Source organism: Atractosteus spatula, chromosome 15, assembly GCF_055471065.1.
Source record: "Atractosteus spatula isolate fAtrSpa1 chromosome 15, fAtrSpa1.hap1, whole genome shotgun sequence".
NCBI classification, from domain to species: Eukaryota; Metazoa; Chordata; class Actinopteri; order Semionotiformes; family Lepisosteidae; genus Atractosteus; species Atractosteus spatula.
Window position 1 is genome coordinate 2,896,544 of NC_142720.1, and position 111,358 is coordinate 3,007,901.

Sequence of the window (111,358 nt, forward strand, 5' to 3'; positions counted from 1 at the left end):
CAACGTGTTCTGTGCAGCTGGGTCTGTGCCTTTTGGTATGGTTCACAAAAATATTTCAAAGCTTTTTTGTGCCTGTATTGCGTAAAGTCAGTACCATTTAGAAATAACTTATAAGTTAGTTAATGAGAAAACTTGGCCACCCGGCTCCTTGATAACCAGCGTCTTCTCCTTTTTATTCCAGATGTGCTCCAGGTATGAGACCTGCACTAGGAAATCTGGGAAACTCAAGTTTTTTTTAAGGGAAACAGAAGGATGTCTAACCTGGCTAGAAACACTTCAGATTAGTTCATTTTAACACAGTGATTTTAGAGCCTCACAAGAGGATTTACAGTCATCTCTCATAAAATCAAATATGAATTAGAGAACACGTACTTAAAAAGGTGACGCCCAGTTTTTACATTGGGAAACAAGTAATCCTCTACATTGAGTAACTGAGTAAAGTATTCCAGTACCTTTTTAAAATAATCTGGGGGCAATTTCTTTTTAGAGGTTACTTCACACAATAATTATACATATACTACATACAGAAGATCACTGTAACAGATAATGTTTAAAGATTATTTACCCACTAATGTCTTATTAATTTTTAAAAAAAGGTAATTATTACACAAGTAATAGGAGTAAGGATTCTTTTTAAAAAGTAACTTTCCCCCAACATTGGTAACACCACTGTCTCACGTTGTAAGGTTTTTAAAATTTATAGATTTCTTAATAGGAATGTTAAAGGTTGGAAAAAATAACAAACATCTGTTAACAGTCAAAACAAATGTAGGAGTTAAGATTTCAGCCCCACTTGGCCGGAGTGTTCTTATAAAGGAAGAAGTTTATATGGGTACATTATGTCGATGGGCCGCATGGTGATTTGCATGTGGCAATGTATATACTGTATATACTCTAGTGGCTGCAGGAGACCTAGAAGACTGAGCCTCTTTCGTGACCAAGCTGTTGGGCCCGTTCAGACATCCTTTATATTAACTTCTTTAATTCAACCCAAGACAAAAATATCCAGTTTACAGGAAATAAATAGAGAAGATCTCCATAGCAATATTTATTTGGATTGTATATGTTCTATGGTGCTCTCAAAGCCCTCTAGTGTTTTGATCCCTTATTGTTTATGCATCACACCTCAGCAGTCTGCAGACCTCTGTACACAAAGTCTTTACAGATAAACACTGGAATTACTGCTAACAATCATTGGTACTGCAAACTGAATTTGTGCTATATATTTCCCAGTCCTTCTCCATTCTGAAAACCCAGGGCAGTGCAATAGATGACATATTTAGTAGCTGCAAAGGAACAAGTAATAGGTTTATTCCATGCTGAAAAAAAGAAGAAAGAGAACACAACGTTTCGGCCGTGGAGCCTTCTTCAGGTGTGAGCTCACACCTGACACCTCACACCTGAAGAAGGCTCCACGGCCGAAACGTTGTGTTCTCTTTCTTCTTTTTTTCAGCATGGAATAAACCTATTACTTGTTCCTTTGCAGCCTACGCATGCTGACGCAGCTACCCACCTGAAATATTTAGTAGCTGTTCAAAATTTAGAATAGAGGTTTTCTTGAAAAATTATTTTGTCATCTTCTATTCCTGTAAAGTGATTGCTATTTCACCGATCAACACCAAAAGCAAAATAAAATGCATTCTTGCTTTCAAGGTACTTCAATACAGTCCGATGGCTATACATTGCCTCTTCAAAGGATATAGTCAAAGTGTTATAGTGACAGGTGTGTTTCTGAATATTGTCAACACTCTTGGAATCATAAGTACTCTGTTTATTATTGGCTTACTGTTAAATCAAGCTGTTTAGCTGTGGTCTAAACATCTTATTTACAGCAGTAGCTATTCCAATCATATACTATAGTCTAATGATTCATATTTTGCATCCAAAATACAAAAAACACTCTTCACCTAGTGAATACCTCTCCCCTGCTTATGAGCACAGCATTTTTCAAGAGTTAAAAACCCAGCTAACCCTGCTCACAAAACTCCCTTTCTCCTACAGGATCACTCAGCTCTGATGCCAACTTTAAACATTCAGTTTGTAGATGGTGAATAACAGAAATAGATAACTCAAAGTATTACAAACAATAACCAAAATCTCAATTTGCCTGTCCAATACTTACAGAGTACTTGTGCCTGTGGAAAAAATCTTTTCACTTTCTCCTCTCATGAATATCATTAAAATGATTCCTCCTTATTTAATGCCATCAGAGACCCTGCAGTGCGCAAGCAAACTGCCAAATGACTGTTTGAGGCATATGTCTTCTAAATGACACTCAGCATGCTACTCTTTGCAATAGTTTCTTTGAGCATAATGCAGATTATTAGAATACATCTTTTGATTTTTTATCAAATTTTTCATAGTATCTAAGAATCTAATCTTACAAATAATTCTTGAGAAACTTCAGTTAAATAATATTAGAAAATATATTTTGTGTTTATGCCCATTATTAGTATTTGTACATTTTAATTTTGAAAACACCACAGAATGTTCTGGTGTCTAAACAACCCAACAATTTCTTAGGGAAAGCATTATCAAAATGTAAACATTGTTTTACTCCTACCTCTAAATTAGTACATAGCATGGCATCATCATTGCCAAATACAGTACTATTACACATTGAAAAGAATATGTATTCATCAATCTAAAAAATAATATATAAAATCTATTTATATGTTCATGGTATTGGGGCCAAACAAAAGGAAAGAGTGCAGTCACTGGACAGCAGGATAACTATTGTTTTAACAAAGTATGAAAAAAATACACTGAAAAACCTCTTCTCTTATACATTAGAAAGAACAGGAATATGATATTCAAGTGCAGTAGTATATTTCCATTAGTTAAGGTTTAAAGGTTAGCACTTCAAACTGAAAACAAAGAAAACATCTTTCATAAAGATCATAATACACTGAAGCAAGAACACTGCTGACCTCATGCGTGAGCTAGATTTTTCCAAAGGAAAGACGAGACGTACAGCCCAGCTGTGGAATCCTGGAGGGACAGGATCTCACTGCTGTTTCCTGACAGTGTGGGTGTGCTGAAGATGCTCCCCTGCTGCCGTGCTCCCTGAGCAGTTTCAGCATTTCAATCAAACTCACCCACTACTCAGCCCCCCAGACAGCACAGATTTGAAAGTAACTGAAAAGAGAGGGATGATTTATAATCATGAGGTCAGATTCTCTCTCCCACTCAGCTATCAGCTGAAGATGTCAGCAAGTTCTCCAAATTCCACGCTCTCCACACTGAGCTGTCAGACTCAACTGGTACTGGAGATGGATGAGACTGCCTTACTAACCCTCCTCTTTTCTCATGTCATGAAGGAAATACTCTAAGTCAGCTTTCCCCTGCTTCAGAAGTGAACCTTTAAACAGGCGTACTACAAAGACAGGCAGAGGCAGCCTGAGCCAGGCCTCTCTTATGTCTGCGACACAAAGAGTATTTTACACTTAGTCAGGGAGACTGACACTGGTTAATTGTGTCCAGTACTGGCGTCTGTGAAGCTGCAGCAAAGGACAGACATTGTGAATCAAACAGGAGAACAATGGAGAGGAAACTAGCATGCAAGCATCCATGAAGGCATATTTATAGTAACAGACAAACAGAAAAGCTCAACCATGCCGACTCCTCAGACCCCGATCTGCAGGATGAAGCTGGCAGTTAGTGAACTGAAACGAGATGGAAACGTATATGGCATATCTCCACACAGAAGTGAAATTAGTCTCAAAACTAAAGGTAAAAAAATCTCTCATCAGCATGATGAAGCCACTACTTGAAAATGTTGTCAAATAAAAGTGCTAAAAAAGAATACATGTTAATACTGAAAGATACCACAGAATTGAAAACTGCCAGCTTCATTTGTCAGAAGTGATGATGTTTGTGTAAGGTGAATAGAATCTTAATATTCTTTGAAGAGAAACTTCTATTTTTGACGAATATATTGGCCTTTGGCTCAAGCATGCACTGACACCTCCAGTGTGTGACACCTGCTACTCCCCACCTCTCAGCATCTATCACGATCAGTGCTTATAAGCTTTGCCTGTTATATATATAGAGGACAGTCCCTGTTGTGCTATAGAATTACCCATGATTTCAGAATACAAGGATCTGAAACACTAAAGTGCAAAAGGTGGCCCTGGGTCCATAGCACACTAAGTACCTCACACACATTTCTGGTCAGTGTACAGACAGTAGTATTTTCACTTCTCCTTTTTGTCTGTTTTCGATAATGGAACAAGACCATTACTGGGGAGGTTTTCTTCACACAAATACAGAGAAGCGAAGCGAAGCGGTAGTGTTCCCAAGAAAACCCGCAAAAAACACAATGACAGAAATCAATGTTGCCGCCTCTACAGTATATTCTGAACGTGCAGGGCGTCACACTGTGCCCGGTCTTGGCTGGCTGCCCAGGCCACAAGAGGCGCTAAACTGGAAAACAGTTCTTCCTTGAGCATGTTTCTATTATGGAGACGATGAAGAAGTTGCTACATCGCATTAAAAATAAATAAAGTGTGGACGAATACAATATTCACAATCTCAGAGCTTATTAGTGTTAACTCATAAATACAAAGGGCAAAACCCTCATTTATCACCCAGGATAATTGAAATTTAGCCTATCGGTGAAATCTAAAACAGTCCATCACCGCAGTTTGATTCTCCGGATAAAAATGTCCTGATTTGCTTTTTGTTTTGTGAAGGTTGACAGTGTTAGAAAAAAGAATCTTTACATGTTCAATGCCACCCTGCTGCGCCGATCCTCTGGACGGACAAACGCCAGAGAGAGGAGGCCTCTCCCCAGCCACGCGGGGCTGCGCAGGGCCTTCCAGCCTGCCTCACGCCCTGCGGCTCCGCCGGGAGTCAGAGGAGCGGGGCAGACCTGTGCCGCAGGTCTCCGTCTCCGGGTGAACTGTGGGTTTAGTGTTGTGTTGATGTTCATCAGTACTGTGCTTGGTCCTTCTTTCCCCTCGGCCTCTCGCTCTGGCACCAGCTGCTACTGGTGAACCTCGTTGGCTATGAGGCTGTCTTCCCCTGACTGGAAGTCCCCCTCGTTGATGCTGCTCCCTGCGTTAATCATCTCCTCATCCTGAGAGGAGCCCTGGCCATCATCCTCCCCGCTGCCTGCCCCCGTCTCGTCTGAGTTCGGGTCCTGCAGGACCTGAGCGATGTACAACGTCTGCTGGGAGGGAGGGAAGAAAAGGGAACAGGGGAGACCTTTAACCTCGAGAACCTCACACATTAGTGAAATCATTGCGCAGCATATCCACATCCAAGGAGAGAGAAAGGACAACAACAGAAGCCTGTTAAAAGCCAAGTCTCTACCAAAAATAAACACACACCCTTTTTGGTGAATTATGAATGCAGCGAATAAATGACAAAGTTGTGCTGTGGAGGTGAAGATGCTGTGACAGTGACCAGCTTTGAAACCCTCACTGACATACTCGTGAAAGTTCACTCTGATACCAACACCAGAGGACATGGGGGTCACGCATTGAAACACCCAGTTCTAGTTGGTCCACCTGACAATAATATTGCGTGACCCCCATATCCTCTGGTGTTGGTATCAGAGTGAACTTGCATGAGTGTGTCAGTGAGTGTAAGATTCAACCAATGTTTGAAAAGTTTAAGAAAAGGTTCACTTTTGTAGCACAACTAAAAAAACAGCTGTAAGTGGAAAAAAGTTATCAGTTTTATGTCTGCAGATCTATAATGTTTGTTTTATGTAATTTTGTATAGATATGCTGAGCTTCTGTAAAACTTAACTACTCCTGCTCCAAACCCAGTTGAGAAAAATCTAATATATTCAACATATATGTTGGTTAAAAATAGATAAAAATACCCTCTGGTGAAACTGAAACCAAACCCTTCTGACATTTGTTTGTAAAAAAGAAAGCTTAAACATGCAAAATAATATGATTTAAGAGACACAGAATGGTTAATGAAACTATGGTTTGAAGGGTTTATAAGTAAACAGAAATTTGTCCATCTCCTAGCACTGTTGTGGTTTTGAGAACGAAGAGACAAGAAAACCTCCTGCAGGAGGGTTCCAGCCCCAAAGGAAGCTAAACTTACTGCAGATTTGTTGGAGGGGGAAAATCGAGGAGGACGACCATTTTCAACACCATCAACTTCCGTCTCCTGGGTGTCAATCTGGAAGATGCAAACATAGTTTTACAAAGTTACCAAGGAGGTGAAGACATCTGACACATCTTGCTGGCAGCATATTGATCCACGTGACAAAAAACAATTTTCGCCAGCGATTCCTGTGGGCAAAACTGGAATTAATGCTTTTCAAGAAAATAATTATATAATTAATTGACAACAACCTCTTTCAGAGTATAAGCCAAAAAGAAAAAAAAACTTTTAAATTTGTTTTAGCAGATTATGCCACTGTTTCCCATAGATTTGGTTTTGATTCTCTAGGATTTTTCCAGTCTTCCGCAGCTACAAAAATGAAACTCATCCAGAATTACCTGACCATCTGCTTCTTTTTTTCTGAGTGAAGAAATGATATGAACATAAACTTTCCTTACAAAGAAATGTGTGTATTATTCAGTTATTTAGTGAGTCTAAAACTGGGTTATTGTCATTTTTTACATGGGACACCAGCATTTGCACCTGGAACTGTCAAGATTCACATATCAGTGTTAGGTGCCAAATAATGAAGGATTCAAGTTTTTTTTTTGGTGTCATACTTTTGTGTTTATTGTTATATAGTTGATGCATGATGCCGACTAGAGCTCTAAATAGATGTAAAAAAAAATAGAAGTGAGAGCTGGTTGTCTCTCCAAAGCCCTTACCTTGTAGTTGTGGGCGCTAAGGTATTTGAAATGGCCGAAACAGACGTGAGAAAGGCAGATCACAATGGTGATGATCAGGACCACAAAGGTGAACATGGAGGTGGAGGCCAGGAACCCTGCAAGGAGAAAGACATGAGCACTGCGGTCCTTGACTGCCTTCTGCCAGAAGCTCCACCCCAGGTCAGCCTTGATCCAGGTGCAGTCCTGAAGGACACTGAGTGCCCTGATGACATTAGGTCAGGCTGGAATTAAGTGGATTCATCTGAATCTGATACTGTTTGGTGTCTGTGTGACAGGGGAGGGCAAGGTCTGAACTCAGCTTCCCTGTTCCCAGATCATCTCCTGACCCTCCAGTCTGAGGAAGTCCAGTCATTCCAACCCCCTTTCCAAGGGAGGCTGGCCTCACCTGTGCGGACAGTGGAGAAGAAGAGGAGCCAGGAGAGACACAGGATGGGCGCAGCCACCACCTGGTTCACAGCCCCAGAGTGGATCTTCTTGTCCAGTTTGGCTGGCAGGTAGGCGTAGTACAGGTTGTACCTGTCCACCAGGTGCTTCAGAAGCATGTACATCAGACCTGTGGGCACATCGCGGCAGTCAGCAAGTGGGGCACTGGTAGCCAGATGAGCATCAATGCAGAAACAGTGGGCTATCTTTTCACACCAGTGCCCACTCTCAGCAGTTAGGAACACAAAACTGGGAATAAAGAACAGGGCAAGACAGCCTGGACATTAAAAAGGACTAAGCAGTCCAAACCAGTTGACGAACCCAGCAAGCTTGAAACGGTTAAGAGAAACCGCTATAAGAAATTCATTCTGCTTACAAACAGTAGAGGGTGGCATTCTTTCAAAGACTGATGGAGTTGGGTCATTAGAACTTCAACTTCCATTTTGCTCTGTTCAAAAACCTTTAGAGGATTTACATACACATCACTGTAGGGAAGGAAGACAAGCAACAAGAAATACAAAAATATTTCTTGTTTGCGTTTCAATATAAGAGTCACCCTGCTTTGGAGGTTGACAAACCTCACTTTCATTTAGGAATAGTCTATAATTGCTTATATTGTATTGCATAGTTCGCTCCAACACTCTTATTCATCCGCTCATCCGGGTTGAAGTTCAGCCCCCACCTGAGTCATGCATAGCAGGCCAATACACAAGAGATCAGTTGAACAACAGCACTTCATGATTGCTAGATTATGCAATCCCAGAGTGGAATTCAGCCAAAACACCACTGTTAACACCCCTGCTCTTACGAACAGTGACCTGGGACCTGGACAAGCATCACAAAAGGATTTGCTTTCCATTGGTGTTTGTTAATAAGCAATCACACAAGGAGCCTTGATGATTTTGTTGGCAAAAATCTTGTCCTGCACAGGGAGGGCCTTGTCATTACAGAGTTGTGAAAACAAGATAAGATAAATCACTTAATTAGCCATATACAATTTCTTGCATTAGGAATTTATCTTATTGCATACCCAAGCTTGTTCTCCATGAGACAAACAGGCACACAGACAGGGAGAGAAGCTTGAGGTCAGATTTGAACTGGCAACCTTCCAGCCACAGGCGCAGATCCTTAGCCACACCACTCCGCCAAGTGTGGTTGCCACTCCCCCAAAATAAGTTGCAAGTTCTACTGCTCTTGACCATTTGGTGGTTACTCTTGACTAGGGGGAGCGGATGACGGTTTCAATCCTGAATCTGCTCAAACTGAAGACGAAATCCACACTTTCTAACAGCCTAGAGGACGGTGTGTTCGCCCTGTGAGAAACAGGACCTGCAGGACTCACCAAAGGGCACGATAATAGGACAGGTGATGCTGTAGGTCATCACCACCGTGAAGACGCACATCATCCAGGCGTAGGCGGCCCCAAACTGGAACTCGTACGCCTGGTGCTGTGAAACAAGACAGGCTTTCAGGCATCTTTGACAACAGTAGGGCTGGCTTGTAAAAAATGATATGAGAGACACACATTTCCACCAAATTATTCAGAGGAATTCCAAGACTGTTATAAAATGACTGGGAAACGCAAATAAACAACAGTACGAAAGAAGGAAACAGATAACTGTGGTCCGTGTGGAGCGCTCACCCGCTTCACGTTGCGCCGCTCAGCCACGGACCTGGCCAGGCACAGGCGGATCATGTACATCAGCAGCCCAGGGATGCGCAGCAAGTCCATGGCGTTTCCGATGAAGGCCGAGGCAATGACGTAGTTCACGAAGAAGGCCCCGTTGTCTGGGAGGAAGACACACCTGGGGGAGAGGAAGAGACAAGAGCAGGACTGAAGGGGGCAGGGCTGTATCTGCGGAGAAGAACGGAACAGTGTCGTACTAGGATTAAAATTAGTAGTAAAAACGATTTAACTTACTCAAAGCGAACGGCAGCATCCGCCAAGAATTTCTTGTCAAAGAGCCATCGGAAGAAAAGATCCAAGCTGAATATTTAAGAAAGTGGTAAGAAGAAAAACACGAAATATCAATCTCTGCGTAATATTACTGAACAAAACTAAATGAACACTTCCTGATCAGAAGTTTTAAAACAGTCAGTGAATTCTATACCGTGCAGAAGACCCAGTTCTCCATGGTCTATGGAGTGGTGCTGTCCAGCAAGAACAGAGGAGAGCTGAGCTGAGCTGGTCAGACACAGCCAAGCCTCATACAGGGTCAGACAGGCCAAAGCACCCTCCATGGTCCAGCATGACAAATAGGCCCCTGTGGTTGGCCAGATGTCCAGGAGTTTACAGAGTTATTAGCAAAGCTGCAACACCTTCCCCATGCTAACCCTGTAGGCGCTGTGGGGCTCATAGCGTGAAAAACATTAAGCGTCTCAGACATTTAGCATCTCTGCAGAAGGCCTTGCTAAGCTCTCAGTCCACCCCATGCTGGTCAGGCTGGTTCCATTAACCAATAGTTGTGTAGATTTCTAGTTTTTAAAATAAGCTTTTGAACATGTATTCTCTTTTGGAGGGAGAGGTCATTTCCACTGTGCTTGCCTACCTGCTGAGCCCAAGTGAGGGTAAGAGGAGAACCATGAAGATGAGGAAAGTGTAGCACTTGTGCATCGTTGTCCTGTTCTCTCCAGACCTACAGGTGAGACACAAAGGGAACAGCACTGAGTCCAGCCATAAGGACTCCAGGTAAATAATCAGGTTTTGGACTGTAGAGGCCAGTTGTCTTGCAAACCTCTTCGCCTGCAGATGCCTGCATTCAGAAATGGGACTTGATTTCTAAAACAAAAACTTTAGAAGCTCAAAAAATTCAATCACATTAACCCTCTCTCCTCCTTTTCTTCCCACAAGCTAACCTCTTGCTAACCTCCTTTCCTTTCCTCCCTTGTTACTTTCTCTTCTGTTTCTTTCTAAGGAGGGTATTTGACATGTCTAGTTGGAAAAAAAAAACTTGTGTCATTTAAGTCACTAGAGACAAACGATTACTTTTAACAACCAACAACTGTGGCTCTCACTCAGGTGTCTTGTTTGCTTAAACAAAATCAATTTAAAGACTAAAAAAGCTTCCTAGCTTCCAGGAGACAGCTGTGTGTGTCTATGCACTCCAGTACTCATGGCAATCTCACGTGATTGGGCATGACCAGGCCGCTCTGAAGGCAAAGGTTCATGGGAGCCCACCGCCTCCTAGAACATCAGGTAACCAGCACACCCAAACACTCAGATCAACAAGGAAGTGAAAGAAAATGGAGAAGCTGCAAACCCGCTTGCATTCCAAGCAACATTAACTATTGGAAATAACCTGATAACATGAAGCTTCCTAATCCTGGCTGTACATGTCTACTCTCGGAAATGTACTTAAAATACGGAAACAAGTAGGAGATATCCAGCACAGCTTGTGCACAACACACCTGGAACGGATCAAACTGCTGTGGAATCAGAAAATTTCCATCCCTAAAAGCAGCAGCTAAATGATTACATAATGAAGCCTCTTTAAAAAAAAACACCTGAAGAAGGCTCCATAACCTAAACATTATGTCTCTTTTCTTTTCAGTATGGAATAATCCTTTACTTGTTCCTTTGCAAAATATTATTATATTTTCTTAAGAATTAAAAAAGGGCTCCTCACTCAACAACATGTTCAATACCTTGTCCAGTGGGCCTCGAAGAAGGCGGAGTAGTAGACGATGGTGGGCAGCAGAGCAGAGAAGGCCCACAGCAGAAGAGTGGGGAAGAACTGGGTGATGATGGGGTTCTGGGGAGACACAGGAAGAGCACAGCATAAGCCAGTGAGCATTCATCTACTCTGCAAAGCAACAGGAACTCTTCCAAGTTGGACCTCCACTGTAGGAACATCCATTGGCCTTGTCGGCATCCTCCCTTGCTCCTCACACCACAACTGGGATATACTGCACTGTTTTCAGAAAGGGTGTGACCAGGAAAGTCTGAGAATGGGCTATCTGTAAAGATGGTACCAACGGAGTCTGAATGAGCTCAGAGCCAAGCCCAGAATACCCGGGAACTCCTGTGGGACCCGTAGTTCTCGATTTGCATGGCAGAAGCTTTCCTGAAAGATTCTGGGGCTTACTCAAAAACAGGTTAATTAAAAACTCCTTTCCCACAAGAATGCTTGTAACTAGGGGAGATGTGTTCTGGGGCCACTCTCAAGCAGAGGCCTGAACTGCTATCATGTTCAGTCATGGAAGATTTTACATAGTTGTACTACCTACAAGCCAATGAAAACTAGATGTGGGTATTAGCTCAGCAGCCTGATGTAAATCATGAGGGGAAGAGTGCCGCTGGAGGTGGGAGTGTGCCCACAGACTCTCTTCACTCCTCTGTGAGCCTTTAAAACGCCATTTATTTCAAAGTCTTATAAGTAACATTCTTTTATAGTTTTAACCAATTATTAATTGTAGACTGTTCTGATTAATACATGTATTTAATGTTAAGGCTGAAAATTATTTTTTAAATGACAATTTTATTTGATTAATTTTAGTATTTATTATCATTCAATTTTATTATTTTATTTATAAATACTTTGCATCAATTGTTTCACACAGTAGCTTTCATTTATGGCCTTATTGATTTTATTTGAGATTTCTACAATATAAACATAAGCTACAGAGACACCTATAGATTGTGATTTAGTAAAGGTGAGTTGATGGGAGATGACTGGTGGCTGGAAGACGGCTGTCATATGTCAGCCAAGTGACTCGCTAGTCATCCTTGCACACAAATGGTACACACAGTGTACATCATCCCAGGCACTCCGGCTTTTGCTGGCTGCTTTAGGGACAAATTTGTCCTAAATTAAGTAGTAGCATATATATTTGAGGCCTGTTAAACCAAAAACAAATTAAGAACATGTACATCCAGATGTGTAGGATTATTCAGGGGACGGAAATAGGAGGCACTTCTTCACACAGTTTTACAAGTGGCTGTAAGAATCAGCTGAACCACAGAGTTGAGTAGCTTCCTGGGGTTTAGGAAGAAAGTCTTCATTATTATATACCCAGAGAAACAAAATCTCCTGCAAATCATAAACCTTAATTTTAAGATCCTTTAGATTTAGATTTAAGATCCTTAAATTCTTGAGAGATGACTGTTTAGGAGGCTGCAACGACTGAACAAAAGAGGCAGCTGTGGGGCCCTGAGCAGGACCAGGAAGACCAGTGGTGTCCAGCAGCCACAGGTAGTGCTTACATTCAGGTACTCCACAGGCTTGGTGACGTTGAACTTGTCCATGGTGGTGATGATGATGGCAGGGGTGGTGAGGAAGAAGAGCAGGAGGAAGAGGATGCAGTTGATGACCAAACAGCGGAGCCACCAAGACAGGCCACCCAGAGACAAGTGCTCCCTGCAAAACACACAGCACGACCTGTCAGCTGACATGGAGATCCAGTTTTCTTATAACCCAGGAGAGCCAACACCACTGAATTGCAGTTGAGAACTCTGGCATATGTCTGCAGTAGAATGAAAACTAGATTATCACAAACTACACACCCAGTGTTTAGTATCTGGTTTTCATTACACAGAGGAAAGAAGCATCTGATTCAATAAGTCACTATCAGGTATGGGATTTAGGATTTGTGTTGGGTGTGTGTCAGATTTAATGCAATTCACTCTCTCATTCTGCTGGATATTCATACATAACCCTGAAATTACTGCAGTATTAAAGTATTGCTTTAAATCTGTAAAAAGTTCTTTCTGGATATCTACTCTAACCAAGGTGAAGCTACTAATCTGCACCCCAGAGGGACGTCCCTGATCTGTTCCCAATTTTTGCAAGGTTTCCAGACAAGACACTTTTTCTATTGACTGTATCAATGACAGAGGACATTTCATGTGGGTTTTGAGATTCACTATTACAGCTCTCACCTTAATGCTAAAACATCCATCCATGAATGCTTGTAAATGAACAACACTGGCACAGTACAGTTTCAGGTGATGACTGAAGGTGCCTCCTGCTTCAGTCCAGCACCAATTGACAGTGCAGAGTAAACTCTCAAACAGAAAGAGGATCCTAACAGTACTAGAAACCTGCAACAAAAAATGGTTTTCAAAGGCACTGAAAAATTTAAACTGAGGTACATTTGCAGTTAAGCTGAACTGAGTTCTGCAGTGTCTTTGTGATGGTCAATTTGTTCTTTAGAGCAGATAGTACATAGAAATATATACATACCAATTTAAAAAGAATAGTGTACAAGGAAAATAGGTTAATCATTTTTACCAGATCAGACCTCAAATATGCTACAAACACTAATGGTATTTTAGCACAAAGCACAATACAAAGTACATACATAAATTCCATAAAGTCACACTTGTAGGTTTTCCAAATTCTGAAATGAACGTCAAAGCCAAGCCCTTAATTCCAAATTCAAGACACAGAGCAGGATTAGGGACCATGAATGGAAACTAAGCACAGCTAAATCTGAGAAGTACGAACAGGAGGCCTTTATTCACACGGTGGGGTCGCGGGCATGATGAACAAACAGCCAAGTCATGTCATGTATGCTGATTCATGCATTTAACAAGAGAGCTTAATCATCAGGCTACTGAGAACCAGAAGAGTGGGCTGCACTGAAAGAGCCTCCTCTCATTCACACCTTCTCTTGTTTTTACCTCTGCATTTGGCACTGCTGTAAGGGAAGGCACAGATCCAGAAGTGTCAGTCAGGATGCCGAGTCAGCATTCAGCCAAACACTCGGGGAATGAGCAAGACTTAGATGACTAAAGGCTACTGGTTTAGAGTCTTGTAACCAGATTTCACTATTGCTCACTTTTTGGTAATTAACTCTTCCAAAGTTCGTTTATTAATAAGCACATCATTAATATGGCACAGATGGTGAACAGCTCTAACAAACTCTTCTGCAACACAGATTTCAAAGTCCCAACCACGATTTGTGTCAGACTTCAGTCTAATCACCAATAATACGCAATCACCACTTATTGCACTGTTACTTTGTATCTTCAGACTTAAGGAATGCACACTGCAGAGTACTTAGGGAAACAGCCAAGAGCAATCTTGTACATTACGCTTAGTTTGCAGAAAATATCCCATCTCTGATGGAGCATTTGTCATAAAAATCTGAGATGTTTTAAAGTTCCAGTGTTTTGTGAGAACAGTTGTAATTGTTCTTTGGTTAAACAACAAATTTAGTGCAATACTACACACAGCACCCAAAAAAGTTCTATAACCTGTGTCTAAGACCTATATTAAACCTCACTACGCTGTTGAAGAAGACTCACTGGCTTTCTTTAAGAAAAGGTTGAGATTTTCTGGATCCATTAGCTACTGGACAATAAACTGAGTAGAGTGGACAGAATAGCATGGAGACCTTTGTAACCTTCTTATTCTAAAATATGCAAAGACGAGCAAGAAATTGAAGGTCACTTAACTTTTCTATTTTGCTTTCGACTTTTGATGTTCTGTTAATTTTGTACAAAAACACACAGGATTTTTTTCCCATTCCTACAAATACCAAATCCAATTTACTGATATGCTGCAGCTAAACTGTCAACTTGGCTCCGCCCTCCTGCAGCGAGTGCTCATATGAAGATGAGGAGGAGTAAGGGATCAGAGTACGGGCTGTGGCAGGTCTGCTGCCAGTGTCACTGTTTCAGATGAGGTCACACCACAGGGGGAGTCAATGTGTCAGGGCTCACAATGAAAAGGACAGATTTCACAGCTTCAGACATCTAAACACACTTACCATTTCACACCAAAAGAACAAAGGAGGGTCATTCAGTTGATATTCTGTCTCATTTTTTACTACAAACTACTAATCAATCTGAGGACTTTATCGAGCTCTTTATCAAGCTGATGGATCCCAATGACCAGGCAGTTTTGTCCAGACCCCAGAGATTACTTTTCCTTACAATACAATAGAATAAAATTCCTTGTTAACATGTTAACATGAAACAAGACTTGGACTAAATTCAAGACTAAGGTTAATGTAATGCCTGGGAGATGTAATTTTTGGACATGTCAACTCAATGGACATCTTCAGAATCAACTGAAACTTGAACTTGAAAACGTGAATCATGAACTTGAAGAAATAACTGGAAATCACATGGCAGTGCACTGAAATTGAGAGCAGGAAGCACTTCTTTATGCAACTGGTTGTGGGAATATGGAAGAACCTGCCCATCCATGTTGCCAAAGCCAATACCCTGTCTCCTTGCAAGAAAAAGCTGAATGAGAACAAGAGAGCTAAATCATCAGGCTACTGAGAACCAGAAGAGTGGGCTGCACTGAAAGAGCCTCCTCTCATTCACACCTTCTCTTGTTTTTACCTCTGCATTTGGCACTGCTGTAAGGGAAGGCACAGATCCAGAAGTGTCAGTCAGGATGCCGAGTTCCTTGGATTCCTTGGATTACTTATTGACCAAATGAGCTACAGATGCAGCCATTCAAAATGCGCAGTACAAACCGTACCTCATGCAACTACCCACAAGCCACTGTGTTATACCGCGGTACGTGATTGGCTGGCCAAAATGACTGACGGGCACTCATGGTGCATTGGTCGTTAGTGAAAAGATTTAATCATTTAATCTCTTTACTGTGCATGTTTTAATCTGCTTAGTATTGAATATTTATATGGAATTTTACAACTAAAAGGAAAGCATGAAAAGAAGAGGAGCATAACGCATCTGATGATCAAAAAACGATATTAATTTAGGAACATAAACATATTATGTAAACTATATATGGCTGGTTTTGGTATTTTAAAGAAAAAATACACACCAGTATTTCACTTTCTTCCTAAACATTTTAAGCATCAAAGTCTTGCATGTGGTTATTTTGGAAACATTTTTACGTGCTCCTTCTGACCACATTAAGTTTATATACTTTGTGAAAAGTGATAATGTTTTAACCTTTTCTGCAAATGCGCTCGTTATTGAAATAAACAAAAGCATACTTTTAGAATTTGATTAATAGGGAATATAAATGGAATCGCGCATCTAAAGAAATTCATAACGATATAATTATATTTACGTACTGTAGCTCAAATAGTAGTATAAGACACTTTCAACTGATATGTGTGCTTGTGTTTCACTGCTTCCCACGAGACTGCGTCTGTGGCCTGAAGGCTTAAGTGTGTGCCTTATAAGCCTGAGGTCCGACGTTCGGACCCAGCTGTCGCCATGAGTTTTCTTTTAACAAATAAACATTTCTTTGAAAAACTAAAAGAGCAAATATTATGGACACTATATTGACATTTTTAATATTTCTAAATATCACAACATGTTCGAAGCTAAGTCATTTATTAATAACAACAGATAATTTCAAACTTCTACTGATATTACTGACAATAAATATAATCAACACTATATTTTCATTACAAACATGTATGTAATGTCGGCCATACGCATTACTGAAGCTAAAAGTTTAGCCTTTGTCACTAATGTAACCACTGAATTAAGACATAAATACAGAAATCCCTACATTACAAACTGTATATGGCTGGTATTGGTATTTTAAAGAAAAAATACACACCAGTATTCCACTTTCTTCCAAAACATTTTAAGTATTAAAGTCTTGCATGTGGTTATTTTGGAAACATTTTACGTGCTCCTTCTGACCATATTAAGTTTCTATTAAGTTTAAGAGCCCACAGGCACTTTTCCTGTCCGTGGGGGGAAGGGGGACTGTCTTTCATTGGGAGGTTCGCCTAGTCTACTCTGAGAATGTGTGAGAATGTGAGAAAAGTGCCAAAGGTCATTTTTTTCACTGACAAAGCTGTGTTCTGTTAACAAAAACTACAGTATGCTTAACAGCTGACCTCCTAGAGTTACGAGGCTAACTGTCAGTGTTTTATATTGTGTTCTATTCGAGGAAAGAAGCCTTTCCCAGATATTAGCTCATCAGTACGTTTACCTGTACCATTTGTCGGGACAGACAACTTACTGCACTATAGCTTTGGTAAGGAGATGACTATGGCCAAAATCAAGACGACTCTCTCACACCGATTCGGGCACAGAAGGGTTAAAAAGAGGTCAGACAGGCAGAGGGAAAGGTGGTGACATCACCAGGCTGGCAAGCCAGCTCTTTAGATACTTCAGATACTTTTCTTTAGATACGCGATTCCATATTATATTCCCTATTAATCAAATTCTAAAAGTATGCTTTTGTTTACTCCGATAACGACCGTATTCGCAGAAATAATTTTTATAATCTGCTAAATAGGGAATATAATATGGAATTGATTATCTAAAGAAATGAATAATGATATTAATTTAAGGATCTAAATATATGTATTTATATAGCTGGTAGTATTGCTGTAATCCTCTTTCTTTGAAAACATGTTTTATTTTTCATTTTAATCAATAATTAGTATTAAAATTTGCATTGTGATAAATTGTTGCACTTCCACATCTTGTAAAAACATTAATTTGCAAGACTGTGTTCAAATATACGTTACATTTGACTATCAGAAAACCAGGGTTCACTTTTTTCTGTCTCTAGTTTCTCTCACCCTCTGCGATTCGGACACAGAATGGTTAAAAATGGGAATAGGTCAGGCAGGCAGAGGGAACTGGGGAGTGGAACTGGATAAAGTGGATAAACTGGATAAAGTGGTTATAAAATAGGTGGATTTACACTTGTAAAAAACGTTCCAATTTTAATGCGATACGAAATATATTATTGATAATAAATGACATTGGACGGTCTGTAAACTGAAGATTTATAGAGGAGACACATTATGTCTTTTCTTTCAGGCTTGGAATTAAGGAATTAACTTTTACGTACTAGTATACTCCATTGCAGCCACTTTATGCAAAGAAGCTCCGTACTTCTCACAAAGACTAGGAGTGTTAACAGCCCGCTGTGTAATGTTATGTAGAATAGACAGTTCTGGGGAATGGGAAGGAATTTTCAGTAGCATGCTCTGTTGTCATTGTCACTGTTTTCACAACCTTCAATTTATTAAACATCTATTTTTGAGGCAGGGTGTTCCAGACCTCTGTTTAATTTCTGAAACTCCCTCTGTATTTCCTGTTTAACATAAGGCAACCAGTAATCAAATGTCTTGTATTTTTCTTAACACTCGTTTTCCCATACTGTAGTTTTAAAACTAGAACAAAGATGTACCACATGCAAACAGCGAGATGTTGTATAGTTTTAAAGCCACTACAGTATAGCTTGTGGGAAATACATTTATTTATACTGCATCAAAGCTTAACACATTCAGAGCGCCCGACATTATAAACTCAGAGTTAAAAGGAACTAATTTCCAATGAGTAACCCTGTTACAAATGGGAACAGCACATCAGTCCTTGACTATGGTTAAACAGTACATACGATGTCTGGTGGAGTTTCAGCATTCGCTTTTCTGTAATCTGTACAGAACCGTGTCGTCTCATCAATGTTTGGTACCAATAAACAGTGGGGCTTCACAGATTTCCTTCTTTGAACTCAACTGTGCTTCAGTAAATAATGTACAGTTTATCACTTTCGGCAATGCTTCTAGTTTAGCAGGATTTGTGCAATAAGCACATTGTTTAATGGGGATGACATTACGTCTACTGTATATCACTGTACGACAAAGGTTTGAGTCAGAGTTTCAGCTAAATGAGGGAAATTAAATCAGTCAGAATCTCGGAGTGCCAATTGTAAAAATAACCCTTCTTGCCTCCTTTGTTTAACTTAAAGAATTTAGCGAAGAAATCCTTAATCACAATACCATCACTTAATTTATCCAGATACACAAATTCACACCAGAGCCAACAACAAGCTATAATAGTGGACTATTTTTTATGCATTCAGCATATGAGAACCAAACCGAAAGTAATGCTCCGATCGTGCTTTGAACTGTCTGGGTGCAGCTCGCTACATTACAGTGCTCATTACCACTACGAGGACAACAGAAGTTTTAAAAAAAAATGTCAAAATGTTTCCAAAACGTCCACTTGTGATACTTTAGCTGCTTAGTTACACCTTTCCATATCAATATAGCTATCAAGTGATGTTAAATCACTACAACATTTATCTTTTTATAATAACACCAAGTTGTGTTCTTACTACGTATTCTTGGAAAAAGGATAAAACGTTATAACTATTTATGAAGTACAGAATATAAGCTTAATAATGTTAGAACAAGCACGTTAAAGTCAGAACCCATGTAAATTACCAAGTTAAAGACTTTGATACATAAAATATTTATGCTTAATGAAAATATTTATGATGAAGGTGGAAGTTTGTGTACTTTTGTCCAACTGAGCAATCTTGCTTTTATAAAATATACCAACTTTTTAATATTTAATGATTAACATGCTGTAATACACAGTTTAAAATTAAAAGTCTAAAGACTATACAACTTAAATTCTTAATTGAATAAAGATTGTCCCTCAGCAGTGATCGGGATTCGAAACCAGGTGTTTTCTGGTGACAGCTCAAATGCTGTACATGAGAGGTTAAGCTTTATTAGCTCCACCTGGCGGTGATTCCGGATACTATTATCATAACTGCGGTATTGTACGAAATAATGCGATATGACGCGTTTGTGATGTGACACGCCCACCGCCTTTTACCGCAGTGTACCGCGCTCTTTTGGAATGGCTGCATCTGTAGGTGGGCCAAATAACGTCACATTTCTAAGCTACCTTAGATTCTTAAAATGAACGTATCGGGAACAACATTAGTCCCTTTCGCCAATGAGCTTAAATCAACAGCATCAACGTGCTCTTTAAACCTTACAGTGCTATAAGCCATTTGCAGTGGGGCGCTCCAGGCAGTTTTCCATTAGCTGTTTAGTCAAGCCAAGTCAGAACCAACCTGAGAAGATCCAGCCACACAAGCCCTCTAGTACTGACTTGGGTGTAGATGTGCCAACATACAGGTTTAACACACATTTTCTTGCATGGACATAAGACCGTAACAGCAACTAGCAGTGTTGCAGGAGAAAAAGTAAAGTTGAAGCCTAGTCTCATTAGGTTTAGAAAGCCTCATCAGTCTGGTCAGTATTGGTCAGTCTCCAGTATTCTCGACATCCGCAAATGAAGATATTATGATCAAATTCAAAAATCCTGATGCAGTACTGCCAAAAACATTTAACGAGCAGTACAAAATATTTTCATGTAGGTGTATCTCTCCGAGCTCCTCTTCTTCAACTCTTCTGTCTACTGTACATGACCTCACACACCACAGCTCTAATCAGAAAAATTAATCAGAAAAGACCTGTGCAACCACCATGCGGAATTATTTTCCACTGAATTCGTTTACATTAATGCTCTGCTTTAAAATGTAAAACCAGATCACTGCCCTTCAACAAGACGTGTTTTCTTGTTACCTTGTTCATGCAAGATATCAAGTATATTTCTTGAACAATGAAAAGAGCTCAAAGAACTCAAATGCCCAGACAGCCACAGTACACCACACAGCTTTGGCAAAAGGACTTTGCTCCCTTTTTAAGTCACGTATTTAGAGAACTAAAAGGCAACAGTAATATTTCACTGGAGTCCACAAGGAGGAAGGAATCCCTGCTATTGTAGCCGGTGCTGGACTTCAGAGACTCACCAGTAGACATTCTGGGGGTCGGGGGCGTAGGTGACATTCCAGTTGTGGACATGGAGGCTCTCGCTGTGTGGAGAGGACCTGGGCTCCCTCCTGCACTTGCAGCCCTGGCATTGGCAGGCATTGAAGTCCTTCAGGATGCTGTGCAGAACAGTGGGACACAGTGAGCACAGTGAAGAGGCAGATGGGGCGCAGGGCTGCACAGTCTTCAGAATGTTAGGGGTCAGGCCATTACTTTGTGAATATATACCATGAACCGCTTGGACACTTGAAAGATTTAATTTTTTTGCTTAAGTAAGTAACAATCCATGAATACTACTTTAACAAGATGATCGTGTTTTTTAACTACTAAAGAAAAGCACTGAATTTTGGATTGGGAGTGAGTGTCCTTAGTGTAAAAAGGCCAGAACAAATACAGAATTGTATCAGTGCTGATCGGCCACTGCCTTTCCATCTAGTGTGCAGTGTTTGCCCGCAGGTGCTGAGCAGCTCACGAGTGGGACATTAACTGGTTCTTGACAGAGAAAGGTCTTCTCTTTACTCAAGTTACACAATTATGCTTATAGACATATTTTAAAACACAGTGATTCTGTAACTGTGGAGGGGGTTACAGCAGAATGACGGCACACGAATGACCACTGCTCAGTGGGGGCAGACTCTGCTCCCTCACATATCCCACTGAGCACCGGGCATAGAAGTCAGCACAGCCCATTACCAAGTACAGATTCAGAGCACTAGGCCTTTCAAAACAAAAAAACTATCAACTGTCATTTTTTTAACATGATGATAATTTAGAGGGAACGAGAGGTTCAGGAAGAAAGCACTGTCCTTACATCGCAGTCATGGCTTCGTTCTGGAACGTGACGAAGGCCATCCCCAGGGGCTTGGTGTTCACCTTCTCCTTCTCCGCGCGGTACTCCTCCTTCAGCTTGGCTGCCAGCTTGGTGTAGTAACTGACAGCCTCCTCCTGGGTGAGGCAGGAAGGAGACCGCAGGAGGGTTAGCGATAAAGAGTCTGTTTCCAGGCCTAGAGTTTTTATCATCATGCGAAGCTCATATCATCTACACATTCCTGGTTTTTCACTTCTTACTCATCTTGATTTAAACACTTGTTTTGTGTTTCAACAAACATTTCTGGAGTTCTGGGAATCTGCATGTGCTTCTAACAGAGGAAAGTGTTCTTTGTAATTTCCAGTCTTCTTGATATGTGAAGTATTGGTGGAAAAATGTTTTTAATAGACAAAACAAATTAAAAACTAAGCAATTGCCCATAACATTCAAGCTTGTTATTACTGCTTTAATTCCAGGAAGTCTTCTTGCTGAAGTTTTACCTGCAATGGACCAATATCCCATCTAGGATGTTTTGTACCCCCAGATCAGTCTAAGCTTTAACTTTTAGATGCACTTAGTCTTGTGAAGGGCCTTAACTCTCCAAACCCCCAGGACCCTCTCCTTCACCTGTCCATAGAAGTGCACATCTTAAGAACCAAGCTCACCACAAGACTCCCTTCTGTGCCCAAACAATCCAGCAGCACTGCAATAAGTACAATAGGTTCCTGGAACCACAAAAGTTGTAGAGAGTGTACAGAGCTCTCCTATCCATTAATCAGAGAGCAAATTCAGTGCTTCACAAGAGTCCTTTTTATGGCCTAGAAGTGGTTTTGGCCAGGGTGAGATCTGGGATCCTGCTGCTGCCTGGAGCACTCTTAGCCTTTACCTCCTCACAGCCCTTGATAACACAACAGCAGAGGTGACCGCAGGGCTTGGGGTTGATCATGGTGCACTTGTGCTCTTTTTCCATTAGGTCTGTGAAGAACTTCTTGCTGCGCTCTGCCTTTTTCCTGAAAATAACAGAGGTGCAAATACATAAATGTGTCTGAATCTGCATTTACATCCATGTACACTCATACAGTACATATAAATACACACATGCGTAAGATGCACATATAAAAAGAAACAAGAAACAACTTGGAGGTTTCTAGGCATTCCTCCTTGGAAGAGAAGCACAAGGATCATGGATATTGAAACAGGGCAATGCACGGAAAAAGTAAATTTTATGTTTCTTTTCTTCTCTTTTCAGCATGGATTAAACCTTAACTTGTTCCTTTGCAGCCTACACATGCTGATGCAGCTACCTACTTGAACTAATGCATGGAAAAAGTTTATAGAGGTGCCAAGAAATTGCTCACACAAGAGGGTGAGAAGCCTGTGGAGGTTCTTACAAAGATCTATGGCCACGTCATAGAGAATGGGAGACTCAAGATGTTTAAAGAGACAGATCGGTCTGGGTGGTGCTCTGAGGTCTGGAAGACCATGTCCCACAGTGCACAGTGCGGACCACTGACAATGTCAAACATTCTAAATGGATGGCAGCTGACTGGTAAGTCATGTATGGATAACTCATCTGTCACCTGTTGCAATGATCAACATCTTGAGTTTCCTATAAAACACCAAATACTTGATAATTTACCACCTCAACTGATTTGTAATTTAATACTTTGGGGGAGGATTTACCTTTATTAGTGACACATTTTACAGCCCGAGTTAGCGTGATCTAGTCCTTTGTGCTCAAATACAGACTGATGTCAGATTGTTGTTGTGCACACTAGCAATTTAAAATGTAATTCCTTTTAAATAAAGTTTCAATAAAATTCTGATACAGCAGCTTTCCGTCATACTAATTCGATAAAGCTAATAAACAGGCTGAATAGGGTTAAACAACTTTTTAACTCTTGGATCTGGTGAGTCTAACCCAGGAAGCCACATATCCCCAAGAATGTGCCTTTGATTTATGCCCCTTCGTTTAACACTCGAAAATATAATCATAAAATGATCCAGTCTTTTCCCGTCGGATAAGAGGCTCTGCACCAATTTCTGTTTCCTTCACAAGACCCCTTCCCAGGATATGGAATGAATAGTGTTAAATAGTAATTTCAGCAGACAAAATCACATAGAGTATTTCTTTTCATTTTCATGTTTTCAGAACAACATACAGATGCAGCCATTCAAACTGCACGGTACAAACCCATACCGCATGCAACTACCCACAAGCCACTCCGGAGTACCGCGGTACGTGATTGGCTGGCCAAAATGACCGACAGGGGCACTCGTGGTGCATTGGTCATTAATGAAAAGATTTAATCATTTAATCTCTTTACTGTGCACGTTTTAAAGGCAGTTTAAAGAAAAACTACACACCAGTATTCCACTTTCTCCCTAAACATTTTAAGCATCAAAGTCTTACATGTTTTTATTTCGGAAACGTTTTTACGTGCTCCTTCTGAACATATTAAGTTTATATACTTTGTGAAAAGTGATAATGTTTTAACCTTTTCTGCGAATAAGCTTGTTATCAGAGTTAACAAAAGCATACTTTTAGAATCTGATTAATACGGAATATAATATGGAATCGCGCATCTAAACAAATTAATAATGGTATAATTATAATCATATACTGTAGCTCAAACAGTAGTATAAGACTTTCTATGGATATGTGTACGTCTGTTTCCACATGACTGCGTCTGTGGCGTGATGGCTTAAGCATGTGCATTATAAGCCTGAGGTCTGTGAGGTCAAGCGCTGCTGTCGCCATGAGTTTTCTTTTAACAAACATTTCTTTGAAAAACTAAAATAGCAAATATTATGGACAATATATTGACATTTTTTATACTTCTAAATATCACAACATGTTCGAAGCTAAGTCATTTATTAAAAACAACGAATAATTTCAAACTGCTACTGATATTATTACTGACAATAAATATTATCGACACTATATTGAATTTGTTGGTATTTCTTAATATCACAAAACGCATTTTAAAGACCTCGACTTGTGAAAATTTTCACAGCCTCTACATAAAACTATCAGTGAGATAATTCTCTTTTTGTAAACCTCAGGTTTTTCATCGATGGGTAATTACGCACTAACTGGAGCACTGGGGGACCGCTGTGTACACACGTTCACAACACGAGAAATACTGCTCAATACTGCTTCATACGATAAGAACCATAAGAAGCAGTACAGCGTAGTCTCCAATTACCCAGACTGTAAGCACAGGAATAAAGCTCCGTTTGATTTCTGAAACCCTTTCTTTATTTCCTGTTTTCATTCAGCAGGACAATTCATATTCTTTACTCAACAGCTTTTTAAAAACAGCACCCAATGATGTTCAGATCATGATGTCCATGATTTTTTTACACAGAAGACTGACACAGCTATATAAAACATACTTGCTTTATACTGTTTATACTGTCCAACTGAGCAATCTTGCGTTTATAAAATATCCAGTTTTTTTCATGTTTAATGTGCAAGATGCTTTAATACAGTTTAAAATGATTAAAAGTCTAAACAGTATCAACTTGTATTCTTATCTCTATTAATATAACTATCAAGTGATATTAAATAAATACAACTTTTTAGTATAGATTACACTTTTCTAAAATTATTTAAAAAATCAAAACAATTACAATCAAATCTTTCCATGTGTGATCCCATGAGGAAGTAAAATACGCTCCTGCTTTAACGATGGTATGAAAAATAAAGGGTGAGAAACCTATGCTTAAAGTTAATTAAGGGAGTTAGAAGACAAAGATAATGATTTACGTTGCATTGTCAGATTGTGAATCAATAAAGGCATTTAATTAAACACGCGTTTGTGATTTAAATTTAAATGGGAGTAATGGGGACTCTATTATTTCTCTTTTATTATCAAAACTCATTCAATTGTTGTTCTTTTGGAAACATTTTGATATGTTCCTTGTAACTACACTGCTTTCGATATTGTAGCAATAGACAAAATGAAAAGCTTGGAGATTGTAATGTAGGGATTTCTATATTTATGTCTTTAGCTAGTGGTTTCATTAGTGACAAAGGCTAAACCGGCTTGCCTGCTGTCCTGAGGCTAGCTGGTGTCTCTGTGGCCACACACACCTCAGGACGGTGACGTCACTGCCTTTCATATGAAAACCGTTCATATGGAAACATTTTGACACTGCGCTCAACAATCTTAGGAAGAACACAAAACATTCTGTTAACAGCCTGTTTTTTGCCTAAAAAATCACGCCCAAGAAAGTAAGTAACATTAGCTAGCAAAGAGAGGACATTAGCTAGCCTATACGATAAAGGAAAAAATGACTTGTTTTTTTGTTTAGTTCTTTAGCACATTTATTTGAACATTTCCATTGACCATCCAAGCATTGAAAAACTGTCCAACCCCTAGTTCGTCAGGCATTTTCTTTTTCGCTGCGGGAACGCTCCCACTGGTGCTGGTCTCGGTGCCTGACAGGATATCACTCCAGCGCTTTGTCCTTAAAATTGGGTTTCCAAAAACGCCGCAGCAAACTCTCGTTTTTATGTCCACTGTAACAGATAATCTCCCTTGCTTTTAACCGAGCGTTTCATAATTTCTAAGAATGAAAATGATTTAAACTATGCGACACTTATCATTCAACGAGAGCACAAAATATCACAATATCACATGTTTATACTGTTAACTGTTCAGGAAAGGGTGAATGAAAGAAGTCATGTCAAGTATAATAATTTGTTGATCAATAATAACAGTTGTAGGACAAGAAACAAAAGATAGTGAAAACTTAAGCTTTTAAAGGTAAAATTAGACTAAAATTCAAGACTACAAATTAAGACAAAAGAAAATTAAGGATGTTAAAGTGCTAGAGGTGTAAAAAATACAAAAATGCACATGAGCAAAAAGTTTTAGAAATGGAGCAGGTGTTACTTTGAAATAAGCAAACAGAAAAAAGCCATGACTAGATATAGTGCAGTAGAGGGATGCAGGAACACTTGCTTAGATATACAAAAAAATCACAGAAAGGTGTGTGTTACAAAAGAACATGCAAACATGAAATAGATTTGGCAGAGAGTGAGGAATCAGAAAATGAGCACGCATAAAAAACAGCAATTCTGTTAGCCAACATGGTTTCACGGAGGGCTTCTCAGATAGTTGGGCATTCAGGTAGATTGCCAGGCAAAAGGATTTGTAAATATATTTTGTTAAAGTCAGTCAGTTTTTTGCAACACATAAAAGACATTTTTCCAAGAAAGATCTGATGACGAGGAAGAAAAATCACCAATTTTTCCCGCATAAAAAGTGGCTATTAACTATCGAAACCTGTTTTTATAACTTTAAAAGTCATGCAATGTCTAAGTTAAGCAGGAACACATCATTATATCTCATTTTTTATTTCTTTTTTAAAAATAAAAAAATCGTTTGCCCAGCCTAAGGGGGGGGGGGGGGGGGTGTCTGCTCTCATTGACAGCTGACACTCATCCATACACTTAAGTGAAAAATTATTGATGCCAATGTAAATGTCATATTTACAATTTGTTGATAATAAAAATGTTAAGTTCTCTAAAGCTTTCTGTCAAGTATGATAATTCACTCAGGGAGCTGTGTAAGCATGCGTAGGCAGCAAAAGATCAGCTAAACAGGGAAGAAAACACTTTCAGAGAAAACAATGTTTCAGGTGTGAAGAATACAGATCCCCAATTCAATTGCAGCCTAAACCTTTCCCCACACACCCTGCCCCCACTCTGATTAGAATATACACAAAGCACAGAAAGCTTTACAGTAGATTATCAGGTGTTTCGCAGACGTAGGCATAGTACGTAATTCAAGCTTTATGAACTCACACCTGGGATTCAATTAATTTAAAAAATATTTTTTTTTTGTATAAACTGCACCAGGTGCTAGATGTTGTCACCCTGTGGTCTGTTTGGGTCCTAATGCCCCAGTATAGTGACGGGGACACAATACCGTAAATAGGCACTGTCCTTCGGATAAGACGTAAAACCGAGGTCCTGACTCTCTGTAGTCATTAAAAATCCCAGGATGCTTCTCGAAAAGAGTAGGGCTGTAACCCCGGTGTCCTGGCCAAATTTCCCATTGGCCTTTATCAATCATAGCCTCCTAATAATCCCCATCTATGAACTGGCTACATTACTCTGCTCTCCTCCTCACTGATAGCTGATGTGTGGTGAGCGTTCTGGCTTTGATGCTTAAAATGTTTAGGGAGAAAGTGGAATACTGGTGTGTATTTATTCTTTAAACTACCAATATCAGCCATATGCAGTTTGTAATGTAGGGATTTCTATATTTATGTCTTTATTTAGTGGTTACATTAGTGACAAACTTTTATCTTCAGTAACACATACGGTGTATGGTCGACATTACATACATGTTTGTAATGAGAATATAGTGTTGATAAGATTTATTGTCAGTAATATCAGTAATATCAGTAGCAGTTTGAAATCATTCATTGTTATTATTAAATGACTTAGCTTCAAACATGTTGTGACATTTAGAAATATAAAAAATGTCAATATAGTGTCCATAATATTTGCTATTTTAGTTTTTCAAAGAAATGTTTATTTGTTAAAAGAAAACTCATGGCGACAGCAGGGCTTGACCCATGGACCTCAGGCTTATAATGCACATGCTTAAGCCATCACGCCACAGACGCAGTCACGTGGAAACAGACGTACACATATCCACAGAAAGTCTTATACTACTGTTTGAGCTGCAGCTACAGTACATGAATATAATTATATCGTTCTTAATTTCTTTAGATACGCGATTCCATATTATATTCCCTATTAATCAAATTCTAAAAGTATGCTTTTGTTTACTCCGATAACAAGCTTATTCGCAGAAAAGGTTAAAACATTATCACTTTTCACAAAGAATATAAACTTAATATGGTCAGAAGGAGCACGTAAAAACGTTTCCAAAATAACCACAAGCAAGACTTTGATGCTTAAAATGTTTATGGAGAAAGTGGCACACTGGTATTTTTTCTTTAAACTGCCAATACCAGCCATATACAGTTTACATAATATGTTTATGTTCCTAATTTGACATCGTTTATGAGCATGTGAAAGGCATGGTGAATCGGAGATTCTCAAAACTTACTTTGTATGATTGGAAACGAATAAGTGATCAGATCAACGAAATGCTGTGGTGTTACTTTTTGTCAATGAAAAAATAATGTATTTTCGTTTACAAAGACAGTTACAAAGAAAGGAGACCACGGTAATACTTTGAGCTTACAGCCTGTCCAAGGTCATTCATTATTAATACTATTATTAATATCTTCGGTAAAGACTTTGATGCATAAAATTTCTGCATAATTAAAATATTTATGATAAAGGTGGTAGTTTGTGTAGTGTTTTCCAACTGAGCAATCTTGCTTTTATAAAATATACCAACTTTTTAATATTTAATGATTAACATGCTGTAATACACAGTTTAAAATTAAAAGTCTAAAGAGTATACAACTTAAATTCTTAATTGGATAAAGATTGTCCCTCAACAGCGATCAGGATTCGAAACCGGGTGTTTTCTGGCGACAGCTCAAATGCTCTACATGAAAGGTTAAGCTTTATTAGCTCCACCTGGCGGTGATTCCGGATACTGTGATCATAACTGCAGTATTATACGGTATGACGCGATATGACGTGTTATGACGATTGTGATGCGACACGCCCACCGCGTTGTACCGCAGCGTACCTCGCTCATTTAAAATGGCTGCATCTGTATTGCCAATTCTGCATATACACCAGGAGCAATTATAATCACTGTCCTGTTTCAGAAAATCAGTCTGGCAGCGCTCATTCAGACTTTTCGTTTATCCTCCCTCACTTGATGGCTGAAAACCACTGAGTGGCATGCGGTGGAACCAGCGACAATGAAACTGGACAGGAGATCCTGTATAATGCCCCATAATGGAGGCCCAGCTGCAGTTCACGCAGTTAAGGATCGCTGGTGCAACCTGCCCTTAGGAAACAGCTGGAACATAATGCGATGAGGCCAGATTGAGAGCTGTGGATAAAAGCACATTCGTCTGAAAGATGCAGAACGTTTCGGACACATTTTACCTCTCAGCGTCAAGGGACATCAGCTTGGCCACGTTGTAGCACAGCCGCGCTTCCAGGACTTTGCAGTTATCATAGGCATGTCTGTTCAAGACAATCATACAGAGGCGGATCACAATGCTGAACCACTTTAAAGAGGATCCATTACTTATTTTGAAAACATTAATTGCAGCTCATTATAATTTAGCGTTAATTTCTAGGGATATTTATATATTTAAATATCGATCTTCAATTGACATATGAGGCAATTGACAATTGACATTCAGAGATCTGTCCCATGCTAACAGTCTTTCTTACCCGTTTCTAACATTAAGGAAAACGACTTACTCAAAATGCATCTTAATTTGATTTTCTTCAGCATATTTTGAAATCCCAGTAATAAATAAAGTGCGCTTCACCTACAGGACAAAAAACAAAAAGAAAATTAGTAGATGAAAAGAATCTTACACATTTTACAAAGCAGTGAATCCAACTTCAGGTGCTGCTAGCCTTGGATTCTTATAACGTATCCTCTTATATGAAAAGTCTTTAAAAGGCAAACAGAAAATAAAAAAATGAAATGTTGCATTATAATTGAACTAGTTCTCTTGTAATTCCCAAAACAGAAACATTTGACCTGAGTTTTCCCAGCACAGAGCAAAAAAAAAAACTTGAATTTTTATGCAAAGAAACCAATCAACTGCTAAACAAGCTCTGTTTCCAATATCTTAAGAGTGAAATGCAAGATCAACCACTGTATGGCTCATACGGAGACAACAGAAGTAACACTTAAAGAAAAAACTGCGGGACGGACTGCTGTGCTCAGCAGATAAATCACGAGCACAGACAGCCAGCTGGGAGACAACCAGGAACCAGCGCTTTGGCACTGGTGCGGCTCACCAGGTCGTCTTCTTTGTAGTGCATTTTGGAGGTGTGGCGCCTCATGCTGTACACTGTCAGTAGCAGGTAAAGGAAAGCAAATGAAGTGTGCAACCAGAGTAAGTTATTCCTGTTCAAGGAAAAAAGGACAATGCAATTTTAGTTCCTAAGATTTTAAAGTTATAGGCAATAACCCATTGACAGACCAAGATAGAGGATATGAAACCGACATCACAGCATCACATGAGACAAGTTATGGTAACTTCACTCTCAAGTGTCTTCCAACTTTTTGACCACGGTGCTGTTCTACATACACAGCTGGAGCTGTGGTATCACAGGGAATTGAGTAGTAAATCCTATCAAGTGGAGCTTGAGCAACAATGTTTGTCACAAATTTCTCATCAACACATCTTACATTTTCAATTAAGCAAAAAAAATAAATTACAGATGCATGTTGTATTCAGATTTCCCATCAAGTGGTGTCAAAGAATTTGGACATTTTACTGTACATCACTTATTACTACCAAAGGTTAAAAAGGAAAATGTGAAAATCAATTATATTAGGCCATATTTGGAATTCAGTGTGATATACTTACCCGGAATTTAAGTTAGCGATAGTGGTTCGTCCAAAGCTGTAGGCATTATTTTCTGTTCAAAAAAGAAAGTTTAAAGATTCAATCAATTGATCACCTATTATGTTTGGTGTAGTGCAAATTAATTTGAACATCCGTAATCTCTGCAGTGCACTGGGCCTTTCAGAAGAAGTGTTTTATTGTGGAGGTTTTTTAAAGTGCTTGTTTCAAAGTGTTTTAAAGTGCTTCACGGACTTGAGAAAATAAGGCTCAATATGGTCTCAGTATGGTCTGCATTACAGGCACCTTGTCCTGCAGTGCATGCTCTGTCATTCAAGACAATAGCTGAATCAGGGTCTTTCAGGACTCACTGAAATTACTGGTATTATCATTGCACTGTCATAAGGTACCCATAGTCTCCCCTTAATTAAGAAAACTTTCAATTATTTCAGTGACACTGCATTAAGGAATTTAGTGCTGAGCTGATGGATCAGAAAACACTGTGGCTGACTAGTCTAACTGATGAAGTTTCAAGGGTCCCAAGACTGACTAAGCACTGAAATCACCTTCAATCACATTAGCTGGTCCACCACTCAGTGAAGCTCACATTATACATTAAAAAAGTATAAAAAAATATTAAATTTTTAGATTAAAATTAGTATTAATGGCTGACATGTTTTATACAACATGACTTACATTTTCACCTATTTCCAGAGCTGGGTGGTTTACAGGAATTGTTCTGGTGAAGCGTCTCGCTCAAGGGTACAACAGAAGTGTCTTGTGTGGGATCTGAACCCACAACCTTCCAAGACTTTTCTTGGAAGTCTTAGCTGCAAGTCCAGAACCCTTAACATTGGTCCACATTTCTATCATATAACTGTAAGATACCCCACATTTCAAGAAACCAGACACAAGGTGAAGAAGACCCACCCAGCAGATCTCCTGAGAAATTCACAGGCAGGACGATCCCCACAGAGAGGACCCCGACAACCACCAGCAGGCCGATGATGTGCCGCTGGAAGGAAAGGTAGTGCACAGCATCCCCTCCGCACTTCTCCCGGATCTCCTCATCCCTGAAGGAGAGTAGTGAGTCAGCACTTTGCACTCCGCCTGGCACTGCCTCAGACAAGCAGTGACTCAGCTCTTTCCCCTTTACTTGGCCCCATCCCTGGCAATAAGCACTGCCTGGCCCCTGGGCTAGTGAAGCTGCACTTCAGCTCTACATGTAGAGGCAGAATTAGCTTAACCACTGTAGGCTTATGAGTCTGTCCAGAAGTCCAGGACACAAAAAAGCTAAAATATACTGGACCTAAACCAAATACAGATAAATTTCCACAGAAATATTCCTAACTGACAAATTCCAAATTAAGCTTGCAAAATTAAATTAAGCTAATTCTTCCAGACATGATCATTCTGCACCAAGGAAAGGACTGTCTTGCTCCACCCAATAAAGGATGCTGGCATGATGGTACGTTTTACTGATGAGCCTATGGGATTTATTTTTATTCCAGGTTTTCCCATTTCAATATAAAGAAACCATGTTTGTACTGCATTAAGAAGTTAATATCAGGGAGCAAATGACTTTTGAAATTCTCTTTACGGCCACTAAGCAGTCTCAACATATGCGTGTTGTGCAGCAGTTCAACAATATATAAATTTATCTTTTCTATATTTGTTGAGATTACACTGAAAGACGGGGCTCAATATATTTTTTCCACTGTAACTTACCTTAGAGACAGGTAAACTTACTTTATTCTGAAGATTGCGGTCAACCAAGAACAGAAACCCTAAAGCAAAGAGAAATGTTTTTAGTCATCTTCTGGGATTGAACAACCTGGGCAGAGTTTTAAATAAATTACATACAACAATCCCAGAAGCCTACAACCACTTATATGGGTGTAATGTGATAGAAACATGGTTATAATACACTTGGCCTAAGGACTGCAGATCTTTACTCAGATTTAACAAACTCAAAAACTGTTTATATTCCTGGACAGAGCTTTGTTGACATTTATCCGGTGTAAAACACTACTGATACTGAGAGAAGGCTTCAGGAGTCGCAACAGCTCCATATGACTGGAAGATCATCACTGTCTTGCTTTCTGTGCTGCCTGAACACTTGTGTGCCGTCAATGAAGGACACAGACTAAAGCCCATGGTTTCCTCCTCAGAGCCTGCAAGACAGCAGATGCGGGCAAACGTCTGCTTTCCTCTCTCCCTCAGACCGTGGCAGTTCCTGCCCTCTGGAGAGGACTAGCATGCAGCTGGAGGAAGAGGAAGACAGCTCTTCCTCTGCAGTGCCTTCTGGGGTAACATCTAGACCACAGAATGCTTAAAAAAACTTTTAGGAATTTTTCCAGTTTAGCATAACTCAAATTCAATTTTAACCCTACACTGGTGCTGTACACTGTAAACTTATAATATTCCTATTATAAGTTTTTATTTCCATAAAATGTATATAATTATATTGTACCAGTTTCATTACATGGCTCTCAGAGCGCCTTTTATTAAAAACGTCGAGCTGCTGTTCGGACAAAAAGAAAATCTTGTAGCTACATCTCACAGCTCTAAATGGCATAATTTCTGAAGCTGCTGAAAGTGCTGAGTGTGACAATGAACCTGCTGTTGACTCCCACAGCATGACAAACAGTCAGGAGGAGTGCGCGTCTGCACCGCAGAGCAGTGTACTGCAGCTCGCAGAGGCAGAGCCCTTAGGAAGCAGGACCTCTGTGTCAAACTGCTGAGCCAGCAGAACAAGACAATGTGACTGAATACCGCACTTCCCTCCCAGTCTGGTGAAGCTGTACAAGTTACATATTACTAGTCTTCCACTAACAATCAATCCTGAAGTGTTCCCTCAATCCTCCTCCAGGGCGGTGAACTGTGAGGGAGGCGGGTTCTCCCAGCGATGAGGTCTGCATGAACGGACCGGTGTGGAGGACAGATCTCGCAGATCCCAGGCAGGACAGCAAGGGAAGAGAAGCAGTCTGTGAAGCAGCTGCCAGAAGTCATGGGTACGAGAACCCAGCAGACTTACATTGTCTCTCTGATCAAAGTCCACTGAACTGGAGACAGATGTCAGTCGTTCATATCGATCCTGGGTTTCTGAGTGGAGAGCTGAGGCAACACTGCATTCAGAAAAATGTGAAAATACACATAAGTCAGCTTCTATGCAAACTGACCCATGGGGTCTCAATGTAGGTCTTTTACTGAGAATGTCTTCACAAGGCACTGAAACAGTCAGGAAGGCCTGGGTTAGAACTGTGGCCCAGAACACTTTGATCAGGTTCCAGATTTCAGAATCTGTAGGCTCCTAAATGATCCAAATCATTTTGCGTAAATTTACACAGATGTTTTAATTTGAAGAAAGAAGTAAAAATAATATAAAGCGCTTTGCTGTTCTGCAATTTCCTGAAACTGGGTTAACTGCTCTGCACTGGAAGCAGATATGTGTTCAAACGTATCTGCAAACACTATTCACATATCTGAAGATTAGGTCATCCAATTCACCAGGGTGTCACCTGCTAAACACACCCAACAGCTATCATCCATTCAAATCAGTCAAACTCATCTGTTCCAGATCTCCTCAGGCTCCTCAAGAATGTCGCCAGCAAAGGCTGAGAGACTCCCAAACAAGTTGAACTGAACTAAATCGATAGTAGCTGGTGTGGATTCAAACTACATGTTTCTCACCTTGACAACTGTTTAAAAAGTCTTCAAACCTCAAGTATCTAAATAATACTGAGTGTCAGACTAATACTGCACAGGCATTTGAACCCGTGTCTGGATTGGTCCTGATGTGTTTCGTCTGATTGAAGTACAAATGGGTGCCGCTTCAGGACACCCTTAGTGTTGTTCGTGGCCACAATGCTAATGCTTCACTTTAAAGGACGATGTGCAGTTGAAAGTCTGTTAAGATCCTTAATAAACTGCATTTCCCATGGCTTCTCGGACACATTTCACGCAATGTTTAACAATTTCAGTTTTAACAATAGAAAAGCCGCAGCAAAGATTCTAGTCGTAGGTGTGAGGTGTTAAAGTTATTTGAATCTGAGAGGAGAAAGCTATTCAGCTTTTTCCACAACCTCCTGTCAAGTACATTCGGCAGAAACCAGTTCTTTGCTCCATACTGTTTGAGAAAAGGCAGAGACATATGTAGAAGACAGTATTAGTCTTTCGACATGCTTTCAAGGTACAATCTGCACCCTAGAGGTGATCACAGATCACACCAAACACTACAGCAGGACTGTTTAATAAACACAGTGCAAGTTGAGCTAAAAGGCAGCTTACACAACATTTCAAATTTTCGTGAACATGTTTTGCATTAAATCATGAAATTTATCATTATTATCAGTTCTGTGCACTCTACAATTAAAGTGCAAAGGATTCCAATTCTTTTTTCGTAGTGATTCTAACTAAGACGCAGTTTAAATATTTTGAAGCCACTACAGGGAATCTGAAAGCTCAATTTAACTGCAGCGCACAGCCCTTGCTTGGTTTCCTGCTCAGGCACCAGTTTTTTTAACCACGTCCTACTGTACAGAAAGTAAAAGCACTAGACAAAGACTGAAATCAGCTATTAATCCTTAGGTGGGAAAGAGAAGGTTTCAGAGACTGAAGGTTAGCCGGAGGTATGATCCAGTATTCTGCTTTAGAAATGATACAACAACAGAAACAGGTCTGGAATGAGCTCATAACAGCAATAGGAATATTGCCTCCAAACATTTAAGGGCACATGCTACTTGCTCATGAGGTATGCATTACAAAGGGTGTGCACTTCTCTGGGTGCAGGTATTAGATCAGTAGTAGGATTATTAGTGGTGGTGGACAACTGGCTCTTGGGTATTCAGTTTGGCAGGAACTGCAGAGTCTGCACTGTTAGCAGTGAAAGCTACATCAGTCCTCCTCCAGGTGCTCTCTCTATTGCGGGAGCTGTGCTGGGGCGCGTCACTGTGTGAAAAGAGGTAGATGGTTCCAAAATGTATATTTCTGAGGATGCAGGCCAGAAAAACAATTGGCTATGCCAAAATTAAAAAACAGAGATGTACATTTGTGAACAAAGCTTTGGATCCTCAGCCAATAAGAATAAGACAATCAGAACTGTGCAGTAGAAACCAGTCGTCAGCAGTACACACTTTTAAAACTGCTGGGCTGGTTTCACTGAACCTGTGGAGTGCTGGACAGCCCAGAGTTCCCCATCATGTTGAAAAGGCACCCAGTGTAATCAAACAATGCTGGAAAACTAACTTGAACGATGAAAACAACCTGCCATCCATTCAGAAATGTTTCAGGCAATATTTCAGCAACGGCACAAACAAGCTCCTGAGATCTGAAGTAAAGAGACTGAGGTGAAGCAGAAATAAAAGACAAACATGACTCCCTCCTGACCCACACCCGTCAAGTTTAAAAGATGGAAACCTATTTCACAAGAAAGCTGGGGAAAAAAAGAGAAAGAAATAGAATCAGTCCAGGAGAGAAGTGAAAGGTGTAAATGTTAAAACATGAAAAGAAAACATACTATTCCTGTTCCTCCAGGCCGCTGAACCTTTTCCTCTGTCTTCAGGGCAAAACAAAACAGGGAAAAAAAAGTTTTTAAAAAGTATAACAATCAGCAACATGACAATAAACACTGACAATACATAAGCTCAACCTATTCCCAGGCAAAGTGAGGTGACCAGCAAGAACCATTACACAGCACAGACGCATTTTATAGGACCAAGACCGAAGCAGCAAATGGAAATTAAAGATCGATATTTTATTTCTCCACAGTACCTCAGCACTGATGCAAAAGGATTAAATCTGCTTCCGTCCACCGTTCACCTTGCACTATGTTTCCCGGACAGAGGGAAGGGCAGGGACATCTGTCTGTGACTGACTTGGCAAGACTACTCCGTGTGTCATCATGGACTGTTCTTCTAGTCCATATATATAAACCACTGAAGACAGCCCTGTACGTTTTCATAAAACTCTTCTTCTGGCAGGTGTCCAAGGGTACAACAGAGTAACACTCCCCCTAACTGAAAACACAGCACACTACCTTTTAACCTTTAAAGTGCCAGGTGTGCTCTTCAACATCGGGAAAAATATAGGTAGGAAGAACATTTTCTCCTTGGAGCTTGTCTTCTAAGGGTTTCCAGTTTCCAGTTTTGCACCTTGGAAACTTGATTGAAAATAATACTTTTGATCAATATGTTAACTGAGCGGTGATACTGACAATGATTTTCATTATATTTTAAATTATTTATACTAAGAATAATGTAGTATAAAGATTATATAATACAGTACTAGTAATATAGTATGTATAGGTAGAAGACATAAGTAATCCTCCCTTATATGACATTTAAAGCACTAATGCATTGGCTATAAGTTAATTAAAATTATAATGATCAACTAAAATGAAAACAGTAATCACAAACTCATAGCAATAAGATAAATATACATCATGAATCACTCCTCTGCGTCCAGTGTGCACCTGCAGTTTCTCTCTGCTGGACAGCTAATAACCCAGCTCCGTGAGGAACACACCCCACTGCCATGAAAAGGGCGATAGACCTGTCAGTAAGCCTGTACCGTCATCTCCAGCCCATCTTTCCCCACACTGCCAACACAGAAGGAGCACTATTTGTTACACACTTCTGCACCAGCACAACCTTTTAGTTTTCTGGACAGAAAAGATGCTGTTATAGGCAAAGTTGTTTTGAAGCAGATTTTACAGGCTACAAGAACTGGACTGCTTTAATCTTAACACACAAACACTTTGAGGGAACCTGATTCAAGTATTCATAATCCATAAGGGCACTGACAAACTCAACCTGCTGGACTTCTTCAAAACCAACAGTGAAACACAAACCAGAGGACACAAATGGACACTACAGGGAAGTAAAAGTGAATTTAAAGAACAATAGGCACTTCTTTACACAACGGGATGTGGGAGTGTGGAACAATATCCCCAGCCATGCTGTTAAAGCCAAAACCTGGCTTCTTTCAGGAAATGGTTGCATAAGGTCCTCTGATCAGTTAGCTAGTAGTAAAAACAAAAAGAGCTAGATGGCTCAATTTGTCTCCTCTTACTTGCAACCTTTCTTATGCTCCTATAAATGAGCAGGGCGTGGTTTAGGTTGAAAAGAGGCAGGTTACAGGAAGTTTACAGCAGACTGGATAGTAGGAGACTTTAAAAGTAATAATGAAATTAAATGTGTGTACTGTGTAGCCCTGACCGTGTGCATGAACTCTGCCTCCTTCAGTGCTCTTACAATGGATGTGTCAGTGAGGCCTGTCACATTATCAACAGCAATTTCTAATTTAGCAGAGGGAGGCGGTTATCATAAAATAAACTGGCATTGTTTTACAGGTATATAACTACATCGCACAGTGATGGACAATTGTAGAATACTATTCAAATCACAAAATTAAAAGACATTCAGTTAAAAAATACTTTAAAATAAACAATAAAAATAATCAGAACTCTTCACTGGCATCTTTTGTCTTTCGGATATGCAGAAATTGGCCCTATTCTTCACAGGAAAAAGTTTGCAGTTAATGGCTGTTAATTCCTTGGGGCGCAAAGCATCTCTCCAATCTGACAGGCGAGGTGAGGACAGGATGCTTCAGGAGCAGAGCTCCCCGGGGGCAGGATGCACAGTTTCAGGATATCTCATTATGCAGCAGCCCAGCCCTTGCAGTGTCAGACGTGACTGGACACTTGTCCCAAGACTTCTGTCTGCTCCCTTCCCCCCGCCATCTGTTATCCATGGGGATATCCATGGGGATAAGAAAGCGTGCACTCCTTCTACAGGCCACTGTGGACAGTAGCTGCAGTTCTCATCAGCAAAATGATTAACAATTGCTCTGTTTGCAGACAGCACTGGGCATTAGGACAGTGATTCAACGCACACAAGATCAAGACACATCTTGTTTACTGGGACAGCAGCAGGGCTAAGAAATGATCTTTCTCAAATGCCAATTCTCTAGTCTTTCTGAAGCAATTGCTCACACTATACTGCACACGTGGTACCTTCTAGGCTGCAGAAATATGAACTGCACTGGATCTGAGCCCCAGACCTGAACTATCAGCTTCTGTCTGGCAATGCTCTGAGAGAGATCTCTTTAGGAATCAAGGCCGCAAATCAGAAAACCAGACAAAGTATGTTTTTCATATCCCACTGCATAAACTGACGTGATGGGAGTGTGCAAACAGTGTGCATCACATGCATCACAGCTTGGCCGTGACTGGGTACGTTTGCTAACCAGAAGGCCTCCAGGTGCAACTGTGCTTCTGCAGGCATGACGTAACACAGCTGCACCAAACTGCCACTGCGCTCCAAACCTCCTCGGGACGACTTCATTTCTGCACTGCTTACAGATTTGGTTGGTGTGATCGGGAGGCCGTGTGGCTCACATTGCTAATTTGGTTGCTAGTAACTAATCAATAGATCTCACACAGCTTGAAAGAAGCCAGAGTGTTAGCTCTGAAACCAGGACTGGGTAATGTGTTTCAGCCTCCTACAACCCTTTGTGTAAAAAAGGGTCAATCAGACATAAGACATTTATTTATTTACAGTCTGTTTAAGAAGTTTCAAACCAGTGGTATTAAAAGTTGCATTAGCTGACAGTGTGCATGTATGTGTTAAGGGACAGCTTTGTCTCTTAGAGAGACACCGGCATCAGGGTTACACACCCTCAGTACAATGTAAACTGTATCACTTCTAACTTCTAACAGCAGTTCTGAAAAACTGATATTCTTTAACAGTATAGTATTTTTATTGTTTGTCACATAACGGCAATTCTTTGATCTTACTGAAATCGCAGTAGAAGGCATGTGTACCCTTCACCTTCAATATCTTTAAATATTTTAAGGAAAAAAAGAAGTTAGATTATGAACCTGTATGTAATATGTATTTTTACCCAGTGTGAACATTTAAAAAGTCAGAAGCAATCTGCCATGGCCAGGCTTGTGTCTTGGGGAAAAAATATACGATGTGAATCATACAAATGAATATTGCTCCTGGGTGCCATTTGCAGATGAAACTTCAGCTTCATGACTCCCAAATATTAAGACCAAGAAAAGATAATAACATCTGTTTCTGTTTCAGCCACTTCTGAATATCACATACAAGATGACCTAAAAGAACAACTGAATGAACATCTCTTCTTGGTTTTTAAACCTTTGGACTGCTTATAATATGCATGCTAACCAGTTAAGAAGGAGGGCTCACATGAGCTCAGCAGTTGACTATTTGGTATCACCAATAGCTTACCCACCCCAAAATCGAATTAAAACAACACACCCAGGTGTTGCGAGAGTTACCTGTCTGCATCCGTCACTAAGGCTAAGCGCCCATAATCCCAGGCCACCTTTCTTAAAATGGAGAACACAAACAGCAGAACCTGTAAGTAAAAACAGAAAATGGAGCTGTCAGTTCCAAGCTCGAGAAAACAGCCTATTTCTTTCCACAGTTCATTAGCTGCTCTGGGCTCTACTTATGCAGAGGGAAGATCTCTGCAACCGATTTTCTGAAAGCCTCTTTAGGGTTTTGTACTAGGCTAATTTCCAGCTCCTTGTCATCGAGGCACGTTGGCTAGTTCTCGTCTGTACTTGACAAATCACGTTTACACGAAGTGCTCCGGACAATCAAAGAGGGAGTCATTTTCTAGCAATCTGACTGCGCAACTAATCTCCAGACCTGTTCCGGCTTGCTTGGGCGCCTCGCGACTCACCAGGAAACACATGAAATCGAGGGCGAGCACAGTGGGGACCCCGCCGAAGGGCAGGCCCTGCAGCACTGTGCTGCGGATGCGGGCGGAGTAGCAGTAGTCCCTGGACGTGTTGGAGGCTTCTGCCAGCCCACCCATCGTCGCGATCAGCACAGGGAGCATCCTCACTTCCTCATCCTTCGCACCTGGGGCACAACCAGACAGTGTGAGAGGAACAGCATGAGAAGAGCAGAGGACCTGCAGGAGCTCACCTGCCCCACAATCCCAGCCATAGCATCGGAGTCTTCAACACGACCCCGTCCCAGCCTCTTCCTTTCACCCTCAAACCCAAAGCAGTGCCTCTGTCCAGGCTGGGGAAAGAGACAGTCCCCCAGTCAAATAAGCTGTCCGAAGTGTAGCGTGAATAGTGACCAGTACTAAGACTACCTGAGGAGAGTCTGAGCAAACCAGAGAAATCCACTAGTAACAGCACAGCCAAAATTTAAAATATTTTAACTATAATGATGAAGAACCAATATTCTGTTTATTCCATGTGAATTTCTTTCACTGTGGGTGGAGCTTTAAAAATGTGTTATGTCTCAGAGTCCTGGAATAAGACAGCATAACAGGGTCAGGGCTTTCCTTTGTATTTTGAATGGAGGTTCAAACCACAGCAGATGTTAAAGCGTTAAACAAAGGGAACTTAATAAAACGGGAAGAGTTTTTTTATGTCTATCGTCCTTGATCACATAAGTTATAGCCAAACGTCCATGGCCTTCCCCCTTCCTCTGAAGAGCTAGTCCTGCCCCAGAGAGATGAACAGAAATAAGAGATGTTTAAAAGCCTAGTTAATAACCTCCCACAGATTAAGAAACTGAACCGGAGACAAACAACCAAAAGTAGACCTGGCCAAGCGACACACACGTCTCTCTTGTATCTGCACCTGGCTGGATCTTACTGTGCAGCAATCCTAAACTTTACTGCGCAGCCGTGCAGGCTCCCACCTGCGACGCCCTGCAGCCAAACCTGCAGGCTCCCACCTGCGCAGCCCTGTAGGGTGGTAGTTTTATAGCCGATTTGACAGTATGATCAACACCTGACCATATATAATCGTATATACACAGCTGTGATCCAAAAATACTCAAATGCTTTTTTTACTTCAAGATATGTATAGGTCACCAGCCATTTGGATAATCAACTGCATTTTTATACACTCTGGCATTTTACTACAGAAATGCAGAAGTGTTTCCAATTTTTTAAGATTTAAAGCAAGAAAAGGAATTACAATCAGAAAAAAGGGTGCGTGCATGTTTTATGAAGAAATAGACAGGGCGTGACTTCATCCGAAAACAAGTGAAATAAAACTGTCACCCCAGTTACTTGAACATTATATAAAACAGATGGGCTTTAAACTGCCCTCCTCTTACCTGAGCTTTCTGCCACAGCATGGTTACTCTTCCAAAGACTCAGGGAATGTGTCCTAAAGAGTGCTGCAGGCCCTGCAGGCCAGCTCTGCTAGGAAATCTGCTTCTGTGTCTTTCTGCTCACATCACAGCTTTGTCTTCCCAGTTTCTCTGCTCTTGGTCACCTGCTTCTCAGCTGCCTGCTCTCTTCTCCTGAATCTCAACTCTCTCAGGACACATCCTCTGCCTTGAAGGCTCACTGTACTGTCTTTAAATACAGGATGAACACCTTATCTCCCTGTAGCCTAGATAAAGAATCGACACACTCCAGGTCACATCTCCAAACAAACACCATGAAGGAAGATCAACAGACCACATGATATTCAAGCCATCTGTAACCCATAAACCACAACACAGGGACTCACAAACAGAGACTAATCATGAATGAAGGTGCTTCCTGTCCACTGGATAATCATTGGGCACAAGAAAGCAGTCCTCCTGCTCTGACAGAAGAGTCTCCTTGGACCCATCACACCTATCACAGCCCTTTGCACAGCATTGACAGAGCTGAGCCTCTGCTGTCCACTCTGCTCCTGGTCCAATCAGGCTCTGCACTCAGACAGCGGCCAGGGCGTCGTCAATCTGCAGTATTTAAGGTGACTTACATCGCCACCTTGGGCTTGTTTGACAGTTCTTTCTGGTATTGCAGACTATACAAATATACAGTCAACTGTGAGATTAAAATTATTGAGATTAAAACAATGTTGCACTGAAAAAAAGAGTATAATAAGTACAAAAAAATAACAACGGAACAACAGTCAAAGTCCTCTCATTGTAAAATTTAGTGTTAACAATAAGAATTTAAACTTCATAACGCCACACTTTAGGGAGCCTCCTGGGTGACTCAACCAGGCACAGGCTGTGCTGTACAACCACAGGTCAGTGCCTGGGTCCCAGCATGAGCAGGGTGATACGTCAACAGCCATATCACCCTGCAACTCACAGCTGGCAGCTCCACTGAAGCTCAGCAGGTGTGAGCCTGGTCAGTACCTGGATGGGAGACCTCCTGGGAAAAACTAAGGTTGCTGCTGGAAGAGGTGTTAGTGGGGCCAGCAGGGGGCGCTCACCCTGCGGTCCATGTGGGTCCTAATGCCCCAGTATAGTGACGGGGACACTATACTGTAAATAGGCGCCGTTCTTCATATGAGACGTAAAACCGAGGTCCTGACTCTCTGTGGTCATTAAAAATCCCAGGGTGTTTCTCGAAAAGAGTAGGGGTGTAACCCCGGCGTCCTGGCCAAATTTCCCATTGGCCTTTACCAATCTTGGCCTCCTAATAATCCCCATCTATGAATTGGCTACATTACTCTGCTCTCCTCCCCACTGATAGCTGGTGTGTGGGGAGAGTTCTGGCGCACTATGGCTGCCGTCGCATCATCCAGGTGGGGCTGCACATTGGTGGTGGTGGAGGGGGGTCCCCATTACCTGTAAGGCGCTTTGAGTGGAGTGTTCAGAAGAACGCTATATAAGTGTAAGCAATTATGAGCTGTTAATAATTGCTTACACATAATAAGCAATTATTATGAGCTGAGACATGAAAAAGCACAACTGGCTATTCCAACAAAAATAACTGGCATTTCTAAAATTAAAAATAAAACAGATGCTGTCGCTGTATTCCTCAATTTGTTTTTAAATCTGTGTGCTTGGTGGGGGGGTTCTGCCAGCTATGTTGAGCACAACTTGTCTTTCGCTGTGCCCTCTGCCTCTATTTCTCATCTTGGCTCTTTCATTGCACTCTGCCTCAACGACCTGATCGGTCCCTCCTCTAATACCCATCTGCTCTCAAGCTGCTGCAGCAAAACAAGAACACAGAAAGTCAGAAGAGGAAGGGAGGCTTTTCAGAGGAACCAGAACCGCAGGTCAGGTGCATATGCTCTTTCGGAGTGCAGGAAGACCTACTTTTAGGAAAAAGGTCATTTTTAAATTTCTAGAAACCATTCTTGGCATTGGCAAAAGCATTGCTGACTTCACAAGATAACCTTTAATAAGATTCTTCTTCTTCCTATTATTATTCCACAATTACCTTGGAGAAAGTTCCTGGCATAGTGAACAGCCTGGAATGTGACAACAATAATTAGATATAATTAGAGACTTTACATTCATCAGAATAAACACGACTGTAATATTTTTGCAGAATCCAAATGAGGTGCCTCTTGGCACAAGACGAGAACGAAAGCTCATTATAAGTGCCAATCAGCAAAAAACTGCATTTCACCTCTTCAGAAATCTTTCACTGCGCATTTCTTCAATTTCCTGTCTCTCACTGAGGGCTCATGTGTGCTTTTTATTTGTTTTCACAGCAGCAAGCAATCATGAGGCAGATATAGCTGCAGGCTATCTGTGAGCAACTACAGTTGACTCGGTAACTCTGATGACCTCACTCACACAGCCCGACTGCAACACAGGCAGGAAATACCTGCTCCGTATCCACATGGAAACAATGCAAACAGAAAAGAAAACAGTAACAACAAACAAGAGCACAGCCATACTGTTGTAGGAGAGCACCGAGAACAACCGTTCACTACGTCTACTGCTAATCATCTGACAGCTCGCTGCTGTTCCAAATTGTGCTATATCCTCCCACAGCATATGGCTGAGTGTTCAAATGCACAAAGATCACAAAATCTGATTTTACAGTGGTGTACAAGCAATTGTGATTATAGGCCATGCCACAGGTTTTCCCATCTGTGAGCTGAATGTTATGACTGAGTGAAAATTAAATCACAAATTAATTTTATCTCATGCTGTACATAAAAAGCCACATTCCACAGCAGATGAGATTATATGATAAGATCATTATTGCTAATTCTGAGATGGAAAAAGACTTTGAAAAAGCGAATTAGGGATGCCAACAATAAGAGAGCACTCAGTCCCTTCAGCGAGTTTGGTTGCCAGTAGCTAATTAATCTGAGGATCAATTGAAAGAAGCCAGGGTAACAAGTTGTTGACTTGCACAACCCTACTTAACACCCTGCTGAAATCCCATCTACTCTAATTGGCACACCTGCACAACCCGAACCTGACAGTCCTACATTTCTCTGCCCTGTGTATCAGTAAGATGAAGCCAACACCATCCTCCAAAGTCTGACCTGCATGTGGCGATCAGTCCACACAGAGGTGTGGGTGTCAGTTCTGTTTATTGGAATTAATCAATACTGGAGAGAGGTGCTGCTGTGAACACTGCACACTGCATTAAGGTGCTGTAATTCCTGGTTTCTGTATGACCCCCACGCAGTTCTTAAAGTTAGACTGTGGAGCGAATTATCAGACTTAATATACCTTGTGGTAAACCCAGAGCAGAGAACTGCTCCAGGCAGGTTTATTCTGAACAAACCCAGTGCTAATGCTCTTGAACTCCCTGGCCTACAGCTCTGAGGAGCTCTGGCTCTTTCCTCAGCGCTGAAATGTCAGCCCCTCCCTGAAACCTGACAAGAGGCTCCTCCTCATATCTACGTATAAAACTATCATGTTGTGAGGTACTAAGACAAAGGAAACTTCAGTTTATGTGATTAAAACTTAACTTTGTATTGTTAAAAATACATTTAGCATATTTCTGTATTGTTAGAAAAAACTGCTAAGAGATCCATCTCATTTGTATCTATTTTATACATAAAGTTCCACAGACACTCAAGAAAAGGAAAGCAAAGGAATTGCTTTAAAGTAGTGTGTGGGTACGAAGATATAAATAATTTGTTTGTTTTCCATCACGTAAACTTAAACAGCAATGACAATATGAATACTGAGACATGTCTTCAGCTTGCTTTCAGTGACTAAGGCACTTGCCTGAGGAACAGCAGGTGAGCCTGACAGGCAGAGCTACATCACTGGTGATCCTGCTCTGACCCAGTAGTCTGCTACAGCCCTGACCTGCCTGAAACACAACCAGCCAGCTTCACACGAGCAGCTTCTGTCTGCATGTCTCACCTCACAAAGCTCTAAAATAGTGAGAAGGCATATGGGTAGAAAACTGAGAAAGAAAAAACAGATGCTGCATATTTTAAAACAAATGATCATAATATTTCACATATAATTAATCATATTTTGTAAGTAAATGGAAACAAAGAGCTTCCAAAGCTGCAGACTCCCAGCTGGCCTCTCAACAGCTCAATCATCAAGCGTAAAAAGAACTACTACATGAATAATTTATTATTCCAGTATCATATTCCAGGGCTGGTCATTCCTCAGTACCCAGCATTGTGGTGTAACAGGGATTCCCACTGTTCACCTGATCTCGTCCATCATGGCCTGTCTGGAGAAGCTGCCGTGCTGTAAAGAGACGAGCTCTCACCCTACAGAGCCCTCTGTCCACGGACTCTGTGTGTGCAGATTTCCATCCTCTTTCTAAATATCTGTCACACTCTGTTCTGCCAAAACCTCCCAATAAACAGATCTTGCAGTAACTTAAAAACAAGTGCAGTACATTTCCACAGCTGACTCCTGCAACGCATTACTGCTGAGCACAAAGAAAATAAGCTTCTGGCAGCCTTCTCACTTCAGAACCCAATTACTTAACCTGCTCTGAACTGATGACGATGAAAAAATGTAGCTAAAGAAATCGCAGCCTGTATCACCACTGTTACAGTGCCCTCCTCAGCAACTCCTGCAACCACGCCAGCACACAGCTTTCAAGCACGTTTATAGCATATTCTGCATAGAGATAGGAGTAGCTAATGTAGTCCCCTGGCTTCAAAACATACAGTAGTAATAGCACACATGATTATTATCTATCTCTACACATAATTTACATAATTTATCAATATGCAGTGCTGTGTGTGAATGCCTGCACATTTTTGGGTTTTGTGAATCCCTTTCGTTAATATAGCTGAAATTCTCATTCAAATAAAAGTATCTTTTAAGAAAACACGCGTGAGTGTTTTTACCTCGGCAGCAGGAACAGCCCACAGGACATCGCAGGCCATAGTTGCGCAGGAAGACAGGGCAGAAACAGATTTTGGTTCCGTCTCCAGGCGACTCAAGACTGGAGTATCTTCAACCACGTCCCGCCTCAGCCCCCACGCCTTTTAATTAAAAGACCCCGATGAAAGCCGTGCAGCCTGTCTTGTGAGCACAAATGCAATTACTAAAACCATCCTTCGTTCTCGTGAATCCTATTTGCAAAGCGCGCAGCTCACAAAAGAAAGACGCATTGATATTCGCCCCGACACGGGGTGACATCATCTCAAGGAGGGGTGCAGCCCCGGCCCAACGATTGCCCGGCTGTGAGTGCGCGCCGGCAACAGGGCGACCCCAAGGAGCATCCGTGTCGAACATTTCTCCGAGTTCAGAAACGAAAATCAAGCTATAAAACTATAAAATTTTATTAACGCTTTTCACATCGAACGTATTGGGTAATTTATATAAAATAAATGTACATAAATAACACGCATGTGCTCCATAATGTGAACGTGTATGGAGCAGGAGAAATTAAGAATTCTCTCCGTGTCCTAAATTGTCTTGCGGAACGTGGATATTCCGTATATATCAGTTTTATTCCATTTTACGGATTAAGAAAATGTACTGAAGTGAAGCCATCACTTTCAAACTTCAAAAACAAAAACCACAGCATTTAGCGCCTTATCCAGTTCAAGAGCAGTGGACATGCTGGGTATTTGCACCTCAGTTACTTTCAATACAGCTTTGTTAAGACTCCAGTAAAGACCCCTTAAGTAGCTGGAGTTCTGTGTGAACTTCGGATTCGTCTGCACCATTTCTCGAATTTTAGAGACATGGGTCTCGGATCAATTCAGTGCAGAATTAAGACAGGAAAACGCATCTCTGCAGCGCGCTAGCGAGGGCTCGGCGACCAAAGTCCTGCCCGCAATGAAGCTGTCACATTGCCCGCTCTTCAGGCTGTTCAAACACTAGCCGCACCGGGGACAACTTGATAAGAAATATAATCCCGAAGTTTCAAGTACATTATTTAAGGTCTCCAAAACCACAGAATAAATGCGTCACATGCATGTAAATAAAACCGACCAATCAATGTGGGTGACATAGGATCCCCTTGCTTTACTCCTACTTTGATGAAAATTTCTTTTGAGGACTGATTTTCAGTTTTTATTACGGTTCTACAGTCTTGGTATGAGTCCTCAATTAGGTTTATTATATGATTATCCAGTTCTTTTTGTCTCAGGACCTGGAAAATGTGGTCGTGGGATACGGAGTCAAGTAATTTGATGTCATCAGACTGGGTCAAACTTAAGAATATCCAGTTGGCTTGACAATTAAACATGCACAAATAAGAAGAGAAAATAATTCTGCCGATTACACAATAATTGTAAGAAAAGACTATTTAGCATGACATGTAATTAACTCAGATGCTTAACTTATTGCCTTTTTACCTCTGATGATTCAACAGGACCGAACATTCCATTTGGGATACACTGGGGCATGAAAAAGCATTTTAGTTTTCCTGCAGTATCCCATTTCTTCCTTGCCAAGTTAGGGCAGAAGTGTCTACTGCTTCTGGAAACTCCTCATGCAAGGCCAGGAGACCAGTCCCTCGTTCCAAGAAGAATTACTTTCTTCTGAAGCCAGCAACACGAACGGAGGAAACAAACCCAGGTAGGTCAAGCTAAACTGAACAATTTCTCAAGTAGAAGATCAGACAAGACATAGGAGCCTTAGAGGAATGAGGATTTTTCCAATTAATATGTTAAGAAGAAATTGTAAAAAACAAGAGGCCATTTGACACTATCTGGCCACACCATTTGACTTGTCATCTGTCTGTTAGTGGTTTTATCCAACTTTAACAACAAAAACATATAGAACTGAAACAGCAAGACACGAGCATCTACTGCCTATAAACACAAAATGAACAAAACAAACCCCCTCTGTCCAACTACAATCTCAGCAGACCAAACAAGAAAAAAATATTTAACATTCTCCAACACATCAACACCGTCAGCTCTCTGGACTTCTTCACAGCCACCTGCGAAACATGATGCAAATCTGTGAGGAAGTGCATTTGGAACCACAAACCTTTACACCAGGGTTCTGAAGGTCTGGACCAAATGTCTGAACCATGTTATCACAGCCAGTACAATACCTCCTCCAAAAACATATTGACAAATATCCTACAGGCATTATCCATGAATAACGACCATTAAGATTTGATTAAAAAGAACAACCTATACATCTCTTCAGGCTATCAGCTTCTAAAGCCCGGAGCATGTGGCAGTCCAGTCTGTGTAATTTCTCCGCAACAGAAAGAACCACCCAGTTCATTAATGAAGAAGACAACACATAGCTGCTCTCCACATACACACATTATAAACCTGCAATTATCTCCTTTATTCATAATGGGCTGCCTAAAGACCTGTCCTATCTTTTAAAGAATGTTCAAATTTTAATTTCTAGTTGCACCAGCAACAATCGGTCAAAGTACAGAAGCCGATTCAGAATTGCGACAGAGCAAAAAGCTCATCACAAGATTTTTCCACAAAGCACACGAGCGTTGTGCTGAGGTCTTAGGAAGATCTGCAGATGCTGAGAGAATATAATGGTATGGCGATGATCTCTCTTTTTTCTGCCCAGTTATGCTTACTGCATCATTCACAGACAGTCCGAGTCACCTTTCAAGCTCATTAGAAGCTCTGCAGTGCAACCGACAGGTATAGGCAAGGTTCTGCATTCTAAGGAGTGGAGGAGAAATAACACTTGGATAAAATAACTCCATATACATGAAAACACATCACTGTGGAAGACTTCCATGACACTGGAGAAATCAATTTCAAACACATCACAATAATATAACAATGAAGAGCAAGCAAGAGGCCATTCAGCCCTTCTTGCTTATTTGGACCTTGATCCATGGATAGCCTCTGGACGTTTCTTGAAGAACCCCTGGAAAACTGGCTTCAGTTTGCTGGACAGTTTGCTCAAAGATCTTGCACAGAAAAAAAAAACTACTTTTAAGCTTTTCTTTTTAACCTTTTAAGAGTTTGGTGTAAATAACTGAATGATAAATTATGTGAAACAAATGATTCTGTTACACCTCCCTACATTCTTCAGTATTTTTCCATTGCATGATTTACTCCAAAACTCACAACACAACACAGACCAAATTAACTGGTAATTCACTTTAATGTGATTATCCTTGTCCTCTGCGATCTCTTTTCCTTTAGTGCCTCTTCACCAACAGCACACCATTCCTAATCCTGGCCGCGAGCTGGACGGACAAACAGAATTTCTTGCCAAGTGCTTTTTCTTTAGTTCACTCCAAGGCAGCCATACACAGACATAAAAAATGGCTTTAGTGCTGACCGAGGCTCTGGATATGTGCAGGGTGACTGGTGAAGAGGCTTCATGGCCTCCAGCTCTGAGGGAGGCTTCATTCATGTCCTTTCAACAAGCGCCCCCATATCCGCCTCTCCAGTCAGGACCTTCACTGCAGCAGGGTCCCAATCTGCTCCCCTGCTCAGACCTGCACGAGGATAACACAGTGCCTACAGCGAGTGGGGCACTTCTCACCTCTGCGTGCCTTCGAGGTGAGAATGTGAGGAAGCAATCTGACTGATCTTGCTCATTTGGTTCTTAGTGATTTATGGACACTAGCAGCTCTTTTAATAAAAGGAGGGCCTGCTATTTTCTGCCCTAAATAAAACAGCATTGAATGCCAGTGAGTTTCCTCTGGTGCTTGTTTCTTTGATGAGCTTGAAGGACTTATTTGGGTTACCTCTATCAATCCTGTTCTACTTCTGTCATATCTGCCAACTGTTTAGAATTTAGTAACACTTTTTTTTTTATTGTACACCCACCCACAACTGTGTTTGTGCACCTCGGCTCACAGCCACAGAGCCACAGCCCTCCAAGCATACAAGCACTGCAGCCACCCGTCCCTCCAAGGTGAGATAAATCCCAGTCAGCCTGGAACATGGCCCGGGTTCAGCCGTCACAATATCTAGATCACAGAGCTGCACTCAGTAAAGTTTGATTCTGATTGCCGGTGTGACAGGTGCCGTGCTGATCTCCACTGCTCAGTAGCAGAATTAGTGAGGAAATTACAAAGTGAGGTCTTCCATTACAAACACTATTATATGCACGGACAGACAAAGCAGTAATGAAAATGGATATTTACATGGTGGGTGCGTGAGGCAGAAAAGCACAATTTTCTGTGCAACCTACATCATAAGGAAATATGCAATTATATATATAAATATCAAGGACAGTATTCACCAGGGTGGTATCTTCTTAAAAGGCCACAAATACTCCAACACCTTGTCATTAAAAATTTGTGTTTTGTTTTTTAATTGTAGAATTTTTCTTTTCTGTGTGCATAATTCAAAGAGTTGTTAAACTATGCTTTAAAGGGTGATGTTTAAACCTTCAAATTCATCACACTTGTTTATTATTACTGTTCAGTAGTCCCTGTGTCAGCAACAAGTTCAGATGCCAAGACTGTGTCAGGCTGCAGGCAGATTCCCAAACGAGTCCACACTGGTGCCTTTGGGTTCGACTCACTTAAGGTTTCAGGTGTGATGATCAATATGTGGAACAATAAAAGAAAACTTTTCCCTTACATACTAAGCAATATTTTACTTAATACAAAAACTGCTTAAATACATTCCTTGTTCAACAATCTGTGTGGGACTGGCATGTCTCTGGCAGTCAAAATACCTCTCTCCTTCAGCACTTCAAGTAACGCAGCTAATATTTTTAAGGACATACCGAGACAAACCCAAAACCTTCTGAGAAAAGTCGAAAAATCTGTTTCGACTGGTTAAGGCAAAATTCTGGTTGAAGATGATGTTTCATGAATGACATGCCTTGGAATTCAAGGTCTGAAGTTACAAAATCAAGTAGTATGGTAATAACTTGTTTCATACCTTCATACCTATTAATCAAAATGAAAGCAGTGAAGGAAAAGGGCCTCATTTTAAATCATTCAGGCTATTGAAACTATTAGTTGCCGAGTAGCCGTGCAGTGAAAACACTACTTAAGATGCTGTTCTGTAACAAACGCTTGAATCCCTGAGACACCAGCTGCCAGGTTTGCTATTTCCTTACTCTCCGTCTCCGAGACTGCCTGTCTGTCTGTCTGCTGGTGTTACAGCACAGGGACAATGCGAGGCAGCTGGGGTGGGCACCAGTAAGAACTCTTCACTCTCTTCTTCCCTGCTGAACACAGACGCAGACTAAAACCTTTTACTTCCCAACTGGTCTTATAAGCCTCTTAATTAGCCCACATGAATGTCTAATTCCTCGCTGAGCCTATCTTGACAGCTTTTTCATGGAATATTACTCCCTCTGTGTAATAAAGACTCATTCATGACAGCCGTACCTTTTTTCGTAGTTTATCCTAGTTAACAGGCGCTATCATGGCTCAAAGCCACACCACTGGGCCTGGATTTTGAGCCAAGACGGTGGCTTTACTTTCTGAATCAAAAGTTTTGTAGTGTGAACGAAGGCAGGATGTCCTGCACTGTTAAATAGAAGTATAAAACATCTGTAAAGTTTTAATGTTTTTGGTATATGTTACAAACAATAAAATGATTTAAAACAGATTTTTTCTGAATATTTACTGACACTAGAGGCTATCAGCATCCAGCAGCCTGCGGTTAATGTGTAACACACTCAAGGTACAGGAGCAAAGAGGAACTCCTGGAAAGTGAAACTATGAAAGGGTTTGCCAGTCTGCAGAGCCTAATTCATGTAGTGAGTTACCTGCAGAGCAAGGGCAAGTGGTCCACAAAATAAAACAGTAGTTTTGATCTAGAAACTGTAAAGGTAAACATTTTCATATTCTCAGCTTTCATTTATTTCACTGAATACACAGTATTTTGCACTGTAAATGAAAAATTCCTGTTGGATCGATTAAGCCCCCCTTGACTAAATAGGTCATGACTCCCCAATGATGTTCTCATCCCTATCACAAATGTGAAGTTCATTACTTAGCTCTTCCACTGAATCCCAGCAGTGTGAGCTTGGCCAGTATCTGAATGAGAGACATCCTGGGAAAACTAAGGCTTTACAGTATAGTGATATATAGCGATATAGCATACCGATATATAGTGATAGCGCTATACTGTAAAAAAGGCGCTGTCCTTCAGATCAGACATAAAACTGAGGACCCGACTCTCTGTGGTCATTAAAAATCCCAGGGTTTCCTGACCAAATTTCCCATTGGCCTTTACCAGTCATGGCCTCCTAATAATCCCCATCTATGAACTGGCTTCATCCCTCTGCTCTCCTCCACACTGATAGCTGGTGTGAAGGGAGTGTACTGGTGCACTCTGGCTGCTTCGACATCATCCAGGTGGGGCTGCAGATTGGTGGTAGTGAAGGGGAGTCCTCATTACCTGTAAAACGGTTTGTTTGGAGTGTCCAGAAAAGCTCTATATAAGTGTAAGCAATTATTATAGATGCTACCCTCACCTGGAGAGACTGTTGGATAAGTTGCATTATTGGTTTCTGAATAACATTTATTTCCTTAAATACAATTGGTCAGATAATTGGTCAGATAATCAAGGCCAGGAGATTTATCTTACAAGACTCTAGTACCAGATACACTTTTGCTTGTTCTATGCTGATAGTGTTCAGTGAAGAACTTTGTCCTTCTGCTTTCTGAGGATTGTTGTTGACTTCATTGGTGTAAGGATATTATTTTTACAGCTCTTTGTTCATGGGGCTCTCAGGGAGACTGTGTGATGTGTGATTCCTGTTTGATGCCCAGCAGCAGCTGAGACTCCCCAGTCATGTGGGAGAGGACAGATCTGCGTGAAGAGCAGTTAGTTAAATCGCAGGTAATACCACTCTCCTCACTTATCAGACTAGGGTTCTATATTACTTGACACTTATGCATCCGAGCCTGGTCTATAATGTAGTGGACTGACCAGTCCAAATAAATATATTGCTTAGGTTCTCTGCGGCTTGTTACTGCAGAGGTTGTTGTGTGCTGATCTCACTTGTACCCTCATGAAAACAGAGCTGAATAATACGAGCAGAGAGCTCAGAGCAGGCTGCACATGACAGCGAGAGTGGAGAGAAAAGGACTAAAGTCCGGATTGTGAGCCCCCCCTTCCACGCAGATAAGACTATCTTTGTTGAGCAGAGAGTGCTGCTGAGCCAGGCCTCCAAAGACAGAGGAAAGGCCAGTGGCATATCTGGGCAGCCGAGTTAAACACATCAATTACGAACTGTCAGAGAAGCCAAACTACAGAAACACAGTGTCAGGAAAGGCCTGTTTGGAATGTTGTCTGAAAGATCATCCCCCTGGCTTCAGAGTAGAGCATAAGAAAGGCTACAGATGAGAGGAGGCCATTCTGCCCAATGTTGCACAGCGCACTGCTGGAAAATACAGTAACTTCAATTCCTATCTTAATTACTTAACTATCCTTTTCATCAGGTATTGTTTTGCTTTCAGTTATTGAGCTGAAGGATGTTTCGAGTGATCCATTAAAGGTTTAAATGGACTTGAATAGAACAGGTCATCAATGTTTTACTGCTACTAAGAGATTGTGACCCTTGTATTACAAGATACTGATGATGCAAGGTTCATGAAACAGAAACTTCTGCCAGGGTTGGAACAATTTACGAGCAGTTTGATTTTCTATTCTTTTTGAGACAGCTCATCTTAAATTTGGGGTCTGCACTGCTGTCCAGAAAGAAGGGAAGAATATAAATGATCAATCAAGAAATCCTTTCTGTCATAACATTAAAAAACCTGGTAAACAGGAAAAATAAACAGGACTGTTTACCCTAGTAATAATCTTTTTGTTATTTTTGTCTCCTAGGACATTGGAGATTTTTTATATTTATATATAAATAAATATTTTTTATATTTATATATTATACACCGGAGTTATTAATAGGAGTTATTAATAGAAGTTTACAAATGCTATAAACTGCAGAAGTTGAGACCTCCAGCTGCCTTAGTTCCGAAGAACTAAAATGAACTAAACGTCTCTTGCTTATAGCTGGGGCCCAGTGAAGCCACTGAAAGGTGACGAGAGCTAAAAGCCAGAAGACACCAAAGGTACTGGGCTATAGCAGGTCCGAAAAACGCTGGTGCAGCCCACTCCAGCTCATCTGGCTACAGACATGGCTCTCTCCATGCAAGGCCCACATCAGCAGAACCACACGAGCCATCATACAGTCTGGGCCCTTTCTAACTTTAATACTGAATCGTTTCATGTGCATGACAGCTGAGTGCTGCTGAAATGGCACTTCATCGTGGATTCCCGTTAGGACATGAGGCTTAGGAAGCTGCAAACAATGAAAAGTGCTATTTATTATTAATAATAGTAGTGATTAATTCTGTGACAATCTCACTTGGCGCAATTCCTCTCTACGTATGAGATCAGATCTCTAGTGTTGCTGCTGCAATATCAGGTTTCTGATATTCAAACTGGGTTCTTCTCTTTTCTGACACTAAAGATGCCGATTAATAATTAATTAAACCAGCCGAGGGAAATAAGAATTTATTCAAGCTAATTGTGTACTGGTGCGAGGAGATCTTTGTGTGTGTCTGGAGCCACAGATTTGTCTCAGCTGAGTGCGAGAGTCCTGACAAGAAGAGAAAAGCTGATAAGACCTCTGCAGACTACAGATCAGACACTGCAGGACGCACTGCATACCGGGGGCACAGCATCACCATGGCTGTTCTCCATAGTTGCTACATGCTGGAAAACTCCCAGTGCAGTGTTTTTCCCACCCCCTGCCACATGCTGCCGATACGCACTCCTCAGGCCTGGGAAAGACATGTTAGGGACACGGCAACGAACTGACAAAGGAACAGAGAAACTGCCAGGTCCCACCAGGTTACAGTTTCACTCATTCCTCATCTGAGGAAAACCATGCGCGCCTCTTAAGATGGTAACAGATTTAATTATTTGACTCAGATTGGAGTACATTCAGCTTTGAATATCACTTTATAATCAGCATTTTATTAATAATATTCTAGCTCTGAATATATTAAAATCTGTTACCCACAGATTTTGAGTTACAATAAGGAAAATATGGAGCAATACTGAAACAGGTCCTACTGTTTGTACAGGAAACTACTAAGATCTTCCCTCATACATCATACATCATACATCAAAGACACCAACCACGCGCTCCAACTTTTTAATGATTTCCAATTTCAGGGTACCGAATGCTACATTTTTACCATGGACATCACATCTCTGTACACCGTCATTCCCCATAATGACGGCCTTACAGCACTCAAGCACATGCTGGACAAACGCACAGTGCTTGATCCACCCACCCACACCCTGGTACGCCTTGCAGAATTGGTCCTCACACTGAACGCATTCTCCTTCAATAATCTTTTTTACCAACAGGTCAGTGGAGTTGCCATGGGCACCAGAATGGGACCCAGCTATGCCAACATTTTTGTCGGCTGGGTAGAAGAACGCTTCTTCGCTTCCTACACTGGCTATGTCCCTGACCTCTACAAACGATATATTGATGACTGCGTCGGTGCCGCCACATGCTCCAACGATCAGCTTGAGTTCTTCCTGCACCATTTCACCAACTTCCACCCGTCCCTCAAATATACGATTAACATATCTTCCACTACTCTTCCGTTTCTAGACATCCACTTGTCTATCAACTACCCCCGACTGTCCACTTCAGTTTATTACAAACCCACGGATTCACACAGCTACCTCCTGTACAGCTCATTTCACCCCAACCACACTAAAAACTCTCTTCCTTTTTCACAGTTCCTTAGGTTACGACGGTTATGCAGCGACGACATCGACTTCGAGAACCAAGCCCTCGAAATGTACTCATTTTTCATCAACAGAGGATACCCCAGCAGTGTGATTGACAGGGCCCTTGCCCGAGCCAAAAACACCCCCCGGACCATCAACCCGATCAGGAACTCCCGCCGTAACAACCGCATTCCTCTGGTGCTTCCTTACCACCCTAAAACACTTCCTATCCCCAGGACCATTAACCACAACTTTTCCATCCTACAGGATGATCCCTCCATTGGGGCCCTCTTTTCTGATCGCCCTATCATCTCATATCGCCGACCACCTAATCTGCGTAACCTCCTTGTTCACAGCTCCCTTGACCGCCCTCAACAACCATCCACACCAGGCACTTTCCCTTGCAACAGAGCTCGCTGTATCACCTGCAAATACACAGCCACCACCACACTCATTCAAGGCCCCTCAGGACAATTCCGGATCACCCAGACAGCATCTTGTACCTCCAGCAACCTTATTTACTGTATCTCTTGCAGTAAATGCCCAGCCATCTACATTGGAGAAACAGGAAGGAGACTCGGAGACCGTTTCAGAGAACACGTCAGGGCTGTAAAGATTAAAGATCTCTCCAAGCCCATTGTTTCTCATTTCACCTCTGACGGCCACGACCACTCTAATCTCTCCGTCTGTGTTCTCAAAGACGGTTTTCCTAACTCATACATCAGAAAGACCACCGAAACTAAAATTATTCTGCAGCTAGGATCACACCTTCTCCCTTCCCTTAACGACAGACTACTGTTCTTTTAAATTTTCTCCATTCATTGGAAGTTTCATTTCACACCTCTCTGCACCCATTCTGACTTAACACCTCTTGATTGGCCTCTCTTTCTGTCCCCTGCTCCCGCCTCTCACTCCTCCTCCCTCCCAACCTTTGTTCTCCCGCTACTTTACCTTTGCCTACTGCCCTGTCTCTCTCACACCTGAAGAAGGCTCCACGGCCGAAACGTTGTGTTCTCTTTCTTCTTTTTTTCAGCATGGAATAAACCTATTACTTGTTCCTTTGCAGCCTACGCATGCTGACGCAGCTACCCACCTGAACTACTAAAAAAGCTGGCAGATAACAGCTGCAGGGCAGGAAACGCACTAGTCGTACATATGGGGGGTACAATTTAAAGATGTCAATCTCTGAATTTGGGAGGAAACTGGATCATACAAAGAAATTCACACTTCCACTGTTCAACACAGGACCCACGAGCTGTGTGCTGCCACAAGACATTTAGCAGGTGCTCTTATCCACAACAGCTTGCAGAGATTAGAGTGAGACGTACACCAATGACTACTCCTAGAGAGCACTCAGCTATGCTCCTCACCTGAAGGAGACAGCTGACAGAGGTCAGCTTGCTCAGGGTCACTGCTGCACATCAGCAGCAGAGCCAGGGACCTCCTGCCCACGAGCTCTTCACCCAAATCACAGGCACACCACAGAAGGCAATAGGATAAGAGAAAGATGGAGAAAAAGGCATGCATCTTCTACCAAGATCTACTCATTGTGAAGTGTGAGGTGCTCTCTAATTGGCTTGAGCGAGAATGTAACCCAGCAGCAGGAGGAGTTTCAGCCAGGCCACCATTGGTGGCTCTCTGCCACCACGCAGGATCGGAGCAGATCAGCAGATCAGGTAAGAGAGGCTGTAGGCCCACAGCACCTGAGAGTTACCTAGCAACCATGCTATTTCTGGTGCAGACTTCACAGCCAGCAGAACTCATGATCTGCCATATGCCTTACAATTGTATTGCAAATCTAGAAGAAAATAAAGTTAGTAGAAATACACAACATTACTAAAATGTGTCCTGAACCCATTCTCTATATCAAATTGAAATCTGAACTACAGCAGAAAAGCACAAAAATCAGGTTGTTCTATTAGGTTAAGGTCTTGGGTCATAGTGCGCACATAAAAAAACTCATTACTAAAAAATTATTTGCAGAATTATTTTCTTATAATTACAATTAATAAATTATGCTATAATTTATTAAATTTATATTCAGATAAATTATAACTATTTTTTTGTAAATTACTTAAACTGGTCTATATTGTACAGCAACCTTTCTTCTTTAGAAACAAACCTAAAAAATACAAATATAAAATATCATAAATATGTATAATTTACAATGAATGTCTATGATGTTGAGCAACAAATGTATGTACATGTACAAATGTATATAAAGTCATTGATGCCAATGTATTGTAATTCCTTCACAACCCCTGTCTGACACAGCCCAGATCTGTTAGGACAGGCAGCGTAGGACAAGTTCACCCCCAAAGTCAAGAAATTCATTTCGTTGCAATGCTGTACCATACGTGAGACCTACAGGTGAGTCTTGGGTAGTTAATATTCATTCCGACCTATTATTATTAAACTTTATTTTATATAACACCATTAAAAGTAGCCTGTTGAAGTGCTTTACAATAGGTGTAAACAATAGCTCCAACAACAGAATGCAGTTATAAGAATGACAAACTTTTAGAACAGCAGCAGAAGATACATAGTCTTTAGAAAATGGAGCAAACACAGACACGAAATAAGTAAAGGCCTTTCTGAAGGAGAGGGTTTTCAGTCTAGATTTCAATGCACTCATGGTAGGTGACTCCGATATCCTTGGGGATAGAATTCCAGAGCTTTGGGACGCAGCAGAAGCAGCCTCTCACCCATAGACTCTATACAAGCTTGGGGACATACAGGAGAGCAGAGTCAGATAGTGAGAATGAAAGTAGAGCTATAAGTCAGACAGGTACTGAGGTAACAAGCTATGTAGAGCCTTATAGATGAGCATGAGAATTTTAAAGACAACACAAAACATGACAGCAAGCCAGTGGACTCCAGGACAGAGTAATATTATCACTTACACATGACCTGGACAGGATTCTGGTTGCCCAATTCTGAACATATTGGAGTTTGGTCAGTGTGGATTTAGATACCCCAGCAAATAGGGAGATTTGCAGTGATCAATTCTAGAGAAGAAAATGTTTTGGAAGACAACATAGGATGTAGACAGTCAGTGTTTCTGAGATGGAAGAATGATGTTTTTACAATAGTCGGAACTAGAGGGTCAAAAGTTAAGCCAGGATCAAATATCACCCCTAAACTCCTCCATTTTGCTTGAAAGTCAAGCACAGTGCCCGTCCACAGACAGGTTAATGCACTGTCTTTACGTAGGTGATGGGGGGTGCTGAGTAGCACAACCTCAGTCTTGTCACAGTTCAAGTGAAGAAAATTTGTATGAGTGTTTTTTTTAAACAGCTGCTGGGAGAACACTTACCCTAAACTGAAATTTTGAACCAGTGTACCATAAGCAGGCAAATAAGCCCTGGGAGAAAACGTCCAAAATGTTTCTGCGTTTTGTTAAGCCCAAGCAGTTTGATTTTTAAACATAAAGATATCTAGCACACAGAAAACATTATAAAAACTCTTCACTTTATGAACGCTCCCATTTTCAGCAGCTGACTGATCCCAAAAGCTCATCCAGCTACTTCTCCAAAAGACTACAGCACATGGGCGCAGTACAGTGTGACCAGGGCCCAGCCTCCGCCCACACTGCTCCACACACGTCCACACGGTCCTGACTTGAGCACCAGAAACCGCCTCGTCCCAGAGCACAACCCTCACTCAAACCCGAACCCTTAACCATTTCCCCGATTCCCACAGCAGCCCGACCTCTATCCCTGATGAAAGAGTGCAGGCCCCAGGCAGCGTGGAATTTCAAACAGTCTGCAATGACTGGTAATTGGAACCTATCATTTGTGCTTTAAAAATATATAGTTAATATTTTGAAAACAACTAGTTATTTTTAGGGGTTCCAAAAAAATGGTCAGTTTGTTGTACAAATGAAAATTGATTTAATGTCATAATATTTTCCCCTATGGTAGGTGTACGTAACTGCTCTTTGCTTAGATGAATACAAAGAAAAAGGTTTTCATATTTACTCTTAAAACTAAAGTTGCTTCTGCCGAGCACGGCTTATAAGGAATTCTGTCCAGCAAATAAATAAAATGTAGAATAAATGTGGATCAGTGTACTGGTCTGTCTCAAAAACAAAAACAGCCCTTCAGCTGAGAGGTTGTGCAACTGTGATTTGTCATCCAGGGAACAAAAATGAGGTGATCGCAGCACCCAAGCAAAATGAAACTGGTTTACAAGATAGCTACGTACGCCTTTTGTAAACGACAAACACACAGCAGACACAGCCACCTGAGCGCAGTGCCCGACAGCAGCCGGGGAGGCCAGCCTGTTCTGCCAAAGAGAACAGCAGGATGGCTTCATCTCACACCAGCGGCCCCACGCCCACAGCGAGCTCTGGGCACTCCCTGACTTCCAGAAACAGTATGGGACAAACCGATCTGAGCAATCTCTTTTGTGCTTTTCATTCTCTTAACAAACGCATGCTCTACTCCTGCAGCCCCAGAGAGAAGTGGCACTGATGAGGCCAGAGCGTGGGTACTGACATGTGACCCAACCAGGTGGGCTTGCAGTAGGCAGAGAAGCAGAGGGGAAGGCAGCAGAGACACAGCAGTCCTGCACCTGAAGAAATGTGTTCCACGTACTGTACGCCAGACTTCGGCTACCACTGGAAGCTGCTTGAACCTAACTGAGGTTTTGTATTTTTTTACAAACCTTGTTCTTCAAACCACAAACCACTGCGGCTTGTGCTTAACTCCACACAATCTCAGAGGCAGCCAGTGCTCTGCTCTGCAAGCGTTCCTCTTTTCGACTCCCACCCTGCCCCCCAAGTTCAGTCTTCCAAATTTTCCCAATGTCCACTGCAGTGAAGCACTTGTGAGGATAACAAGAAATCTGCCTGAGCAGCACCAGTGCTCAACAGACTTTATGCTGCAGTGTGAGTGTAGCTCAAGCATGTGTTCCTGTCGATTCCCTTGCAGCCCTGCTGTCATAGACCGCGTTCACAGACGTATGATCATCAGATGCCCTGATCTAATTATAGACCCCAGTCTAGCGGAGACAAGGTATAATGGGATAATGTGTCCGAGCTCAGCCCCTGCTCTGAGTGGGCCGGGAAAGTGCACGGACGTGCCCTTATTCTCTGGCACAGGGGCTGTGCTCTGGAAACAGATTCTGCCATGATAATGCCACCGATTATAGACCATAGACCACACGCAGGTGGGCACTTCAGTTCTTCAAGGACTCCTTGTGAATCGTGTTAAGAGAAAGAGATTTATAAAAAAAGAAAAACAGCGTGAAACCACGGTAATGACTGACAAAAGATTTGATCGAGTTATTTAATTCCCTCAACTAAAAGGACAATGAGCAAACAAACAGCCAAATCTTTGTTACTAGATGCATAATTCACCTGCTTTTCAAGAATTTCCCAACAAAAATAACCAAAAATAAAAAAATTACAACTCAATGTAAAGGCCTCCATATTTGATGTTAATGCCCAATGTCATTTTCATAGATTAACGGGAATTTGTTTTAAATTTGTTTTGTGACATTTGCTCTGCTTTTATCATTACAGGAGTAAAACCAATCGTTTTCTTGGAGGCGATGCCACGAAAAACTTAACTGCAGTAGCTACAAACAAAACAGGCAAAACCTGCTAAATATAAACTGTCTGCCAGATATGCAGCTGACTCAAGTCCGACCTGTACTGATTCGCTGCTACAATGAAGGAGGAGATTCCCTCTAGATCAAACCAAGAAATATTCCAACGGTACGTCTCAGACCTACCTTCGGACAACTGAGCAGATATTCTGAAGGGTGTATTTTTATTGTATAATATATACAATTGCAAACTGACTTGTGAAGGAACGCTCTGTATTGAAAAGTGCTATATTAGAATAAAACTGATTGTTTGGATTACCACTCTCTAGGCATTTTTTCCACCACCATGCCCATCTGATTATCTATTTTTACAACTATAATACCAACGCAAGGGGATTAGCGTTAACCTGCCTACTGCGGATTAACACCGGTGAAACACTGCTTGTGTTGAACAGTACCAGGACTCACTCGTGGAGTGTGATTTAGCAGAACACGCACTCCAATCTCGTTTCATACACCAACAAGTACATTTGTAGTAAGAATGATTTATGTTTAACAGTTTTATAACACTATCTTTTGTGTTTTTAGTTAAATTGAAAACCCTGAGTTTTACATATCTGATACTTTCAAGCTCTTGTTGGACTGTTTGTTGGCAGTCTAATTTTTCAGACTACAGAAAAGGTTTCAAAGGAGAGGCCACTCAACCCTAGTTGGGCTTGCTAGAGCCAGCCTCTCTTGGTCGCTGAATCCGAGAACCTCGTCCTTAGTCTGGGTGAAGATTAACAGCCCTAAATTCTCTTTCGTTATAACTGCGGAGCTCGCTACCGAAAGAAGCAATAACTTCTAATAAAATGCCATCAGGATCGTCCCTGAAGAAACTTCTCTGTTCATTTACACTGTGGACACTGCAGACCACACACGCCACACAACCACTAGCCAGCCACCCCTCCGACCCACAGCAGGCACCAGCACAGACTGTGATCATCATGTACCGATGTCAACGAATCGCCCGATACACGCCTTCCCACAGGACTGAGACAGCATTATGGCTCACGGTGACGACGGACTCCAAATGCTGTAAGCAGGAACAGTATCGGGGAAGAAATGAACCGTGACTGAGGCACACCGCACTACCTGGAAGGAGGAATGTAAGGCAGAGGTCAGCTGATCCTCTGCCCGCAGCGCTGGGCTGGGCCGGGCCGGGCCGGGCCGAGCCGGACCCGCTCCAGCCCAGTCCCACGCGTGCCCGCACCAGCGCAGCGCAGATCCTTCAGCGCCAGGCATGCCATTGATCAGGGGATTACTGTGGTGTCGCTGGAAGCGAGGACGGCAGGGCGATTTCGTGATCAGATCGTGTCAGGACATGCCATAACAATCTCTCCCAGTGCATAAAGATATTTATATATACCATATTGTACGGGCATATGTATATATTAAATACCCAGGCAAAAGCTGTAGTAGATCGACTGTTCGGCAGTCGTAAAATACACAATCAAACAGCTGCATGTTGTCTACAGTAACGCTGCGGTCTTAGGCGTGACGGCCGGTCCGCCGGTACAGTGGGAATCCTGCAGCAGGAGCGCTGCGCCAACAGCGCCTCCGACGCGCACAGACAACCCTCTCTCTCCTACCTGGGAATAACAGCGGCGAGGCAAATTCTGGGGCGCAGCTCCCAACCCCTCGCTCCACCCGACTGCAGAATAAATCCCTCAGAAATCCACTTGCTTTGGGGTCGCGCTAGAGGAAAACGCTCTCTCCCACATCACCCTGGTCGCTCACTGCGGCGGACAAGACGCGCCTGGCTGGGAATGAGCTGTGGGAGGGGGAGGGGTGGCCAATGACGTCACTGAGCGCGCGCCCGTGGGTACGTGCCTGCGCACGACACTGAACAGCGGAAGTGCGCTGCGCGTACTCGAGGGGAGTGGTGTTTACTACGCGTTTCGGCGACGTTGTGATACAAAATAACACAGCTTGAATAAGGAAATAAAAATGGAAATGACTTTGTAAGTGGTCTTTCTAAGATCAGTTGTATTCATGTTCGCACAGGATTGTGTACACCCCCAGCTGGTTCTACCCTGCTGTGCTCGTCGCGTGTTGGTGACGTAGCCTCAGACCCTAGCCGTGACATTGCGGCGTGGAGCGGGGGAAAGGGTATGTTGTGCTGAGATCGTATTCAAAAGCTCTTAATATTTACTGCACTTTCAATTTCTTGACTGTAGAGCATTGCTTTCTTCTTACTGTGAGTCGTCGGGGTTGAATAGTCTCAAGTCCCATAGGGTCGAAAGACAATGTAAACGCGACGGGAAGAGTTACAGCAGTGATGAATAAGTGTTAGTTAATTGAACGCACGATTCTTCTAATAGAAACGCGATGGGAAGTTTATTAAACTGTACCTGTCTTTTGGAGAATAGCTACACAAAATAGTTTAAATGAAAGAAAGTGGTAATTTGTGTAGAACACGGCTTGCTGAAGTCGGTTGACCCTGTTCTCGTGTTTAAAAAGAAGCTGCTTTGATTTGCTGTTATGTACTATTCGTAATGGTCGGCTGAATTGTGTCGAGTGTTGCCCGCTGGATCATTGTGGTACAGGGTTGTCTGTATTGATGTGCTTCTGCTATTTATTTCAGGCAGCTATGACACTGGTGAAGGGAGTCGGTTTGCTTCTCACGCAGGCGTCTGGAAAATTACAGCAGAGTGCTTTCAGGTACTGTATTTTATTAGCTACCTTTTTTCATGGTTAAAAATAACGAACTCGAATAAAGTTACTTGCAGCAGATTTCAAGATTGTGACAAAGTTCGGAGCATACCTTCTCCAGCTCTTTTCAGGGACATCGTTTCGGATCGTCCGATTAGTCTATGTAGAGCATATCTTTCGGATCAGCTATTATTCCAATAGATTAATTTATACTTTTCCAGTTGGAACTAATTTCTAGAGTCGCAGTACACATTTTGCATCACGGTGACCAAAACTGAGTAACTTTCTCATCAGTGTTAGAAGTGAACTGAATTTACACAACCTTCTTCGATTTGTAGAGTGCCAATTGTACTACATACAGTGCCCTCCAAAGGTATTGGGACAAGAGTTCAAATAAGTGCATTATAGCTGTACGCTAAGGAAATTTGGATTTCAAATCCTATAGGTATTTTTATTCATAAATGTTTTACCATTCTACAACAATAGCACTTTTTTTTTCAATCCCCATATTTTAGATGAGCATAAGTATTGGGACAAACAGGTTTACAGGGGTTTTGTAATTGCCAGTGGATTACAAGCTCCATACATTTCATACACATAAAAAAGCTGTGAAGGTCTAGGCATAGTTGAGGTCTTTTGGAACTGTTTCTGTAGTCTTTCACTTGAATTAGTCAGAAAAAAAACCAACGTGAAGACCAGATAACTCACTATGATAGAAAAGGAGGACATTTTGAAAATGAGAGGAAAGAAAATGACCATCAGAGAAAATTAAGACTCTTGGACTTGCAAAATCAATCATCTGGAATGCTCTTAAGAATAAACTAAACAACTGGAGCAGTCAAGAAAAGGCAGAGAAGAGGGCATCCAAAAAAGACAAATGCAGTGAATAACAGAAAAATAAGTGTAAAGGAAAAAAACCATAATTACTTTTAGTGAAATCAAAAAATAATCGCCAATGTTTGGATGCAAGTCTCGAGTACCACAATCTGCAGAAGGCTTCACCAAGAAAAGTTCAGAGGCTGTACTGCAAGGTGTCAGCCTCTCATCAGCAGCAAGAACAGAAGAACTCGATTGCAAAAAAATATAGAGATGAGCCACAGTGTGCTGGAACAAGGTTTTATGGGCCAATGAAACCAAAATAAACATCTATCAAAGTGATGAAAAGGTGTGGAGAAAAACGGGAACAGCCAATGACCATAAGCTTACCACGTCATCAGTAAAGCACAGTGAAGGGAGTATCATGGCTTGGCCATGTATGGCTGCTCCTGGAACAGGCTCCATCATCATTATTGATGACTTAACTGAAGATGGCAGCAGTAGGATGAATTCAGAGAGAAACTGATATTGTCTGCAAATGTTAGAAAAAATGGCACCAGACTTATTGGGCTGCAGTTCATTGTGCAGCAGGACAATAACCCGAAACATACTGCATGCTTAACACAGGAGTTCATCAGACAGAAAAAGTGGAACATTTTAAACTGGTCCAATCAGTCAACAGCTCTGAATCCAATTGAGCACGCTTTTCATTTGTTCAAAAGGAGACTGAAGGCAGAAAGCCTGACCAACAAGCAACAGCTTTGTGAAAAAACAAAGTCTGGTGATGTCAGTGGGACAGAAGCTTGACGCAGTTATTGCAAGCAAGGGGTTTGCAACAAAATTCAGACTTTTTCACTTCTTTAATTTGCTTTAAGTCAAGTGTCCCAATACTTATGGTCACCTAAATGTTGGGGTACTGAACACAACATATGCTTTGGTTGAAAATGTATTATCTGTGTTTGCAAAATATATCCTAAAAATAAAAGGTGACCTTTTGAACTCAGAATAATTTGTTTTATGTGAATTTCAATTCCTGTGTATACAACAGGAAAATGCAGATTTTTAGGTTTTGGTCCCAATACTTTTGTATACGTGGGACATCCAAGTATTTCTGTTTTTTATCAGTTCCCCCGATTTCTTGGAGAAGAAAAACAATTTTCACAGGTTGTCTTCATGTTTAGTGCAGCCTGTTTCATATTGATAGTGTTTATTACTGCACTTTGCATGTAGCATGTTGTTACTATTCATTGTACTGAATTTGTTAGTTGTCTGTCCAGCCTAACTTGCACGCAGATACAGACCTGTTGGATAGCAGCCAGGTTTCTTCAGCTGCTGACTCCTCTGCAAGCCCAAATCAAGCACTGGATATTACAACATTCTTGTTGAGTAGATTTACATACGGCTCACAAAGTCAAAATATTGTATTAAGTTGCTTATCGGCTTGATCAGAATTGTGCTCATAAGAGCACACAGCTTGTAATACCTGTTAGACAGGAGCAGTCTTATTTTTTTCCCTTACATTCCCCACCAGTCTCTCTGCAACCTGTGCTGCCATTCAGAAGATGACTTGCGTGCGTGTGGTGGACAACAGCCCGCTGGGGAACACCCCCTATCACCGGCCCCCGAGGTGCATTCATGTCTACAACAAATCCGGTGTTGGCAAAGTGGGGGACAAGATCCTTCTCGCCATCAAAGGGCAGAAGAAGAAAGCGCTCATTGTTGGCCACAAGATGCCGGGGTCACGGATGACCCCCCGTTTCGATTCCAACAACGTGGTTCTGATCGAAGACAACGGGAACCCGACCGGAACCAGAATCAAGGTGCCTCTGCCCACACACCTGCGCCAGCTTGAAGGAGAGTACTCCAAAGTATTGGCCATCGCCAACAAGTTTGTGTGATAAACTGGCTGATGGCTGATTTACTACGACTTAGAAGCACTGTTTGGTTAAGGGCGAGGCAGGCTGAACGACTCTTGGATCTTTGAATAAAAATAAAAACCAGGAAACTTTCTGGGTTATAGACTCTTCTCAATCAAGCCAAGGAATTTAGCTTCATCAGATTGAGTGGAACTTTTTAAGTGTTGTAGAGCTAAACAGGAGCTCACTACATGTGAAATATTGATGGAATCATGACTTTTATAAAATAAGGGAAAGCTTGTCCATTTCAGTGTGACTGATTTTTCAAGTTGGGAGCTGAGGGAGAGTTATTCTGCAGCTGCCTGTGTGGCAGCTGAGCTGCTAACATTTAAGATAACATTTTACTTAATCTGGCCTTTGTTGAAATCTACTTTCAGATATCCTTTCCGTACATTGCATATGGGAGTGAATTACCACTAGGAGGCCTTCGTGTTTTAGATTACTTTTTAGTAAAAAGTGTAATTGACTTTATTATCCAAAATAATAAGTTTTACAATGTTATTTCTTCAGTTATATCCATCCATGGTAAAGGTGCTGGCAATCCAGGGCTTTTCCCCATCTTATGCCGGATTGCCATCTTATCGGGAACTGCACCCCGAATGGCATGCCTGACCGTTGCAGATAAACCAGCCGTGTGTTTGTGGGGAAAATGGAGCATCTAGCAAAAGCCCACATGAGCTCCTGGAGAACATGCGAACTCCAAAAAGAAAGCAGCACAAAGCAGCAGCAGCCCTGGTCTCCACAGCTCTGTTCTGGCATTCAGTTTATACAGCACCATTCTTAGGCAAGAGATGCACACATTAAAGAGTAGTTAAAAACTAGAGTACAATAGCAAGTGTTAAGTACAGGATTTGAAAGTGCTGACTGACTTGCACGATCAGGTATAGGTTGAGAGATCCTTTCAAAGTCCTGGAGCAACAGAACAAAAGGCACTGTCTCCAGTATGTGGAATCTTGTGTTGGTAAACTGGAAGATTGCAAGTGACATGAAGGTAATTATTTCACTAATGTAGTCAGGATAAAAACTGCTCAAGCGCTTACAAATGAGCAGGTAATTTTGACATTTATATTTAGGCTCGCAATATAAAAGAAACTACTGAAAAAGGTGGTTAAATACAGACATTAATTTTAAAACCACAGAAAGCAATAAAGTAACATAAGCATACTGAAATGAAAAAAAATGTATTATATCAAAGGAAAAACAAACAAAATTAAGTAAATAGTCAAATTTATTTATTATCTGAAATGTTAACTTTATTAAACCTGAAAAACAGCCAGAGGTGTACATCAATCAAACAAGAGTAAAGGTAACATTGTAAGAATTTACAGATATAGGCTTAAAAATATAGTACACAATGGTACTAATAATGGTACTATAACCAACCCATCAGTTGAATAATTACCCTTTGGAATCATTGTACAGACCTACTGCTGAAGTCTCACATGTTTCATGTCTGCCATGATTTTATAAAGCATCACACATTCACAACTTCCAATATCATTCATTAGGCCATTTTTACTGGAGCACTATAAAAATACTGAATGAATCCATTACAGAGTAATAAGAACACAATATAACATCACAGGTGGATGTGAAATACTGTTAAATAGGGAAAGGAAATGGTCTTGATTATTAGCACTTTGAACAGTCATTTTTTTCCCCCAAAAGTGCACCTGCCATTCCCTGCAGACCAGGAGCTTAACGCCAGCCTACTTCTTTCCTTTGGCAGGCTTGGCGAACAGGCTGGGGTCAATCTGCTCTCTGGCCAGGCCCCTAACAGAGAAGAGCCTGGCTGCTCTCTCCGGCAGGGTACCCCCACACTTCAGCCCCAGGTGCATCAGCTCCATCTTCAGCCTCTCCAGGCCCAGCCCCTCCAGCTCTGTCACACTGCTGAACAGCAGCAGATCCAGAGGCCCCTCATCCTAATTAGGAACAGATAAGTGATTAGTCAAAAGCTACAAGTCATGTTACAGTTCAGAATAGAACAAAAGGCTAGAAGCACTACATCCCATCCACACTTGATTTTGGGTATGACAGCAGTAAATCCTCCAGTGAACTCAAAATTAATACGATGGAAATAATCGTGTACTTACAGCAGGCTGCGTGGCACTGCGCTCAGACTCTGCGTGTGCTGTTTTTATGGGCTGGGTCTCCTCCTGCTCTTCCACTGCACTGCTGCTCGTTCCCGTGGACTCTGCGTCTGGCCTGGTCGTCTCCGTTTCAGCTGGAAGCTCTGCTGCGGCCTCCTTCTCTGGTTGCTCCGGGCTGGACTGGGGGGATGCAGGCTCAGGGCTGGAGGTGGAGCTGGATTCCACCCCACACTGGGCTGGACCTCTCCGAGCAGGGCTGCCTGCTGCACCTGAGCTCACTCCAGAGGTGGACGGAGAGTCCCCTTCCTCCTCGGTTGCATCACTGTCATCTTCTGAACTCCCCAGCTCCTCCAGCCCATCCACCCCTGTCCTGCAGGTAGTAGTAGGCAAGCACAGTGCAATAGGACAGAATTACAATTTTGAGATGACTACAGAATTGTAATTAAGACTAAGTTTATATAAAACCCTAAATAAATCTTCAGTGATCCTGCAGAGCCATCAGACTTTTTTTTCACTTAATCTGAGTGGTTAGCTACAATTATTGATCAGCCTAAATTACAAGGGTTTAGCATTTTTAAATCTAAAGTCACTGTAAAACATATACATGATAGCTTTCCAGAACCAGGAGCAACTATCCCCAATATAAAGAGCTGTTAAGGCGTGATATTAATTAAGCAAGAAATTAATGCTATTGAATGCAAGTTAAAAAGGCTTCAATTACAAACAATTGTAGACTTAGACAAAATGGAACATTGCATCAAGTCACTTATTTATATCATTTTATGGCTAAGCTGTATCATTTTGCCCTTATTTACAATATTTCAATATTGGGCCCTCATCTGTCCAGTCCTGTACAATCACTGATTTTAAGATTTTCTAATCTAAATATATTTCTGTTTTCTAAGTATATTGATCATCAAATACATTGCATAGAAAAGTACCCTACTACCCATTATGAGCTATCACATAGCAGCTCTGAGTCCAGTGAACAGACTTTTAAAGTAGGGTTTGAGTTAAATGGGATAGAACCTCACAAGACAGCATCTGCAACCGGGTGCAAAGCATGAATCACAGATTGTATTGCTTCCAGTGGCCACAAACACTATTAGACTGACTTCCACTGTGAAACGCCGCTTTTCTGCTGATGATAAATGTTAATCATCATAATCAATTAACATTTGATTTAAATGTGTTCATTTAAATGTTAGTGAGCCTGCAACAATAAAGATTTCAGTCACTTTCAAATGAAGTTTGTGAATTTGAGCGATGTTTCTTGTGAAGCAACATGATGCATGAAGACCTTGAAAAATACTAAAACTGATCTAAATGAAGCAAATCATTCACAGAACCAGCTACCGCAGGGATCACGTTTGCACACAATTGTTTCAGTTTAACAGTCAGGTCATACCAAAAACATATCTTCTTGCGTGATTTCTGTTGTTTGCTTGATGTGGGTCTCTTTCGACTGCAGAAATCTTCTGCCTTCACCACTCCGCTAGAAGATGCCTGCATACCTTCAAACGGAACACAAAGCACAGTGTAGCTAATGGACATGCTCTGGGTGAACTAATACAATGACGAAAGTTGAGATTAGTCTTGAACAGAGAACACCGTGAGGGGACCCAACTCAAATATTCAAAATCCCCAGAGACATTGGCAAAGGCAACCTTATTGCCAGGGGAACCACAGGACACAGGTGGACACAGGTGACAGTGTACCAGGACAATCTGGGAGTACCCTTTAGGACGGAGTCCTCCAGGCGCTCGGACATCTCGTGGCACTGCTGCTCATAAGTGGGGTCAGTGAAGTAGTGCTTGGGCTCGGCCAGCTTGCGCTGCAGCTGCTCCAGGCGGCGCTGCTCCTTCTCTGCCTCGCGCTCTGCCTGTTTCTTCAGCCACTCGGCCATCCTGCACAAGCCACAGTGCCAACACCGTCACCACTGGCAGTTCACAGGGGCTGACTGCAACACCTGCATGGCCCTAACAGGACTTGGTGACCGCAAAGGGTGATTCTTTACTCAAAGAGTGCTGGAAGCATGGAACAAGCCACCCAGCTGTGATACCAAAATGTTACACGACCCCTTTTGAAGAAACCAAACAGCAGATGAGGCCAAATTGCCACCTCTCATTTGCAGACCTCATGCTCATCAGTTTCATGTGCTCTCTTCCTGGCAATTAAATCTCACATTTTTACAGGAGCCATCTGGTACATTTTAGCATTAAAAACAGAAAAAAAAACCAATGAAAACTGATTACTGCATGGATTACTACTATAGCTATAGTATGTACCCTTATTAAAGACGGGCATTACAACAACCACTTACTCTTTCTCATGATTAACATCTCGAAGACGCCTCCCACTCAAATCCCTGCAGGCTTCACGGTTTGTCGTCTTCTCAATCTGCGCCCCCAGAGCTCTCAGCATAGACCCAAAACCTGTCACACACAGTCACACTCATTACCATACGTGAAACCAATTCACAAGAAATGCTGTGTTGATCAAAGTATAGGAAACCACTAGAACACTCCTGTAAAACCACAGAGCTACAGTGGCCTCTATTAATTGTCCTTTAATTCATTGCAAACCCTTTCATGAGAATTCTCAGTTACTTTACACAGAGTTCATTTCTATGTGTCACTAAGTATCCCCAACAGAAGCTTTGCAGGAAACAACTTGTCAAGGTCTAGGAAATGAGTAAAAAAGAGAATCCTTACACTTATATAGTGCCTTTCTGGACACTCCACTCAAAGCACTTTACAAGTGATGGGGACTCACCTCCACCACCAATGTGCAGCCCCATGATGGGATAATGGGAAGGCAGCCATAGTGCTCCAGTATGCTCACCACACACCAGCTCTCAGTGGGGAGCAGAATGGAGTGATGAAGCCAATTCATATAGTAGGGACTTTAGTAGTCTTGTAGAGCCCAAACCATGATGATTTTATCAAATCACCTCTTTTAAACAATTTCCTAAGACCTGAAAGTAATTGATCCATTAAGCAAGTATTTAACGGTATTTAAAGGTATTTCAATTGTTGATCTACATGATTTCTTCATTTTGCAATAATACTGTATGTAATTTTTCACAGTTTCTACATATATGGAACAATTTCACTGAGTTGTGTGTGAAATCTGGGGACCCCTGATGTAGAGGCATAATGTTCTCTGGCATTTAGAAATATAGCATTAATAAGACTGAGAATATTCCTCTATCCAACTGCAGAGTAAAACAAGAACAGGTTTGAGAAACCTTTTTTTTGCATTACAAGAGCAAATGTGTTTCCACAGTTTGCAAAATAAAGTCCTTTACAGATTTAATGACAAACATATACACTTGCTCTCAAATACACAACAATTATTACATATACATATTCTTAGAGTATTTAACATTATGGAAACCAACAGGAACTCTGGCCTGATGAGTCTCTAGGATCGAGTGAGAACTTTGCTACTAATACTACTGTTATACGTCCTGTTAAATAATAATAGAAGGCCAGTTACCTACCTCCTTTCCCTCCGCAGAGCCGAGGCTCCAAACGATATACCTGTCCAGGCAACAGCCTCTCATCCTGGTCAGCCAGTCGCCCATTGCTCTTAACGTAGAAATCAGTCTCAGGGATACCCTACCAGACACATAGACTCCACTGAAAATAAGGACTAAAAGACACTAAAATAACATAACTGATCAAAGCCATCTGATAGCAAACAAGCAGATTCTGTTTCCCTCAATGCTGAGCACACCAAGAGAACTCAAAATAAGAAATAAATGCATAATAACTAGAAAATAACAAAATTAAATTGAATTAAAAAAACATGGTTTTGTTAGAATTGTGCAACATACACTGCATGTTTTAATATAATCTTAAAAACACAAGAACATCCATCCATTATCTAACCACATGGTCTCTCAACACCACCTGTCTGATTAAGAAAGCGCAACAGCACCTGTCCTTCCTAAGATGGTTGAAGAAGGCTAAGATATCTCCCCAGACCCTCACTAACTTTTACAGATGCACTACAGAAAGCACACTGACAGGTTGCATCACAGTGTGGTATGGCAACTGCAGTATTGCTGACCGCAAAGCCCTACAGCGGGTGGTGAAAACTCCCCAGTCCGTCACTGGGGTTGCTCTCCTATCCATCCAGGACATTTACGACAGACGGTGCTTGAGGAAAGCTCTAAGCATCATCAAAGACCCCACACACCCCAGCTACAGACTGTATGACCCTCTACCATCTGGAAAATGGGACTGGACTACCAGACTCAGAGACAGTTGTTATCCCCGCACTATCAAGCTATTAAACTCCCAGCCTCTCTCACCTACGATCTGAAACCTCACAGTGCCTTCTCTCTTTATCAAAACTTAAACACACATTGAAATCTACCTCTACCTCACATGTCAAGAAGCTAACTCCCCATCATTTTCTATCCTTATTTAATTCTGTTGACGTATGATTTTCCACATCTGATGTTGTTTTTCACATTACCTGTTGTTGTTTTGCACATTGCCTGTTGTCTCTTTCTTTTCTTATACAATTGTATTGGTTTTTTTTGTACTGCTTACAATCTGAGAGCCAGCTAAATAGCATTTCATTATACCATATACCTGTACATGAGTATAATGACAAACTTGAACTTGAACCACTTTATCCACTACAAGGTTCCGTGGGGTGGCTGAGCCTATCCCTTAAAGCAACGGGGTCTAGGCCTTCGCAGGGCAAACACAGGCATGAACACAGACACACACTCACACCAGGGGCAATTTCCCAGAAACCAATTAACCTAACAGTGTGTTTTATACTGTAGGAGGAAACCAGAGCACCAGGAGGTCATCTAGCATGACTGTTTCAAGTAAGAGGGGGGCTAGTCAGCCCATCTGACCAGTTCTTGAAAGAAGCCAGTGCATCGAATTCAACAACATGTCTGGGCAGCCAGTTCCACTCCCCGCAACACTGTATAAAGAAGTGTCTACCGTTTTCATTTCGAAAAGCACTTTCATGTTGTTTCCTGAAATCAAATGGGTTGAGTTTGTCAGTATCTTTGAGAATTATGAATAGTTCTATTGAGTTCTCTAATAATCTTAAAACAGTTTCATTCCTTGTCTGTCTATGTAGGACATTCCCTTAGGCCCCCTGAATTTATCTGTTGTTTTTTTCTCTAGACTGATTCCAGAGCAGCAATCTTTCTGATTTACTTTCTAATCTTACTACTGCATTACACTTTATAATATCCTTTAATTCACATTCTACATTTTTAACAACATATTCTAACATCTTGTTTTCCCTTTTACGTACTTTCGAACTTTGTCTACAAGATGTAAATGCTGTTTCAACATAAACGCCTAAGTGGTTTTCTTGAGTAGCCTCTTTTCAGTTTCTCCGATTTTGTCGTTATAGTTCAAGGTCCTGCTGCCTGCATACAAAACCTATACTTGCCTACATTAAACGTCAACTGCTAGGTGTTTGATCACTTTTGAACTGAACCCAAATCTTTTGAACTTTGAGCATATTCTAAAAAAAAAGTTCTGGAAATGGAAGGAAACTGCTTGTGACAGAAAGTCGCACGAGAAAATACTCTAAAACTGAAAAAAGTACAGAGACGAATTAATGAGGGACATACATAAAATATTATTTGTGCTCTGGCGCAATATATTCGCCACTTAGCTCTGTAGTTCAAAATATAATTACAAACTACAAAAACAGGACTACTCACCTTCGTTTCAGAAAAGAGATGTATTAAATTCCCAACAGAGGCGCCGGGAGAGAGAAATAAACTATAAGACTGCCATGAGAAATCACACACAAACACCTCCATCTTCAACAGTACCTCACGCTATCTTGAACACAACACAGCTCTTCTGCTTCCGGAATTTTTTTTTTCTTCCGGAAAATTCTTGTAAGAGAAGTGCGTCACCGCGTGACGTCACAGATCGACCCGGTCGAATGCCAAGCCTCGTGTCACGTGACTCCTTCAGCCTCAATTCTGCGCCGCCTATGAGCCCATGTTGAATAATGGTCCTTGAAAACATTATTATACATTTTAGCGATTTAACGAAGAGATTTTAAAAGTCTAGGTATGGATTACGACAGAGTAGAAGACTGTGAAAATTGCTAAGCGTTTCGGGGCTATGTAACAATAGTATACAAATATATACAAGAAATCTTTTGTTCCCTGTGCAGGGTGTATTACACTCTGCTAAGTGAGCTGTATGAAGCTGTCGGATTAATGTAATGATAGTAGAATACGGACAGAGTGAGATGTGTGTATGTGTTGTTGTATAGCTTGGACTATTGTTTGTTTTTAACGTTTTTGTTGTTTTTTCATTTGATACCAAAGACAAATTTCCAAACTTTTGGAATGACAATAAAGTTATATAAAAAGCAAAACATGGTTTTAAGTTCTGTTATTCAAACTAATGACTAGTAGTATTAGTATATGTTTATATTCTTGTGACACAGTATGGAAACACTTTAGCATGTAGACAGATTAACTTAAAAGGGCTGACATTAGTACCGCAATACTGAAACCTGCACAATAATAAAACAATACTGCAGCCTTGTACCCGGAGAACTCGCTGTCCCACAATCCCATCGCCCAGCCTCAGTCGCCGAGGTGAGCAAGATGGCGGCGCTGTGTCGGGCGGTGTGCTCGCTGCGCAGGGGTGCCTGTTGGGCTCATTCACGGGGACGCGTCGTGATTACGAGTGTTTTTCAACACAGTCACTACAGCAATGGTGACTCTGGAGATGGGACGGAAAAGGAGAAGGTTACATCAGGGCCCGAGAAGCCAAGAAGCGGCTTCGCGGCCGCTTTCGATCTCCACTCCGGTCTGCAGCGGAGGGACGCCGGCGCAGTCGGGCTGTCTCCTGGATCCAAGAAGGAGAAATCTTTTGCCTCGCTCCTGAGACACTCTCCGCTTCTGCAGACGGGACCTGCAAAAGATAAAATAGTTTTGGGCAGGATCTTTCACATCGTCAATGATGATCTGTACATTGATTTCGGAGGAAAGTTCCACTGCGTGTGCAAGAGGCCAGCCGCTGACGGAGAGAAGTACCAGCGGGGCACCAGGGTCCGGCTGAGGCTGGTGGACCTGGAGCTCACCTCCCGGTTCCTGGGGGCCAACACGGACACCACCCTGCTGGAGGCTGACGCTGTTCTGCTGGGGCTGCTGGAGGGCAGAGAGGCAAAGCCAAAGGAATAGGCCCCATCCTTGTTAAGACAGACCGCCAGAGACTTGTTGGCTGGGGTCTTGCTCAACTAAAAAAGTATCTGTCTAAACTGTTCAGGACAAGACTCGAACCTAGAGCGGTAATTCACCTTGTTTTGTAGCTCTTTGCCTTCGACGTGTATTTGATGTGCATGGACAAGTGTTGCAGAGGTCACAATGCGGTTTTTTTTCTTTAATCCACAATTAATTTCGTAATTTTGTTGAAGAACGGCTTGTGTGTTTATACATTTTGTTTGTAAAAAAAATAAAGAGAAAACATCAGTTCCTTCACAGCACCCCTTGGTTAGCACGCCTGTTACAGTAAGTTACGATGTGATGTGTTCTGTCATTCCTCTTGGCCAGGGGTAGTCAAGATACCCTTGTAAATAACCTCACCTGAGAGAAATGGTGACATGGCTCATGTCTGTAAGCGTGAAGACATTGTAGTCCTTCTTACCCCTGGTGCTGAGATCTTATGTATGCTCTTTAATACTTCCAATATCATTATAGACCTTAAAAAGCTTTGGAGTAATGGGTAAACACCAAGCTTGTGATCTGTTGGAACATAACTTGAGATGTTATAATGTATACCCGTCCAGATACGAAGCACTGTTGTATAAGCTATTTAAATAGCTTAATAGACTGGTCTGTTGTAACTGTATGACAAAATAAAAAATGCACATCGCCACGTCTGGAAACATGCTCATTTCCTTCAGAATACAAGTTATGCCCCTTGCACCATAGCAAAACAATTTTCAGTGCAAGACAATATGAAACAGAACAGCTGTCAGCAGCAGTTTGCTCATCAGATTGAGCACTGGTTCAGTGTCACTTAAATCAAAACATAACCCCCTTTAACTTAATATTCCCTCATTTAGCCATTTCTTTTATGCTTCTGTAATTACATCTTAAAGTTTGTACAAGTCGAGATTGAGCTTGATGTCACAGGCATCATTAGACCGGAACAGCCTTCCTATAGCAACATCGTGTTGTGGTAGACATTTTAAGAATATACTATTTGAAAATATGCTTTCAAATAGTTTTCATAGTGTGAATTGTTTCCCATTTAGGTAACATAATCATGTGTAGTGCACGATCTCTTAAAAGACTGGTTTAAACTATGAGACATTGTGGACCAAAATTCTCAAATTGGACATGAAACCAGACAGTAGAAAGACAATTTAAAATCATCCATAGAATACATTGCACTCCCCATAGATTACATAAATTCAGCTCCCAAAAGTTCCAAATACATAGTAAGTGTGAAAAGGCATCTAGGAAATGTTGAGTGTCTGGGCTTGTTTTCATGGAAAGCAATTTGAGGATAGAATAAGGGATGTCACAGATATTGATGGTACGTGATTTGTGGTTGAGGACCCACTCTTGTTTATCCTGGGAGCTCCTCTCAATGTGGACTACATGCACAACTTCATAAAAAATATAGCAGCCATATCACTCTGCAACTCACAACTGGCAACCCACTGAACCTGAACCTGGTCAGTACCTGGATGAAGACCTCCTGGGAAAAACTAAGGTTGCTGCTGGAAGAGGTGTTAGTGGGGCCAGCAGGGGGTGCTCACCCTGCAGTCCATATGGGTCATAATGCCCTAGTATAGTATAGTGACAGGGACACCATACTGTAAACAGGTGCCTTTGGATAAGATGTAAAACCAACGTCCTGACTTTCTGTGGTCATTAAAAATCCGAGGGTGTTTCCCGAAAAGAGTAGGGGTGTGACGCTGGTGTCCTGGCCAAATTTCCCATTGTCCCTTTCCAATCATGGCCTCCTAATAATCCCCATCTATGAATGGCTTCATTACTCTGCTCTCCTCCCCACTGAGAGCTGATGTGTGGTGAGCATTCTGGTGCACTATGGCTGCTGCACATTGGTGGTGGTGGAGGGAAGTCCCCATTACCTGTAAAGCGCTTTGAGTGGAGTGTCCAGAAAAGCGCTATATAAGTGCAAGCAATTATTATTGTTATTATTCTATCCTTACAATCTGAATTTCACATTCAAACCCACCTACCACCCTGCTCCTCTATAGGGTCGTTTACAGTATATGATGTTCCCACTTGAAAAGTTCAGCTTTAGTGAGGTTAACAAGTTAGAACTATTTCATAGCATCTGGGATCTATTTTTGACCATACTGGCCTACATAGCACTCGACAGAAATGGGTGTACCATAGGTCAAAACTGATTGCAGTGTCTTTCTTTTATTGTTCCTTCTCCCTCCTTTTTGCATGTCATTTGTCAGTAAGACCACAGATAATTGGAGGCCATTCAGCCAACCAATCAACCTCATCTACTGTAGTTCTGTTTCTCTGCTGTCCTGTAGATAGGAGGGCTGGTACTGTTTACACAGATGAGACAATGAGCAATAACTTGCAAGGGTTTGAGAGGAGGAGCCTGGTGAAATCCTCATCAAAATACAAGGTTAAAGTGCAAAATAGGGAAAATCTACTGGTTAGTGCAATTTTCTTTTTAAAGCGATTAGTACTGGTTTAATAAATTTGACATTTTAACCAGAATATTTTGACACAACCAGTACAAGAGTCTGACTGTGGCAAATAAGAGACGCACTTTGAGGCAGGTGGACCATCCCTGTGTGTCTCTGTCCTGTGCAGACAAACTGTTCAAGTTGCATGAGCACTCTTGTCAATAGCTTACCCACTGAATAAGTTCCCACGTGAAGGCACAGAACTGCTTGGGAAGTGTTAAATAGTAGAATTACACCTGTAAACAGTGAGGCTAATGTAAAGAATAACACTTACGAAAAAAACACACAGCAAAATAAACTTCTTATATGGCAGAAAGCCTTTTCATAAAACTGAAAGAAAAATAAGAGTTCAGATTTGAACATGTTCCAGAATTACACTGGTTTTATGGCTGCAGTAGTAGTTCTGGATCAGTGGAAAGGATAAAGCATGGCCTTATTCCACTCATGTAACAAGGGCTTCCTGCGAGAGGAGAACATGACAGGTGTGCTGTGAAAACTCTACTTGCTAGGCTTCAGGCTGGTGAACCTCTGTAGGAGCTGGGAGGATGTGGTATCTCAAGTCAGAGATTAGTGAACGGACAGTTGCTTGTCAAAGCTCCACGAGACGAATGGAACAGAGCCTCATAAGACCGCGTCAGAAGCATGCATGTCAGATCTAAGGCTTGTATTACTTTCAACAGCGGACACACACACTAGCAGCTTGTGACTTTCATAGTAGACACCCTGTTGATCTGTTGATGACAATTGTTAATAAAAAAAAAGGTTTACACTTATATAGCGCTTTTCCGGACACTCCACTCAAAGCGCTTTACAGGTAATGGGGACTTCCCTCCACCACCACTGTGCACTGTGCAATCCTCCACCACCAGTGGGTTGTCAGTTGTGAGTTGCAATCAGCACATTGAACTTTATTATGTCAATAAACTGTCAGTGTACTTGCCTAGTGTGTACATCGTCAGATAAGAAACTTGTGAATATGTTTCAGTTAGAAGTTTCTGTTGTTGCTCAGCATACAATTTAAAACCATGACAAGCTTCAGCCACCAAAAGGAAATGAGACCAACAGGCAGAAACAGACAGTGCACCACCTAGTGGTGGGATTGCTCCTTAATATGTAGACCGTCACTTCAAAAACTGCAGCCGAGAAACATTCTGCATATCCTGATCGTGCAACAACATATCATTTAATTGCCTATGAAATCATACAAAAATGTTAACAAACCAAAATTTATACTCCATGACTTGTGTTGCATATATTGGATATATGGCTTTAGTGTTGCATATCATTGTCCACTGGTGCACTTTAATAGTGGTGAGAGAAGACTAAAAATTGCTGAACTGGGTTAAATCAATTTTACTTTCCAATTTTATAAATACACATGAATGAACCTTTTTCCATTCCTGTACCTCATTAATTCCAATAATCAATATTATGATTAATAATTTGTTAATAATAATCATGTTATATTATGTATAATGTTATACATAATCAATTTATATACCTTGCCATGTTTTAAACAACAGATTCATAATCTACTATATTTTATTAGATTAGTTTCTACAAAACAGTCACAGTTTGTCTTTGAAGCATACAGCTGCCTTTTCTCTATACGAAGGCTGAAAATCAGTCTTGTTTATGCAAAATCGCCAGCAAAATGTTAGTTTTGTCATTTTGTCAAAGATATAATTACTATAGCAAACAGCCACATCCAGTCCTACACAGAACACCCTTCTCTTTTCCTTTTGCTCAAGAGCTTCTCTACTGGACCCCTTTTCTTGTTTTTATAGACAAGCTATAAATATCAAGTAGTTAATAACCTTTCCAACCAGGGCAATATACTTTAAATCAAGTGTCCTAATTGTATGTTCCTGTAGTCTTAAACTGTGTCTTGTGTTCTGCAAATTGGAGTGAGAGCATTATGTGACAAGGCAACACTATGTACAGAAATGGAGAGGCTTGAGGGCTTGACTTGTACAGGACCTCACGGTTTCAGTATATTCTGAACTGTGACTGAACCTTTCTAGACCAATGTTTTGGACGGTTGCATAGTTATGATATGAAAATAACTCGTTCAGCAGGCAGAGAGAGAACAGCAGACGTGCTCTGTGGCTATACAACAGAAGCTCCTGCCCAACTCAGGCCACTTCGACGAATAAACAGGCAGGTATCTTTGGGTTAGTAGAGGGATGGAGAAATTGTAAAAAGGTGTTGGGTGCAATGCTTCATGGGGGAGGCACTTGCAGGAAGGATGCACTGGCCCTTATACTGCAGCTCTTCTGGGAGACACATGGTATCTTCAACCACACATGGTCATGAACAGCCACTGGAGAAGAGAAAAAACGTTTCAGATAAGAACTCGGCGTTTCAACACACCTCATGTCTTGCATAACGTCAGCAGAAAGAAAATCAGGGCGGGGCTTTAGGAATGTTAGACAACACAGAACTCCCTGTGATCTAGCTCTCTAGCGCCCCCTTCAGAGGGCTCAGGGCTCCTACACCATGCAGAGCCTGTACGACCTCTCTGATAACAGGTTTAACGCTGTTTTCTGACACTCTGACCACATGTTTGACCTGTTGTGTAAAGCTGGAGCAGAGACTAACATGGAGGAGGTGACAGAGACATTGAAATTGCTGTGGCAAAATGCAGAGAGATTCACGCAGTCTGAGACCCAGCCAGGCAGGGCATTCAGAGACAGGGGGCTTCAGCAGTCTTAAACACCAGAGCACCAACAATTCTAAAAAAACCCTGACATGGAAAAACACTTTTGTGACGATAAGTATGCATGTCACCTCTGTGAGATTCAGCTCAGCCACGCCTGTCCCCTCTCTGTCCAGGTCCTGGAAGGCTCCTGAGGAAAGAAACACGCAGGTCAGCTGTTTCCATGGGAACACTCCTCTGATCCTGCATAATGCAGGGTTTGAGCAGGAAGTGCCTCTCAGATCTTTATTACAGCACTGCATGTTCATCTTCTGCTCAAGACTGAGCTGCTCACAGCAGACAGCAGCATCAACGAAAGACTCCTGTACTGAACACAATACAACATCGTGAAAGTGACTTTAAAAATCTACATTTCTGCACTGAGGAAGACCTGAACAGTGTGATGAACACTGACTTGAGAAACTTAGGACTAAGTACTACAGTTCAGCACCAAGGCTGAAAATTAAGTCTGAATGAGCCTTCTAGAGTGGGCCTTTCTCTTGTATATTATAGACATAAAATATCATGAAAGACTTAATAAAAGATTAAGCTAACCTAACTAAAGGCATAACAGAAATATATAAGAAATCAAGCAGATGAACAGCTCACTGGCATTTAGCACTGCCATCCCCTTCTGCAAGGAGCTGCAAGCAGAGCAGACAGGACAGCAGCCTGCACACTTACTGAACATGGCTTCCAGCTTGACCAGGCAGCAGATAAAATTGTCAAAGTCAATGGTCTCATTGTCAGCATATCGAGCCACGAGAACCTGGTTCAGCTTGTTGTTGAGTTTGAAGCCTGAAACAGACGCGGATATGAAAAACACAGGAAAAATGGAGCTTAAGCTTTGACATCTTCTGTAGAGCTGTGTTGTTTTGTTGGACTTATTCAGCTCCAGATGAATTCATTTTTAACAGGTTTAAATATTTATACTATAGTGACTCATTCCACTTCACATACTTCACATATCTAATCTGTTTTTTTGCGTTTAGGTCAATAACAGTAAGCAATGACAAATGGGGCTGCGTGATAAGAGAGAAACACTGCCTCAAATTTATAAGGGACTGAAGTTTCAAACAAAAAATACCACAGTAAACTGGCTGTGTAGACTGGCTACACTGGCTACACTCTTCAAGAAACGTATCTGTGGCTGACGGGGAAGAGACACTGTACACTGCAGTGCTGAGTTATGATGTTGTCTAAGATCAAAATAACACAAGCACAAATGTGTCACAATATGAACAAAGGCAGAACGAAGGGTATCTGTCCTTTAGAAAAGCCACAGTAACTAGGAGATACTTACCTATTCACCTACACATAACACTATAGACTCTACAGCATCATAGAACATACCTGCTGATTCAAGAGCCAGACGCATCTCATAGGAGCTCATGGTTCCAGATTTGTCAAGGTCATATTGTCTGAAGATGCCCTGGGCGCGAGAACCAGGAAATAACATCAGCTATTTCGTAAAGAGACAACTCTATTAAAGGTTCTCACACCGGGGCCCTGGGGGTGATGGAAAGGGTACACTTTTCCCTGGGTTGCCCTAGGAGTTCTCATAAAAAGTCAAACGTCAGAGTGCACAAATCAGTGAAACAACTTGATCAGTGTTCTCTTCATCTGTTGCTCTGCATTACGTCAGTCAACAGCTCATTGTGCTCACCATTCTGCTGCTCAATGTCTAACTGAACTACAACTGCAGTGCTGTGTGCTCAGGACATTTTAAGCTGTGAACGGTCACTCTGAGATCCCTTAGCCAGAAAACATACATTCTTTGTTTGAAGCCCAATCTACATGAGCAGGCACTGTTATGACTGAGATATTTAATCTCACACCATAATATTCAATGTGAAATGTGAAGTGCTTAAAAAGACCAAATGGATCATTTTCTGTAGCTGGTGTTGCAAGCATTCAGACTTTGAGGAGTGACGTGACAGTTGATGAAGACTGAAATCACAGCCTAGTCAGAGAGACAGACAAATTGACAGAGTGGGGTGTTGAGTGATAGTGCAATCCTCAGTACCAATACTGCAGCAGCATGCTTACCAGCCACTTCCTGATCTTGTTCCACAGAATCTGGAACTCCACCAGGCCCAGGCGTGCACTTCCGTCCTTCTGTACCAGAGGATGGGTCAAGGACCATCCGGCCATGTGCTTATTCAGAGCTTATTCACCCCACATGGGTGGACAGGTCACAAAACAACAGATCTGGGCACATCCCGCTTTCTGTAGCTCAGAATTGAAGGCCAGTTACTGTTTAAGTCCCCCACATAAAATTCTGTTACAAAAATTTTTTTTGCCACCATATGTAATTCTATCCACAGACGATGATGATAAAGCATCATTTAACCTGCAGCACCTGAAACAGGAAGATCACTTCTGTGAGTTTTAGTAATTGGAATATAAGTTATACCGACAATTTATTACAAAAACAACCTGAATCAAATATAAGTTATACTAATGACTGTTGGTTTTATAATTTGGAAAAAAATTATTACAGGTACATTTCTTGCTCTTTTAAACAGCTTAGTGTACTGTGTCTTTATTCTTAGGAGAACTGGTTCTTTGCTCTTTATTTTGCTTTGATAAAAGATACATCCATGAGGTTCACCATGCTTCTGCAGGACTCCATGCTGAAGCCATCTGTCTTTAAGTCCTTGTCTGAAACATTGACACAGAAGGTACATCCACTTTAACAACCTCAGTCCCATAAAAGCATAAAAATAAACTAAGAGATGAAGCAGGGAAAGACTCCCAGAGTTCACTGTGTTACAGCTGCCAATGGCCCTGGTGACCAGGAAGCTATTCTCAGCCACTTCACTGCACTCTGGATTGTGCAGCCTGATACCATCACAGACTTCAGTCTTCAGCACTGACTTCACAAGCTACTAATATTTCCAATGCTTATAAATGGAACTTAATATTTAGTTTGCATGAGACCATAATGACCATGGACACACTTTGCAATTTCTCTGCAAGAGGATTGAAGTCATTATGGCCTCATTACTGGCCCCGCTGTCAGCCCTTATCAGATTGCACAATGCCACATGCCTGAAGTCACACCCGATCTCCATGGACAAGGATCTATGCGATGAGAACGGACTCACATGACAATCAAGCAGCTTTCAGTGACAATGGCAGAAAAATAAATAGTGAGTACGTATCCCAGTCAATTCCATAAACACTGTAAATTAAAGCTGTGAGCACACCTGAGTATTTTTACATCATGTCAACCAATCAAGCCCACACATCCTGAAAGCAAGCAGGAGACTCGGACACTTACGCCTGCACACCACTCTGTTGAGGATGGTCTGGAGTTCACGGACAGAGATCTCCATGTCCTGGAACGCAAGTAAGCAAAGATCAGTCAGAAATGCCCTTATCGCCTCTTACAGTATGGAAGGTCTTATTCACCTTACTCATACACTCTAAAGACACTTTTAATATTCTTACTAACATACTGGCTATTTCAGAAGATTTCGGCTAATATGCTGCTGTCTCATTTTTCACATTCCAAGTTTGATTTCAGATTTGAAAGAATGAGAGTATGTATGTTTGTGCAAGAGCTTTATCAGCATCACTGCCTCTTGTCACTCCTGCAGGCAGACTGTCCTTCTGACTTGAGGCCACCAGTAATCCACTGGAATCAATTACATGTATTTGTGTACTGTGGCTCTCATGGGCCAGTAACTGCAAAGTAGGCACATGAAGTCTCTTGGTCCATGGAAATGAAAAGGATGGGATAACTGAGGGGCTCCATTCCCATGCCTGTGCTGATGGGTTCCTGGGACAGGCCAGCGGGACAAGTCAACACCTGCCCCAGCAATCAACCGTGCAGGACAGGCAGGTCCTTGCCCATAGGCCAGGAAATCAGCAAGGAAAAAATACCACTTCTTACCTCACCAGCCAGCTGTGCAAACATAGACTTGAAAGATTCGTCAATATCATCTTCCGAGATCTCCTCCTGAGAAAATCCAAAACATAAAACATCAATCGGGCATATTCTTCATTACCAAGTCATGAGTTCAACTGATTCCAGTTGTACCTGATTCATTGTTCAGTAAACAATGCACAGGACTAGGTGATCACAAGAAACATACACCTGCTTTCATCGCTATCAATAGAAAATAAATGTAATGAAAATAATGGTCAATTGTATTAACTTTTTTTCCAATAAAATTAACACAGTGACACACAGACTTTTTTTTTAAATAAATCAATTTCTGAATAATTATTTGTTTATAATCTCAGTTTTCTAGCACAACTCTCATACAAAAAAATGGGTGAAGGATACCAATTAACATGCAACATGTAACATGCTGACCAACAGACAGAGCCCTGGCTACTTATTACTACATCCTTCCATTTCCAGTAATGGCTTTATCTTTAGAGGAGTGCTGTGGAGTATAACCCAGCAGACACTGAGCACATGTGAAAACATCACTGGGTGCACTCACACACACAAAAGGTATGTGGCCATTGACCTGGTCGGTATGTCCTTCCAGAGCACCTGGAGAAAACCCACAAAGCTGTGGGAGAACATGCAAACTCCACTGAATTCAAGCAAGATTCAAACCCAGAACCCCAGAGCTGTGAAAAAGCTGCACTAACCAGTACACCAGCACAGGGGGTGAAAGTACCTACTGTGTGCTTCCACACAGAATGGTATTATTAACAACTTGTGGATCTGGTTATAAAGCTCAGTTTGGTAATGAAGAACCTTCTCAATGGTTGTGCCTCCCCATGGATTTGAACCCACAACTTTCCAGTTCAGAGTCCAGTCCTGACCTCTACTCCACAGTACTGCCTGTACACAATTTCCAGGATATAACCCAGTCGTGAAGAGAACTCTTTTTTAAAATCTTACCGCCTCTTCAAGTTCTGCTGATACTTCTTCATCAAGCTCTCTGGAAAAGATATACATAATGTATATTACATGATATTATACATAAAACATAACAATAAAAGATAAGTTGGATAAATTGTATTTACTTTGTTAAATTTAACAAGTCCATCCATTAACAGAAAGCAATTTATTCCTAATAAGGATCACTGCCATTTTCAAATTTTTCTCTTTGAATCCTAGATATTTCCTGGAAAAAAAATACAGGACTAAAGGTTTAGGACATTGTGTCCAGGATCATGGTCCAGGACAATTCTCAGCTAACGCAAAGTGGCTTAAACATTTTCCTTGGCGGCTTTGACTTCAAATTATAAGACAAAAACAACTTTTTTCTACTCTTCACACTTGCATAATCTCTTGCTGTATTTACATCTTTGAACTTGTACATGTATTTTCAGACATTTTCCACTGCTTCCCCTGAAGCTACACAATTTATACAACTAATACTGCTGGTGTGTAGCTGAACAAAGCACAGTGTTTCACAATACACAACTACTCCCTCACTGGGTCAGGGGCTGGCCTCGCTCACTGGGTCAGGTTCTGGTCTCGCTCACTGGGTCAGGTTCCAGTCTAGTTCACTGGGTCAGGGACTGGCCTCGCTCACTGGATCAGGTTCCAGTCTCCCTCACTGGGTCAGGGACTGGTGTCCCTCACTGGATCAGGGACTGGCCTCGCTAACTGGGTCAGGTTCTGGTCTCGCTCACTGGGTCAGGGGCTGGTCTCACTCACTGGGTCTCAGACTGCTTCTCCGTGAAGACTCTGAGCACAAAGTCGGCCTCCTTGCTGGGCTCGAAGGTGGAGGGCACGATGAGGTACTCCCCCGGGGGCAGGCGCAGGCGGGAGCTGACCTCGCGCAGGTTGATGAAGGTCTCGGAGCGAGCGCAGGACTGGTGCCTCAGGAAGAAGTCCTTCTTAAGGTGCACGTTCTGACAGCCCTTGTACTGTAGAGGCCATGAGAGGCAGCACTGAGCTGAGTCTGTGCACTGGGAGGCCGTGAGAGGCAGAGCTGAGCTGAGTCTGTGTGCTGGGAGGCCGTGAGAGGCAGCACTGAGCTGAGTCTGTGTGCTGGGAGGCTGTGAGAGGCAGAGCTGAGCTGAGTCTGTGTGCTGAAAGGCCATGAGAGGCAGCACTGAGCTGAGTCTGTGTGCTGGGAGCCCATATGACTTTAGGATGCCATCATGGTGTGGAGTATTAAGATACACAAATCTATGTACGTACTAATCCTCACACTGAAGTAGTTGTTTCTGCGCTCTATAATTGCATCTCTGATAAAAAAAATCTCCTCTCACCTACATATAGCCTGTCTGTGGACGGGCACTGTGCTTGAATTTCAATTAAAATGGAAGACTTCAAAAGTGATATTTGATTCTGGCTTGTCTCTTGACCCCCATGTTCAAACTACTGTAAATACACAATTCTTCCATCTTAGAAATATTGTCAAACTGTGTCTTATGTTGTAGGAGAAATGCTAGTCAACACTTTCGTCTTCTCTAGAATTGATAACTGCAACATCCTGCTGGCTGGGGTATTTAAATCCACACTGAACAAATTCCAATATGTTCAGAATTTGGCAGACAGAATCCTGACCAGGTCTAATCCAAGTGATCACATTGCTCCTGTCCTGGCCTCCATATATTGGCTTCTTATCAGGTTTCATTAAATTTCAAAATCCTCATGCTCACCTATAAGGTTCTGCATGGCTTGACACTTCAGTACCTGTCTCATTTATTATCTTCCCACACCCCTCCTCTCAACTTTCGTTCATCTGATTCTGGTCCTGTCTGTCCCCCAAGCTCGTCTACAGTCTAGGGGTGACAGGGGCTTCTCCTGCTGCACCCCAAAGCTCTGGAATTCTATCCCCAAGGATATCAGGGTAGGATATCACCTACCCTGAGTGCATTTAAATTTAGACTCAAAACCTTTCTTTTTAGAAAGGCTTTTATTCAACTAGTGTCTGTGACTGCTCCAATTTCTAGAGACTATGTATCTTCTGCCGTATATTAGTGCTTATTTTATAGTTTGCTATTCTAATAACTGTTTTTACACCTACTGCAAAGTGCTTTGAGATGCTACTTTTAAAGGTGCTTTATAAAATAAAGTTTTTTATCATTATATTAGTGTCAGATTTCCATTTGCCACAGAAAGTATCTTTTTACTCAGTTCTGAGTGAGTCTGTGCCTTTCTTATATGACAAGTCAGTAAGAGAATACATGTGCTGCAGCCATATCACTCTGCAACTCACAACTAGCAACCCACTGAAGCTCAGCAGGTGTGAGCCTGATCAGTACCTGGATGGGAGACCTCCTGGAAAACACTAAGGTGTTAGTGGAGCCAGCAGGGGGTGCTCACCCTGCGGTCCATGTGGGTCCTAATGCCCCAGTATAGTGACGGGGACACTATACTGTAAACAGGTGCTGTCCTTCGGATGAGACGTAAAACCGAGGTCCTGACTCTCTGTGGTCATTAAAAATCCCAGGGTGTTTCTCGAAAAGAGTAGGGGTGTAACCCTGGCGTCCTGGACAAATTTCCCATTGGCCCTTACCAATCATGGCCTCCTAATAATCCCCATCTATGAATTGGCTTCATTACCCTGCTCTCCTCCCCACTAATTGCTGGTGTGTGGGGAGCGTTCTGGCGCACTATGGCTGCCTTCGCATCATCATCATCTGGATGCTGCACATTGGTGGTGGTGGAGGGGAGTCCCCATTACCTGTAAAGTGCTTTGAGTGGAGTGTCCAGAAAAGCACTATATAAGTGTAAGCAATTATTATTATGTGCTGTGCTCATCTGTGTCATGTACAGTTTGACACTGTTCTTTGTGTCTGTGCTAGTAGTGTAAAAATGCACATCATAATCTGTAGAGATTGAATAAAGTCATGAGCTTCACATAGTAGGTTATAGTCCTCTGGGTCTCTGTCACACCACACTGTGCACCTAAAAAAATCATTATAATGTACTTTGCAGGTTACTTTGTATCTACTAATAAGAAAACAGGAACTTTTAAGTCAATCTTAAAAATCTTAAAAAGACCATAGAGACATGACAGGGGAGTACCTCTTCTGGAACCTGTGAAAACACAAGAACAAAAATAACAAAGTTAGTAAGCAATCCATTGTATACGTTAACCAAAAAAGAATTATGGGTATTCCTTGTGGGTGAACTGCAGGTAACTGCAGGTAAAGCTCTATGATCGCAAGACTGGCTCTTCCAAAGTGGGTAAATATAACAAACATTGCCAATGCAATGGCAGTTTTATAAATGATATTGTATATCTGATGATTACACATGCTCTTGTATTCTTGAAGATATTTTCCACAGCTCCAGCATCAAAGGAAGGACAGATGCAGTGACAGCACTGCGAGCTCATGGCCTCCTGGCAAGACAAGATACTCTTGCTAACTCAGTGTCCCAAATCCACAGGAATTTATCTAGCTGTGCAATGCTACCTGGAATCCCAGTCAGATCAAGACAGAGGCCCGATTCAAATAGTTCATGTCTGCAGTACAGGCCATCTCACTTGTCACTGGGATGCTCCTGAATCTTTTAGCTTCTCCCGAGAAGGTGCCCAGAGGGCGCTCCAGAGACACCTCACCTCGTAGATGGCGAAGCCGATGGTGTGCATGTCCTGGCCATGTTTCCTGTACAGCCGCCTGTCCTTCTGAATCAGAGCCACCAGAAAACTACAGGCCATTTCGTCATCCTCGGGGTCATCGTCCTCCTCCAGCAGAGTGATCTTGTACTGGGGGTTGATCCAGAAGGTGTCTGAGGGACACAGAGGAGAACATTTTACCAAGCAAGGGATAGAATAATACACCATGAACTCATTCAGACTTGTAAAACTCTTGCATTTGGACCCATCTAAGGAGTTACAATCCAACCTTGGCTGCACGAGTTACATTGCAGAGACAAAAAGCTACTCTGAACGCACTGTATATGACGCCGTGCACAGTCACACTTCCCAGAGCTGCTGCAGTGTTTTAGATTTAATATTTTTATTTAATCTTATGTAATACTTTAGCTCGGGTGATTAGGAGAGCCTTAGAAGAGGAAATAAATGGTACTTTACAAGAAGAGCTGTACGTTTTCGGAACAAATGACCTAATCTTATTGTATACACTGTTTCACCAAGATCTTTCAAAATGCGTCTAATTGGGTCCATCTTATTGGCTAATAGCAGCCAAACGAGTCAGATGTGCTGCCAACTCCTCCTGTCTGTCAGTTTAATTAAGGTCTTCTTGTGGAAAGCTGTGGGAGACAGAGAGCGCTCCTCACTGGGGTGGTTCCTGCAGCCCCCCGCAGTGCTGCCCCGCCTCCAGCTGCCTTCAAACTTGATGGTGTTCCAGAAGCTGAGAGTGTCCTCGCTCAGGGCGTCGGGTGTGAGGTTGCAGATCTCCAGGCGGGAGAACTGGCGCAGGAACTCCTGGAATGCCATCCTGTGGAGAGCAGAGCCTGAGGACTCTCAGATACACAGATACGCAAGCTGTTCCTGGCTGCTTGCTTTCCTCTACTAGTATCAACAGTCCAGGACCAATTTTATAGCTGTGCTCTGGAGGTAGACTCTAAAGTGTCTCACGGAGAGGAAGCTGGGGTATGCGTAAAGACAAATTCCTAATGCAAGAAATTTTATATGGCTAATAAAATGATCTTAAAGAGATTGGTTCAATTTAAGGACTCCATAAGACAGAGACATTCAGGACACATTCCTGGTATCAGCCACAGGCCTACAATCCTAATGTCACATTTCACACATACTTACCAAAACTCACCATCTTCCATTTTTAAATGCATATCCTCTCTCTCAGAGGGGTCGATTTCATTCCACTCTGAAGAACTGAGGAGAGGAAAAGCAGATTGGTAACAGAAAAGTATCTGTCTCACCTTATAACCCAACCTTAGCTGCACTGACAAACATTAGTTTTTCTCCAATTTCTACATTCACAGTGCATAAGAAGGAGCCTCCAATCTGCACAATTATATAGTGTTAACTGGTATATTCTATAAGGATTTGAATTCAATTGTTAAGCATTTTGGCAACATGGACAACTTCTGAGCAGGCAACCCCCAAAATACGCAGGCTAAACTAAGAGCAGTTAAAACTGAATAGTTAACAACACCCTGTCTGTGAGCTGTCTTCTTACTGACAGTGTAGAACTAACAATATTAACAACAGTGAGGCTGCAACGAGCACTCTGCTTGCCTGGGATGGGAGTCAGGAAGGCCGGATGATATCAGATAACATGCAGGTAGGTTAAAGGTCAGACTCACTTGTCGCTCCAGGCTCCAGTCCACTCCACCTGGCCCCATGGGTTCCGGATCCGGATCAGCCTCTCCCTGCGACCTCGGTAGTCTACCTGCCGCAGGGAAGGAGAGACAGAGCAGTGGAGATGACTGACAGCTGAGGTCAACACCTGCACACCTGGAGCACAGGGCATCAGAAACAGGAAGTTCACAAAATCGAAACAAACTCCATCTACAATTGGAATGAGCTGGCTGAGAAACAGGCATGTATAGGGGGATACATAAGTATCTGTGGGAGGAGGATTTGAACATTATTCACATCTAAATGATAAGAAAAGCTGTGGGAGGATATGAAAGCACCCAGCAAACAGGTGTAGAGAGAGAAGTGCAGGGGACCTAGGACAAGACCTCGGAGGGACACCTGCAGACAGAGTGAAGAGCTGGTACTGTACATGTGAGCAGTGATGCGGGAGGAGAACCAGGTGCAAGCAGTGCTTAAAAGTATCAGTAAGTGTGGTCAGGGAAGAAGAGCAACTGACTAATGTAATGAGATGTACTGTATGAGTGATTATACAGCAGACATTTCACTGCAGAAAGTTTCCAACATGATCTGCATGCAGAGTTAACAAGTACCATTTATCTGCAAAACTATCTCGAAATCATTTAAAGAGATGTTCACAAACCTGCTTGTTTACAATGTAATAAGGCCGCATCACATCACCAGACGTTTTGTTGCCTCGTTGTGAATTGCAGAATATGTCACTGTGCATACCTGGAAATGTTGTCTATTTTGTGATGTAAATTGGAGGTTTGAGGCTTGAAATGTATTCGTCAATGCCGATTCTTTTTAACCCAGAAATATAAAAATAGTGTTGCTGTTCCCCTTAAAGTCATGAAATGTCTAAGTTAGGTATGGCCACACCATTGTTTCTTATTTTTGATTTTCTTTTAAATAAATTAAAAATCAGGCACCTAGTAAGGAGATCCGATCGAATCAGCAAGGACAGAACAACTATAGGAAACTATTGAGAAGGAAACTGGGGGCAACAGTGCAGAAGAGGTGAGCAGGGAGAGGTGAATACAAGTGTAAGGGTTAGACAGCAAGCGGGAGCCATCAGGAGACACAGAAGGCTGAGAAGAAGGAGAAGAGAGATCCAGTGGTGAAGGAGGCAGGGAATGGGTAGGTGAGGCAGGAGGTGAAGTACTGAAGAGCTTGTGGATGTTAGAGATTTTGGAGGAGAAGGAGGAGGTAAAGGCGTCAGATCAGATAAAGCAAGGGGTGGAGAGCTGAGTTTAGTGGAGCAGAGTTTGCAGGGATTGCTGGTAGAAGACTGGGAGAGATGTGCAGAAGAGCAGGATGAGAGAAGAGACAGAAGCCTGGGGGGGCGGCTGGGCTCACTCACCTCTCTCAGCCCCGTCACAGAGTAAGCGTGACCCTTCACCAGCTTTTTGAATGTCACTGCCTCCATGTCAAAGGCACTGGTGATCTGCAATGTAAAAAAATCATAACAAAAGCAATAATAACTAAGATAATAATAATGCATGTGCCCTTAGCGGGCAATATTCCTAGTGAGATCTGTACTGATTATGTAATTAAAACTGAATCAAATCCGCACAGCAGTCCGGACAGCCTCCAATCATCATTACATTCTGATGTTGTGCTCCAGGTTAAAGGGCACAGGAACAATTAACAGTAGTACAGGCAGTGTGTCTCACTCACGTCAATGGAGCAGCCCAGCAGGGAGCCCCTCTCCAGGGCTTTACTGATAATCCTATAGAGGTCTCTGGGGGCCTTCCGCAGCTCGTACATCTCCGACACGCCCCCGGTAAAGTCCTCAAAGCCTTCAGTGGTGCTGCCTCCTGACAGAGCCTCATAAGAGCCGTTCAGCCTGCAATCACACACCATACATAGCTGGGCCCCAGCACTGAGGGATTGCTGCACAGGCAAGAAAACGACCCCCCAGGATTTCTTAATCTCCCCCAGCCTGCCGCAGTTCAATACAGACGGAGGATCGCCAGGCCTTTCTTAGACCAGTCTAACACTCTTCCTCTGGATAATGAGGTAGAGAAACACACTCTTCAGGACCAACACTAGCAACTGTGATTTGTATTTGTGATCATGAGATTAATATCAATGTCAAGTACAACATGTTTTATTTTGGGGTAATTCCATGCATTCTAACACTGGTCTAATATTAGAACAAAAACATATTGCTGTATGTTCAGCTCTCTTTCCAGGAGCTCAGGAGCCTGCAATCCCGCAGGAGAAGAGGAAGACTGCTGCTGGGGAAATGGAGTAACATGCAGCCACTTGCCCCAGAACTTTTACTCCTTCAAATTAAAGAGGTTCAACATGTTTTAATTAATTCCAAATTTGTTTAGTTGACCCAAAATGCTAGAACTGAAATTGACTTTATTAAAAGTACTTGGGATCTGCAGAAACTGCAGAATGAACGTACTTGGCATAGGCTTTTTCCACCAGGGCGCTCCAGAACTCATTGCCTTCCGCAGAGTGGACAAAGAGCAGCTCCCCATCTTTCACCGGGAGCCTGTCATCAACCACGATGTCCACCCACTCCCCGAACTGCCAGAACTGCAAGCCAGGGACAGAAGTGCTCTTCAGTCTTTGAGCCAAGGGGAGAAGAGATTCATTCTGTATCTAGGTTTCCCAAGAGAAAGATTTCTGCCGCGTTCACGACACAGCAAATGTAAAGAATAGGATCTGTCAAGATAAATCTGGGCCCTGTAGAATTAAGTCTAACCAAGCGAAGATGGATTTCAAACATCTTTTCACTGCTTTCTCTTTAGGCTTGGCTTACTGGTAAAGAAAACAGAATATAAGAAAGGTTATAAATGAGGTGTATTCAGTCTCTCCCAGATCTTCATCTTCAGACCACAGTTTGTGAATGTGCTGTGGCTCAGCAGAGTTAATAGAAGATGTGTACATCTCTGTATATTATTTAAACAGTTTGATTAATGACTGTGATTGTCTTTTTCATTGTTCACATCCTCATACAATTTAATATTAATAATAATTAATAATAATTCCTTACAACTATATAGCGCTTTTCTGGACACTCAAAGCTCTTTAAAGGTAATGGGGACTCACCTCCACCACCACCAATGTGCAGCCCCACCTGGATGATGTGACGGCAGCCATAGTGCACCAGAACACTCACCACACACCAGCTCTCAGTGTAGAAGAGAGCAGAGTGATGAAGCCAATTCATAGATGGGGATTATTAGGAGGCCATGATTGGTAAAAGCCAATGGGAAATTTGGCCAGGATGCCAGGGTAATATCCACACTGTTCTCGAGAAATGCTCTGGGATTTTTAATGACCACTGAGAGCCAGGACCTCGGTTTTACGGCTCATCCGAAGGACGGCACCTTTTTACAGTATAGTGTCTCCATCACTATACTGGGGGCATGAGGACACATTCAGACTGCAGACTGAGCACCCCCTACTGGTCCCACTAACACCTCTTCCAGCAGCAACCTTAGTTTTCCCAGGAGGTCTCCTATCCAGGTACTGGCCAGGTTCACACCTGCTTAGCTAGTGTGCCAGTCATGAGTTTCTTGATGATAGGCGTATTAGAATATAGACTTTCTGTGTGCACCAGGCTCACCTGTGACACAGAGCCCAGTGTCTGCCTGTAATCACCTGCAGATTCTACAGAAATACTCTTGTTTCCACTACATACAGGCACTTTGAAAATACAGAGGTTTGAGAAGGCCTTATCTTCAGCTACAGCTACATCTACAAGTCACATCAGCAACCAGTAGACTTTAGCAATGACCCTGCAATGCATACATACAGTACAGCAACTTCATGACATTCAATGTGTGTTTGATCCAACCCTGTGAGACAGATTAAAGCTGCCAGGTTAACAACAATGTGAAGCAGCTGTTTGGACACACTGCTGAAACAGCTGGAGCTACAAAGGTACACAGCTATGTTTTCTGGAACCCCTGCTTGATGCTTATGAAACCCTGAGCAGGAACTCATTCAGCTCCCTCCACCTGGAAATGGAAAATCCCTGCATAGTCCTCTTGGAAGCTCTGGCCGTGTGGGACCACTCTGTGCAGCAGCTTCTCATTGAGGGTGAGAGAGGCAATGGCAGCCAGGAGCCAGCAGTCACCTGGGGAAGGAGAAGCACAGACATTCAGCTTACAGCACATACCGACCACAGGGGACACACACTGACCATAGGGACACACACTGAAACACCGGGACACACATCGACTCCAAAGAATAAGAAAGCAGGACAAAGCAGAAAAACAGTTACCAAGAAAACCGTCAAGCAACATCTTTTCAGTCCTACGATGCAGAGTGTATGAATTCCTAACCCACAACTCTTGCACACTACTCAGATTGTAACTGAAATGTGAAGTGAAGTTTCAGAATTAAAGGATTTAAGCTTGTGTGACGAAACCAGAACACTGTCACTCAGGAGATGGGAGGGGAACAAGATGATTCACAACTAAGAGTCAAAGGGATGAATTGGAATCATGTGCCCAGAGATTCCCGAAAGTGATACTTGAGCCAGTGCATAGCACTTACAGCAGGCCACACCCGAGCTGCTGTTTTAAAAGGCGACCTGTAAAAAGGTCAATGAACCAGCAATTCTGTATTCATTTTACATTACTGTGGCCTTGGATCAAAGACAGAAATACCTAACAAAAGTAAAACCACTTTCTTGAATAAGATAAACCACTTCGGAAGCATGGAATATACACAGCTTTTTTCCCCACATTCCCACAGTTCATCATGATCCTCAGATGTTAGGAGCATTCCTCTCAGGCCTGGAGAACAATGTGATGTGCCAACAGCTGCAGACAATGAACCCTTTCAGAGCTTCTCCTGCATTGAGTCTTTTTAAAATCAGCCACTTCATCAGTGCAGGCACTAAGCAAGCCACAATTCCCAACCCATCCCCCAGTACTGGAACTCTCTCAACTAAAGATAACTTCAGAACATGAACTGAGCACAGCAGCCATTCCTTTACTAGGGTCCTAGCTGGTACCTCTGGGCTTGTATCTCTGAAATTTCAAAAGAGTTTGGCACACTTGTCAGTGGGGTGGTGTCCTGGGGCAATCACCACATACCGTACATGCCACTGACAACAGCCTGAACAGAAAATGGCATAGCTCTCTGTAATAAATCTATATTCATTAATCACCATATTTTATTATGTCTAGGTCACTAATTCTCAAAGCATCTTTGGGTTAGCAGAGGGCCGTCTTCAAAAATGTCATAAAGACCCACAAAGCTACATCAGAATAGGACTGAATTCAACAGCTATTAAGAACAAAACAACATATTGCATCTTAGGACATCAACCAACACTTCAACAACTTAGTTAATGAGAAAAGGCTGGTTTACAGTAGGAAGGCCAATACTGGCAATGTTCTTCTTTGGTGAAAACATTCTGAGGAGCTAACAAGGTTAAGCTGGCATATGTCTCTGCCAATGTCTGCCAATGCAGGGGAGGCAGCATGAGGGAGCTGCCAGATGAAACTGTGCCAGAACACTTAATCAGAAGCAAGTCTTGGCCATGCGAGCACAACACCGGACGACCACGCATGTCACAGAGAAAGCAGCTGATAAGAGTAGAGAGCAGAGTGTGCGTTCCCTGCTCCTCCCTTCCAGCAACATATCCTGCTCTCCTCTGAAGGAATCCCCAGTGCACACAGAACTCCCAGTTCAGTAAAGATGCATTCTTTTGTGTGTTGGTAAGGCTAATACATTTCAGAGTCATGAATCACAGTTCACTGCAGGGTAATGTGCCATAGATAATATCCAAATGTAGTAATCATGTCAGTAGTTATGACCTTAAAGGAATATTAAAAATAAGGCATCCAAGTTACTGACACTCTATTATCTTGTTTGAGTAAAGTTTTGTTTCATACACTCTCAACTGAAAGCCCTCCCTGTCTGGCAGAATGTACCCAGCCTCGCCTTTTCACCTGACTCCTCTGAACGCTGGATAAAAGTCTGGGTGAGATTCAAGCCCTGGTGTTCATGTAAGCAAAATGGGGGTGCAGCAGTTCCAGGGTCTGAACTGCAGAAACTGCAGGCTTTCTATTGTCAAACAGTAAACTTTATATCCTGTGGCCACAGCTCTGACTGAAGTATTTGTTAAATGTCCTGGTTCATGCAACAGGTATGACTGTCTCTTTTGGCAATATCTGTACAGTAATTTGTGATGCACAGGAAATTTTAAACCGATAAACTTCTGCTGTTCTGCTGTTCAGAGGAGACAGAACTCACCCAAGGCTCCCTGGCAGATATCGGTCCTTGTAGCACCTCCAACAATGAACTGAGGATTCGCTGTCAGCTCCTGCAGAAAACACTGAAGTTCAGATCCTGTTGTGTACAGATTTAATACAACTAATGTTTGAAAGATTGTCAGTTAATACGGAAATAAAAAACACTGGTCGTATAACGAAATACACTGAGATCATTCAGGCTCTTCAGAGCCTGTGTCAGACAACGAAATCACAGCCAAATATCAACAAAAACAGAAATGATATTTAATGTCCTTTGTCCCTCAGCTCCTTACAAAATCTACACAAAGGTGAATTAACTATGGTGTTTTAATCAAAGAAACAAATGAAGTCTTTTGCTAATTGCAACAGAACAGAGAAAATGTTACAAAACCCATTTGTTTAATTGTTTAAAATAAGTTCAAGAGGATAATTAAATCTGCTGCTCCCTTATATATGCTGGTGATTAATAATTAACCACCACAGCCATAAAGAGTCAGATCAAGGGCAATAAACTTCCTTTTCATAGAAACAATATAAAATAACCACTATTGTCAAACCTGGGTCTGATTTTCTGTAAAATTTGCTTCCTGGGTTTTACTTTGTTTGATTATACATTCTTTGCAAAGGACTATCTGGGCGTGAGTTTCTGTTCCTTCCCATGCAGCCCATGCCGAGGTCACAGCACTGGCTCTCCACTAGAGAGCAACTCAGCAACAGCAACTACTCCCAACAAATCTGCAACTCAGAATAACTCAGAAAAGCAACCAAGAGCAACTCCAAATTCAACAGCAGCTCGGTGCTGCTCACAGCTGCCCAGGCCTGAAGCCAGAGCCACTCTCCCTGTCCTCACTGATCCCCACAGCCCAGGAAGGAAGGGCAGGGGAGGCTGATTGTATCACAATTCAGGGAATTTGCACTGGTGACAAGAACAGCCTCTTTTTCCAAGTGGGAACTTTAAAGAACATTTCTACAGTTCTTAACATGCATGTCTATATCAGCTTCCTGCACAGAAAACTAGGTGTACAGCACCACAAAATTCAACGTGCATCACCACTCAGGCACGAGGTTTGTGCATATAAAAACAAAACTACTGCTTGAAATTGATAATGTCACCACTGTGTCCCCTGTACCACAGCAGAAATGTACAGTGGGTTAAATCATGCCCAAAGCAGTCACAAAAGAATCAAACATGCCATTCTGCAATGAGACTGCACCCAAAACATTACTGGCCTCCTGCTGAAAGAGAGGAAACCCCTGATTTCTTATTATAGCAGAATGTGCAGTGCTGAACTCCAACATTCTTCCTGTTCATCAGAAAGTGTTGTGTGCTTTTAGAAAGGCTGTGAGATGGATGAGCAGAGACAGCTTACTGCCCTCTAACAGGCCTCAACTGTGTCAGCATTCCTCATCAGACACCTCTGAGCTTCAGTGCATCTTTTCTGATGACTCGTACAAGTGTGTGGAACAATGGGAAGCCAGTAAGGAATTCTTTATGACATGTAAAAATATTAGGAACACGTAGTTCTTAATTTCAGTAAAACATAAAACATCTGACTATAAATTAGACTCAAAACCTGTAGTCTGAGGTTTTATCCTTAGGGTAAATTGATAAGGTTTTTAACTCTAAATCATTTTAGGTATGTGTAGCATTTTGTTTCTCTAGAAAGGAACAATGTTTCTGTGACTCCGTGACATATCCCCTTAAAGAGATCGAGGGCACTCAACTTAAAGTGGACGTATGCCTCTTTGAATGCCACAGGAAATGGCACTAAAATTAAAGTTTAATAATCCAGGAAATATATCCTGTCTCCAGTCAGTGCACTTGAAATACAAACACTACTGGAGCAGCTCATGTGTGCATTAAAACAGCTGACACTCCATGGCGCCAGTCCACCTCCCACGCCACAGTGGCTGTCCAGCAATACTGACCGCAGCGTGCTCCTTTTCCCACTGGCAACCTGGGGCCTGTCATCTTGTCTACTACAGAACAACTTCCTGCTTCAAAGTTCCGTGTTCCGCACTATAACACGACCTCACAGCACAAGACACATCTTCCATACAACAGCTCTGCTCAAATCTGTAGATTTGGTAACACTCAGCAAAGAAGATGAGCAGAGGCAGCTGTTCCAAACTGTTTTGTCTGAGTTGCCATGAGGGACGAGCAAGGAGACGTCCGGTCTCTTACCGTGGGGCGCATCCACTCAACACCCCGAGTTTTGGAGGAGTGGGGTGCCAGCTCCTTGAACCCCAGCGAAGGGGGTTCAGCAGGGAATAGGGGGTCCTCAAACAGGCAGCCACTCTCGATGCATTCCTGCTTCAGGGCGTCGTAGTCCTCGTTCTGGAATTTTAGAGCCTTGTCGTTGGATCCCATCCCTTCAGCCTTCAGCCTATCCTTCTGTATGCGAGCAGAGATCCCTCCAAACAGAAACATGCTGAGAGGGATAAAAATAAAAAGGGGAGTTTACCAGCAGCCAGAATATAAATAGCTTCCATCTCCACCATGACATATTCTGCAGTAAAACCTGACACACAGGATGGGACCACGACTGCACCCAGCAGGATAGAACCCATTATTTCTGCTGGGTTCTGTTCTGGAACTCCACTGTTTAAAACTCTGAAGGCAGAGTAACTATGGGCCAACACTGGCCCAGCCCATTCCTAACCCTTTCCTGAACTGCAGTCCCAGAACCCCAGCAGCTGGCTGCCCACTTTATTTTGCCACGGCAAGCGTGTTTGGTCAGCAGCATCATTTTATTTAAAAAACAGCAATGATATTTTATGAGTCTGTCTGTCTTGGTTGCTTTACTTCATTCTTTGCCAACGCTGCTTCTTAATTAAGACAAGAGAAAAAAGAGAGCAAAGTTGCCACTCAGCTGCTTTCTCAGCTAGACAGAATCTGAGTGTTTGTTATATTACGCACAGAGAGAGGGGACCTGCAGTTTCTTTCCTGACTTGTCAGTGTAACTGGGCTGTCAGGCTTCCTGCAATTTCACTGAACTTCAGAGTAGTTTGTACTTTCCCTCTCTGTGAAACACCCACCATCACCATCAAGAACGTCCCCCCGAAATCAACCAGACACTGTACAGCAACAGCAGAGCAGCAGTCTCCTTTATGGTATACATCAAAACACTGCAAATGATCTTGACAGTAACCTGGGCTGTAATTGAGAAAATTTCTGACTGATCAAACATAAAGTGGACAAAAGAGATTAAGATGTGTTCAGAACATCACGTTTTTCTTAGTATAGTGTTTAGCTTCAGGTTAATTGTGTTAAGTTTAAAATGCATTAGCCCTGTTCTGCGAATTAATAGTTCAAAAGGTTCAGAGCCTTCTATCAAACTCTAGGGCAATTTTAGTTATCTAACATCAGATCTGTCTCTGGCAGCAGATAAAGGACTGGTCTCCTTGTCTGTGACCTTTGACCCCTCCCAGCAAGGTCAAAGAGCCAAAACAAACTCTTTTACTTTACAGACAAATTAACTATTGCTGGTTCCTTTCCATTGTAATAATAATGTGCAGTAAGATTCTGATGCAATCAAGACAATGAATAAGCACAATTAATGATTAAACCAATATTGTAGCCAGTAAGACACGAGGGTTCCCACAGTACCTAGCAAGGCCAGTTTTCCCAAACTTTTCCCTGGACAGTTTTAACAATTTTCAACAATGTAAAGTTGCCACTGAAAGCCAGCAGATCTGAAGGCTTTGAGCAGCAGAGCATCACAGACAGTAAACCACTGTTTTTAACTGCTGCATATTTTTCTTTGTGCTCCAGCTGATGTTGGCAGTTATCCAGGTCTTTCAGGGCAAGTGGGAACCCTGCAGTGTTCAGGGAAAGGAAAAGGCTGGCAAGAGCTTGATTTCGCAACACTAATGGGACAAGAGAAATGTGGGGATGCACACAGTTCGAAAGAGAAAGCTGTACCTCAGTGGCTTTTGTGTTGAGAGCTTCCCTGTCAGCGCACTATACTGAAATATCCTTATACAGTCTCTTTAAAAGCATGAGTGATTCCAGAGACCACAGATCTACTGTGTCTCTGAGCCATGCTTTCTGATATCCCATACTGGGCAGTTTGCAGTCTAGTACTTATTTGCAGTACTTATTCATGACACACAGTTTTTAAATCAAACTATGTATTCAGGTAAATGGAGCAAAACAGGTAAGGTGTTAGAAGTATTGTAAAAATAGCAATGTTGCAGCTGATGCTTAGCAGGATAACCTTTTTCTCTTAATTCACTCTTAGTGGGATCCTGTGGAACAGCTGTCTTACATAGGGTTGTGGATGATGACGCAAAACAGAAAAAAAAGGTCAAAAGGGAATATTTTCGGAATGGAAAAGGACTCGCTCTGAGAGGCACTAAAACAAAGACAAAGACAGAAGCAAGCCACAGCAAGAAACATGAATCTGTTACCTTCAAATTTTCTCTGGGCCACAGCAGGCTTGAAGAAAGAAAACTTCATTTGTAATTTGCAGGTATTTATAAGCTACTAATATAAACATAAGCATTCCATACTGTATATCTGCAGCTAATCAGCGTATTGTCTATGTAGAATAAACACGTACAGTTCTTTTATAGCTTAGGCTGCTAGAATTCCTCCTAACACAGCTGTCAGAGAAGCATTCAAATATTTACACAACGCGAGAAGGAATTTCTTGCATCTCCAGTTACCCCCAGTGTAGGTCTCAGTGTTCAGTGCCACACTGAGCAGAAATCCAGCTGTGTCTCAAATCACAGAAATGGAACTTGTGCATTCCAGCAGTGCCACAGAGTAACTCAGATCCTGCAGGTCAGATCTGAACAAACTGCGTGTTAAAAATGGTAAACCTTTATAAAGCATTTTAGTCATCAGAATACCTATCTTCTAAATCTTCTAAAGAATACCTAATTCTAAAAACAGCAGCTTGAAGCTTTAAGAATTTAAATGCGAGGACTCCAGAGGGGTTCATCCAGCCAGAACTGCCACTGGGACTGCCACTGGGACTGCAGGCTGCATTTGAGCTGCTGGTCTAACTTTCCCACTGGCACACCGACAGGTCTCACACAGCCAGTCAAGTACCTCGGGGGCTGGAAGAGCTGAATTTGGCAAACTGGGATGTACTTGGAACTGAGGCCCTGTGGAACAGGAGTTCCACTGAAACTTGGAGAAGGAGGGAGCTGCAGTCACACTGCCCGTGGTGAAGTCAGTACTAATCAATGTGACACCCACCTGCTATGAGTACACTCTCGCTCACTGAGCAACAGCAACTGAATCAGAAGACCAGCTGTTGGTATATTTATAGGTATAGAGGACCTTAGTCCCTCACAGACACCCAGCCCATTTTCCTATTTACCAAATAAATTTCTTCACATAACTTGAAGAGAAGTTATGTCAGATTTTAGTATTTCATTAGGCTATTCTGTACTAGTTCAGTCGCCACCACAAAGACACTGCTGCTCGTGAACATGAGGTTTCAGATGACCTGAGGACAGACCCTCCGAGACTGCCAGGCTAGGAGGTCAAAATAGTTCGGTCCTGAACAGAGAACACTGCTTGACTTCTATTTAAAATGAGTACCCTCATTTTACCCTCATTACCCAGGCCCCTGGACATCTGCAGAATGAGCAGTGAAACATGATCCAGACACAAGTGGAAACGTTGGGAAGAGCATTTAATACTGAGACCATGAAGAGTTCTTCACACAAAGGGCTGTAATCCACACAGCAACAGCTTCCTTCAAGAAACAGCTGGACAGCATCCCCGGTTCAATTAGCTTCTAGTTTCCAAACACTGTAACTGGCCGAAGTGGCTTGTGCTCACGTGTACCTTTATCACGCTCACATGCTGCTGCACATCCTGCTCTTGTGCTGTGAAAACCCTGTTCAGTTCCCAGTAGGAGAACATTTACTGAGTTCTTCTTAGCAAATCTTAGAAAGTAAATCTTTTAAAAAGTTTGAATATTTCTTATCTTCATCATGTGCTACTGAAGACAACAGCACTATACGTGCACTCACAGCACATCATGTCCTTGAGCAGAAACACACAGTGGGCAGCTGCTGATCAGAGCCCTGCAGCACAGTGTCACCAGGGCTGCTGGATCTCTAACTATTTGACAGGTATTTTGGTATCTGCTCTTGCAATGTAACTATATATTCAGATCATCGATATTCAGCCGTTAGAAAGTGATAAACACTTCAGAAAAACTGGGAATCCTGTGACATGAAATGCCTGTCTACTAAAACATTACCTGAGTTTCTGCTTTTACAATTTTCTGCAAAACACTGTGAGCCATTAGGACGATGCAGCAATTACCTGTAACCTGCTGATGAATTTAATCCATTTTATTCTCATTTTAAATCAATATGGTTTCAGCAGCTAGAGGCACTTCTGCCTCCCTTGAGGAAAGCTAATAAGACCTGGCATGTCTTTCCCAAGGGCTGCCAGGTGCCACTCCACTGCGCAGGAATGCTGAAAGTGATTTTCCGCAGGTGGAGCATGATGTCAGGCTGCCAGCAGCTACGAGCAGCAAGCCAGCAAGCCCAGAGAGCCCAAGATAACCCAAGCACCCCTCTCTCCTCCTCACTCAGCCGCTGACAGAGATCAGACACCTAAACGCCAACCTTCACAAACTGCCTGGGACTGTTTCCGCAGTATTGTGCGACAGACACAGTCAGGAATTTGACTCAAAAACATTTGATTTGTAAAAACATTTAGTCAAAACTCCAGCAAAGGAGTCTGTTTCACCTTGATGTCGAATTATATTATTTTAGTTTATTGGTCCACTCTTCTGAAGAGAACACCATAACCAGTTAAACAAAAAGATGTTGGTTCCTCACCTCGAACACCAGGAGGGGGCTGCGCTCCTGGAAACTGGCAGATTTATCAGCACCAATATATACTGATGGAAAAAAGAAACTCAACATTTTCTTGAATGAGAATACTATAGTTTTAGCTTATGTACTTTCACAAAAAGTTGTCAATTTGTTTAAGCCCTCTGACCAGCAATACAGCTGGTGCAGTGAGACATTGCAACTTGCCAATCACATGAAAGCTCGTTAGGTGCACTTGCAGGAACAGTGCACCTAAGCAGGAACAATGCTTGATCAGGTCACCTTTAAAAAGGCCTTAATTCAAAGCTTAGGTTACTGCAAGAAAAAGGCCACACTTAGTCAGTTTTCTGTGCATTCCATAATGCCTCGAATGTCACCAGAAGCAAGAGAGAGGGCCACTGGCATGCTGCAGGCAGGCATGTCATGTGCCAGCGTTGCCAGACACTAGGGAGTAAACCGCTCCACTGTGTCCCAACTGCAGAGAAGGTTTCAGCAGACCATCTGAGAGATTGTTTCAGATCTGCCACCCATACTGCTGCTGAAACTGCCGGCAGACACAATGCCCACATCAGTGACAGGACTGCGACCTGTCAGAGGGCTCACACCTCCTATATGTCACACCCGACTGGCTTGGGCCAGACAGAAGCTGTGATGGACTCATCAGCAGTGGCATCAGGTCCACGGATGAGTCACTCTTCAGCCTGTTCCACGCAGACGGGAGGGCCAGAGTGTGTAGGAGGCGGTGTTGCGGGGTTTTTTTCCATCAGTATATATTAATTTACTCCTTAGAGAAATAAAAAAATATGATTAGCACAGCTCTGCTACAGGAAAATTAAAGCACAAAAATTGATTGTCTTCCTTTCTATACAAAATGTCTAAGAAAAACCATTAGTATAATTTACTCTGTGGAACAGTATGACCATAAATCTTTCATTAGCATCATAAATTATGTATCTGTGCAGGCTAGCAAAGATTTAACATAGGAGCTTAAGAAAGGTTACAAACAAAACAAGGCCATTCAGTGCATTTGGTAGTTAGTAGCTTATTGATCCAATGATCTAATTTAGTTGTATCCTGAAAGATGCCAGGGTACCAGCTTCAACAACATGGCTTAGTGGCTCGGTGCAGACTCCTACACCCCTTTGTCTAAATCAATGCCTCTTGTTTCCAAATTTAAATGTCCTTCCTCTGAGTTATCATTTGTGTTTACAGGTTCATGCTTCACTGCTGACTCTGAAGAGCTTTGTCAGGGCCAACAACACCTGCCAATACCAAAACAGCCTGATGAGCTGTGGTGAATCCTCTGACAGTGGGACCACAATCTATTACAGCATGTCACTGCTCTTCATAGCCAGTTCACCTAATTTCAGAACAGCAGCTTAGAACTACACAACTGAAACAGAATTCAGTTCCATACGATGAAAAAAATAAACGTGAATGTTAATCTTACTGTACACACTAAGATAGTTCTATTTAATTAACTGGCTTATGGAGAATCTGCACTAAAATGCTGGCACTCAGCTCTTTCCAATGAGCTGCATAAGTGACAGAACTGAAGGTTTGTGTTTAATCACCTGTCTCCCACATGAACGGGCCCGACTGCCTCGCGCAGGGATGTGGGCCTTGAAACGAGACAGGTCTGAATTGCCAGTGGTCTCACAGCAAGAACCATGTAATGCTAATCCTTCTAATTTAATTACATATACATAACTAAAATGTGTCCAATAATATTGTTTTATCCTACAATACTGTTTTACCAATTAATTTTAATGTGTACCACCCATGACAGCATGTTGATGTTTCTATTCCATGGAGTGAGGGACAGCGGTTAGAGATTTAAGTAAACATTCCTGTTTTAGAAAAGGTAGGATTTAAATATGATGGGTCTCTCTGTCATTTGTGTTTTCATTTTGTGTTTTCTCTCTCTCATTTGTATTTATACAACTTATGTAGTTAAGATCTATTCATTCTGATTCCTCAGACATCCTTTCCTAAGAAAACTAAGTCCTTTAACAGCAATAAAGTCAAAATGCTGATTATGACTTGTGTACAGTACAGAGTAAGTTGTATAGTGTTTTTCAGTGATTTAAAAATGTCCTGAGTAGGAAAAAAACTTAAGGAAACAGGGTCTGGAGGATCTAAGGTCCCCTATAAGTGTTTATTTTTACTTAAAATGCAGATCCGAATTTTATAAAGAACCAGAGCATGAGGGCGGAACCCAAACATATGGCAGCGGAAAGCTAATCTAATTGAGAGGCACTATGTGTGCATCCCATTAGTCGCTCTGCGCAAAGCGGCTTCATCTCAGCAATTAGCGTTACCGAGCAACACCACAAGCGCATGCGTCGGTCAATAAAACGGTTTTCGCTTAGCTGTCGTCTGGAGGAACAGTAATTTTAATTCATGGTAATTTATACGAATAGTATTCTCATGGCAACGACGTTGTGTATTGTTTAAAAATAAGACCGTAAAGATAAAAAAAATCGGCACAAACTAAAATTAATCCTATCTTTCCCTTTCCCCGAGGCTAGTCATAAAGAAGACTGCAAAGCGGTTTATTCTGAGTAACTGGAAAGAAGAGTCACAACAATAAAAAGACAAAGGCCGTACAGATTAATATCTAAACCAACGGGGGCGCTGCTTTCCCCAGCAGACCTAATTCTGGCAGAGGCACAGCACGATTTCTCCCAAGTCAAATGCAGTTGAGCTTCTTCCCGCAGTGACTCGGTTTCATCATGGCTACGTTTGTTCAAAGCTGACGTAAGGGCACTGAGACTCGTTTAGCTTTGGCTTTTCGGGGTCATGCATAAGCAACCCAATATTTTCCACGTGTTTATGAGCAGTGCTTTAATATTTACATGCCTCTGTTCCGCAACACTGTCCAAATCGAAAGACGATCAGCGCACAGAGCGCAGACAGGCTGCCTGGACAATCTGTGCGCTGCCCGGTGGGACTGGAGCTCCGGCTCTCCCACCCTGTCAACAGGGCTTTCTGCGACTGCGGAGCAGAGCCCTCCAATAAACATCACACCGCCTCTGTATACTGTCAGAACTTGTCTTAAATTAACTGAAAAATAACCCACATGCTTTTTATGGTTTTCAAACAAGACAGTTACTCAGGCCCAGATTTTGTTCTAAAGCTTCCGACTGCCTAGTCAATAAAGATCTTCTAAAGAACACAAAGTGGGAGATCTTACGAATAACATTTTGAACATTTAATAAAACACAAGCCTACCAGCACATAATCATAAATCTGGTACACAGCTTTACTGTATGTGCATTTCACTCAACATCAGAAAGTAAAGGATCAGAGCAAAACTGCGGTACCTAAACCTGCAGACACTACTCGTCCTAACCACAGCAGCCCGCAGCAGGCGTAACTGTCCGCGGCTGCCGGGCTGAGACACTCACCACTGCGGAGCACCGTCTTCACCTGCGCTCGCGTGTTCGGCTGACAGGCACCGGCACACTTGCGCATTTAGAGCGGCGCTGCTGCAGTGTGGAGCCCAGCCCTGCCCAGCTGACGGGGGGAGGGGAGAGGAGCCGGCGCCGAGACCCCTGGACACAGATTGGTGGCTGGGGTGCCCGCAGAGCTCTGACCCAGCCTCCCGTCCTGCACGAGGCAGCGTGAGCGCTGATATTTGATGTGCCACTGTGGACACACTGCCGATACCCCCGTCTAAGTGTCTTCCAAGACCTAGACGTAGGTATTCTATTAAGACACACTGGGCTGTTATGTACAGTGTTTTAGTTTTGTTTGAGGAACAGGGTCAGCGCACTTCAGCTGTACCAGAGTTAGCCAAAAATCTAACTTACATCTGTAGTCCCATGACTACATAATAGTCCAATGACAGCCAACATATTAATAATAATAATAATACAAGTTTCTTTATTAAAATAAACACAAATGAACACAAGGCATTCAAATGCAGAAGAAGATGAAAGGAACAGATACAGAAATGAATTAAATAAAGCCTTTTTGAAAAGAAGGTTTTGAGTCTGGATTTGAAAGCAAGGCAAGGTGTCTCCCTGATATCCTTGGGGACAGAATTCCAGAGCTCTGTGGCGCAGAAGGAGAAGCTCCAGTCACCCTTTGAATGTAGACAAGATTGGGAGACAGACAGGAGAGCAGAGTCAATCAAATGAAGGTTGCGAAGTGGGGAGTAGGGTAATAGCTTACAAGGGAAAAGTAATAGGTTTATTCCATGCTGAAAAGAGAAGAACGAAAACACAACGTTTCGGCTGTGGACAGGTACTGTGGTACCAAGCCATGTAAAGCCTTATAATAATAATAATAATAATAATAATTAATTCATAGATGGGGATTATTAGGAGGCCATGATTGCTAAGGGCCAATGAGAAATTTGTCCAGGACGCTGGGGTTACACCCCTACTCTTTTCAAGAAACACCCTGGGATTTTTAATGACCACAGAGAGTCAGGACCTCGGTTTTACGTCTCATCTGAAGGACAGCGCCTGTTTACAGTATGGTGTCCCTGTCACTATATTGGGGTATTAGGAGCCACATGGACTGCAGGGTGAGCGCCCCTTGCTGTCCCCACTAACACCTCTTCCAGCAGCAACCTTAGTTTTTCCAAGGAGGTCTCACATCCAGGTACTGACCAGGTTCACACCTGCTTACCTTCAGTGGGTTGCCAGTAGTGAGTTGCAGAGTGATATGGCTGCTGGCATAATGTATACAGTAGGTGAGCATGAGGATTTTGAATTTCACAAGAAGCCAGTGCAAGGACTCCAGGACAGGAGTAATGTGATCACTTGCACACGGGAACTGGTCAGAATTCTGGCTGCTGAGTTCTGGACATACTGAAGTTTGTTCAGAATGGATTTAGGTACCCCAGCGAGTAGGGTCTTACATTAATCAGTTCTAGAGAAGACAAATATTACAGTTCTACCATCTGGCCACCAGAGGGCACCCCAACCTTTATCGCCTGCTCGACTGCGCAGCTGAGGTGCAGACCAAGCAGACATCTGTAGCCAGTCATTACTCGCCTAGTGTCCTTAGCTCACCATGCCTCCCCTCCTCCAGCCTACATAAACCCTGCTCAAGGTTCAAACAGTGCTCAGTATTGTTGCCACTACTCTGAGTGCAAGTCTGAGACTGTGGTACATTGTTCCCGTTTTTGTCTCCTACTCCTGTTTACATCCCTGTTCCTTGTTCACCTTATCATTGTTCCTGAGTTTTGTCTGTAGCTTTCTGCATTGGTTTTCCTCAGTTTGGTGTTTTCAGCCCCTGATCTTTTGTTTTCCCCCTGGTCTGCGTACCTGGGTTTTGGATTTTGGCCTGTCCCTTGATTCTGAGTTTTTGAATCGTGTTCCTGGACCTTGACTCTCATGTATCTCCTTCTGGTTCTGGACTCCCTGCTCGCCTTTTGAGCCTGGCTTTGGATTACCCTCATACACTGTTTTGGTTCTTTGTGACCTTGTAACCCGCAAAGGGTCCATTCCCTGTTTTCTGATCTGTGGACCAGCTTAACAACAAATGTGTTGATCAGCTTTTCTGCTACAGTCAGAGACAATATAGAATGCGGTCTGGCAATATTCCTGAAATGGAAGAATTATGTTTTTACAATATTTTTCATATACTGGTCAAACGTCAAGCCTGGATCGAATATCACCCCTAGTTCTTGAGTTTAGATTGAAATTCAACTACAGCGCCATCCACAAATAGGGTAACTGCATTGGCTTTACAAAGTTGATTGGAGGTTCCAAGAAGCAGATTATTAATAAGATTCTCTACTGTGATTCTCCA

The 111,358-nt window shown here is 42.1% G+C and overlaps 5 protein-coding genes across 13 annotated transcripts; 2 read left to right on the plus strand and 3 right to left on the minus strand.

Annotated features, from left to right (window-relative positions):
• Positions 1 to 4,856: 4,856 nt before the first annotated feature.
• tmem63ba (transmembrane protein 63Ba) lies at positions 4,857 to 64,214 on the minus strand. 3 transcript variants are annotated; one of them, XM_088933611.1, is made up of 24 exons: positions 64,075 to 64,214; positions 40,792 to 40,973; positions 40,382 to 40,461; positions 36,593 to 36,631; positions 34,112 to 34,202; positions 32,824 to 32,861; positions 32,005 to 32,147; positions 31,099 to 31,150; positions 30,524 to 30,632; positions 29,972 to 30,042; positions 29,648 to 29,728; positions 22,472 to 22,595; positions 21,589 to 21,722; positions 20,759 to 20,896; positions 12,442 to 12,595; positions 10,884 to 10,990; positions 9,788 to 9,874; positions 9,160 to 9,225; positions 8,881 to 9,043; positions 8,581 to 8,686; positions 7,201 to 7,368; positions 6,795 to 6,910; positions 6,067 to 6,144; positions 4,857 to 5,170 (listed from the first exon to the last, which is right to left on the minus strand). In XM_088933611.1, exons 2-24 carry the CDS (start codon positions 40,948 to 40,950, stop codon positions 4,988 to 4,990), a joined length of 2,487 nt encoding a protein of 828 aa, XP_088789737.1. In that variant the 5' UTR covers positions 40,951 to 40,973; positions 64,075 to 64,214; the 3' UTR covers positions 4,857 to 4,987. The 3 variants fall into 3 exon arrangements, with proteins under 3 accessions (XP_088789737.1, XP_088789736.1, XP_088789738.1); XM_088933610.1 differs by having other exon boundaries at positions 4,857 to 5,173; XM_088933612.1 differs by lacking the exon at positions 36,593 to 36,631 and having other exon boundaries at positions 4,857 to 5,173.
• On the plus strand, positions 63,411 to 71,204 carry mrpl14 (mitochondrial ribosomal protein L14). 3 transcript variants are annotated; one of them, XM_088933617.1, is made up of 3 exons: positions 63,411 to 64,446; positions 65,070 to 65,146; positions 67,485 to 68,115. In XM_088933617.1, the coding sequence occupies exons 2-3, from the start codon at positions 65,076 to 65,078 to the stop codon at positions 67,849 to 67,851; spliced, it is 438 nt and encodes a 145-aa protein (XP_088789743.1). In that variant the 5' UTR covers positions 63,411 to 64,446; positions 65,070 to 65,075; the 3' UTR covers positions 67,852 to 68,115. The 3 variants fall into 3 exon arrangements, with proteins under 3 accessions (XP_088789743.1, XP_088789742.1, XP_088789744.1); XM_088933616.1 differs by having other exon boundaries at positions 64,330 to 64,594; positions 67,485 to 71,204; XM_088933618.1 differs by lacking the exon at positions 63,411 to 64,446 and adding an exon at positions 64,632 to 64,682.
• sde2 (SDE2 telomere maintenance homolog (S. pombe)) lies at positions 69,097 to 77,448 on the minus strand. Of its 2 annotated transcripts, XM_088933614.1 has the most exons (8): positions 76,523 to 77,448; positions 75,787 to 75,977; positions 73,465 to 73,582; positions 72,283 to 72,394; positions 71,697 to 71,866; positions 71,368 to 71,473; positions 69,963 to 70,329; positions 69,097 to 69,791 (listed from the first exon to the last, which is right to left on the minus strand). In XM_088933614.1, exons 4-8 carry the CDS (start codon positions 72,381 to 72,383, stop codon positions 69,579 to 69,581), a joined length of 957 nt encoding a protein of 318 aa, XP_088789740.1. In that variant the 5' UTR covers positions 72,384 to 72,394; positions 73,465 to 73,582; positions 75,787 to 75,977; positions 76,523 to 77,448; the 3' UTR covers positions 69,097 to 69,578. The 2 variants fall into 2 exon arrangements, with proteins under 2 accessions (XP_088789740.1, XP_088789739.1); XM_088933613.1 differs by lacking the exon at positions 76,523 to 77,448 and having other exon boundaries at positions 75,673 to 75,836.
• Positions 76,582 to 77,854, plus strand: mrps28 (mitochondrial ribosomal protein S28). Its single transcript, XM_088933615.1, has one exon. The coding sequence runs from the start codon at positions 76,582 to 76,584 to the stop codon at positions 77,158 to 77,160; it is 579 nt and encodes a 192-aa protein (XP_088789741.1). The 3' UTR covers positions 77,161 to 77,854.
• A 2,962-nt stretch (positions 77,855 to 80,816) lies between these two features.
• Positions 80,817 to 109,081, minus strand: capn1b (calpain 1, (mu/I) large subunit b). 4 transcript variants are annotated; one of them, XM_088934033.1, is made up of 23 exons: positions 109,000 to 109,066; positions 103,193 to 103,220; positions 100,965 to 101,211; positions 98,781 to 98,850; positions 96,530 to 96,648; positions 94,966 to 95,099; positions 94,227 to 94,395; positions 93,910 to 93,993; positions 92,534 to 92,619; positions 92,025 to 92,099; positions 91,541 to 91,701; positions 90,861 to 91,030; positions 90,323 to 90,334; positions 87,998 to 88,209; positions 87,233 to 87,272; positions 86,264 to 86,329; positions 85,649 to 85,706; positions 84,962 to 85,026; positions 84,412 to 84,480; positions 83,716 to 83,794; positions 83,047 to 83,160; positions 82,455 to 82,513; positions 80,817 to 81,987 (listed from the first exon to the last, which is right to left on the minus strand). In XM_088934033.1, the coding sequence occupies exons 3-23, from the start codon at positions 101,208 to 101,210 to the stop codon at positions 81,961 to 81,963; spliced, it is 2,115 nt and encodes a 704-aa protein (XP_088790159.1). In that variant the 5' UTR covers position 101,211; positions 103,193 to 103,220; positions 109,000 to 109,066; the 3' UTR covers positions 80,817 to 81,960. The 4 variants fall into 4 exon arrangements, with proteins under 4 accessions (XP_088790159.1, XP_088790161.1, XP_088790160.1 ...); XM_088934035.1 differs by lacking the exon at positions 109,000 to 109,066 and adding an exon at positions 105,596 to 105,697; XM_088934034.1 differs by lacking the exon at positions 103,193 to 103,220 and having other exon boundaries at positions 109,000 to 109,081.
• Positions 109,082 to 111,358: the final 2,277 nt, after the last annotated feature.

What these genes read in the sequence shown, in the direction of transcription:
- tmem63ba (XM_088933610.1), bottom strand. Translation starts at nt 40,950, where the DNA reads ATGCTCCCTGTGCTGATCGCGACGATGGGTGGGCTGGCAGAAGCCTCC. An exon ending in TTAGTGACGGATGCAGACAG is followed by an intron (nt 36,632 to 40,381) that starts GTAACTCTCGCA and finishes TTTGCCCTGAAG; the next exon opens with ACAGAGGAAAAGGTTCAGCG. An exon ending in CCCCCTCCAACAAATCTGCA is followed by an intron (nt 5,174 to 6,066) that starts GTAAGTTTAGCT and finishes CCTCCCTCCCAG; the next exon opens with CAGACGTTGTACATCGCTCA.
- mrpl14 (XM_088933617.1), top strand. Translation starts at nt 65,076, where the DNA reads ATGACACTGGTGAAGGGAGTCGGTTTGCTTCTCACGCAGGCGTCTGGA. An exon ending in TTACAGCAGAGTGCTTTCAG is followed by an intron (nt 65,147 to 67,484) that starts GTACTGTATTTT and finishes ATTCCCCACCAG; the next exon opens with TCTCTCTGCAACCTGTGCTG.
- sde2 (XM_088933613.1), bottom strand. Translation starts at nt 75,774, where the DNA reads ATGGAGGTGTTTGTGTGTGATTTCTCATGGCAGTCTTATAGTTTATTT. An exon ending in GATGTTAATCATGAGAAAGA is followed by an intron (nt 71,867 to 72,282) that starts GTAAGTGGTTGT and finishes TGGCTTGTGCAG; the next exon opens with GATGGCCGAGTGGCTGAAGA. An exon ending in CGCAAGAAGATATGTTTTTG is followed by an intron (nt 70,330 to 71,367) that starts GTATGACCTGAC and finishes TACTACCTGCAG; the next exon opens with GACAGGGGTGGATGGGCTGG.
- mrps28 (XM_088933615.1), top strand. Translation starts at nt 76,582, where the DNA reads ATGGCGGCGCTGTGTCGGGCGGTGTGCTCGCTGCGCAGGGGTGCCTGT.
- capn1b (XM_088934034.1), bottom strand. Translation starts at nt 101,210, where the DNA reads ATGTTTCTGTTTGGAGGGATCTCTGCTCGCATACAGAAGGATAGGCTG. An exon ending in GTGGAAAAAGCCTATGCCAA is followed by an intron (nt 94,396 to 94,965) that starts GTACGTTCATTC and finishes GTGTGATTGCAG; the next exon opens with GCTGAACGGCTCTTATGAGG. An exon ending in CAAGCTGGAAGCCATGTTCA is followed by an intron (nt 82,514 to 83,046) that starts GTAAGTGTGCAG and finishes TTCTTTCCTCAG; the next exon opens with GAGCCTTCCAGGACCTGGAC.